At 33.5% G+C, this 129,685-nt stretch overlaps 3 protein-coding genes and 1 pseudogene across 6 annotated transcripts; 2 read left to right on the top strand and 2 right to left on the bottom strand.

Annotated features, from left to right (window-relative positions):
- The first annotated feature begins 20,648 nt into the window (after nt 1-20,648).
- LOC128240550 (uncharacterized) lies at nt 20,649-52,090 on the top strand. 3 transcript variants are annotated; one of them, XM_052957223.1, is made up of 8 exons: nt 20,649-20,776; nt 26,157-27,209; nt 27,534-27,596; nt 28,878-28,940; nt 29,162-29,224; nt 33,489-33,551; nt 39,594-39,694; nt 51,772-52,080. In XM_052957223.1, the coding sequence occupies exons 2-7, from the start codon at nt 26,436-26,438 to the stop codon at nt 39,642-39,644; spliced, it is 1,077 nt and encodes a 358-aa protein (XP_052813183.1). In that variant the 5' UTR covers nt 20,649-20,776; nt 26,157-26,435; the 3' UTR covers nt 39,645-39,694; nt 51,772-52,080. The 3 variants fall into 3 exon arrangements, with proteins under 3 accessions (XP_052813183.1, XP_052813184.1, XP_052813182.1); XM_052957224.1 differs by lacking the exon at nt 20,649-20,776 and adding an exon at nt 20,871-21,257 and having other exon boundaries at nt 39,258-39,694; nt 51,772-52,090; XM_052957222.1 differs by lacking the exon at nt 20,649-20,776 and adding an exon at nt 20,871-21,257.
- Nucleotides 52,091-59,894: 7,804 nt separating this feature from the next.
- Nucleotides 59,895-64,049, top strand: LOC128240551 (putative nuclease HARBI1). Of its 2 annotated transcripts, XM_052957226.1 has the most exons (6): nt 59,895-60,519; nt 60,653-60,804; nt 61,367-61,561; nt 61,781-61,853; nt 62,243-62,415; nt 63,099-64,049. In XM_052957226.1, exons 1-6 carry the CDS (start codon nt 60,511-60,513, stop codon nt 63,310-63,312), a joined length of 816 nt encoding a protein of 271 aa, XP_052813186.1. In that variant the 5' UTR covers nt 59,895-60,510; the 3' UTR covers nt 63,313-64,049. The 2 variants fall into 2 exon arrangements, with proteins under 2 accessions (XP_052813186.1, XP_052813185.1); XM_052957225.1 differs by having other exon boundaries at nt 59,963-60,804.
- Nucleotides 64,050-71,883: 7,834 nt separating this feature from the next.
- LOC128240548 (uncharacterized) lies at nt 71,884-77,842 on the bottom strand. Its single transcript, XM_052957219.1, has 5 exons — nt 77,614-77,842; nt 77,190-77,239; nt 75,907-76,581; nt 75,581-75,735; nt 71,884-74,470 (listed from the first exon to the last, which is right to left on the bottom strand). Exons 1-5 carry the CDS (start codon nt 77,736-77,738, stop codon nt 73,472-73,474), a joined length of 2,004 nt encoding a protein of 667 aa, XP_052813179.1. The 5' UTR covers nt 77,739-77,842; the 3' UTR covers nt 71,884-73,471.
- Nucleotides 77,843-123,685: 45,843 nt separating this feature from the next.
- On the bottom strand, nt 123,686-125,383 carry LOC128241167 (kielin/chordin-like protein; annotated as a pseudogene).
- Between the last annotated feature and the right edge of the window lie 4,302 nt (nt 125,384-129,685).

The following is a 129,685-nucleotide window of genomic DNA, read 5'->3' as shown; positions in this document are numbered from 1 at the left end:
TATTCTCTTTAAAAATAAATGGTTAGTCTTGATAATTGGATAGAATCATAATAGGTTTCTTGTTGGTTTTCTTATCAACGAACCAGGTTTTAAAACATTTGCATGCTTCTGGGATTCGGAGGACATCGAGAACCAATTTCCGCTAAAATCAAGAGCTTCATATGTATGCATCAGTTAGTACTTATGTCATTTCTGATTCATTTCACTGATAGTGTATATACACATAATTAATAACATTACGCGGCTCAATACAAATAATCAGTTTTTTATTTCAAAATGTCTAAAGAACTGCGCATTGCTTGATCTTATCAATGTACTTTTTGGATTCCAGTATAATTATTCATAAGCATGACTCGCTTTCAAACATATTTGAAAAACATAATACATAATTATTTCGTTCTGTTTATGTCCTTTGACTTGCCGGTCATATTATTAGTTTACTTCTATTATTACCTATTATATTATTTTCATTAAGACGTGCTCTATAGAAGCCGTTTTACATTTTTGTAAGTATGGATAAAATTTAGACGAAAACGTACAACGATGTTTTATTTTATAATATACAAATTTAAATATTTAAATTAAGGACATAGAAACGAAATTCGTATACTTGCTTTTGTTTGAAATTCATATTTTTTTAAGAACAGAACATTTAAACAGTTAGTTTCACCATATCAATGGAAAATTTCACAGTGCACTGCGAAGCCAAATCAAGTAAATCAATACTAAATCAATACTACATCAATACTGAATTCAGTTTTCTATTCATCTTAAGGGCAAAAAAATCTGTATAGAGACTTGCAATGTAATGATTATCTCAACTACGTCAAGATCAACCCATTGAAAAAGTAATAATGAGTTGATATTTGTTAATTTGGGGTAAAAAAAGAAATATTGACATATTGAGGAAGCGCTTGTATTTTCAATGATAAAAACTGTTTGTTTAATATTTAGTGAAGCCATAGCTTTTGATGATTGCATTCTTCATTCAAAGATTTGAGCATAAGCTCGAAAAAAATATTCTCTGAGATCAATTGTTAATTTTAAACAATGTCATCATTTTCAACAGCAGTAGTAGCAGGAGTTGTAGTAGAAGGAGTAGTAAAAGTAGTAGTAGGGGTAGTGGAAGTGGTAGTGGTGTTAGATATGGTGGTAGCGTTGTTGTTGTTGTTGGTGGTGGAAGTGGTAGTAGTAGTAGTAGTAGTAGTAGTAGTAGTAGTAGTAGTAGTAGTAGTAGTAGTAGTAGTAGTAGTAGTAGTTGTAGTAGTAGTAGTAGTAGTAGTAGTAGTAGTAGTAGTAGTAGAAGTAGTAGTAGTAGTAGTAGTAGTAGTAGTAGTAGTAGTAGTAGTAGTAGTAGTAGTAGTAGTAGTAGTAGTAGTAGTAGTAGTAGTAGAAGAAGATGTGGTAGTAGTAGTAGTAGTAGAAGAAGTAGTAGTAGTAGTAGTAGTAGTAGTAGTAGTAGTAGTAGTAGTAGTAGTAGTAGTAGTAGTAGTAGTAGTAGTAGTAGTAGAAGAAGATGTGGTAGTTATAGTGGTGGTTGTGCTGGTGGGGTTGGTCGTGGAAGGTGTAGTGTTAGTAGTAGTAGTAGTAGTAGTTGAAGTAGTAGTAGTAATAGTAGTAGCAGTAGTTGAAGCAGTAGTAGTAGTAGTAGTAGTAGTAGTAGTAGTAGTAGTAGTAGTAGTAGTAGTAGTAGTAGTAGTAGTAGTAGTAGTAGTAGTAGTAGTAGTAGTAGTAGTAGTAGTAGTAGTAGTAGTAGTAGTAGTAGTAGTAGTAGTAGTAGTAGTAGTAGAAGTAGAAGTAGTAGTAGAGTAGTAGTAGTAGTAGTAGTAGTAGTAGTAGTAGTAGTAGTAGTAGTAGTAGTAGTAGTAGTAGTAGTAGTAGTAGAGGTAGTAGTAGTAGTAGTAGTAGTAGTAGTAGTAGTAGTAGTAGTAGTAGTAGTAGTAGTAGTAGTAGTAGTAGTAATAGTAGTAGCAGCAGCAGCAGCAGCAGCAGCAGCAGCAGCAGCAGTAGTAATAGTAGTAGTAGTAGTAGTAGTAGTAGTAGTAGTAGTAGTAGTAGTAGTAGTAGTAGTAGTAGTAGTAGTAGTAGTAGTAGTAGTAGTAGTAATTTTAGTGCTTTAAATGAAGCATAATGATTTGTCCAAAATCAAAATAGCCAGTCATCTTAGGCCTTCTTTTGACGTTGTTGTCCATTACAGAAATAAAAACATCCAATAATGAATTGATTCATATAAAACATGATTAAATTATGATAGACCGTTTAAATAAATAGCAGTGAATAGCAACAACTGAGCATTCCCTTATTGTCACCTATGTATAATGTGGTATTTTGTATATTTTTAAATAATTAAATTGCCTTTTCATGGTGTATTTATTTTGACAAATAAATAAACTGAACAATTCTAAATCATAAAATGTATGAACACTTTTGCTATTCTGAAATATTCTTTTCAAATATTTGAAGGGTTATTGATTGCTCATTGATTTCTCCCTAAAATAAGCAAGTCTGATATCAGGCCACTCCATACAATATTGATATTGATTAAAAGGGGATTGTTGATGATTACTTTAATAATTAAATCGTCAAAAATCTATTTTTGCTGATCTACTTAATGTTGTCTTTTTAGTTCCTTTTGTATTTTAAATGGAATCGTAGTACTATTACGTGGTATGACCACTTTTCCAAGATTTAAGGCACACAAACCCTATTTTATAATGGATGTATTCTTATCAATTTTACATTGTATAGTTCCACATATAACACCTCTTCAATTTCTACCAAAATAAGTTGGAGCCACATTGTTTCACATGATTAAGTATCGGTTACCTTAATTATGACAATTGTGGTATTAAAATAATAAAGACGAATTCAATTCATATATTGTATTACGACAAATTTAATCCAATGTTTATTTAAGAAATAAAATTTCAATATATGGGAATTAAAAACAGCTAACGACACGACCTTTTACTTATACCATGGACATGCCTGTTCAAAGGCTCTTCTGATGCAGCATTTCAGTTTATTTGGCAAAATATTGCAACCGAAACAGGTGTTATGGATAAACCTATGTTGTTTTTGCTATCTTGGTTTACTGATAGTTAATATGTCCCAAAAATGAAACTATTTTCCAACACATAACTTATTGTGTTCAACAATCGAATAACTCTAGTAAGAACTACTTTCTACAACTTTCTTTCTGAAACCCACTTCAACAACTTCTTTAAGACACCATGTGCTTATCAGAAGACGTTTAATTGATTTAAATAAAATACCATTTCTTTTAGTCGAACAAATATTTTGATTATATATAAATGTATAATGTACCTACTTAACTGAACTGAATGCGGTAGTACAAATCCAATACACGTTCAAACTTTCACATTCTCACATCGCTGTAATAAGATATTGGAAGGCGGAAGATTAAATTGTCAACGATAGTTATAGTGGAATCAACCCGCCTCGTCTTTTGCGATTAAACGATACGCTTTGTGAACATAATCTTTCTATACACAATTTTAAACAACGTGACCTATGCGGAAGTCGTTTTGTATCGGTTTCCGGACAATTCGGCACCAAACGAATTCGGCATACATACCTTTTCGGCACTAAGTTAATTCGGCACCGCCAATTCGGCACCATCCGACTGGATACCAAGATAATTCGGCACCGTTTTATTTTATTTTTTGCTCATGTATTTAAGCATTAAGGGTTTAAATGTTTTTCAAGAAAATTAATTATTCCCCGAAATATTTATAGAGCAACTTTATTTTTTATTTTGTTTTCAATTCTTATCTCTGTATTCATTTTCATTGATATACCTTACCGTTTTCTAAATTTTAGGAACTGGAACAAATATTTTAAAAGCATTTAAATCCTGTTTTTTTTGTTATACTGAATTTAAACGTAAATTCATTTACACGGAAAGGAATATAATTATTATTTAAACTCAAATCGTTTTATTGACAGATTGCTTTCTTATTCCGTATGCATAGAATACTTAAATCGAATATCTTCATGAACTACTAAAAACATAATGAAAATAAACAGACAACTTTAAATTTATTACAGAGTTATTTGTTGTGTGATGAGATTATTGTCTATGAAAACACATGTCATAGTGTATCGGCATGTGTCTCGTTAATTAACCCTGTCCGTTCAACCCCTGGTGTGAAAATTAATAATAATCTTTAACATACTATTGTTTATTGATAACCATATGGTTTAGTTGAGTACACGGGGGTCGCGTGGCAACTTTCTGAATTATATTATTGTGCGTATATATTCAGTCACACTGATTTTCATTTATAGTAGTAGAATTTTTCTATTTAACTGTTAAACGTTCCGATTAGTTGTTGATAATCTGTATTGGATTTAACAATGATCGACGATTTGTGCATAAAGTGTCGCCGTCTTGTGAGGCCTTGGCAAAAGGAATGGACTTGTATATCATGTGGAAAAAAACAAAACATGAACAGTGCCTTGAAGGTAAAATCTTTCTTTTTATATGTTAAATGAAACTCTTTTTTTAATTATTATATTGTTGCATAAAAACTTCCAATGCGTATTTTGTTAGTATAATAAGTGATTGTTTTAGTTTACGTACTTGTTATTCGTGTGTTTTCTTTTCTGCATACACATATGTTATACTATATAGAAATACATAAAAATAATTATGTTTTATCTGTTTTAAACTACAGATGGAGCTGAGACATGTTCGTTTGTGTGCGGGCCATGCGAAGAAAATACTCCGGAAAGGGAATCATGTATAAATGCCGACGATAACGCATAGAGAGCGCGTTCTGTTGTCTTCGGAAAAAGGCAACAACCCCCAAAATTTGAGATTCTCTGTGAATACATAGACGACCAGTGGATGGCCAACTCTTACTGGACTGTGCGCGAGTAGTCTTGCTATTTAAGTATACCTCCTAGATTTTAAACAGCCAAATGTTCGCTGACATCTGTTCTAATTCTCTAAAAATCGAAATGGAGAAAATAGGCTTAACATTGTTTCATGTTTTTACCCATTTATTTCAGACCCATTTGGTGTTACGTTTTAGCTTCACGAAGAAACTTATGCCTCGAGAGAAGATCAGCTCAAGATCCAATCTTTGCAAACTTTCAAGTATATTCAATTATTAACTAAAAATTGTATTTGCAAATGACTATTTATGATAATTTATGAATTGCCTTTAAATTTTAAATTAAATTTTTGACAATGAACGTGTCTTGTAATCATTACTTACCCACAGCGCATGCGTTTTACTGACGTTAATTATAGTTAAAAAAATAAGAAGCAAAATATCCCCCAATAAACAAATGTATGCGTATGCTATTAAAATAAGAATGTTTATAATCTTTGGCAATCTGTTATTACTAAAAAAATAGATACATGATACTCATATTGGGAGATCGAATGTTTTTTGAAAGGTAGTAAAACCATTAATTGAAATAAACGAACCATATAACGAATGCAAGTGAGAACAGTTGAGTTAAAGATAATTTGAATTTTGTGCCGAATTGACTATGCTTTATGGTGCCGAGTTGACGGGGTGCCGAATGTGTTGGTGCCAAATTGACTATGCCGAATTCGTTTGGTGCCGAATTGTCCAGTTACCTTTTGTAACGATAGTACCAAGTAAGATATGAATTAAGCAAAAGATAGGTTCTTTGATAATTATCATTCAAGTCGGGCAGTCCTAAACATATGCTTAGGCTATTTACGACATTTAAATCAGAATAATTTTAACGGGATTTGCCGGAAGCAGTAATGACACTCCTATACAAATGAATGCTATTGTACTTTGACCACTTAGTAGCTAAAATAGAAATCAAGATGACTGAAACACAGATGAATTAATATTGGCGGTGGTCATTGTGGTACACGATGACCAATGTGCTTAACATGTATCCATCCAAAAATTAGAAGCAGGTCGTAATCATTAATTGTATATGTCAGTCATCTTTAACTAAGTAATGATAACACGTTGCTTATTATGTGTAAATTGATATTAGGGAACCTTAATTACATTACACTTACCATTTAGTATGGTTGATGCTATTTTTGAAATTCGAAAGGGTCTATTTTCAATAATACAATGATACCTCTTACTTGTAAACAAAACGCTACATGAAAAGAAAGTTATTGAAATTTAAAGACTACTGTCATTGTTGGGCAACAAGCAAACTATCTAATAGATTAGTTGCATCCGTTTGGTCGTAATATTTGTTTTCTATGCATAATCTTAATGACGGATGTCTTGATTTGTTTCTTTGACTTCAACATCGCATTAATATTCTCGTAAAAAGCAGATGGTTAGTATTGAGAATTTGATAGGATTATAATGTTTATAGTCGATTTTCTTACCAAAATATCAGGTATAAAGACATGCACATGCTTTGCGGGTTTCATATGACATCGAGAACATTTTCCTGCTAAAATGATGAGCTTCATATTTCTGCGCCAGTTAGAACTAAGGTCATTGCTCATTTGTTTCACTGCAATTGTATACATATACGTAAAATTAATATAATTACGCGGTTCAATACAAACAATCTGTTTTGGATTCCTAAATGTCTAAATAAATGTGCGTTGCGTGATCTTATCAATGAATTGCTGGGATTCCAGTTTACTATTGTATAAGCTTGACTCGATTTCAATACGTGAATGAAATAATATTTAACTTTTTGTTCCGTTCTGTTCATATCCATTGACTTACCGGTATATTATTAGATAACCGATGTTATTACGTTCTGGGAAAATAATGGTTATATTATTAATATCAAAACATTACTTGAACGCATTTCAACGGTTTGATTGATAAAGTCAAGTCAACAACAATATATACTAACCCGTTTGCTTAACGTAACATATTTTATTCGGCTTTAGAATTCACAAGACTTAAACTCATTTAACGGCTACAACAGTGTCAATAAGTGCGTATACATCAATAGAATAGAATGGGTTGTATTCAGAACCATATGTTTGTACACAAGTTTCATGTTAAACGTTTTTAGCAATGGAAACAGAAAAAGAGAGAAGTAGATGTAAAGAAAATGTAAAGTTGTCATTTATAAAATGCATTTGACAAGTAAATAGTTTACAAAGCAAAATAGTTAAAACTTATTTCATTTAGGGTAACTAAGCAACTGCATAATTGAAAAAGGAACGTCTGAGTAGTACAATAAAAGTACAGGGACAAGTCCAGAAATCTAATTTGTTTTAAATAACCTCTGTTTAGGGGCACACGGCAAGGACCTAAACGACAATGAAATATATACGTAAAATATAAACATCACAAATGCAAATACCAAATTCAAACTTACAACACATACACAAAACAATTACAAAAAAACAAACCATACCATCATCGTAATTGCTTAGGTGTTAAACGAAGGGATAACCGCCTAGGAGCGGTCATTAAAACAAGAGTTCACTGGTACTTGAGTCTACTAGGGACTTATACTACCTAGTATGGCCTTAACCTCGCAGTCAAAAGTTTTAACATAACTTTTTAAAAGCATTTGACTGCTCAGAATGTCATAAACATGTATTTATGTAAATACTTTACCTTCTTTTGTATGGGTAAGTCGACAGTTTAAATATAAACCCCGTTGAACTTTAAGGACACAGGGTCAACGCCAATGACATAAAACACGAAACCTAACAAGCACAAACCAGAAACATGGAACAACAACACAAATATCCACAAACACCAACTACATATATATTGTATATAATAGGATTGCCTATCAATGATTGTTAAGTATCGCCTTTGAGCGATCAATAAACTGTAAATGTACTGGGGGGGGATTAAACTAATTTGTGAGCACAACCTCATGCTGATCAGACTGAAGAAGTATATCTTTTTGATATTGGGAATCTGCTGATACAATTCATAACGAAACTCAACATGAATAAAGCCAAATCACTAAGTTGCTGTTAAATATCGCGACAAGCATAAACTGATTTTAAAGGCAAACATATCATTACCAGCAATAATGGCAACAACAATAATAATTATAAACAAAGATACGATAAACTTAATTTAAAGTCAGCTTTATGATAACACGAACCATTAGCTAAAGAGATTCTTCTGCTTCTTAATGGCTGATGTGCTAAACTGACCCTGTCTGTCGACGAACGCCTTTTCTTTCGAATAAATGTGCTATTGAACGCCTAGAAGCACGTTAAAGCCAATCAATCAGCCTTGTCTGTTTGACATAGTCTATCAAATTACCTGAAAAAGTCATAATAATGGTATGAAAAGTAATTCTGGCAAAATTTCCTTGTATTCGTGCATGAAAACTAATCCCTCGTTAATCTCAATTTCAGCCTTACCGTTCAACCTTGACGATGTAAGACCATATGGCTTTTGTCTATGCTTTGCATATTAGTTTTAGATCGAACTTGTTTCTTGCCTGCATACAAATTCGAAACACATAAAGAAATTGCTCGGCCAGCGTAAGCATACAAATTCATAACAACTGGTTTTTCGGATTAATCATGTGAAAATCATCGAGGCTTTTGTTTCGAACTTTCTTTGAAATACCTTGTGCCGGTACTTATGTTCAGTTTTCTGTATGGTGGTTAAAGTTGCATTTTGGTATCATGATTTAAAATAATGTATCTGATGAATTGCGTTGTGATTTGAAAATCAGCTGCGGTTACATTTCAGGTGATTTAAAGTAAATGGTTGTTCTGGTTATGTAGTAGACACACACTGCTTGTTTAAAACGCAGTTATGCTTCGGTTTTACAATTTAAGACCCTAAATAGATGCCAGAGTAATTTTTTATCAGAAGATAACTGCTCAAACACTTTAAATAGACTGGGAAATACTGTTTAGTCTTGGTGTGTCGTCGGTATACCTCGATCGCCTTCATCTGTCGAACTACAGTCTTACAAAAAACTGATGTGGTCGCACATAGTCACCTGTATAATCGTTACATCGTCTACCTCAACCTTATAGTTGGGGTTTGCAATCCGTTTATTATGGTAACGTATCTGTGAATAATTGTACATACACTTCTGTTATTCATTACAGCATGGTTAGTATACAAATTACGGTCATAGAGAATTCGTTAATGTTCGTATGAAGATGGCATTAGAGCGGCCTCAACAGACTTTACAGTGCTTCGATCGATTGGAATTAAACGCAGCCGAAACGTAAATAGTGAGAATTCATACAGTTGGACAATTGTTTTATTTATATCTGATTTAAAAAATGTGAGATTTCCATAAGGGTGTAAAATAATTTATTTTTTTATTGTTTTCATAATCATGAAATAGTTGATTAAAAGACGCTAAGACATTAAGACGTGCGTCATACAATCAGTTTTATATTTGTGTCAGTATGCGTAAAATTGAGACGAAAACGTACAATGATGTTCCATTTCATAACAAGACATTTTAAACATTTAAATTAAGGACATGAAAAGAAGAATCATCTACTTGATATATTGAAATTGATATTTTGGAACAGATCATTTAAACAGCGGAGAGTTGTACCCTATTAATAGAAAAAGAATAGATTAATCACAAAGCACTGCGAAGCCAAATGAAGTAAATCAATACTAAATACAGTTTTTTTATTTATCCAATCTCAAAGGCAAATACATCAGTTAAGAGACGTACAAGGTAATGATTATATTCACTACGTACAGATATACCCATTCAAAGATTTGAGGACATCCTCGACCTAAAAATTCTCTGAGATCAATTGTCACTTTTAACAAATTTCATGACTTTCAGCAGCAGTAGTAGTATTAGTAGAAGTAGTATTAGTAGAAGTAGTAGTAGTAGTAGTAGTAGTAGTAGTAGTAGTAGTAGTAGTAGTAGTAGTAGTAGTAGTAGTAGTAGTAGTAGTAGTAGTAGTAGTAGTAGTAGTAGTAGTAGTAGTAGTAGAAGTTGTAGTAGCAGTAGTAGCTGTAGTAGTAGTAGTAGTAGTAGTAGTAGTAGTAGTAGTAGTAGTAGTAGTAGTAGTAGTAGTAGTAGTAGTAGTAGTAGTAGTAGTAGTAGTAGTAGTAGTAGTAGTAGTAGTAGTAGTAGTAGTAGAAGTAGTAGTAGTAGAAGTAGTAGTAGTAGTTGTAGTAGTAGTTGTGGTAGTGGTAGTGGTCGTAGTAGTAGTAGTAGTAGTAGTAGTAGTAGTAGTAGTAGTAGTAGTAGTAGTAGTAGTAGTAGTAGTAGTAGTAGTAGTAGTAGTAGTAGTAGTAGTAGTACTAGAAGTAGAAGTAGTAGTAGTAGTAGTAGGAGTAGTAATAGAAGTAGAAGTAGAAGTAGTAGTAGTAGTAGTAGTTATTTTAATAAAGAGATATACTTACGAATTATTAGACATTTAACAATAGTCCAACAAACAATACGAAAGATCACTCAAACCGATTGTATCGTATTTCTAACGGGTGAACGACATTGCAATCTTCACGACTTTATATCTTACGTCATCTTTAATTCGCGAACGCGAACGCTGTATTTTAACTGAACATTTTTAATCACTTTTTCGAATAAATGGTTTGGGTCTCTACGATTTTGGATAACCAGTTTTAACTGTAAATACATTTCCAATGATTAAAGCCTTCAGAAAAAAACGGAAATATATCTACAGTATTAAATCAAATACTAGCTTCATATGTGTATTGCTTTCAATAGGCTAATGAAGCTTATCATATAATCACATGGGTATAGTTTTGAATAAGAGGACGTTTCGTAGAAATCAATATACGTTTATAAAAATATGTTTTCTTTATTGTTTTCGTGTTTCGAAAATAAGCTTTTACGTATAAGGCTGAACAACTATATATTTGAGATATTGGGCATCTGTTGTTACAGTTCATAACGAAACAATGAAATGATTGAAGCCACAACGTTGAGTTGCATATTAAATATCACCAATCAGAACTCGGTCTTTAAGTTAAACATGACATAACCAGCAACAATGTCACCAACAATTAATATCACACGATAAAAATGCGTGAATCTTTCTTAAGTCGGGTATATGATAACACGAATCATTAGCAAAATTTCAAAAAAAGGTGTTTCTTCATGATATGAGTGATTGAATCGGCATTTGAAAGTTTCAATAAGAAATCCATACAATAAGCAACATATAATTAAATCCAATTACTGTGTCTTTCGCTTTTCCGTTCTTATTTCGCAAATATTGATTGCCTGCACGTTTAACTACTCATTTTTATGTGCAGTGTATAGTGTAGACACACATTGCTTGTCAAATAACGTTTGTAACACAATGCGGTCTTGCATATTCACGTGAGCACATATTGGGGAAATACCTGAGCTACGAAGCTAGCCATTTGAGGTCACGTGTATATGACGTGAGCAAAATGTTGTGCTTTGTGCCGTCTGCCCGTAGCCTGGGAGTCTGGTTCGGACTTCCAAGCTATGAAGTCGTACATTTGCTCCGGAGTTGAAATATGGTTTTAAAACTCCACCATTGTGTTGCTTGTAAATAAAATGTAGAAATGTTGCGAAAACAATATTGAGACCATGGACCATTGTGTCACACGTTTTCTGACTTAGGTTTTCACTTTTTTTTGCAATGCAACGAGCGACATCAGGCAAAAAACAGCCTGAATATAACTGCCTTTGCGATATCATTTCTTACGCCACTTACTATTCCGACATTTCTAACTTAGATACAAACTTTTTGTCGATATCATATGATATGGTTACACCTGAGTAATAGCTTAACCCGCATATCTAGTGCAAATATGTTCTGCATTTCGTTTGAAATATATAAGTGATTAATTTAGTTTGCTGATAACTGTAGGTTAATAATACACTGGAATGCTACTTGCCGTCAACAATTTACTTTTAAAGATGTAGAATCGTAAGCAACGCACGTGCACAAGTTCGACGCGGCAGATGTTGAATATGGTAACTATTTTATGGTAAAGTTTTTATCGATGAAACATATCTCCGTAACTAGTTGCCATTCCATATAGACTCTGAATTTCTATGTTAAGTATGGTGGCTTGTTTCTGTCATTTCAATATAAGCATTTTCGCAGCAAAAGGTCGTACATATGAACATTGATTGTTAAATGTGGTGTTTGTTTTGCAATGATCATCACTATTGATTGTTGATGACTTTTATGAAAAATAAAATGCAGTATACATTTACTAATTATAAAAAAATATAAATGAAATTACAATAAAGTGCATACAAAAACGTCAAAGCTTATATCTTCCGATCGATAGCTCTTAAATCTCGATCGTCAACATATTTACTTACTTAAATGGAATATACTCAAGCGTTCAACCAGATTGAATGCCTGTCAATTTGTTGAGGTTATGTACAGTATACCCGGGCGATACTATCCTACCCGTTATTTAATAGCTCAAGCATTTGTATTGAAAATTACAGACTGAAGAATACACTGAATAGAGTTTAAATAAAACAGTCTAGCAGTAAGTCGTAGCGTTGAAATAAGGCTTTATTCATTAAAGTGATGATTCATTTTTACATTGTAGACATACATTACATTTGACTGGTTGAATGGGTTTAAAATATCATTTTTAAAAAGTTAAAATGATATACATTTTCACAATACATTTCTTAATGCTTTAATTGCACTGGAATAATTTAAACTCTATAGTTTGATGTTGTTTGTTACGTTCTAAAACCTCAATGAAATTGTCTTACGTGGTTTTCTAAAACCACAGTTGTATAATACTGTCTTGCGTAAACTTATAAAGCCTCGGTTTTATAAAACAGTTCTTAGAGATACTACAAGCATCTCTTTCGCGACGTTCTAAAGCCTAAGTCATATGAAACGGACGCGTTGACATTTAAAAGGTATAGTTTGTTTACACGTAATATTTGTAAATATTTGTAAATATCAGTTCTAAGAGTTATCCATAAATTACTTTCCATTCGGAACTCCTCGGCCATTTTTTCAAAAACAACCTCGGATGTATATGGACGGTTTACATACTTAAAAAGTGGTACGTTTAAGTCCGCTGCAAATAGATCGCGTAGTAATCTTACTTAGTAGTTAAAATTTATGACTTAACTCTTGGGAATCGTAATTATGTTTGCAATAATACACTTCACTGGTAATCAATTTAAACTGAGAGCAATGAATACAACTCTTAAACACTACATTTAATTAATGCTTTTATTCAAAAAAATACGGACTACTTCAACAGATGTACCGGCATACATCCGAGGTTGTTTTTGAAAAAAAATGGCCGAGGAGCTCCGAATGATTACTTTCATGCTTTACGTATTAAATCCTCGTTTTTGTGATGCTTAACCATGCGGATTGAAGATATCGTGCGTAAGTTTTAACGCGCCTTTTCTCTCGTACACTGGTAGGACAGGGTATTGTGAAGTCTGTAAAATTATTCAAACCAGCTAAGAATATATCCTAAAAAAGTAATCCTTCTATTAAAGCTTAACAAGTTTGATGACGACAAGTGGATTATTCAAAAAAGAGCAAAAATATATCTTAGAAGAGTGATCCTTCCATTTAAGGTTGAACAGTTTGATGACGACACTTCGTAGAGTGTGCTGCGCTGTTGAAGCCAATAAAGCGCGTTATATGATTTAGTCAAGAACTACTATGTACAGTATAATGTACATGTTTAACATTCAGCAGAAGTATTAAGAGCCCAAACTAAGACAGTAAATTGTTATAAGAAGTTAAAAAAGTAACAATTTGCCCTGAAGTTTTCATTGTATTATTAATAAAGGAAGCTCAACACACTAAGCCATGTACCATGTTTAATGTGTTAAATAAAGAATAACAATTTAAAGAGATCTTTTTGATATGGACTTTCGATTCCCTATTTTTATTCTTGGCTATTTGCTGTAAATGATTTCTATTTTCGATATCTCCTTAACTGTGTTTTTGCATCAACGAACTCGTCAAATACTCATCAGCGTTAAATCACTAAAACAAACATATATAATTTAAGCTAAAACTAGCAAACATCACTTTAAAACTATGAAAATATTAAGAAAAACGCTTTTAAATCAATATTAGCATCAAGGTAGACTAGAAGCAGACAACACTTCTGCTAAAGTATGCGCTATGGTCACCTCCCCTGGCGAGGAGCTGTTCGATCAATGCTGTACTAACTGCATAACTGTCGTTCATGCTGTTTGAAATGTATGAAACTTTTGATTAATTAACCTAGTCCTACTTGCAAGTTGATAAGTTTGTAAAAAGTATAAAGTAAGCACATCGTTGTATGTATATGACTGTTAGACAATACTTGTTAAAATGTAATGACCATTTTACGGAGAGTAAATCTTGTACATTTATTTTTTCTACGAAAATGAAAAACACACAATAATTAATTATTTGTTGGGATCAGAATGCCTCTGTCAATGCGAGCAAGGAAAAGGAGAATTGCATTATGATTTTGTATCATTTCCGGATACAGAATTCTATCCTCTGCTGTTGAGTTGTCCGCTGCAGTTGAGTCGTCCTTCATCAGCCTCGTGTAATCAGATACTTCATATCCATTGATGGTTTAGCCCGTTTTTTCGAGCACACAAAACAACAGACGTGAAAGCGAAAATCAAGAGAAAATACACAAATAAAATGTGGCGTTTAAAATGTTGTTTTTATTTTTAATTTGATTTTAATTGTTTTAACTCTGCAAACAAAATATACGGTCCATTGCATTCAAAGTTAGCATGCAGTATCTACATTCACCGTCAATAGCACATTGTCCCGAAAACTTATTATGCTACCAAGATTGAAATCGCTAATTTATTATTTTGGCTGTTTTAAATAGAGCTCGATGTCCTGAGTTTCATCTTCCGATTTTTGCATTTAATGTCCCCAAAAACTTCATTATTATAACCGCAAGACACATGTTCATCAATATTCGATTCTACATTTGCTATTTCTTGTACCGTTCTGTTTTTCTTCGCCTGTGTTCTCACGCAGCGAAATCGTGCTTAGAAGTATCAAAACAGGAGTCCTTAAATATAAACAAATAATACGAGTTTAAGATTATGCTTTTCACGATCAATATCGAACACCTACCAAATCAACCCATGTTTTGCTGACCATTTGAAGGAGGTAACACAAACTAGTTTTACTTTTCTATTCTTTAATGGACTTCCTTTGGGCAATCGCGAATATTTTCAGATGAACGCAACATCTTAAGACTGCAATTCATCGCATATTGCAAACAGTTTATAGATTGTTTTTGTTGTTTTTGCCTTGTTATCGTTTGTATTGTATCAGCAGGCCACGAAAAACGTTATCAACATGTCGAAAAAGTCATTTTAAGATTTGTCAAATATAGTGTTGTCAGAAGCGTTTAGATTTAGATCAAGTTTTATTTACGGAATTGCTGCTGAAGAACATTACTGTCAGGTTTTCTTATTGATATAATGTATCTCTTTTAATAAATTTGAAAAACATAAACTATTGTTGTTAATATAAGTAATACAATGCGTGATTAAGTCATTATTGGGAATATGAACGCAGTTGAGCTGGTTGAAGTAAGGGTCCGGTTTTGGAATCCACCCACTTCAACCAGCAAAACTGCTCTCATATTACAATGATGACATCAATCACGCAATTCATTCCTTGAACAGTGTCATCGTTTATCAGGGTCTCCGTTTATCAGTATTTATGTTACACAGGGCATTCTCTATACTGGTCTTTGTGACAGAGGATAGTCGTTATATAGGGTTTTCGTTATAAAGGATCGTCGTTATACAGGGTCTTCGTTATAACGATCGTCGTTATACATGGTCTTCGTTAAACAGGATCCTCTTTATACAGGGTCTTCGTTAAACAGGATCGTCTTTATACAGGGTCTTGATTTAACAGGGTTTTCGTTATCAGGGTCTACGTTACATAGGGATTTCGTTACACAGGTGTTTGTTACACAGGGTCTTAGTTATACAGGGCCTAAGTTATATAGCGACACCGTTATTTATCATTCTGGATGTGTCCCTTAATGAAACAAATAAAGAATCCATACTACCACCCAATAGTTATTTCTTTAATTAAAGCTGTTTTCTATTGAAAGTGGTTAATATCTTTTCTCAAAATATTCCTTAAATGACATGTAGACACTGAGCACAGTGGTTTAACAAAACTGTTGACTGCTCCCGTAGTAACTTACGTCAATTGTTGCATTACCTTTTGTGTTAATCCCTAATATTTTTTTAATAGGTTTCTAAAAAGAGGTCATTTGGGAGCGTGTTCAATATCTGGATAAATGTGTTTTTAAAATGAGGACAAATAAGTTGTTTTAAGCGAAACAGAACAATAGAGGAGATTTAACTAAAACAAGGAATGATTTTACTTCAGAATACAATGCAGGTTGGTTGACCTCAGTTTTCTGAAATCATGTTATCGATTTTGAAATTCACACTATTCATTTCATGAATACAATTTGTGATCGTATTCATTTCATACTGTAAGCTATATTCACTTAATTGAATGGCTTAAGTTAACAAATGTGTAACGATTGGATTTTAGTAAAAGCTATTTTACATTAAATAAGATAGAGGCATACGTGTTACCTTTGGCTTACTATTTTTGATCTGTTGGTGTTTTTTGTCTTGTCTTAAAGTTTTAATTATAATCAATATGTTTCAAATGTTTATTTCGAAGTGTGTTCAATATTTGGATAAATGCGTTTTCAAATGATGACAACCAAGTGTTAAAGTGTTACAAAGCTAAAGAGGCGATTTTCTTAATACAAGGCAGCTTGGTTTTTCCGGTCTTCAGAGACCATATGGAATTATAATTTAAATTGAACGTTACTTTATAATGATATTATTCTATGAGCCGAAAAGTTTATCTGTTTGACACATTTTAATTTTATTCATTGCGTCAAGATCAATTAAGGGGCGGTCACAATGCAAAAGTTGGTGGGGAAGGTAAAAGCTAAACTATTTAAAATCTTCATGTTTTAAAAACGATCATTTTAAGGAGTGAAACATACATTCTTGGTAACATGTTTTGTGGTAGTAAGGAGTTGAACAAATTTTACAAAAGAAGATTTTATCAGATTTTGAATCAAAGAGCATTCACATTATTTCGGAAAAATCTGTCAACATCTTTACTTTCTTTTTTGTCAAAATGCCCCACACTACCTATTCAACAAAGCCTTAATTATTATTGATAAAAACACTCTTAAATTAAGAAAATTAATGAAAAAAGTGGATGAAATTTATTTCCGGGTTACGAAAATGCATATATCTTTTTTAAATAGTGCAATACTAAGCTCCAAGACATTGTTGATCAGGCAGTTCCGATAAATTTGAATTAAAAACATAATATTAGTTCGTAAAAGTTGCTTAACTCCTAATTACAGCTTTTCATGTCGCAACGGATATATAAATCATTCTTGTTAAATACTGAACATTAAAACTAAATATAAATTGATGTTTCCAACATTTTAAATTTTGGTCGTTCAATTGACCATCGCATCTTTGCCGCCCTTTTTTATTGTAAATAACCCCGTTAGGTTTTTTATCAGTATTAATTTGAGTTTAGTTTGCACTTAAGGACAATATCTTGAAATATAGTGTGTATTACATTCACTCACAAAGAACGGTTTACAGTCACATAAGTAATAGTTTCAACCGGCTGCTCTCCTCAGATTTTGACATAGAGTATAACATGAGTGTTTTCAACAGAAATCAATTTAGTGAATCGGTTAATTACAATGCAGACATTGATTACATTTGCCTATCTAAATGGTTTTAAAATATCATTTGTAAAAGGTACAAATAAAGTATCTTCTCAAAATATATTTTTAGATGTTCAAATTGCACTCGATCATCTTAAACGCAATAGTTTAATGTTGTTTGTAATGTTATAAAGCCTCACTCCAATGAAATTGTTTAAGGTGTTTTTCTAAAACAACCTCAGTTATATGAATCTGTCTTGCGTTACTTAATCAAACCTCAGTTTTATTAAATAATTCGCAAAGTTTATACAAACATCTCTTTTGTAACATTCGTAAGCCTCACGGATATACAATGGTCGCCCATGAGCATTAAAGTCTCAGTTCTAGAAGTTTTTATCCGTAACTGACTTTCCTGCTTTACATTATGAAGACTCATTTCTGTGATTTTTTATCGTGCGGAATAAAGCCATATTGCTGCCTTAGATTATAAAGCACCTGTTCTTTAAAACTTTCAAACGTAAAGTTTTAAAATCTCAGTTATAATATTTATTATGATTATGACGTTAGTTACTAAACAAAACACACTTTGAACTTATACTCCTTACTTTCTAAAACATAAGTAGAATGAAACAGCATTGCTTAACATTTTAATGCTTTCAAACGCGATTACGTGTTGTTCTTAACCTCCGTTTAATAACTTCCTTGCGTGTGGTTCTTATACCCTCAGTTCTATGAACATGAAAATCGTAACATTCTAAAGCTTTAGTTCTGCGAACGGATTTGTAGCTTGTCGACTCACGTCGATAGCGTTAATGGCGTTAACTACATAGAACGTTAATTGTACGTTTTTAACGTAATTTTAATTATGTAAATTGTATAAGTCAACGCATATTTTTGTTAAGTTTAACAATTATGTAAGACAGTGGGGTCTGTAAAATGATTCAGTACACGAAACTACTATATCGTAGAAAACTAATCCTTATATTTAAAGTGCATTGGTTTGATGCCTACACTTGATGGTGCGTGCTAGGTTGAAGACGCCAATATCTCCAGATTAAGCGCATTATATGATTTATTCAAGATCTTCTATGTACAGTATAATGTTTATGTTAAACGTTCTGCAGAAACATGAAGTGCCCAAACTGAGTGAACATAATGTTTTAAGAAGTAAAATGAAGTAACAATTATTCCTGCAGTTTTCATTGTACTATTAATAAAGGAAGCTCTATAAACTACATCCTTGAGCCGATATGTACAAGATGCATTCTTACTCACAATCTTAATCTTAATCACAATTAATACAATTGTTTAATATATTAAAAGGATGAAAAAATGTCGAAAACAATGATTCTTATGAAGGATACCGAGTTTATATTGAAAAAGATGTGACGAACCCACGGTATTTCTACTTTATGAAACGATTAAGATCACAGTTAATATCTTAGCATCACCATTCATTTAATATATTTGCGTTTTCAGCTTTTAAATACACTCGTTTTTAGTAAAAAAAAATCTGTAAATGCATTTTGTTAAGTAGTAAACGCTTTATCACTCAAAATTTATGTTTGTTATACATGTGTATGTATTGATTTTGAATCCGAGTGACACTTTAAATGAATTAGACTAGAAATATATATTGTCGACTTTCAGAAAATACGTCTACTTTCAGTTTATATTCTTGGATTTTTCTGTAAATGAAATTCATCAAATCTGTGTTGCTCAAATACATTTGCTGTGTAACTCACACTTGTATAAGTCAAACTATAACTAACAATACCGTACTATATAACACAAAAATAGTATGAAAAACATGTCATTATTTACAGCAGGATAGACTAGAAGCAGACAACACTTTTGTTTACGTATGAGCAAGTATTACTTCCCTTTGCGGGGAGCTCTTCGATCAATACTGTAGTAGCGTATAACCGGCGACATGATGTGTGACAAGTATAAAACGCATGATTATTTAAACTTGTCGTGCTATCAAAATGTAAACCTGTAAGACTTTTAACGTTTCCGTGTTTCTTGACTGTGTATATTTTGACGTTTGAACATCGTGTTATGTATATGACTTTTGACCATTATTGTGATAAGGTAATGGGCATCATTCTCAGAGAAAATCTTGTAAATTTAGTATGGCCGACCAAGAAGAAAACACACACGAACAAACCCTTCGTTTTGGGACAAACTGCTTCTCTCTACACGCAATGAACAGGCGAATTGCATTATGATTTTGTATCCTTGCCAGATACAGGATTAAATCCAGTGCTGTTGAGTTGTCATTCATAGAACACTTGTGATCAGTTAATTCAGATTTATATATGTTTGTGTTTCGACCACCAGAAAGACAAAACGTGAAAGCGAGAATAGACAAAAAGATGTATTAACATTATATGTGTTGTTTTTATTATATTTTTTATTTCCTTTCATTTTCAGAACAAGTGTTAGTTATTGTCAAATGTTGAAACTGGATCAAATGCGAGGACAATCGACTTCAAGGTTAGTATGAAACATCTACATTGGCCGTCCATAGCACTGCATCTCGACAGTTAAACGAGTAATATTATCAAGAATGAAATCGTTATTCTGCTCTTCTGGCTATTTTGAAGCTCGATTGCCTGAATATCAACTTTCAATGTTTCGATTTATTGTCCTTAAGAAAAGCATTATTGTTATATCCGCTAGACACATATTAATTAATATTCAATTCTACTTTCTTTCATCGGAGGCATTTGTTATTTCTCGTTTCATTATGTTCTCTTCTGACGTGTCCTTACGAAAGCGAGGTTGTGCTTAGAAGTATCAAAACAGAAATCCTTAAATTTAAACAAATAATACATCTTTAGTTTAGGCTTTCTATGATCTATATCTTTAAAACATACAATGAACACACTAATATTACAAATGCAGTTTACTATCCAAAGCCTTTGTAAAATATCTAAAAGCATTCCTTTAACGTAAAGTAGACACTGATTATTTTCTCTTACTAAAACTGTTGACTGCTCCCTTAGCAATTGACCTGTTGTTTATATTGATATGCGTGCGTGTGTTAAACCGTAAGAATGATTATCAATAGGTTTTAAAAAGATAATATTTTAGAGTTTGTTCGATGTTCGGATACATGTGTGTTTAAACGATATCAAGTAAGTGATTTAAGCGTATCGTTATATCAAAATGATCTTAAACAAGGACGTAATTTACTTCTGAATATAAACCAGGTTGGGTTTCCCCGGTCTTCAGAGATTGAAGGATTATAACAATTTTGAAATCAACTCTTTTCTTTTGATGACTAATATTTCGTTTACATTTTAAATTCAAACTTAAATATAGTTCGCTAGCTGTGACAACTAAATGACTTGTGAAAACGTAGGGATTTTAGTAAAAGCATTTTTTATATATAATAAAATCGATGCAGAAGTATTGGTTTCGGTGTAGTATTTTTAAATTGCTCTTGTGTTTTTAACGTAATTCTTTTTTTCGATAGGTTAAAAAAGGAGAATATGTTGGGTGTGTTCTGTGTTTAGATGGATGTGCTTTAAAGGATGAAATATAAGTGTTTTAAGCCTTCAAAAGAGAAAGTAGATTTTTCAACCAGGAAGTTATTTGCTTCTGAATATAATTCAGGTTGGTTCGTTTAAACCATTATAAGCTCGGTTGTTCAGAAAGCTATCAATTTACTTCAAACACTCTCGAATCCGCTTCCTGAGTCAAATTCACTAGTACTAAGTGTCTAGTGAGAGCAAACTGAGGGTGCAAAATGTTATAAGAAGTTAGAGAAGTAACAATTCGCCCTATACTCTTCATTGTATTATTAATAAAGGAATCAAAGCCCATAAGCAAAAACATTTAATGTGTTCAATAAAGAAGAACTTTAAAAAGAGACCTTATTGATGTGGACTTTCCGAAAATACGTCTACTTTCGATTTCCGATTTTTATTCTTGACTATTTGCTGTAAATGAATTCTACTTTCGATATCGCGATAACAGTGTTTTCGCAACAATAAATTCGTCAATAACTCATCAACATTGTGTAACTAAAACAAACATATAGAATTGAAGCTATAACTAGCAAACCTAACTTTAAAACAATGTAAATATTACGAAAAACGCTTTTTAATCAATATTTACATCAAGATAATCTCGAAGCAGACAACACTTCTGCTAGTGTATGAGCACTGGTCAACTCCTTTTTGCGGGGAGCTGTTCGATTAATGTTGTACTAACTGCATAACTGTCGTTCATGCTGTCTGAAATGTATAAAACTCTTGATTTTTTTAACTGGTCTTGCTGGCAAGTTTACATGTTTGTAAAAAGTATAATATTTCTGTAATTCATGAAATTCTGCTATATTTTCGGCAGTACTTAAGCACACCGTTGTATGTATATGACTGTTGGCTATACTTGTAAAAATGTCCATCGAACGGAGAGTAAATCTTGTGTATTTCTTATTTCGACCATAATGAAAAACACACAAGAATAAATTATTTGTTGGGATCAAAATGCTTCTGTCTCTGTGAGCAAAAACAGAAAAATTGCATTATGATTTTGTATCGTTTCCAGATACAGGATTGTATTCTCTGCTGTTGAGTCGTCCTTCATCGGACACTTGTGATCAGATACTTCATATCCATTGGTGTTATAACGCGATGTTTTGACTCAGCAAAAAACAAACGTGAAAGCGAAAATCAACAGATAATAAATAATAAAAAAAATATGGTGTAAATAATGTTATTTTTATTTGTTCATTTTATTTTCATAACAGTTGCAAATAATTGTTAATCGTTGCAAACAAAATGCACGGTCAATTGACTTCACAGTTAGTATGCATCATCTATGTTTGCCGTCAATAGCACTTTGTCCCGACAGTTATATGAGTTATGCTACCAAGAATAACCCGTGATTTGATTATTCCTCTATTTTAAATGGTGTTCGATGTCCTGGGTTTCATCATCCGATTTTTCGTGTTAATGTCCTCAAACACTTCATTATTATAACCGACAGACACATATTCATCAATATTCGATCTACTTTGTTGCATCTGAGGCTTTTGCTTTATCGTGTGTTTTTTTCTTCATTCGTGTTCTCACAAAGCGAGATTGTGCTTAGAAGTATCAAAACAGGAATCCTTTAATTAAACAAATAAACAAGTTTTAGTTTATGCTTGTCACGATCTATATCGAAAACCAACAATTTTAATTACAGTTCTGGGTGTGTACCTTAATGAACTAAATAAAGAATCCATACTACCACATCATTGATATTCCCTTAATTAAAGCTGTTTTCTATCGGAAACTGTTGATATATATTTCTTAAAAAAGTCCTTCAATTACATGTTAACAGTAAATATCGTCGTCTGACTAAACTGTTGACTGCTCCCGTACTAACTAACGTCAGTTGTTTACATTGATATACCTGCTTGTGTTTATCCCTTATAATTATTTTAAACAGGGTTCTAAAAACAGGTCATTTGTGAGTGTGTTCAATATTTGGATAAATATGTTTTTAAATGATGACAAATAAATGTTTAACCGTATCAGAACATATAGGAGATTTAACTTTAACAAGGAAGTCATTTGCTTCTGAATACAATGCAGGTTTGTTGACCTCGTTTTTTTGTAATCCTATTCATGATTTTGAAATCCACAAAGAACGTTTTAGATTCATTCTTTAAGTTATATTCACTTAGTTTGATGGCTTATGTTACCTATAGTGCTAACGTTGGGATTATAGTCAAAGTAATGTAACATTAAATAAGATCGAGACTAAAGTGTCAGTTTTGACTCACTATTATTGTTATTTTGATGTGTTTTCACTTGTCTTAGAGTCTTAATTACATTGAATATGTTTAAAATGTTCATTTCAGAGTGTGTTCAATATTTGGATAAATGCGTTTATAAATGATGATATCCAAGTGTTTTAAGTGTAACAAAGCTAAAGAGGCGGTCGTATTTAAATAAGGAAGTCATTTGCTTTATTAATACAATGCAGCTTCGTTTCTCCGGTCTTCAGATGCCATAGGAAGAGCATATGGAATTATTATTTGAAATCATCGCTACTCATTCGATTTCTCTTTCCTTTTTTGATCCAGTCATTAAAATACGATTTATTAAACTGTGACGACTGAAATGTCTTTTGCTAACGTTTGACTGATTTTAGTCATAGTATTGCTATATCAAAAACGACCGACGCAGAGTGCTTAAAATGTTGATAATTAATACTAAATAACTTAACCGAATAAGTATGATAAGAACTAGGTCGTTACATGTACATGTTATCAGCATACATATATCATGCTTTTGAATTAAGAAAATTAAGAATGAGTGTAAACACGACTTAGTGTACGGTTACATTGTATTTGAATAACGGTACTCTTTATGCTAGACGTAGAATGTATATATGAAATACAACAGATTAATAAATTATTCGAAATTTGTTGACACACATTAACCGGTATCGATGACAACCATACATATTTGTACGTACAAGCCTGATTTTTGTATTCCATAGCCTATCTTTCTGTTAAAAACTTAGTCCAAACTAGCAAAACATTATTGAAGTTATTTGTAGATAATGAGTACAGTAGTAACGAGAATTGCTTATCAAAATTCATGGTATCATTGTAGTGTTGTGCATAAGTCATACGGTTGATAGATATGTATTTAAGTTATAACTCATAACCGATAAAGACAATTATATTAAATTATATGAATATAGTTGTTAAATCTGTGAATATATAAATAGAGTCAATCAATCTGTTCCGCCATACATGTATATATAAGTCATTGTATTACATTGATTTGATCACGGGTCATGTTGGCCTATTTCAAATATGTATTGTGTGATATATTTCTTTGAATAAACTTTCTTCTTCTGTACATTATCGACTTATCGATTGAAATTGCATAGGCAATTGCCAGCCAAAGGCATATTTCATTTACTTATGAGTTAATAGATATATATTACCAGTGCATTCAGCAATATCGATAATTTGCTAGCACAGTTTAATTAGATTAAGCTTGCATAATACGTCAGTGTATTATTCTATAATCTGAATACAGTGGTTCCCACATATTTATATTTGTAGTATACAACAACATGCAGTTATTATACTTAAATATCACTGTATGTCCTTTTGTGCAGAAAGGTCCTTAATGGACAGCACGTTTACACACACATACAATACAAATATTGTTAGCATTTACATTGTATTCGCCCCTGAGCATACTCAGCCGCCTGGTCTGAAAACATTTTACTCCCTAAATCCCGTACCATTCAAACTAACATGCTATTTTGCGTATGTCATTATAACTAAAAAATGTACGCATTATTTATTTAACGCACTGATTTAGATCCAAACGGAGCGGGTAAATTTCCCAGTCATAATAAATATATTTTACAGCCATATTGAAATTACATGCACGATGCGTTTTCATTCGGTCCAGAACGCGATTGGTAATGCCGTTATCGAGCTAAGACATATAAGTATAGGTATGTTTACTGTTGCTGCTTTGTTGATTTAGTATACTGTAATGGATTATCCGTCCCTTGATCTCATGGCATTAACATACAATCGGCTTGCTGTAGATACTATGTTTACGTTACATATAATGTTCGTTAGGGACGTTGACATTCAATCAGCTTGCTATAAATAGGATGCGTGTGTTTAATGCGATACATGTAAGGGACAGGATAAAGTTAAAATCATAGCTGTGCTTATCGATCAAAATTCTAATCAAACTATAACCAACATTATCCATCATACCATTTTCTTACGTATAATTCAAATATCTAAATCATGGGTGAAGTTATACATGAAAATAACAAAAACATTATTCGTTCGTTTCACAACGCAATATTTGAAAGGCAGGAACGCATATTTATGATTTTCGATGGATACAGTGATTGGCGTTAAGGTCTTAAAGGGAATATACACCAGATTGGCACCAATTTTAATTCCTTAACGAATCTCATGACAATCATTTAATCAAAGTTTGTTACTCTTTGATATTATAATTGTAAAAAAAATGTACCAAAATGTAAAAAGTAAATCGAGTCGGAGATCGGGTTTGCACCGTTGTCACCAAAATTGCAGATTAGTGATGTATCAACTGTGTTACGAAGGCTTACCATGAACCGAATATTTAAGCTTTATACCTAACTTTGTAATATCACGTGATAACATTGACTAGCCAATCACGCTTAAGACTTAATTCTAGTAGGTAAACATACCTAGTAATCTTTTTTAATTGAAACATCCGACAAAAACTGCGAAAAATAAATTAATTGTAAACTATGTGATACTCCAGCTAGTGAGTTTCAAAGCATTGTACACATCGATACCATGTTTATGTCAGTCTTCGACCACTTTCTTTTTTTTTCGCAATTTCATCATACAGTGTATATACCCTTTAATGACAAATTTATTCACATATAACGTATTTTTCAGTCAGCTTTGTAACAAACACTTTTTAAAAAATTGTATGTTCATGATTTTGAGTATCATTTCGATATTCTTATTTTCAGTGAAACATGTACTTGAATGAAGATGTAGTGATGACTATGAAACATCAGGTTGACCAATAACAATAACTCAAATTAAACTTTCACATTAAAGAAAGTTTTGGTTGAACTCATTATATGTTGAACCTTCCTTATCATATGACATGGCATCAAAGCAGATTCAGTGTGAAATGTGCGGTAATGAAAATGCAGTTGGAAATTGCAAAAGTTGCGGATACGTTGGTGAAACTTGTATTGATATTCACAAGACAGTAAAGGTTTTTTCAAACGCATACTGTGATTATGCACGAGGCTGTTGAAATGCATGGGTATGGATCAGAAAATCCAAATCTCATATTGCGGGACATCACAGAAGAAAAGTGTAAGCAGCATCCGACTGAGAAGGCTATATTTCTATGTAATATTCATGATTCCATGATTTGTGGCCGATGCCTTCATTCGGAACATATTCCTTGTGCAAAAGACGTCGTTGACTTGTTGCATGAAGTAGTTAACATTGACTGCGGTAAAGTTAACACAATGAAGTCATTATTGAAAGAGGTAAAACATGAAGTTCTGCTTTTAAAAGATGAAGCAGAACACAGTAAGGAGTGCTACAAAACTAATGCTGATAAATGCGTGCAAGTATGTATGGAATTAGGAAATAAAATTAAACAACGTGTAGATGAACTGACAATTGGCATAAGAGACGAGATAACGGAGAAACATAACGAAAACTTGACCACCCATTCCCATATTACTAAAATATGTGATGAAAAAACCAAGTGGTGTGACGATGAAGAAAGTAAAATTGACGATTTTGTTGACAATAATATGGCTGGACACTTGTACCTTATGAGCAGACATTTTGAGAAAGAGGTCTCGGATGTCAGATCCCAGCTCAAAGAAATCAAACACAAACATACTTTTAAAGGGTTCGACTTCAAAGAAAACAATGTTATACTAAAATGCCTGTTTGAGGATTTGGAGGAAGTTTGTGAACAACAAGACGAAGTTACTGGGAGCGACGATGGAAGTGCCAACGATGTTTGCGCATCCACTACCAAAATAAAAAAGGTATCCAGTATGATGTCGATTGCTATAAACTTCTGTAATATTTCTTAACGGCTACATGTCGCTTTTCATCCAAAATGTTAGTTGGCATCAACAGCAGTTGTTTCTAACTGTTGAATTATCATGTTCTATGCACTTAATGTTTAATATTTTCATAAATTTCAACTATTATGATTTAGTTTGGAATGTCAATATATATAAGACTTCTTAACATTTTTAAAACAGTATCATAATTCTAACAAGTCTGTCCGAATGGAGAAAATTTGTAAAAATGTGCATCATTTTTAAAGCCCATTTTCAGTTATATATTTGGATGTTTGATTTCAGACTCGACGGGAGCTCACTGCACTGTTGAGTCAAATCAAACAAGACTTAGATCAATCTGAAAAGGTTTGTAAAAGTGTAACTCGTCATTGTACTGAAACATATATTCTTAAACACACAATACATAAGATATAACAAACATGAAACGTATTTGTTTTGTATGTGATGGGGGCCATTACATCGACGCGTGTTTCCTATTGCATTTCGAGGTGTTTTTCATTATACAGCTTCTTAAAAATCTACATTGGTATAAGTCAAATTATGTCTTTTTGTTTTTATTTTGGCTATTGGATATCATACATTTACTAGTGTCCACATTATTTAAACCTCTTTACTGGAATATGGTTAAAACACCTGAACTCGTTTATCTTTTGAAATACAGTTCACGTTGTTACTTGAGTCACAAACTACATTCTACATTATTACTTTTTTATGGTTATGTTTAATATAAAAACGTTCAAAAACAATGTATGTAAAATACAATAAGCTGGGTTTTGCACGTTTTGCTTTAAGTACAAGGATATCATTTATGTAAGTCTGTCTGTGTACGTGTCTGTTTTAAAATCCACAACTATATTGAATGAAAATCAATTGTAAGGATTGTTTGTTAAGGGTGCCATGTTTATAGGCTTCCAATTTTGCCTCTTATGTCTTTGACATGAAATATTTTCGAAAATTAGTTGTAACAGGGCTTGGGAAAATACTCAAAAGTAAGAGCAATGCTTTATGACAACTAAAGTTAAATCCTTAGTAAAATAATTTGCTATTTGTCATTGCAATATAATAGTTAGTCTTGGTCCAAAAATAAATTCGTACACAGCAAGCAGTAGATGCTATTTTTATTTTCTAGTTCATTGCAGCTCATGCAATTAATTATGTGGCACACTGTTGAGGAATGCCAATACAACAAAGTGCCTACAAGAATCTATTAAAGGCCAAGGACATTTACTAAATCGTTGCATGGACTGTCATTGTAGTTAAAACCTTTAATTTAGAATAGGCTAGATAAAGTGGTCGTTTTCAGAGGTTATATGTATATAAAACATGTTTTACTTATTCAGAACATTTATAATCACCATTGTGCAGATTAACCATTATCTTATTTGTTATTATGTGTTTCCAGTTTTCACAATAAAATCTAATAAACGGAATCTTGGGCACCGAATTGAACAGTTATTGATACTACCTAGTCGGATTTTGGAATTAAAGACGGGGGAAGTTGCTCGTTTTACTTGGATTCTGAAACTAGTCTCTGGTTATAATCTGTATACATATGTATATAATATGATGAAAGTAAGCGCTGTTGACACTTAAAATTAATTTAGCTAATTATTCCAATGTTAACAGACAAGGAATGCACTTTGTGATGAGCTGAAACGAGTGAAACAAGACAAAGATAATTCAGAAAAGGTGAGACCAGTTATATAAACATAATTACACATTCTATCGTACATATTTATTCAGGGATAGCACGTATAGTCAACCGTGTTATTAGTCCTTGCAACGAAACGAATTTATTGGATACATTATGTTTAGTTCTATTATATGAATTCGCAATAAAAGCAATATTATATGCGTACTGACAATATGACCCAACCCACTTACTAAATATTTCGCCTTTATGATTTCAGAAAAGAAAATTACTCGAACAAGAATTACTGAAAGCGAAACAGGGCATAGAGGAATCTGAAAAGGTAAGATAAACCTTTTTACAGAAACCTATACACCTATAAATAAGATATTTGACAAATAGAAGTTATTGATGGCGCATTATGGCGCTCAAGAACCTGAGTAGAACAGGCAATATTAACTCAATCGAACATATTCCAATATTTAATAGATCGTATCGAATATTGGAATAAATCTAACTTGTAACTAGTACACATGTAAGAATATTCGAACACGTATCTAGACGAGAAATGAACTATGTGATGAGCTAAAACATGTAAAACATTCCAATTTTTTTTTGAATAAATCCCTCTTTAAAATGCGGCATTTTCATGTCTTGTGATCTTAATTAAGCATATTTAACTAGCTGATATATGTCATGCAAAGATTATGAGCACAAGTCCAAATAAGTTAATAAAAGTATTATCACTTTTATGAATAAAAGAACTATAAACAAGGGTCCTGTTAAAGGTACAATACCTAGGCCCACCAAACACTAAGCGAGAGACACATGACGTACAAACAAAGGCCCTGTAAAAAGGCACAATACCTAGGTCTACAATGCACTAAGCTAGAGACACTTAACGTTCACGCAAGGGCCTGTTAAAAGGCACAATATCTAGGCCTACCAAACACTAAGCGAGAGACACATAACGTACAAACAAGGGCCCTGTTAAAAGGCCCAATATCTAGGCCTACCATACACTAAGCTAGAGACACTTAACGTTAACGCAAGGCCCTGTTAAAAGGCCCAATATCTAGGCCTACCAAACACTAAGCGAGAGACACATGACGTACAAACAAAGGCCCTGTTAAAAGGCCCAATATCTAGGCCTACCATACACTAAGCTAGAGACACTTAACGTTCACGCAAGGCCCTGTTAAAAGGCCCAATATCTAGGCCTACCAAACAATAAGCGAGAGACACATGACGTACAAACAAAGGCCCTGTTAAAAGGCCCAATATCTAGGCCTACCATACACTAAGCTAGAGACACTTAACGTTCGCGCAAGGCCCTGTTAAAAGGCCCAATATCTAGGCCTACCATACACTAAGCGAGAGACACATGACGTACAAACAAAGGCCCTGTTAAAAGGCACAATATCTAGGTCTACAATGCACTAAGCTAGAGACACATAACGTACACACAAGGCCCTTGTTAAAAGGCAAAACGCTAAGGCATGCAATACACAAAGTGTAAGACGAATGAAATGCAAATAAAGGCCCTGTTAAAGGCACAATTATGAGGCCAAAGATACACTAAGCAACAGCCACACAAAATACAAATAAAATACATGTTTAAAGGCACAGAGCTAAGGCCTACCATGCAAGTGAGGGACACATAGCGTACAAACGACAGTGCATTCAACAATATGTATCAATACAATATGGGATCATCGTCTTAGAACGACCCGTGAGCCACAATTTCAGGTATAAAAAAGAAAAGCACACACGTGTAAGAGTGCCATTGGTTGTTCGAATGGGGTATTATAACATTAAAAAGAAAACATGATTAAGTATTACAAATTGTTGTACATGTTATAACTTGTTGAACATTTATTATACGTACATGTGTGTGGAATCGTATGTCGCTATTTAATCGAGCATGTAGGAATTTTTTTATATATGATGGAACAATCGTTTGGTTATGTTAACAATGATTGCTCAAACCCTCACTTAAACAAAGGTTTTTTTAGGACTTTTATTAATATAATATACAAAAAAATGCTTTCCTTTGTTAATTTTCATATTCAATATATCGATTATAACTGACTGTGACAAAATCACATGCTTAGTAAAAACCATTAACAATCTATGAGCTGCTGCATTGCCCATCGATGTAGTAAATACTTTTTGACAAAATGTTTATCTTTTGAGAGTATATATGTATAATACGTTTGCTTATCCGCTAGATTTGTCGTTGTCACTGTGCACATTGTATTTTATATTTCGATATCTACACATATAAGACACGCTAGTAGTACCATAGTATATTGTTAAAAAAATAACTTCAACCTAGCTGGTTATGTGATACTTTTTTACTAGAACTAAAGAAATGTCTCTTTGGCCACCTGATTGGACTTTTGTTAAAACTGTAAAATTGGAATATTGAATAACGGGCGGTCAAATGTGTTCACGTCTTAGTTTTGTAAGGAAACTGGCCCCAGATATCTAGCTTTAGTTGTATACAATGCAATAGGTATTATAATCCATACTGATATCTTTCGTTTACATTTTTCTTACACGATTACATATTCAGAAGGAACTGTGTGATTAGCTGAAACGAGTGAAACACGACCTATATAATTATGCCCCCCTTCGAAGAAGAGGGGTATATTGCTTTGCACAGGCATGTCGGTATGTCGGTCGGTCGGTCCGTCGGTCGGTCGGTCCGTCGGTAGACCAAAGCTTGTCCGAGTGATAACTCAACAATTCCTGGACGTATGGTCATCAAACTTCACATGAAGGTTGGGCCCGACCAGTAGATGATCCCTGTAGATTATGGGGGTCATCGGGTCAAAGGTCAAGGTCACAGTGACCTTTAATGGTAAAATAATTTTAAAGCTTGTCCGAGTGATAACTCAACAATGCCTGCATCCATGGCCCTCAAACTTGACATGGAGGTTGGGCCTGACCAGTAGATGACCCCTATTGTTTTTGGGGGTCATCAAGCCAAAGGTCAAGGTCACAGTGGCCTTGAATGGTAAAAGGTTGTCCGAGTGATAACGTGACAATGCCTGCACCCATGGCCCTCAAACTTGACTTGGAGTTTGGGCCTGACCAGTAGCTGACCCCTATTTATTTTTGGGCGCAATGGGTCAAAGGTCAAGGTCACAGTGACCTTGAATGGTAAAAGGTTGTTCGAGTGATAACTCAACAATGCCTGCACCAATGGCCCTCAATCTTGACTTGGAGGTTGGGCCTGACCAGTAGATGACCCCTATTATTTTTGGGGGTCATTGGGCCAAAGGTCAAAGTCACAGTGACCTTGAATGGTAAAAGGTGCAATGCCTGCACCCATGGCCCTCAAACTTGACTTGGAGAATTGGCCTGACCAGTAGATGACCCCTATGGTTTTGGGGGTCATCTGGCCAAAGGTCAAGGTCACAGTGACCTGGAATGGTAAAAGGTTGTCCGAGTGATAACTCGACAATGCCTGCACCCATGGCCCTCAAACTTGACTTGGAGGTTGGGCCTGGCCAGAAGATGGTCCCTATTGATTTAAAGGGTCATTAGGCCAAAGGTCAAGGTCACAGTGACCTTGCATGATAAAAGGTTGTCCAAGTGATAACTCAACAATGCCTGCACCCATGGCCCTCAATCTTGACATGGAGGTTGGGCCTGACCAGTAGATGACCTCTATTGATTTTAGGGGTCAAAGGTCAAGGTCACAGTGACCTTGAAAGCAAACTCGGCAATTTTTGGACCTATGGTCATCAAACTTGACATGAAGGTTGGGCCTGCCAAGTAGATGACCCCTATCGACTTTGGGGGTCATCAGGCCAAGGTCAATGTCACAGTAACCTTTAATGCAAACAAGTTAACAAATCTTCCCCCAATGATATCTCGACAATGCCTGAACCTATGATCATTAAATTTGACATGGATGTTAAGCCTGACCAGTAGATCACCCTTATTGATTTTAGGATTCATAGAGCCAAAGGTCAAGGTCACAGTGATCTTGAATGGTAAAAGGTTGTCCGAGTGATAACTCAACAATGCCTGAACCCATGGCCTTCAAACTTGACTTGGAGTTGCATCTGACTTGTAGATGACCCCTTATGATTTAAGGGGTCATCGGGTCAAAGGTCAAGGTCACAGTGACCTTGAACGAAAAAAAACTTGTCTTTTGATAACTTGACAATGCCTGCACCCATGGCCCTCAAACTTGACATTAAGGTTTCTGGTGACCAGCTAATGACTCTGGATTTTGAGTTCATAGAGTCAAAGGTCATGACGGTCATAACACACTTTATCCTCACACTTTAATGGTCATAATCTTAAAACAGCAACAAATCAGCTGTCATTTCGGTCCATGCATATTTCTTTCAATTGTCCATATAATCCTGACAACATGGCGCTCAGGGGGGGGGGGGGGGGGGGCATAATGTTTGACAAACATCTCTTGTTCAGTAAAGGTCTAGCTTGTTTCAATCAATTGTTTTAAAAATTGTAAGGGAATGCAAGATTACTGAACTATTTGAATGAGTTATCTTTTGCAAGACAAGAAATGGATTAGTCGTTTTTATGTATATAATTCGCTAATGTTTGTTCCGCTATGCTTTCAGACAAGGAAGGGGTTTGAACAAGAGTTACTGAGGGCGAAACAATGCATAGAGGAATATGAAAAGGTAAAATATCAATACAAGTGTTGTTTTTTTTCAAATAACTGCATGAAGATATGACTTTAAAGAAACATAAACGGGCAACGAAACTTAAATCCAAGCTTTTCAAATGTCTGGTGTAAATTATACAAACAATCATAGAAAACGTAACATATACAAGTCTGATGTGTAAGGACATTTCAACATGTGTTCAGACAAGGAACATGCTATGTGATGAGCTGAAACAAGAAAACAAGACATGACCTAGATCAACTTTAAAAGATGAAAGCTTCACAATCTTGTTTTATGAATCAAATCTTAGACAGGAAGAGTAATTGCGGTAAATCACTGACAATAGTCATGGCAAAAGTAAATGTATGAAGTGTTATCATAGAAATATATTTGAAAAATTATACGAACGCTTTTGTTTCATTTAAATAAGTGTAAGTTGCCATTCGCTGCAATACATAAAATAATACCATCATAATTCGAAAAAGGGGAGGTCTGTGTGTGTAAACATGTTAATTAAGGATTGATCTCATAGAGTGTAATGCAATGAGGGTTAAAAACATGCTGATACCTACAGAACACATTCAATAGTTATGTTTTCCAAAACATATTAAGATTGCATTGTAAAATATATAATATATGCCTAAGAGCTATGAATGCACGTTTCCACAACATACACAATACAATCAATAGTATATAGTTTAAAACTTTTCCAATAAATTTGATCGGGATGGCGTTATAGCTAGCGCATTGTCTTCTTTAGGCAAAGAAGACGAATATTGCGGGTTCCAGGGAGAACCTAAAACAATACACTTGAATAGTGTAACTATAGTTTCGTTTATATGTGGCATACATAATGGGCTTTATAATAGGATCATCTTAAGTTCAGTGTAGGATTCTAATCTTGTCCGAGGTTCCATTCATCTCTGCAGTTATACATACCACGAGTAAACAACACAATGATGTTTGGCTATTATCGGTATTGAGTTCATACACGTAAATCATCAAACATCTCATACAACGAGTTTAACGTTCTGAAAATATATATTCATATAATGTCAACACTTAAAAACATGGAAAAAATAGTATAGTTAATTTAGGTGAGCTAATCTGTCTTCACATCGTAACAGTCATTAACAGTCTCCAATTACGTGTTTATCGCGTGCAGTGGCAGATAAATTTAAATTGCTAAAATTAATAAAACATAACAATATATAATAAATACACCGTATATTCATATTTGACAAATATCACAATATACATAATAAAACAATGCACATAACATAACATATCACATCAAAATTCTTACCAATGTATGAAGTTGAACACAAAAAACAAAAACATCTCTCTCACGGTGTCTGTATTTTATCCATGTCGATTATCAACTGTAAACCAAACCGACATTTGTTAGTTATGTAAAAAACATCGTAGGACTATCATTTACATTCCATAACAAAATTTGCACATGTCACGAAAATACGTGACAATAGTTCAATAGATAAATGCAGATGAATGATTATTCCAACAGATTGTAAAACCATAATAGACATAGACATCAAATGCAAACAAAACCTAACCCTTGTGTATGAATAATTACTTAAATAACTACTAGATGCAGACATGGATGACTGATGAATATTTGAACACGTTGAAACCGGTGACTTATTTCCGCCAAATCATTGATGTATAACAGTGTATAACAGTCACAATTAGAGGGTGTTCTGGCCTGCAAATACTTAGTTGTCTTATTTAACGCAAGTAATGGTTTTCAGCAAAGTCTTCGACATAATAACGACCATGTTGAAATACATCATCTGTTAAACTCATTACTAAAACTGTGTCCTTTTATTAATAAGTAAATGAAGTTATTTCAAATTATTCATAGCAAACGATAAAAGGTATGCATATCCGTTATAATTCAGTACCATTCACTTAATATCAATTATGATTTCTAAATAATTTAAACTTGTATGATAATGAAGTCAAAATATAATTGTGTACACAATGGTTGTATGATGCTGAACAAACTGACTGATATTAAACATATTAAATTAATTCATTTATTAGAAAATGGTGATCAATATAAAAGGCGGACACTTTTTCAAAACTCGTGCCTATTAGCGATATAGAAAAAATTGCTCATTATTACAAGCCAGTTCTCTAGCAATAGCACTACGTATCCGATGTTTATGCTGTCCCAAATTGTTTAAGCGATGTCTATTTTTCCATACCGTACGGGTACTGCTGCCTTCGTGACATGTGAACCAACCGGATATGTTATTGTTCAGATTATTTTGGGCTACTGCGAGTAGGAGAAGATATGAGTGCACGTTGAAACTTAGTATCGTTCTTGTGTTAGGGTATTTAGTTGTTATATGTGATGGATGATATAATCAATGCTGTAAATCGTATGTAGATTTTAATATATTTTAACCAAATGAAGAGATAGGCAAGAGGGCAGCACACTGGGCTTTGGGCAATTTTATGAAGGTTAGAGGCTCTACCCCGATCGGAGACATAGTTGTCATAGTAAGGACACTGATTTTTTGTGCAACTCTATGGAGGTTTTATGATCAAACTCCAAACAGAAGTATGGGCTTGTAAGCAGGTCCCTATTTGTTATATGTAAAGGTTGTTCAAGGTGCATACAGGCGTAATACTTCCTGCTTGTTTGGTGTTAGCTAGAAGTAACAGCTATAGGTCTATTAGTGTATTTTATTCCAAAAAAATCATCCACGAGAGGTTAAATAGGCGTGATAGTTGCTAATTAGTTAGCGCACCAGTGTAAATAATTCTCCGAGAGGTAAGATAGGCGTGATAGTTAGCGTACCGGTGTAAATAATCCCCCGAGAGTTTAAATAGGCATGATAGTTAGCACAACAGTATAAATAATCCCCCGAGAGGTAAAAAATGCATGATAATTAGCGCACCAGTATAAGTTATCCTCCGAAAGGATGAATAGTCGTGATATTAAGGGCACCAGTGTAAATAATACCCCGAGAGGTAAAAGGCGTGATAGTTACTGGTAGCGCACTAGTGGAAGTTATTTCCGAGAGGTTTAAAAGGCTTGATAGTAAGCGCAATAGTGTTAGTTATTTCCGAGAGGTTTAAAAGAAATGATAGTTAGGTAAAATAGGCGTGATAGTTAGCGCACCAGTGTAAGTAATCCCCGAGAGGTAAAATAGGTGTGATAGTTAGCGCACCGGTGTAAGTAATCCCCGAGAGGTAAAATAGGTGTGATAGTTAGCGCACCGGTGTAAGTAATCCCCGAGAGGTAAATTAGGCGTGATAGTTAGCGCACCAGTGTAAGTAATCCCCGAGAGGTAAAATAGGTGTGATAGTTAGCGCACCGGTGTAAGTAATCCCCGAGAGGTAAAATAGGTGTGATAGTTAGCGCACCGGTGTAAGTAATCCACGAGAGGTAAATAGGTGTGATAGTTAGCGCACCGGTGTAAGTAATCCACGAGAGGTAAAATAGGTGTGATAGTTAGCGCACCGGTGTAAGTAATCCCCGAGAGGTAAAATAGGTGTGATAGTTAGCGCACCGGTGTAAGTAATCCCCGAGAGGTAAAATAGGCGTGATAGTTAGCGCACCGGTGTAAGTAATCCCCGAGAGGTAAAATAGGTGTGATAGTTAGCGCACCGGTGTAAGTAATCCCCGAGAGGTAAAATAGGCGTGATAGTTAGCGCACCGGTGTAAGTAATCCCCGAGAGGTAAAATAGGTGTGATAGTTAGCGCACCGGTGTAAGTAATCCCCGAGAGGTAAAATAGGTGTGATAGTTAGCGCACCGGTGTAAGTAATCCCCGAGAGGTAAAATAGGTGTGATAGTTAGCGCACCGGTGTAAGTAATCCCCGAGAGGTAAAATAGGCGTGATAGTTAGCGCACCGGTGTAAGTAATCCCCGAGAGGTAAAATAGGTGTGATAGTTAGCGCACCGGTGTATGTAATCCCCGAGAGGTAAAATAGGCGTGATAGTTAGCGCACCGGTGTAAGTAATCCCCGAGAGGTTAAATAGGCGTGATAGTTAGAACACCAGTATAAATAATCCCCCGAGAGTTTAAAAGGCGTGATAGTTAGCGCACCGGTGTAAGTAATCCCCGAGAGGTAAAATAGGTGTGATAGTTAGCGCACCGGTGTAAGTAATCCCCGAGAGGTAAAATAGGTGTGATAGTTAGCGCACCGGTGTAAGTAATCCCCGAGAGGTAAAATAGGTGTGATAGTTAGCGCACCGGTGTAAGTAATCCCCGAGAGGTAAAATAGGTGTGATAGTTAGCGCACCGGTGTAAGTAATCCCCGAGAGGTAAAATAGGTGTGATAGTTAGCGCACCGGTGTAAGTAATCCCCGAGAGGTAAAATAGGCGTGATAGTTAGCGCACCGGTGTAAGTAATCCCCGAGAGGTAAAATAGGCGTGATAGTTAGCGCACCGGTGTAAGTAATCCCCGAGAGGTAAAATAGGCGTGATAGTTAGCGCACCGGTGTAAGTAATCCCCGAGAGGTAAAATAGGCATGATAGTTAGAACACCAGTATAAATAATCCCCCGAGAGTTTAAAAGGCGTGATAGTTAGCGCACCGGTGTAAGTAATCCCCGAGAGGTAAAATAGGCGTGATAGTTAGCGCACCGGTGTAAGTAATCCCCGAGAGGTAAAATAGGCGTGATAGTTAGCGCACCGGTGTAAGTAATCCCCGAGAGGTAAAATAGGCAATACAGTTAAAACACCAGTATAAATAATCCCCCGAGAGTTTAAAAGGCATGATAGTTAGCGCATCGGTGTAAGTAATCCCCGAGAGGTTAAATAGGCATGATAGTTAGCGCACCAGTATAAATAATCCCCCGAGAGGTTAAATAGGCGTGGTAGTAAGAGCAACAATGTAAATAATCACCGAGAGGGTAAATAGGCGTGATAGTTAGCGAACCGGTGTAAGTAATTGTAGGAAGATCAGATATTTAACTTCCGAGAGGTTAAATAGGCATGATAAATAGCACATCGGTATAAGTCGTTGTAGAAAAGTTTGGTGTTATAACCTCCGAGAGGTTAAAAATTCAGCACACAGGTGTAAGTAATTTTAAGAATGTGTGTAGTAATGTTAGATTGTCTTTGCCACAAGAGGTCAAATAGGCGTGACAGTTAGCACACCGGTTTTGGTTGTTAAATTAAGGTTTGGTGTTTAAACCCACGAGAGGTTTAATAGGCGTAAAAGGTTGCGCACCGGTGTTAGTAATTGCAGGAAGGTTAGGTGTTTGAACACCCGAGAGAGGACATAGGCGTGATAGTAAGCGCACTGATTGTTTCGTAATTGTAGGAATGTTGGGGGTTCAAACTCCGAGCGAGATCAAGTTTAATTAATCGCGTTTGTTAGTGTTATTGTAGAAGGTTGGAGGTTCGAACGCCCGGAGTTAAACATAGGCATGATACTTAGTTCCCTGTTTTTTTTGTAATAGTTTAGAGGTTTTTGATCTTCGAACCCACTAGCCGGAACATAGATAGGTAGTATGCGCACTGGCGTGTGTGTTTTTAGGGAGGTTTGCATTTCGAACCCAAAGGGCAACTTATGCGTGATAAAAAGCGCACTGGTCTTTTGATAAATATTGCAATATTGATAAAGTATATATTCAAATTTATTTACTTCACTTTTGCTATTGTGTATGAAATAATTAAAATGCGTTGCATATACCATCTATAGATAGTTATAGTCATCCAAATGTCGTCTGTTTTAAGCAGTATTCAAAGAACAAATTCGACTTCTGAAAGACAGCACCAAGTGTAAGTTAACTTAAAACAACTACGTATTGTACAGGTATCAACACATAATTTAAGGGACAATGCATTACAAAAGAATATCCGTAGTAAGTATTTCATAATGATATTAATTACATTATTATGTATCATTCATTGCATAGATTTGTGTCAAAAGTTGCGAATATTAGGTTGAATTTCAACTGGTATGTGCTTAAAGCACAAAGAGATGAGGTGTATCTTACCTCCCGGGACTAATTATTGAATTGTGATCAAATTCGTTATGGAGCTAACATTTATGAAAGTAATTTTGCTTTTAAGGGACTCAACCAACTGGAACAGTTGAGGTCAAGTACAGCCATGAACCTTTAAGTCTTCCTGTCATCAATTTGAGTTTTACATTCCCGGATGGCATTCAGACGGTAATGATTTTGTATACAATTCTTATTTATAATCACGTGTTATAAGCTAACAAGTACTTGCTAAAACAGTTTTATACTGTTAGAATTAATATATAACATAACATAACATAACATTACATAACATATAGTTTATTGTAAGCTATGACATCCGGCCCATTAGACAGGTATTCATTTATGTACACTTAAATACAACGATGACTAATACATATTTTAAAGCAATAAGATATCAATAATATGTTTGAAAACTCTTTTAAACAAATGTTTTAAAATGCAAAGAATCAACATGCTTGTACATCAATGTTGCAATCATAATCATCCGGTATAAGAATAAAAATGCATATATAATAATAAAGCACGAGTTATCATTACGTTTAAGACATGTTTTTAGTTATAAAAGCGTTGTGAATATATTTTTAATCAGTAAAATACTATTTTTGACACTTCTGACATAATGTTGTAGAAAACTGCTTGCGTGGGAATAGACAAAATCCAGTTAGGTTTGAAGTATTCATTTCCCATATAAGCATACAACGAACAAATCATGAGCATGAGGAATTCGTGTTCAATGACATATATATCTTCGGACAAACAATATGGGCTAATCTAAATTCTCGCCCAATATTCAAGTGTCGACCCTTTTCTATCATCAGCGGTTGACTTGAGCACCTAAAGTTGGACAAGTTTCTTTTCAATATATATGATAGATCACATGATTAATATTGTTCACGATCAAGAGCTGTTTTGAAATGTTTATTATGAACTGCCTTAGGTGAAGCCTCTATATATGAATACAGTTGGTGAACAGCACAATCTGTAAGTCTTTCAATAAATAGCCATAAGAAATGTTCTTGGTTTCAAATATCTTGTGGAGTCCACGCATAACCAAAGCCGTTCTCAAATAATAATGTATTCACACTTGTTGCCCATGTTGTACGACCTGATGCATACAGTGATTTAAGCATAAGATAACTTTGTCGTGGATAACGGTTTTCTAGAATGTGTATTAGTTTTAACCAGTACTTTGCAACGTGTTGTATATTGTATAGGGTTTCTTCCACACTCACTTAATGCAAATAAGCTAGCAACAGGCTGGTTTAAACCACAAATCCGTTTACAGAAGTCATATTGAACTTTCTCCGTACATTCAGAATAAAGGAATCCCTATATATCGGCACAATAACACAAACAAGGGTGTACAATTGAGTCAAACAATTTAAACGCGTATTTCGGGTGTAAATAATCAAAATGTTTTTGATATTTTAATATATTTGGAATGTTGTCGCCTTTTTCGCTAGTGTTTCCGTAGTCAGTGTCAAGGAGTACTTTGTGGTGAAAACGCTCTCAAGTATTTATACTGGAATACAACTTCCAATTGAGTACCACGATAGTACCATTTCTCAACTTGCCTTAAAACACCACCGTTTCGGAAAACCTTAACTTTCGATTTGTCAGTATTAAGTTCCATACACAGAATGATTCAATAAGGTTGATTTGTCTTTGTAAGTTTATAGCTGTGTTTGCGAAACTCGATACATCGTCGGCAAACATTAGAGCGTATAAATTACCTATTATGGCGGTTACAAATATCCCATTGGTAGAATTGTCCTTTTGATAGTGAACTAAGTCATTCATAAACGATGATAATATTACTGGTGATGGCACACAGCCCTGCTTAGTTGCAATGGAGCACCGGAAGTAATCCGTAAAACCACCTGTTGATGTGTACTGGATATCATCGGTAGATATAAGAGTCTGGACGTTGGAATCTGGTATTTTGACGAAATATTTTAATTGTTCGAACATACATTGTAATATCACTAGAAAATTACCATAACTCCATTTCTGTACAGACATTGCCGTAGTTTTTTTATGTTGACAGCTATCAAAAGTCAACGTAAAAGACGTAAAATCTCCCTCGTTGTCGTGAGATGTGTTTTTGAATCAATGATTGCAACGTGAATATGTTGTCTATAGTAGAGTATTTACTTTAAAACGTCTAAAATATGATCGTATAAGTGTGAACATCAAACAAATGCAATGTTTCTGTGTATATTTAAATAGTTATCCTAAACTAAGGAAAATAATAGTCCAAGAATTGTTATACAAGTCAAAGTTACAAGCTTGTAAAAATCAAGGTAAGGTCATAACTGGTCACAATAAGGTGGTGTTGTGCTAAAAATAACATTTTAAACCGATATTGTATTTATCTTAAATTACTTATCTCGGACAGTATTTACATTTTGTCTTAGAATAACTCAAAACACCTACTTAAAATTATCTACTTAAATTCCAGTTCACGATTTATAGGTTTTAATATGTTTCGTTTTAACACTTTAATATGTGAAAGCAATGCAACCATACACATGACGATTTGCTTAGTATTTCCATTTTTTCTCAATACTTTCTTTCTTGCAGAACATTTTAAGCCTTGAAAGACAATCGCCTTGTACGCGGATGCTGGTTTTGAATAAAAGTTTATGTCACGAATCGTAATAAAGTCCACAATTCATTTAACAAGTATAACCCGATGAGCTATATAAATATAATTCACTTTTTTTACTGTTTTATAGGTAGTAATCAGTATAACAATATTTTAAACTGGTGACTGGTTAACAGAATGAGGTTACCCGCGCGTGAGGCTACGCCATAGGTACGTCATGGGTTAAACCGAGATTCTAAAAATAAACTGCAAATCGTTTAAACTCGTGCATTTCCGGTATTGGTGTTGTAATTTAAATGGTTCACAGAGAATATCAAGGACATTTTAAGCTCTCAATAGTCTATATGATCAAGATTATTAGACATAAAGATATCAGATGTAAATGTGCGGAGGGATATTCATTATCAAAAGTAACAGCAGTGATAAATAACAAAGATTAAAAACACAGCATGGTGGTTATAAGAAAGGGAAACAAGGTATAGCGTGCAAACGTAAAAAAGGATTGCGACATGCGTATATAACTAACAAATAGCTGTAGATCTCAAGTGATTTCTTTATGCCTTATATCAAATGAGAGATGATTCTTAGCCTGTAATACCGCTACAATATTTGAAATGATTTATTGTAAATGACATATTCTATTTAAGATGCGCTCTTACCTAAGAAATAAGATTTACCGCAATAAACACACCTGTTTTGATATATTAAAAAGGATTGATAAATGTCGAAAACAATGGTTCTTATGAAGGATACCGAGTTTAATTTGAAAGAAAGGTGCATAAAATATGGTATTTCTACCTTATGTGTCTAAAGTAGATCACACCATATCTTTTACCACTCACCAATCATTTTAAAATTTTTGCATCTTCTGCTAATAAAACCACTGTTACAATCTTGTTATCAGTAATTAATAGTTTCCATAAATGCATTATTTAGTGAGTAGTTAAAGGTGTGTAAGCACATAGGGCCCTTCAAAACAGTCCTGTCTTTATCAACATACATTTTTAAGCACACGTTGGTTTGGTTAAAACAGTATTTATTATATATAAGTGCATTTAGCAAATACATACATTACATACATAATGATTAAGGGTTGAGGGATAGCTTAGAGCTAATATTTATACCTCTCTCCTAAAGCACACGTAAAACGACTGTGTCTGGACCACATTAAATAGTATGATAAGTGCTTGCACCACATGTTTTATAAGTTTTCTAGATTTAATTCCTACACAAAAAAAATTAAAAAAATACAATAAACACATTTTTGAAAAGCTTGTATGCCATATGGAAATTTAATGATGTCCTCAGAGGTCAAGTCAATAACACTTATCAAAGTATGTAAATTAAAACCATTCCTACTATAAAATCCAAACATGAGAAAAAGTAATATGAATAAGAAAACGAATAGCATTAGTACAATGCTACTTATTATGCCCCCCTTCGAAGAAGAGGGGTATATTGCTTTGCACAGGCATGTCGGTATGTCGGTCGGTCGGTCGGTCGGTCGGTCCGTCGGTAGACCAAAGCTTGTCCGAGTGATAACTCAACAATTCCTGGACGTATGGTCATCAAACTTCACATGAAGGTTGGGCCTGACCAGTAGATGACCCCTATTGATTTTGGGGGTCATCGGGTCAAAGGTCAAGGTCACAGTGACCTTTAATGGTAAAATAATTTTAAAGCTTGTCCGAGTGATAACTCAACAATGCCTGCACCCATGGCCCTCAAACTTGACATGGAGGTTGGGCCTGACCAGTAGATGAGCCCTATTGTTTTTTGGGGTCATCAAGCCAAAGGTCAAGGTCACAGTGACCTTGAATAGTAAAAGGTTGTCCGAGTGATAACTTGACAATGCCTGCACCCATGGCCCTCAAACTTGACTTGGAAGTTGGGCCTGACCAGTAGCTAACCCCTATTGCTTTTTGGGCTCAATGGGTCAAAGGTCAAGGTCACAGTGACCTTGAATGGTAAAAGATTGTTCGAGTGATAACTTAACAATGCCTGCACCCATGGCCCTCAAACTTGACTTGTAGGTTGGGCCTGACCAGTAGATGACCCCTATTGTTTTGGGAGGGTCAATGGGCAAAAGGTCAAGGTCACAGTGACCTTGAATGGTAAAAGGTTGTCCGATTGATAACTCAACAATGCCTGCACCCATGGCCCTCAAACTTGACTTGGAGAATTGGCCTGACCAGAAGATGTTGCCTATTGATTTAAGGGGTCATTGGGCCAAAGGTCAAGGTCACAGTGACCTGGAATGGTAAAAGGTTATCTGAGTGATAACTTGACAATGGCTGCACCCATGGCCCTCAAACTTGATTTGAAGGTTGAGTCTGGCCAGAAGATTGTCTCTATTAATTTTAGGGGTCATTGGGCCAAAGGTCAAGGTCACAGTGACCTTGAATGATAAAAGGTTGTCCAAGTGATAACTCAACAATGCCTGCACCCATGGCCCTCAAACTTGACTTGAAGGTTGGGCCTGACCAGTAGATGACCCCTGTTGATTTTAGGGGTCAAAGGTCAAGGTCACAGTGACCTTGAAAGCAAACTCGACAATTCTTGGACCTATGGTCATTAAACTTGACATGAAGGTTGGGCCTGCCAAGTAGATGACCCCTATCTAGTTTGGGGGTCATCAGGCCAAGGTCAATGTCACAGTAACCTTTAATGCAAAAAAATAACAAATCTTCCCCCAATGATATCTCGACAATGCCTGAACCTATGATCATTAAACTTGACATGGATGTTAAGCCTGACCAGTAGATCACCATTATTGATTTTAGGATTCATAGAGCCAAAGGTCAAGGTCACAGTGATCTTGAATGGTAAAAGGTTGTCCGAGTGATAACTCAACAATGCCTGAACCCATGGCCTCCAAACTTGACTTGGAGTTGCATCTGACTTGTAGATGACTCCTTATGATTTAAGGGGTCATCTGGTCAAAGGTCAAGGTCACAGTGACCTTGAACGAAAAAAACTTGTATTTTGATAACTTGACAATGCCTGCACCCATGGCCCTCAAACTTGACATTTAGGTTTCTGGTGACCAGCTAATGACTCTGGATTTTGAGTTCATAGAGTCAAAGGTCATGACGGTCATAACACACTTTATCCTCACACTTTAATGGTCATAATCTTAAAACAGCAACAAATCAGCTGTCATTTCGGTCCATGCATATTACATTCAATTGTCCATATAATCCTGACAACATGGCGCTCAGGGGGGGGGGCATAATGTTTGACAAACATCTCTTGTTTAGTTTCTGATATACACAGCTAAGTTTATAAAAACAAATCGCGTATAAATGCATTCCTGGTTGTGTTATATGTATAATATAATTGTATCGAGTGGAAAAATCAACTATAAAAACTGCTTTTTAAATCAATTGTAGCTGTTTCCGTTTAAAATATATTTCTTTTTAATACTTTAAGTTTGCATTTTTTTTATTTGATTTAAAAAAAAGATCGCATACGTTTAAATCAGATTTGTTTTAGAAATACACATTCCGGGGATAAGGAAAATGGCAATCCCATTTTCAAACGTTTTCATGTAGCTGAATCCTTGAATATTTGTTTATGTACAAAACATTGGACGAAAAAAATTTTGTTCGAATATAAATTAGATTCTTTAGTACGTTTTCCTATGTTTCCAAACTATTTGAATTATTTAACTTGTTAAACGAACTTCAGGACAAATTAACAAAACAATTAACTAATACTTTTAAATAGCCTCCACTCGTCATGTTAACAATGAAGCGAGGTCTTCAACCCATCTCGGAAACGACCCGTGTACAAACGAAGTAGAATATTCTCAGAAAATGACTGTGCTTTGATATTCACGTATTATTAACCCACGTTCTGTCATAAAACGAACTATACAAATGGTAGATCGGCTTTTAATCTAATGTTAAACTACTGATGATTGGTTTCCTCGTTTAATCGTTCAAATAGTTCTTCAGTTAAAAGTGACCATTGTTATGTTGTTAACGGGTCAATGGTCTTTTTTATTCGTTCATAAACATTTCTAAATAGTATTGTACATGCATTAAAAGTGGTTAAATGAATGTTTATGAAGAAATGACAGTCTACGTCATTTGCGATCAAAGGTTTGCGTTGGGGACGTCCCTCGGGTGTAGCAAACGGTTAATCGATAACGAGGTGTTTATAAATGTAAATATAATATAAATAAAACTACAAAAATACGCATAACAGTATTACAAACAGATTTTGTTCAGTGTAAGTGTGTTTTATTATACACGTGAAAATATGCTTTTCTATGAAACTTGTGAAATAAAATACGATCTAACACTGAAATGACGAAAACTGTTTGTTGTTAAAATGCCAGGTCTAAATGGGTCGTTTTATTTTAAAGCATATGCCTATTAGTTTAAAAATAACATTAGACACACCATTAGAATATATTGAATGGTAAATAAATTGACCTCACATGCTCGTACAAGATATCAATAAACAGCTTATACGACTCTACACCCAACAGAGTTATTGAAAAAGTGTCTTCTTCCGGTTTGTAAGCGCACCGTGCACGAGCATTGCGAGTAAGCCCACTAGCCGATACATTGTAATTAGAAAGGCCATGATAATAATCTAATGTTTATCTTTCGGAATATATAGTTCTACTTTTCTATTTATAAATCTGTATTTATTAATGCAATATGACGAAAACCTCGTACTGTATATATGTATAGGTTAGAGTTTTTTAAGTAATATCTTCGCGAATAAGTAACCTATGGAAGCGGATTACTTAATTAATTCTAATCGACTTAGTGTTACCCCATCCCAAATTGCATCAGCTTTAAAATTAAGCAGTGCGCGTATGACGTCACTTAAATCAGCGTTGGCACTGAAAATCAACCTTTGCATATACAAACAGTAGGAGTGGCTATATGCGCATGCGCAGTTAAAGCAATTAACTTTATCCTGAAAGTCGTCTTCAGAAATAAGTAGCGATTTTTCACATTTAACAAACGAACATTTTAAAAATCAAGCCCCCTCATTGGCTGACAATGTAAGGCAAACACTTATATATAATAATTTATAGACAATATGAATTTGGATACACTCATCCTTCATTTTAGATCAAAGAATCGTTAGTAAAACTTGACACAAGGTGGAAGTTCTAGCTATGATAATAATCGAAATGTCTCTAGGTGTGTCAACATTGTTTTTGTTTTATAACTTTGTATAAATTACATAACATTCAAAACGTCTGTACTAAAGCCAGAGCAGAGAAAACCAGCAAAGTCACTAAACACTTGCCCTTTTAGCACTTCTAATCAACGGAAATAAATATATGTTGTAAAAGTAAAAACTTTAGCAGGCACGATATCCCTTCTTCCTAAACTGCAAGGTTAATCCAACTGAAAGAACTACTTCAGTAGTGATGGCCACCCACTTCTGTAGTAGGTCCGGGAGAAGATCCACTTCTACCGCCAATCCTTCGGTCTGTTGTCTGGTCATTGTGCGTCTGCAATAATAAACGTATACACAAAAATGTATCTACAAAGAACATCATTTATAACGTATTCACATAAATCCATTCGGTTAACACTCATGGCTAATGACTTAGAATTTCTACATTCGTATAAGTCAATAATACAACAATTTTACATTTGAACTAGTACTGGAACTTTTACGATTCATCTCTGGCGGTTCCGCTATGGATCAGCCTGTTATAACTTCACTTCATAACATTTTTTTTCATATAATCTAGCACTTGTGATTGCACCGTGTTCCTTGTACATTGTGTTTCATCTCTGGCGAGTCCGCCATAAACCATCAAAGCCTAGTTTTATAACTTTATAACACTATTTGCAAATGTACTTGTACTGTTACTGACTAATTGGTGAAGCCACCGTATACTATAATTAGAATACAGCATTGATTTTCATCAAAGGAAACTGCTGATAAGCAATCATTAAGTGCTACGCTTAACTATTAAGAATTTCAGCTTTCGCGCGTGTTTTAAAGTCCGCCTTCTGCCTCTCATTCAATACACACTCCGTTTATTATTGACAATAAGTCAACTAATGAGGTTGAAACTCACTCCGCCCCTTCTTAATCATTGAAAATTTACTTCATATCATCTAAGTATTACTTATTCATCTCTGGCGTTACCGCCGTGAACCAGCGATGCCTCTCATATGATCTTCAGAGTATCTTACTTAATAATGCAGTCGTTCTATAGTGCAGTAACACTAAGAGTATCATAATTGGGTACAACAATCGTTCAATAACCCATAACAATATCCTAAGAAATGATCAGATAAATTCAAATTGTTACAGAAGTACACACAATCTCTATCCCAACGTTTTATAAGGAAAAAGCAGAATTTTGGCTTGTCAGCCAAGACAAGCAACACATCTGTCTAGATCTGTCTAGCAATTATAATGGCAGCTAAGCCAAATGTACTTATTCAATTACAAAAACAAGTATAGAAACAATATATGTGTGCATTAGCAAATATAGAACGAATCCCTAAAACTAACATAAAACGTGCTTAACAACCCAACTTTTGATATATCGAAATTAGTATTCTTTGAAAATACCTATTTTAATCCCAACATTCAGATTTTTAAATATTCAAGACCAAACAATTCAGAATTATTCATTTATATTACTAATCTTTATATGTTGACTATATGGCCACAAATACGGCTGACGCTGACAGATAATATTATATTAGAAAACCATAACAGGCGGGGAAACATCATCGGAGCGCGGCACACGAACAGGAAGTGACGTCAACGAAGAACAGCTGCCATGAGGAGATATAGATTAACAATTAATTGTATCGATTTAAATGTATCTATCACCCAAAGGTGATCGCCTTTAAATTCATGTGCGCACGAAATATTCGTGCGTATGAATCACTCGTGCTTATAAAACGCCACTTGGTGTTTATTCCTTTATAAATAAAGGAAAGTAATATTTTCTACTTATTAATTTTACTTTTTATAATTTTTATTTTAAATGATTTTCTTTTGTAATTAATTTATTGTTTCAGTCAGTGAACTCATATAAAATAAAAAGGCACACGGTGAGCTCGGAAGTGATGACGTAATACAACTAACGCCATATATTATTGAGTGTGTTTGCAGTCGAATCCTAAATATAAAGACATGAGTATTAAATGAAATTGGAAATTATTATACGGTCATACACAAAGTGTTTCATTGGTAGCATGTGATATGATAAAATGCGTTATAATAGAATAATTAACATGTATTTTTCTGCGTAAATGACATATTTTTGCGTGCTCCGTATAAGATTTTAAATTCCGGTTTAATTGCAAATACCGTTGGTCAATTTTTACATTAACGCTGGTTCGTCATTGTATAGATATCGTGTTTCGCCTGACGTAGAATATTTCAGTCCTCCACTTCGTAGTCGTTCATACGAATCATAAAAGTTTAAGTGTTAAAGGAACATGTGCCAGAACAACAGTAAAATACATAGCAGAGGAGTTAATTATATCTTTAACGACACAGATACTGAAAGTCCTTACATAACACACCTTAATAATTGTTTATGGTAATAAGTAGTAGGACTTTGTGATTACTGTGATTTATTATTGAAGTTCATTTAAATGTTCTTTTTTCTTTCGTGTCTTTTATCTTCTAGTTTTCAATGCATTTAACAGCCCTATCAGAAGTAATCTAATTATCCAAAATTTTAAAAACAAAATCACACGGCTTCTTACTGGCATCATGAGCAGGATCTGATAATATAAAATGTGCAAACATTAAAAAAGTTTTGTTTGAAAATAGAATAACTTTTGACAATCATATCACTTGTTGGTTTTATTCTATAGTAATAGAGGACACTTTAAAAATGTGTTTTTTTCATGCGAAATATTAAGATTAAGTTCAATGCACATTTTATTGTCGTAATATCAAAACCGTTGAAATTATGAGCACAAACATATGTACACATACTCACATAAAGTTTCTTAACTTGTGTTAGAAGTCCAATCATCACACAGTGTTTCAGTTATGCTCTCTGATACAGTGAACACAAACGGACGAGCGTTGAGCATCCCTCTATGATACTCTTGTTAACTGATTATATTGCGTGTATACCGTCCGTATGCACGACTTATATCATGTGTGCTTAATGATAAGCTGTATATGTTTTTAAAATAGCAGAAATTATATTATTGCATCTATCAAAACAATAGCAATTGAACTATAGGTTGTATTCACGCAAGATATTTATGGAGTGAAATATAAAAAAAAAAAAAAAATACATTACAGTTAAGTAACTTTATTTTTAAGAAAGCTCTATTAATTCAAACGCTTGCGAAGATTTTCAATTAAACATATTCATGTGTGAAAAATTGCAGATTAACATACTTAATGTTATGCCTTTCGATGAATTACGGAGTTTTATCAGTGAAAAAATAAATGCAAAATAAGGAGTGAAAATATTAACTTTCCGAACTACCACAAAATTACATTGTAGGTACTTCCTTTTGATCAAAACTAAACACATGAGCTTTAAACCACAAAATGTTGCCAAAACAATTTCAGAATGCAAGAGGTTGCATAAGCTTAAATAAAAATATATTTGGAAATGAACAACAAACCGTTTATTAGAAAAAATGGTAATTATGTTTTTCACACTTTTTCACGAACTTTGAAGCTGAATGTGCGAACATTTGCTTTCATTAAAGCCGACGAAAACAGCAGCGCGAACATTAATACGATGTTACATCAATGTTATCAAATAACTTTTTAAATACGATCTTTCAAATGTTAGCTCAATAAATGGCCGCGAAGTAATTTAATCATGCCCTGTCTTAACGTTCAATAATCAATGTTCATAAAAACAAAGGGGCGGGGGGGGGGGGAATCGTTATAAAAAGGGTTATTTAGAAAAAAAGAAATACCAATTAAACTCCGAAAAGAAATTTTATTTTATTGTAACTTGTTATTTTATTTCACCCTTGATCTAAGAAATAGTATAGTCTCAACTGCGAATTCGCCACTCGTAAAATTATGTATTTCTATGAAGCTCATGAAATAAATCATTATCTTAAACTGAATTGAACAAACAAATATCGTCTATTTCATTGTCACAGTTGCCGTGAAATTTAATTACGGTGAACACTGCAGCACTGAATTCAAGAAGTTTCGAAAATAAATAAACCGCAATGTAGCTATTTTGCTTAAATGCCACAAATCAGTTCCCCCAGGACTCGAATAAGCTTAACAAGTTAATGATTTATATTGTTTAATTAAACTTTTGATTACACTATATTTAAAATGTATTCGTATATTTAATGTAGAATGTAGACATATTTTATAGGTCAGGAACAACTAAATGGGTACAGAACAACCAGTTTGCTTTGGTTTTGTTTATACGTTGCATTTGAAACAAAGTTCAAATTATCATATAATACGTTGTAAATATGAGTTACATGTATTTGTATATTATTAACGTTACTATCCAACTAATGTGACTCGCGAGTCCTTCCTACATGATTGTGACCTCAGATGTTACCTGTAAAATAAACGGTGTCTCTATAGTTATAGTCTACCGTGAATCTTACAAAGTTGCGGATCACATTTGCATTACGTTAATTACATGTATATATGTAGTTCAATTCTATTTTAGAGGGTGGACGACATATGATTTATACACACTTACATTGAAAGCGGAGCTGTCAGCCAAAGGTATCACAGAAGCGAGCATAGATCAGACGGAGGAGCTGTACGAGACCTTAACAGTTGAGGGTCGGTAACCTGCATTAGTGTTATGTTGTCGAAATACTACCTCTAAATGATTAAGTCATATATTAAAAACAAAACTATCATGCTGGTGTTGTATCTGACATGGTATGTCAATCTAGAATCTTTCTACCAACAATCGAGATTGCTCTTGTGCATTTAGTGAACATTGTTTTGAAATGTTTGTCTAAAAGAGGGATTTTGAATTTTAAACTGAACTCTTCATTACGACATTGCTTTGTTTCTATTAACTCTTTTGTCATGTTTACATAAGATATACAAATAATTATAACTTTTCTACCAACTGCATGAGTCTTTTTATGAAAACTTAATCAAACTTTGTTTTATTAAATATCATCTTTTAGAAATTGAATATATGTATATATTATTCATATGTGTTTTGGTAGTTTGCATGTTAACTATTATTATAAAGTGTACTAAAATTAATCAGATCCTGACAATATTTTATTTATTTTGACAATTTTGTTTCTCATGTTTTACATTTTAGAGAATGAAATGTGATATCCAGTAACATGATGAGTATTGAGTAAATTAAATATGGTTAATTATTTTAAGTTCATATGTGCTCGAAGCTGTGCTGAGTTATAGTATGCGATATAAGCGGAATTTACAGACAAAAGAATAACAGAGGCGAATGAAGAACTAGAATATTGAAAACAAACGTTCATGGTCAGCTGCCTGTGGTCCAAGGTCGTCTGTGAATTTATTTATTATCAAAGTCGAATTGTTAAAAATAGTTAACGTATTGTAATGTAAAACGTGTTGAAAACGATGTTTTGATGAAATGTTTATCCAAAGATGTTCTAAAATTAAAACAGAGAATATTTATTGTTTTAAATAGAAATAGTTTATTACTACTTTATTATTTTATTTGTCATTAACTACACTTTCAGATAAGTAGTATTCCAAAGATGATAAAATTGAAGCCATATGTCAGACATATTGGCTAAGCCTGAACCATTTTTACAATTTTTATTGTCATATATAATTTATTTTGATCAATTTTTGTTCATACTGTATTTTATGAGTTCAAATGTGTTATGTCAATGTAATTAATTGTAATACATTGTCAATCCACTATATGTACTTCCAAGACATTTAAGACACTTGTTTTGATTCGTGTGGCTGTTTAAGGATGCTCTGTTGTCTGTCCCTCATTAAATGTCAATTAGAAATGAACAGTTTGCGTATTAATCATGAATTTGTTTTATATCATATGTTTCCGGGTCCGTATAGAAAATTGCGAACCGAGGACACACATCAATTATCAATATGTGGAAAACAGACGTTAATGACGCATGTGTGTACACGTTCACCAAAAAAGCGCGAGCGCTGTTGCTTACAGAAAAGCTGACGTGTAGTAACTTCGGATCACTGTTCACGTAAAAATAAGTCAACCAAAAGTGCGTTAGTGACAATAATCTATTTCCTTTTTAATTATTAGTCTTGCGTACATATATATGTAAATGAGCTTCATTGAAAACATTATGGACTTTCCATTAAACATTTAATGAAAAAAAAAGAAGTAGTGCGTAGTAACGTTGACTCTTTTGGCACTGGTTGCCCGATCGGATTTTTCAAGCAGGGTTAAAATCACCGGAAATGCCTATCCGGTGTTATTTTTTTCGTTTTTTATTGTCAACTAAACGTATGCCTGAAATTCCCTTTGTTCAACTTTATAGCAAAACATTATGTTAATGACCAATCTTCTCAATCAATCAATCAAGCATGAATAGAAATATTTTTGGTTGCTATTTTATTGTTATTATTGATATTGTATACTTAAAGTTCGTCTTTAAAAAGTATTTTATCATTCGTATCAATGTAGAATGTAATAGTTGTCCATGGGCTATGTCTGCATGCATTGTGTAATTTTCATTTTAATATTAATTGATGTTAACAATCATAAATTAAAACAAAACAAAACATGATACCTACCCATGTAGAAGATATAATTTAACACAACTATATCGTACATGTTTTGGTTGTTCTGTTTAGATGCTTTCATTTTAACAAAGCTATTAGCGATCATGAAACAGATAAATGCATTCAATATCTCATCTATGACATTGTTCGAAGTTACCATACAAAATACTTAAATCATCCTTTACATCATCAACACATCGTGGAAAAACAAAAATGGAAATTTAGGGATATTTACATAATAGTTTTAGTATCAAGCTAAACATTTGTTTAAAATTCAGTAAACACTGATTTTTTCCTTGGAGTTTAAGCCAATCTTTTGAATGCTCGACCTTAAGGAACTCATACATAATATGCAAGTTTGTTATGTTTACGGAAGTATTCGTTTGCAGAAGTCTCCGAGACCATGCCCGACCGAGTCCTATCTGAGTCAAATATGTTGACGTATTTGGTACCAATAACACCCTTTTCTGGCGCTTGGCATTAATAAGGTTATTTAAGGGAATTGTAAGGTTGTGTGCGCATATATTAGCGTAAACCCCTAGGAAGCTCGTCTCTCACTGACCGTTCTAGGGCGGTAATCTCATCATGTATTAATAAAGCTTTGTCATGATTCTATGATTCGAACTGTGTTGTATTTACAATAAGAAATGTCAAGAGTTTAACGGTTTATTACTAGTACTCGAGAACATTGAGAATAAAACAACTGCGAGAGCATGCTGCATGTAGTAGTACAGAGGCATGCTTATCAGCAAGAGGTGTCGCTATTGGCAAAAACTAAATAATCAACAGAACTGAGTTGTTTGTACGTTTTGTGTATCTTCTTTGGAGTATTTTGGGTCCCATCGATTTGCAACTTATTTAAGAGTTTGACTACCGGACTTGACCCTGCAGTTTCCATTGTGTTTGTTAAATATGATCAAAAGCCATTACGTGTTTAGTGTAACGTGCAATAGTAGTACACTACATGTGAAGTTGTAGAGTTGTGTCGTTACAAAAGAGCCATATTAGTTTTTAATTATTTCATATATATTTGTTAAACTATGTGTTTTTATGAATAAATATACTTTATACTTAATAAAATGCATATATTATCGTGTACATCACTTTTAATTGTGACCTCAAACGACAATCTATGAACGAATGTTTTACACAAGCAATCATATATTGTATAACTTTAGATCTTCTTCACTTTTATCGTCTACGTCTAATCATAGTACTGTAATACACAGTTAAGAAGTGATACGGTTAAATAATTGCGAGGTAAAAATGCGAAAAACTATGTTATACAAAACAAAAGTACTGCTATGCAGTTTAGTGCGATATAAATCAATTGATAAATCTTATGTTGTCTTAATTTAACTTATGTCATACAACTGACGCTATAGATTCTTGAGTGTTAAATTTTGTTTTCGAAGCGCTGCAGGTAGCCATTGCAGTTGTATACTAGCATGATTTGTAATTAAATGGGTGTAGCTGGGTCATAATATAATCCCTGAATTGCCATATCGATATCATATCTGTATTTCAAATCAACATATTAGTCGGAAAATAAAGCCGGACATAAAATACATCTTTGCGTTCCAACTTGACCTTCCACTTTCCCAACACCTTGTTTCAATAATGTTTGACAAAAATCTAACTTGTTGGTTCCGTATGTAAACGGCTTGACATGGCTCCTTCCCCCTAGTTCTTTACACATGTTCATGCAATAACAATCGTCCGTATACCTCCGTATACCTTCGTAGAAAGGCTTCCTATACCGAAGGGAGGTTTTAATTCACAATAAAAAGCGGGTCGTATCAACGACCATATCAAACACTCATTTTGCTGTCGAGGCAACATATTAAGACTGAGCGGACTATGTACTGGTAATAACTAGAACAACTTTCATAGCTTTTTTAGTACATTATAAATCAAAGATGAAGTATAAAAATGGTAAGCTTATTCCCTCCATTCCCTACTCTTGTTGTATGAATTAAACACAAACACAAAGGGGTATGTTAAGAGCAAGTGCCGCGTTAGGTTTAACTGTATGAAAGGGCGTATCCGAACAGCTCCATACAGGGATACAACCGTACACATAATTATGTAGAAATAGGCGAAAACTCTAACATCTTACCTACGAGGGCTTTTATTACACGTCAAGTGAACTGTTTCATTTAATAAAAAATGTTTAGTTTGATTTGATACATGTACCTGAAAGTCATCCTGACTGATGTTTGAGTGTATGGTGATGTCGTACGAGTTGATTGAGGATGGACTTGACAGCTTCTCATACAATATATTTTGGGCTCGATCCCCATTTCCTCCGCTTTGAAAACGACAACTTTACTAAATTGTAGCCATATAATGGAGCTTACACCTTCAAATCAGTTTTAGTTTTTAGCTGTGTACATTATGCTTGACAAATATTTATAACCTGTAAACTCAATCTTATATACCCCGTGCAAATATTCATGAACAAACTTTGATGTAACACCCGGTTTTGCCACTCGTTTTTATATGTCCATACTTTGATATCGAAGTTTTCGTAAACATTTTGATATACATTCCTGTTTTCAGACATATAACTTTGATGACAAAATAGCTAATAAAGATACATTTGTATGGTAAGTGTTAAAACGAGTGACATTTAAATACATGAACAATGTTAGTAAGTAATGCATAGCTTTATTGCTCACACAGTTAACTAATTGCGATATTAAAAACAAACAAAAATGCATTCTCTGAAGCAAATAGGGGTTTATTTTGTACCTAAATGCTGTAAAATGACGGATTATTGTAGTTTTTGAAACCTTTCTTTTTGTTTTTGAACGTAGCGTCATTTTGGAAATGGCATCGTTCAAATTGTGTCCAAGCATAATTATATTGATCATTACACATACATCGATTGACTATTTTTCTTAAAAGATACTTTTATTTGAAATCAATACATACACGTGTAAAACAAACACATACATTTTTAATGATGAATCTTTAACTACTGACTAAATATTGCATTTATGGAAACAAATAATTACTTATAAGAACATTGTAACCGTGTATTTAATAGCTGAACAAGGACAAAATGATTGAGGAGTGCTAAAACTATGATCTAATTTCGTCTCATAAGGTACAATGATTCTACACACAATGCCCCACTTCATCGTGCACGCGAACCTCTTATGTCTAATGATTAATTCTATTATCATTAACATTATTTATTATCATTTATTTCATTTTCTTTACTTTTGTTATAATAATGGACGTTATACTTTGTACACATTTTGGCTGTTTTCTCAATTCTGTGTACACTATTGTTTTGTGCATAATTTACATGTTTTTAACGCATACTATATTCAATTTATGTTTGCAACTGATAAACGGTTAACGCAATACGCACGAAAATAAATGTTTCCATAGACTATACAGTGTCATCGGCTTTATAAAAAATGTCACTATAAAGAATGCATGTCAAATTCAGCAAATATTTGTCTAGAAAAGCGGAATCCATTGATGAAAAAGCAAAGTGAGCTAAAATTATATGGTTAGGTTAGGTTAGGTATAATCCAAACATCATAACAGACGTAAAAATTAATTGATAAATTACTCGTTATTAGGTGATTTCATATTGGATCAGTTGTTTGTCCTCGGTCAGCTGTATTGGTCCTGACTCCGGCCAATACAACTAACCTCGGACAAATAACTGGGCCAATATGAAAACACATAGTTAATAACATTACATTATTATTTTTACAGCCAACTCTATCATCAACGTATTATAATATTTTGGTAAACTTATTTGTTCACCTTAGCCGTAGTCTGAGGGTGAGCTAATGGGACCGATAGATGTCCGTCGTGTGTCGTCCCTCCTCCACTCTTTTCGCTCCGGTGCCCCTAAACTCTGGAACTCCCTTCCACAACATTTTAGGGAAGAAACTAATTTTAATCATTTCAAGAGTTTAGTCCGGGCATGGAGCGGAGATAACTGCAAATGCTCATTTTGCATATAAGAATGCTGTCATATAACATGCTGTAAAATGTCTTAATCAAAGATATGTTGGATGGGACCTCACGAGCTTAGACTGCCTAGGCAGCTTGTCTCTTTCAATGTGTCTTTGATTTAAATCATGTTAATTAATTGTGACTTCTTTTGTTTTATTTCCCATGCTAAATGCATTGTCGTATTACCTTGTGATTCGTATTTTCGATTAACTTATGCTATAAATTATGTTAATCTACCTACATTCTATATATAGTCTAATGTCTTTCAACTGCCAAATATGTTTATGTGATTTTACTATAAGAATTATCTATTTGTTTCAAGTGTACATACTGAATATTATTATTTGCATGAACTGATGTGTGTGATATATTAGTTACATAAATTATGCTATTTATTTATAATGTCGGTCAAAAGATATTCATAGATTATGTTAAACCGACGATAAATAAATATTGACTTGACTTGACTTGACTTGACTTAGTTGGTAAACACTCTAGTGGTCACATTTTTGCCTCAATTGTCACAACACTTGGTCAGAATGCTTGTTATGTCTCATAATGTACCATTAATTACTCAGACAAGTTAGAATATGGGTCATCGTGGGTCAAAAACTAGGTCATATGACCCCAAAATAAAACAAATCTTGTTAGTGACACTCGAAATCAATACATACACATGTAAAACAATCATAGATTTTGAGTGATTCAAACTAAACTTCTTACTAAACAATGCCTTTATGGAACACATTAATTATGCGTCATCTGGGGTCAAGAACTACGTCACAGAGCCCAGATTTGTTAAAACCTTGTTAACACTATAGAGGTAATATTTTCAGCTCAAATATCCCGGAAATTGATCAGAAAGGTTTTTTCTTCTATGATTTCTAGCTCAAGTTCGAATATGGTTCATCTGGGGTCTAAAACTAGGTCACAGAGCCCAAAGATGTAAAAATCTTGTTAACACTCTAAAGGTATCATTTTCAATCCATATATCCTGGAAATTTGTCAGAAAGGTTGTATCGTTGATTTCTAACTCGAGTTCGAATATAGGTCATCTGGGGCAAAAAACTAGGTAAAAAAAAACCAAATATGGAAAAACGTTGTTAACACTCTAGAGGAAACATTTTCAGCCCAAATATCCAGGAAAATGTTATTAAGTTTGTTTCTTTGATTTTAGCTCAAGTTCAAATATGGGTCATCTGGGGTCAAAAACTAGGTCACAGAGCCCAAATATGGAAAAACCTTGTTAATACCCTAGAGGTAACATTTTCAGCCAAAATATCTTGGAAATTGTTCAGAAAGGTTGTATCGTTGATTTTTAGATCATGTTAGAATATGGGTCATCTGGGGTCAAAAACTGCGTCACAGAGCCCAAAGATGTAAAAATCTTGTAAACACTCTAAGGGTATCATTTTCAATCCATATATCCTGGAAATTTGTCAGAAAAGTTTTATCGTTGATTTCTAACTCGAGTTCGAATATGGGTCATCTGGGGCATAAAACTAGGTAAAAAAAAAACAAATATGGAAAAACGTTGTTAACACTCTAGAGGAAACATTTTCAGCCCAAATATCCTGGAAAATGTTAGTAAGTTTGTTTCATTGATTTTAGCTCAAGTTCAAATATGGGTCATCTGGTGTTAAAAACTAGGTCACAGAGCCAAAATATGGAGAAACCTTGTTAATACCCTAGAGGTAACATTTTCAGCCAAAATATCTTGGAAATTGTTCAGAAAGGTTGTATCGTTGATTTTTAGCTCATGTTAGAATATGGGTCATCTGGGGTCAAAAACTGCGTGACAGAGCCCAGGGCCCCGTTTCATTAATGGTCGCATCGCAAAATTAGACTGCGACGTCGCAAATTTGCCGATCGCATCGCAAAATGCGTTTCATCAAAATTGCGACGTCGCAAAGAGCACCTGCTGGTCGCAAATATCGGTGTTTTTTTGTGACGTCGTACTACCAGTCGCAACTTGACTTTAAGACGCAAAAATGGCCGACGCAGTTGCGGTTATTTTCCAACAACGACGTTGTCGTCGAAGAAAAGTGCCCATAAGGCGAGTTTTTAATGCTCGCATTTCATCGATAGTGGTACGGGATCTTGATTTTGTTTCCCGTTACCGTTTGGATCGGGTGTTGTTTCAAAATTTGCTTGAAACAGTCGGCCAGACTTTGGAAAAGACCTATCGCGGTGGACATACTATTCCTCCCGACACTCAAGTAAGAGTCAAATGTACTTTACATCATTATTTAATGTACTAGTCGGTACGAAATCGAACGGGAAATACGGTGTACATAGGTATGTATGAAATCAACATCCGGTTGACCTTCACCGTCACTGAGCAAAATGCAAATACGTTTGGGATAAATGCAGCTAAGTTTTCCATCTTAGATACGTTTCTTTCTGATAGTTTGGGCATTCATAATGTAGATATACAGCCCCTTTATTGAATTATCTCGTCATTTGCTGTTTAATTCGCTAAATTGTATGTTAATGGACAATTCTATGGATATTGGACATCACAATCTGTCAGACCCAGTTGTCATTTTTAATGTTGACATATCTGTTCTATTTGAAAAGTGGTAGGAAGTGTTAAGTCTTAACAGTACTCAACATGAAAACCAAATATGCTTCTGTCATATCATTGGAGGTATATTAGGTGTTATGAAATGGGTGCCTATAGCCTATAGGTTTCATGTACAATGTAGAGTAAGCCGGAGATTCAAGTAAAACTTTATCATTTCATCATCATTTAAGAGAATACATGGTTCTTGAATTAACCCCAGTGAATACTCTGAATGTAAATGTTTGCGTGTTATTCTCATATTAACATTGAGAAATTATTTCAGGTTCTTGTTGGTCTCCGGTGCCTGGCAAAAGGTGCCTTTTTTTCGGAGGTTGCTGACACACACGGAGTGAGCAGATCGAGTGTCTGCAGAATTATCCATGGATTTGTCGATGCTGTAATCAACAACGTTGACAATATCAAGTAACATCACTCATTCACCTTTCTGTTCATAATTAACATATTGATATTATATCAATTCTCTACAGAAAATCAAATGCCATTTAGGATAGCATGGTGTGAGTGCATAACATAGTGATGTAATTGTCCACTAAAGGCTGATGTAAGCATACTTGCTTATGACAAAGACGACCAGATTTGGTGCACGGCTTAAGCAATACAATTTTTATAGATTTTTATCATGTTCGACAAGTGGGTCTCATCTTGGTACTCCATTGTGCCTACATGATGGACTGTGTATGTAATAATACAATGCAATCTTGTAATAACCCAATAACAACTTTGTTCACAATATTTTTGCTAGACTGTGAATAGTAATGAAATAAGTATTTTTGAATTGTTGATATTGTCAAATTCAATACTCATACCTTTTGTTTCAGAGTTACAGTGATAAAACAATCATTGTTTACTGACACCTATATCCATTCATCTTATACACATATATCTGTTCTTGACTTCTTATACACCTATATCTGTTAATCTTATACTTTGCTTATATTTAAAAGAAACACTCAAAAATTTGCAGGTTTCCTGTTCAGAGGGATGACCAGATGTCAGTGAAGAGGGGTTTCTACAGGAAGTGTAAATTCCCAAACATTGTAGGTGCTGTTGATGGTACTTTAGTACCGATTCTGGCCCCAACAGCAAATGAAGAGTCATTCGTATGCCGTAAGGGGTTTCATGCCATCAATTGCCAAGCAGTGGCTTCCTCAGACTTGAGGTAGGTGACTTATTCCTTTTGACATGAAATAAATCTTGAGATGCAAAAAAACAAAAACAAAATAATTTAAATGATATACTTGCCTATTTGTTTATATATATTATTAGTATAACTTTTCTGGAGCATAACTTGTTGAATGAATTTTTTTGTTAAATCAATGATGTTAAATGAAGAAAATGGCTTTGTATTAGTTAATGTTTTAATTATTGGCAATTTCAGATTCATTGACATAGTGGCAAAGTGGCCTGGTTCCTCACATGATGCTGGTGTTTTTGACAATTCGGTGTTAAAGGTATAAACAATGCATGGTTAAAGAAGTAATCATGTCTCACAATGTGATTTTACTTCAATGTCATACACAGGTCTTGCATATTATTTTAATATGCCTTGTTATATAAAGTATATGAACAACTGCAATTATTGTATCTACTGTAAAGCTGGCCTGTTATCTCTTCGAAAGCCCCTGTTTATTTTCATTCTCTTTTTTCGTCTTAATTCATTGAATAAGGGAAGGTACCGATAAAAGGCCCTGTATATATATATATAAAGAAATCATGGCTGTGTAAGAAAAGCTTGAAATAATGTCAATTTATATAAATTTTATATTACAATGTACATGGAGTGTCACCCATATTTAATTTATTCTCACTTCAATATGCAATGTATTATATCTACATGTAGGACTATCTAGAAGCAGACTTGGAGGCTGTACTACTAGGCGACAGTGGGTACCCGCTGAGGCGTTATTTAATTACTCCTATTCTGCACCCATCAAATGAGAGGTACAACAGACGCCACAAGACTGCAAGAGAAGTTGTTGAGAGGGCTTTTGGTGTTTTGAAGTCAAGATTTAGGTAAGCCATTTTTAGCTCGACTATTCGAAGAATAGGTGGGCTATACTACTAGCCCCAGCTTCAGCGTCCGGTTAAAGTTTTAGGGCAAGTTAGGATTTTCACTTATAAGTCCAATACCCTTCATTCAATTGACTTTATAATTCACACAGTTGTTCAGTGCCATCACATGATGAGGTTAGATAACTCTATATTATCTTTTATACAAATTATGGCCTCTGATTGACTATGAAACTTAGGTTCAAGTTTTAAGGCAAGTTGGGATATTTATTAATAACTTCTATACCCTTCATTTAATTGACTTAATACTTCACATAATTGTTCAGGACCATCACCCAATAAGGTTACATAACTCCATATCCTAAATACAAGTGATGGCTCCTGATTGACGTAGGTTAAAGTTTTAGGCAATTAAAAGTTAAGGGCAATTTGGGATTTTAGAAAAAACAACCCTCTATACCGTTTTTTCAATGCACTTAAAAAAAAATCTAAATTATTTTTGAACAGTACAAAGACTATATTTTTGAGTATTTCCCGATTAACTTTAAATACAAATGGTTTCAATACAACATTCAGCATCACCACATCTAGTAATTTTTACTTAAATGTTTATATTTGTTTGTTCAGCTATTCATCTGTATTAATGGTTGTGTTTTTTTGCTATATAACAATTGATTTTTTTCCAGATGCCTACACAGATCGGGGGGTGTGTTGCCATTTTCACCAGGAAAGAGCTGTCGGGTTTTTTTAGCCTGCTGTAAACTACACAATCTGTGTATTGACAACAATATGCCACTTCCTGATGCTATTGTTTGTGCAGATGACCAGGGCATTCAACAAAATCAGGAGGCCACAAGACCCGGACTAACCACAAGGGCACAGTACATTCAGCTGCCATAGCTTTACAAGATAGTGTGAACATTCCTTTCAATTTTGTCTATCATCCATAAACAATCTTCTCATTATAAGACTGCATAAGTTTTCATATGCAAATAGATCACATCAAGGATAAGAACAGTGCACAAGAACCATTCACATGTTTGCATAATTTTTAATTTATCGGCCTTTCTTTTTTTATTCATACTTATTTTTTGTCTGGAGCAGAACTTTTTTATGCATTGACTGGAATTTTCCTACACAGATGGGGAAGTGGTGGACTGCACAATAACCATTACTCTGGCTGGCGTATTTTTAATCTATAGATATTAATTGTTGATATTAATTGTTGGCTTTTTATATTACAAAGTCCATAATTTTTTTGCAGTATAATACATTTTAAAAACATCATATCCAGAAAGATGTCATGGTGTAGTCCACAAGAACCATAACTCTGGCTGCAATATTTGTTGTTGTTTTTTAGAAGTGCACAATGCACAAGAACTGTTTCTCTTGACAAAGTTAGATATTTGACAGTAAATTTTGAGGCCTTTGATTATTCTATTAAAAGCTGCACTCTCATTTTTAGGTTGTGTTTATTATATAGAAATTTAAATGATCATCAAACTATCTTTTTGTGCCTGCTGTGCCTTGTTCTCTTGCATTAATGTGTCCTTATTTTTCTAATTTTGAAACTCAATTTATTGTTATTGATAGACCATTTAATAGTATTGCTCATAATAAATGTGTAAAAACAGAAATACTTATAATTACTTAAAGTTCATTTGTCTACCCTGTTGAAGAAATGTGTTGCTTGATTGACATTATTTGAAAACTACAATTTACTGGACAGTTAATGTAAATAATGTCCTTTGTTTTTGCTGAAGAGGCAGAACTTCAATAGGATAGTAGTGATTAAAATCTGAGTACATTACACTTGCTCTTTTTCTAAAACACCCCTTGGTTCTTTTACATGTTCAGTGTAAAGCAGCGATACATGGGGCACAACTTTCCTTGGTTAAACCAGTACATGTGTACCACTTTACTAATCAAAGTGCCAAGCACCAGACAAGGGAGCTACCAACTTAGGGTATGACGTGGTCAGTCATTGAACCAAAGGCCTCCCGCTCCGCAGGCGAATGCATTAACCACTAGGCCACGGAGACATATTCAAACAAGTGAATGCTGAGTAAAGTAATAAGTAATCATTTATTGCAGTATTAACACTAATATACATGTATATCACAGTATTGAAACAGCTGAAAACAGAATCTACATGTCTCTGACATTATAAAAAAATACCTTTGTTGGCTATCACAGATAAAGCTAGAGACTAAATGTGATGTAAATATGAGGAATGTGTAGACAGGTATTAATTTATTTATAAATCTGACTTAATTATTATTATTGGCCATGTGACATGATGGATAGAGAATAGTTCATGTGAGTATATATAGATAAAAATGCATATGCTATGAACATTATTTTAAAGCTATCTGCTCTCTTTACATACACTTTTACTATGCCAGAAATGAACACATCTATGTGAAAAATAAAACATAAAATAAAATGCAATAATATGATAATAACAATAAATGACATATAATAAACAAACCATATATGGAAGTTGGTTCAACAACAATAACAGTGTCATTAAGATTCAACAAAAAACATTTTATATACATATGGATATGTCACATATTAACTGGGAAATCTTTTGTAAAAAATTGCAAAAGTCATAGGTGCCACAAAAATACAACTCATCTCTTTCCATATTAAGACTTCATGTATCATAAAAAAGCAGGCCATGGAAATGCGTTCTATAATAACTGTTAAAAATAAAAAAAGTTGTCAAAACATCAAATCTGTGAGAGTGCAGCTTAAAGTTTAAGACTTTCATGATTTAGTTTATGACTTATAGAGTAAAAGTAACTAATCTTAGGGAAATTGTCAAATTTTAATTGGTTAATATGTGGACATGTGGCTATTTATTCAAAGAACTCATTTATGAAGTGTTTTTTAACCTGTGTAGCCTTTGTAAAGGATGTATACGTAGGATTCGCATCAATCTAAATCTTTTAAATAACACACTTGAAATTCAATGATAAGCCATCCATCATACCAATAAACTTGTAAAAGTGACACTCTTAATCAAAATCAGTTCAACATGTATGACAAACATAACATTTGAGTGATTCACTTTTTACTAATGCATTCATGGAAATTGTTTATTAACAAGACTTGATCTATGTATGAACTAGCTGAAAACATGGGTTAAGACTTAATTTATTTTTTACAACAATTGTAAAAGAAGCTATTACACCTTATATTAATCACTCTCTTCGGCACAATGTTGCGTGAGAGAGTGGTTTTGTGTTGTATATAATTAAACAATTATATATCTGGTAAATCTGATGTAGGAGCAAGAGCTTCTTTAAAGGGGCTTTCTCACGTATGATAAAATAGCGAGAAAAAAGAAAATTGTTGAAAACTGTCATAAACTTGGCATCGATGTGTACAATGCATTGAAACTTACTAACTTAAGTACCAAATAGTTTACAATTTATTTAAGTTTAGCAGTTATTTGTATTTTGCCATTAAAAAAGATTACTGGGTATGTCTACCAGGTAGAATTCATTCCATATGCGTGATTGGCTAGTCAAGCTGTTGTTATATCTTAGGGTAATTGAAGGATTATTATAGTTATAATAAAAAATATAGTCCATCCTGATTTTATGTACTTAATTTTTAAAGCATGAATATCATTATAATGGATGGCTTACCTTAAAAATGTCAATAAAATAATGTTGATATGTAAGTTCATTGAAAACCAAGTAAATCATTTAATGTCTGTTGGTCTCGTTGCGAAACAAGAGATTTAAGGGACCCGCTTATTTCCCGCAGCAGTTCATTGCGAGTCCTGCTCTCTGCCAACAGTTCCCTCTGTAAACTGATCAGCTCGTCCGAGCACAGGCAGTCTATAAAGATACATATTCAATTTTTTAAGTCAATGTATTGAACTGATAATGTTTAAAACACCTATTTGGAAACAATATATTGTAATGTTATCATCATTCAAACTTTAACAGATAAATGGTATAGATGTAGTAGGGTTTTCAATTTAGAAAACAGCAAGTAATGAATAAATTCTGTACTGTACCACTGTATTGAATCAGTGTTTAATAAAAATGATTATGTAATGATTATCATCAAACATGTCATTATAAATCATTTGAAGGAGTTTATGCATATACAAAATAAAGGAATTAAGAGGTATGACTACCAGCAGCAAAAAATCTCATTTCAAATAATATAATAAATACATTGTTATCAAGGCTTTAAATCATTACTAAATTTCAGTGGTGAATCTGTGTTCTAATGGTAACACACTTGTTTATCAATCAAGGGGTCGCAGGTTCGATTCTCAGTCTCATCACTAAAAAGTACTAGTTGTCGTCCGGGAGTCCCCTGTGACAGTGCTATACACCTGTTCATGTTAAATAACCAGGGAAGCTTCTTACCAGGGTTACATTCTGTCTGTGCAATCTGCTAAAAAAATATGAAATGACTTTCAATCTTAACAGAGCACTGGCTGTATGGGTAATGCCTGAGTGCATGTATAAAAAGCTAACACACCTGACCTCCATCAATTATTATTACTTAACAGACAATGATAGTAGCAAACACAAAGTTTTTTTTTTAAACATTGTTTGTGAAAAAGGTTTTGTTGGCAAAACAATTGTTCTTAAGAGTTAATTTTATACCATAATATTCACGCTTCCTTTTTCCTGTTGAGGATGTCCCAGAACTACATCTTAAATTTTTTACTGTGTCACTTGACGATTCTGTAAGGAAAGAAAAACTTGTAACAAACAACTTTAATTCTTGAAGCTATTTATTAAACTTTGACCGCACACTGGCTACATATTGGAAAGTATTATTTATAAATGTTATGCAAAAAAGTGCATTTATTGCATGTGAAATTTGTTTCACTGAATCTAAATGTGCCAAAGAATTGCAATTAATGTACATTGCGGAATATTGGAAAAAAAATGGTACTGGTTAGTAACATAAACTCATCATTAAATCTTTATTTAGCTTATTTAGCAAAACATATTAATACCAGATCAATGTTGTGACCTTGACTTTAAGTTTGAACGTAAGTCTTGTGAATGACACATCATTTTGTTAAGTTAGGTATCTTTAATGATATATGTGGTTAAAATCAAACCATTAGGAGAAAGAGTAGGACAGGACAAAAAAAGAAACCGATAAGACGAAATTGGGCTGCAATCAGATCTACTGACACCTTCTCACCTACGGGAATTTTGTATAGCTGCCACTTCAAATTAATGTATATAGAACACCTTAATACACTACAAAAAAGAATTAACTGTTGAATACTTTTAGTTCTTACCAGCACAGTTTGTGTAGTCAGCCGCTGAAGGGCAATTTTCTTTAGCGGCCACTGCAAATACAATAATGTCAAAATAAATGTATAAATATTTTATTGATGATAACCTAATAAGCAAATTTTGAATTAAATTGGTTAAATTTCTTTACTTCAGCTTGTCGAGAATACACTCCTTTAATAGTTAAATGCAAAATCATTCAAACAATCCTGAACTGCTGTATAAATCATCATGTTTCAGTGTCAAAAATTAGTTATCCAAAACGTTTCTTAAAGCTGCCCCCTCACAGATTGAACGATTTGACAAGTTTTTATTTTTCATCCTTGAACGAGCCAATCTTTGCAAATATCCATGGAAACCAGTTATTTACGACTGCTGACAAAATTAAATTGCAGGTTTTTATATTTAAGTTAATTTTTTAATGTTTTATGCATTTTTCTTAAACCGTTAGTAAACGGTTTAAACCATAAAACATTAATTTTCGAACGGAAATATGAAAATCTACAATCTGATCTTTTGTCACCAATCTTATATCATTGGATTGCAAATATTTACGCAAAAATGTACTCTTTCCAAGACAAAAAATGAAAAAAGTTGTAAAAATGGTTATTCTGTGAGAGTGTAGCTTTAACTGCCATAAAGTATTGAACATTATGGAAATACTTTTATAATAAAACATGTTTATAAATCCTTCTTCCTCATCTTTTATTATGATACAATTGTTAATACATACCTTCTACCTCATCTTCATTGGCCACTCCTAAGAACTTGGAAACTAAAAAGTAATACATAATGGCTCATTACATTTCACTTATCACAAATCAAAACAATGATATATAATGATAAAATACATATATTTATATGTCAACACCAATATAAAAAAATGCTTTTGATATAATAAGTAAGACATTATTAAGTGAAACAAATGACAATTGAATAATTTCAATATTTAAATATTTAAGTTAAAAGATGTTTCATGTTGCTGTTTAGTGGGAGTGTTTTGCAACTCACATGATCTGTTAGTGTCCACTCCAGTCTGAATACCGGTCACAGATACCGCTGGAATGCATGATAGGACCTGTAGCAGAAATGAGTGACACACATTAAAGAAACAGCATTCACTGCACCTAAGCTTTAATGTAAAAGATAAGAATGAAATTTACATCTTTAGAAATATAACAAAAAATGATTGCATATGTCTGCCTGTCATTTTTTAACTATATTGAAATTAGAAGACCCCCCCCCCTTCCGACACACACACACATGGTTATTTTTTAACTATAGGCAAATAACAAATTACCCACCCTTCCCTCTCCTTGCACACACTTACATAAACACACGAACAATATATATTTCTCAAAATGTTATCGATGATTTTGTTTACATACCCTTTCCTCCAGCTCTGTTAGGATAAGGGTTTTTGGTATCTCCCCCAATCCTGAACTCCTCAGGGCTTTCAGGCGACCCTGCTCCTTTTTCTTTGTTCGACTCTGTGATGAGTAGAACAATTCTAGCATTTTATATAAAAACAAGCATGACATGCATCAGGAAAATTGTTTTGAGTAATTTTTATGAATGTTTTGGGCTAGAAATATTGATCAATATCACTATACATTGTAGTTGTCATAAGAGTAGGTTGACCTCATGAGTCATGTAACTTATATAAATAGTGATATAATTTTATCATTGTTATTTTAAACATACTTATATATAATTACTAAGACAGTTCAACATATAAATAATACCTTCAAATCCTTCCACTTCTTGGACATTTCATCAATCGTCCTCCCATTCCCGCCAACACTGTTCACACTGATATAAAAATGTTGTAGAGTTGAATATACAGTAATATACGTTATTCTCTGTTATAACATTGATTAGATGGCATATGTCGTTCTACTCGTGATATATAATCATTTTTATGACCCGGGCTGACTTAAATATGTAATAATTTGAACAAGATGCATAAAGATAAAACTCATCATTGACAGCATTGCATCCACTAACTTAGTATTAAAGGGGTAAAAATCTACGCACATTGAAGTGGCAGCTACTGTACAAAATACAAACCTCAACAAAATTTCATTTAGAACTATTTTCTTCTCTGCCTCTGAAGAACTTGGGCCGTGCTTGGAAGTTAAAAAGGTGCTGTGTTTTGTGTGCCCAGTAGCGAGTTCTTCCAACTCCCGCGAAGACCAATTTTGCTTCCTTTCTGACATTGTGAAGTTCTATGCAGAAGTCCGTCTGTCAAATCTGACAGATGGCGCGTAAACAAACAGGTACTCGCAGTGATGCTGTGACGTCATTTCGTAGACTGCGTATCGCAAATTATCGATAGAGGAAAAAGTCGCAAGCTCTATTTTGCGACGCGATTAATGAAACGCAAATTGCGCTGTGTCGCAAACTCGGTCGCATTTCTTGCGACTTGCGATTTTGCTGGATTTGCGATGCGACCATTAATGAAACGGGGCCCAGATATAGAAACACATTGTTAATACTCTAGAGGTAACATTTTCAGCCCAATTATCCTGAAAAATTTGTCAGAAAGGTTGTTTCGTTGATTTCTAGCTCATATTCGAATATGGTTTATCTGGGGTCAAAAACTAGGTCATAGAGCCCAAATATGTAAAAATCTTGTTAACACTCTAAAGGTATCATTTTCAATCCATATATCCTGGAAATTTGTCAGAAAGGTTGTATCGTTGATTTCTAACTCGAGTTCGAATATGGGTCATCTGGGGCAAAAAACTAGGTAAAAAAAAACAAATATGGAAAAACGTTGTTAACACTGTAGAGGAAACATTTTCAGCCTAAATATCCTGGAAATTTATCAGAAAGGTTGTTTCAATGCTTTGGAGCTCAAGTATGAATATGGGTCATATGGGGTCAGAATCAAGGTCGCTGAGCCCAAATATGGAAAAACCTAGGTCTCAGAGCCAAAATATGGAAACAACCTTGTTAACACTCTAGAAGTATTTTTTTCAGCCCATATATCCAGGAAGATTGTCATAAAGGTTGTTTCTAGCTCAAGTTCGATTATGGGTCATTTGGGGTCAAAAACTAGGTCACGGAGCCCAAATATAGAAAAACAATGTTAACACTCTAGAGATAACATTTTCAGCCCAAATATCCTGGAAATTTGACAGAAGGTTGTTTTGATAATTTTTAAGTCAAGTTCGATTATGGGTCATCTGTTTTTTTTCTTGTTATTGTATTGTTTTAAAATCATTGAAGGAACCAACTTCAAACTTATTCACAGTTAATTGTGATTGTTTTGTGATGAGTGATATAAATACAACTTTAATATTGAAATAGTTATTGCCCTTTGTATCTTTTTAAACAAATACATATTTGTCATGTTTTTACAAACCTGTTTATAAAACTGGACATATAATAGTTCCACCTATGGTTAATGGAAAGGCAGACAGGCACAATCCAGTATGTAGTCCAGTCAGTTACTTTTGAACCCTTTGTCTAATCATGACCAAATTTGATCATAATTTGTATTAACGTGTTTGATAATTAGCAAAATTGCTGTAATTACACGTGAGTTATTGCGCTTTAATTATAGAAATTACCTAAAATTGCTCTTGTCTAATCAATAACTTTTAAGCATTTGTCAAATCATCACAAAATATGGTGAGAACGTGAATGGTCATAATACATTAGAGAAGCCAAATCTGCCCTTTAATTGTCAACAAGTCTATAGCACAAAGTTTTACTCAGGTGAGCGATATAGGGCCATCTTGGCCGTTTTGTTAAAATCAATTTCAAAACACCTCAGTTTTAGCCCAATAAACAAAGTATAAGATTTGCGTGTACTAATTTTATTAAAAGCCTATAAATTCCACACTCTAACAAGATACAAAACAATAGTTTCAAACTGCTATAAAATAGAACTAAACACTACTACAAAATAAGTTCGCCTTATAAATCTAAAAAATAGTTTAGCCTTTTGAATGAAAACCACTAAAAATAATTGGTTTACATAACATAATATAACATAACATATTACGATGAATAGTATATATATTATGGTTCGTGCCGTGCAAAAAAACAAAATACACTTATATATAGTATATTTTAAATACGGGCTCAATAAGCCAAATGGTTCGTGCCGTGCAAAAAAACAAAATACACTTATATATAGTATATTTTAAATACGGGCTCAATAAGCCAAATGGTCCGTGCCGTGCAAAAAAACAAAATACACTTATATATAGTATATTTTAAATACAGGCTCAATAAGCCAAATGGTCCGTGCCGTGCAAAAAACAAAATACACTTATAAACAATAACACGTAACATAGCAAGTAATACATGTGAGAAATAGTTTGATATGAGCTTTAAGAGGTCTTTAGGTAGGACAACCAAAAAGTTGAAAGGTCACGGCATAGACGGAGAAGGTGTTAATATACATACACATACATAAAGTGCCAACACACTGCAACATAGCAATCTGAGTTGATAGAACATTTACACATCATAAATTTCACAATGAAAAAAAAAATCAGCATTCAAAACATAGAAAATAATGACGAATTTTTCAAATACCTTAAATGTAACGGTAAGGAAACATAATTTAACAACAAAGCATTCAAATAAAAGGGATTTCTTTCATGCTTTTCCGATGAAATATTAAGTTTTATCAGTAAATTAACAACAGTGAAATACCACGCCTCATAATCTGTTAACAATCTAGCGTGGTCTTTGCTCATTACCTAGAAAACGACCTGCCTTCAAGTGAATCAGACTGGTCTCTGGCACAGTAAGATTACAAAATATACATGATTCATAAAAACACTCTTATATTTAGAAAACAAATGTTTTAAATCTGACGCTCATCCTCAATTGTTTTGCTAACACTATCGACATTACAATGTTTCATGCAATAAAGGCGGCGTAGTAATTAGGTTATGTCTGCATGCACTGTATTATTTGAAAGTGCCTTTTCAACATAGATGAACTGATAAAATTTCATTGATTGATGTTCATACAAAATTTGTACTAAAAACACAAGCGAATAATAAACTATTAAGAAGAATATCAGAGAATTCTTTATTAGCAAACCAGAAAAAGAAAATTGAAAGCTACGACATCAGCTATAATTTCGCGTGAAGGGCGTCTCGCGGGTAGCGGTGTAAATAATACCTTCAAAAAAGGGGTATTAAAGAAAATAATTAACTTAATAATTACTCCTAAAAAACATAAAGGAAACAGAAAATGTGTTTATTTCAGTGTAAGATCGTATTCAATTTCACTCGTGAAAAAGAAAAACTCTTTTGGAAAATATGCTTTCTGTGACACTCGTGAAATAAAATTCGATCTTTCACTGAAATAACCATAACACGTATCTTTTTACGGTATACCTCGCAATCAAATTAAAAACATGCGATCGATGACAATCAGTTTTGGGCAGAGTAAAACATATTGTTATATAATGAAATAAACCTAATTTAAGTCTTGCATAGTAGCCGTCAGCAATAGAATGAAACAACAGACACAACGTCGTAAAAGTGCAAATACCGAGTGCAAGTATATTCAAATCAGGTATTGATTCAATAAAAAAATACAAAGATGGTATAAGAACGATCAATATATAAACGTCAATGCAACGATTATATAATAATTAAATGATATTTCCTTTACACGTATAGATTTCCCATTGTTTTTGATATGATCATTTCGAATAAAATGTTCTTGTTTTTTCTGTTTCGTTTCAAACATTGTAATTTGAATGGCAATATTCACAATTATGTTGTGAGACCATGTCAATTGGCAACAGCAAAAGCTCCGTCGCATTTGTTACTTCCCTTGCAAGAGTACGTGTTATTGTTTTCGCCAAATAAGCGGAACTGTTTGCCATGGATCTTGCTCAATTCATTTAAGCCATCCTTCAGATAAAATGCTGAATATAGTTCATCTGCAGCGTATGTTGCCCTATGTTTCTTTCTGTTTGGTGGAAATGGATTTGCAAACGCATCTGTCTTATCGTCATTTTTGTTTTTGAAAGAACCAATCAACATCCCAATAGCTACTAGTTTGTCATCATCTGGTAAATAAGACAGGATCATAGCGCCGCTGTCACCGGGTTCACAAAATACATGTGTATTGCTTACCCTATTTTCTATCAAAAATGTGTTCATTTCCTGTGTCTGCTCTGAGAAATACTTTGTAACAGTTATCTTGCCAAGTCCTATTTCTTCAGATGCAGCGCCAACAAGATGAACTAAAGTTCCCGGTAAAGATATGTCTTCTGTGTTCGGATCAAAAGTAACACTTGTCTTCTCTGTGTTTTCTTCAGTAACAAACGTATTGTCACAGGATTCCACAAGGTGAGAGTAAATCTTAGCAGCTGCTATATCAATACAACCACCATCAGATGGCAATACCTCACCAACTATCTCATCTTGAACCTTAAGCTTCGAATTTGAGCAGCATACTGCAACATGTCGAGAAAAGAGGGCAAAAACGTTGCCTTGTTCGTTCGAACTATCATTGTCTTGAGTTGCAAAGCCAGCAAGGGTTCCATAGGATTTGTCATTTTTAACAAAAATGGTTTCACCTGATTTGAGAAAATACCTAAGTCCTTTTGAAACGTATTTAAATTCAACGTCACCGTTTCCTAAATCGGAAAACTTCAATTCTGCTATCAGTTTCTCTTCAAATGTTTCTCTGTTTTCTATCTCTTCGTCGACCAATATAAGAAGTGTTCCGAATCTGTCGCCACATCCAATGACATAATCAGATTTCGAAATTTGTTTGAGCATCTGTAAAATATTTATAATTTATTTTTATTGCAATATGATTATCAGTATTCATTCACATGTCTATGAAGTAACGATGTAAACAGGCAGTTAAAAAAACGCGTTGTAACGGGTCTCTTTAGCATAAACACTACTAAATTCGTTAATCATAAGGGCAAAAGAGGGGCAATAAAACCTATACAGTACATTTGAATACACAGTTCCCGATCATCGACTTTCAGCTGTTGTTACATAAATGTTTTAAAAGGACAAAAATATAGTTTTAAATTCATTTTCCTAAAAATGAACTTGAAAAAGAAAACAATTTTGCATCGTATTCCACTGGAAGCTAAGCGATCGGATGGCTATAAGTAACTTAGCAAGACAAATTTTAGTTCCTTCTTAATTCAATGTAACGTTGGGTGACCAACAAAATCCTAAAAATGACCAACATGTTAAAAAACAACATAAATTAAAACAAAAACATTATCTTAAAGGGAAAACTTATCGTTACATATATGAAGGAAGTACGTTGATCTGTTGGAAGACTAACTCGGGAAAAATGTCACTTTCGATACACTGGATTTCTTCAAAATTGTCAATTGGGGGTTATTTGCTTCAAATAACACTACTGTTATAATTAAATATAAAAAACTACAACTAAACTGTGATTTGAGTAGGGTAGTGCATTGGTTTATTACTTAAGATATAAAAATATTATAGAAATGCATTATTACCTTTATTTTAAGTAACAAGTTCATACATTTGAAAACTATCAAAAACTATTACATGATGTGATTTCAAATGATGTTGTCACAATTGGACCATAATGTCCAGTAATGATATGTAAAAATGTATTAAACATTGTTTTTTTTCTATAAAAACAAAAAAAAACATGCTGATCGTCTTAGAACATTTGAAATGTGTTTGTGTTTTCATTCACATACAATGTGCAATTGCAAAGTTACACACATATTTTACGATGTGTTATTATGGAAGCATTCTATATAAATCATTTTACTTTCTTTGCCTATCTGAATTAACTGGAATTTGTGTCATTCGAACCAGTTTTGTTGGTCGTAGGTCACTTAAACTTATTATCTATCAATACGCTTTCATAGCCGAAGTATTTACCTTTTCATTTGGTCTTCGCAATTCCGGGGGAAAATCTGGGAAGTCCGTAGGGGGTATATGGTTTCTCGAATACAAAGCTCGACTTTCATTTAGGAGTTCCTTAAGTTTTCGTACAGAACATATTCGGTCATCGATGTGTTGCACAGCTCCAACTTCTAAAACAAGACATACAACTGCCCAATTTAAATATACTCCCACATAACATCTAATTAAGGTAATCGACGTACTGAACAATGATGTTCACAAGAACAAAAGTGTTTGTGTCAGTGTACTGTAAACAATGATGTTAATTGATACAAATATGGTCAAAAGATCAAGATGTATACCCTTCTCAATTCCATGGACACATAATTGCTGAATACATTCAGGAGAAGGCAATTGACAATCGTTCATGGAATCTAAAAGTATCTTCATTGCATTTATTCTTTGAGCTAGTATCCGGTACGTCCATCGTTTAAGCAGTATCGAAATCTCCCTCTGTATCATCGTCACATTCCTCTCACAAGTATAAGTGATTAATCTGTTCAAATCTCTTTTGTTATGACTGCATTGCTTGTTTTCGCATACAACAACAACAACACAATCCCGTTCGGGTTTGCTTGCGTATCTGTATTTTTCTGCATAAAGAAATGCCGATTTTTCCGCACCAACATGGGATATGATAACCAGCGGTGCAATCTGATTTTGTGAGCAAATGTTCTTAAAATCTTCGGATCTGCTTTTAGCTTGGTAGACAATTGTTGCAAGGTTTGCATTATTCGAAATCATTTTTGAAATCGACGAACTTCCACTTGGTGTCAATCCGACAAAAGCAAAATTGACAAATTCGTTGTTAAAATTTGACAGAAATTCTTTCTCAATGCGTAATGTATCCTCATTCAATCGAAGGCCAAACTGAGGTAAAAGCTGGTGATACTGAACCCAGATTTCCTTAGCTTGTGTACAATGATGTACAAAACTAGGCCATTTACCAGGAGACAGTAAGATTTCTTTTTCTGCTTCTGTAATACAACACATATTTTAAATTGTTTATTTCAGCAGGAATAAATAAAATGTTAGCGTTTAAAAAAGGTATACGTTTATACTATAATCTTGCTAGGCTCTTTTTTGTTGAAATAAAAGTCAATATTGAACATGATTACCAATTCGTATCCGTCATTTTGGCGAATAACCAGTATTTTTGCAATGTTTATAAATGTATTCGATCATCAATTTGTACTAAAAGGTTCGCATTTAGGTATCCTGCCATGGGTACACATACTAATTCATATATGCATGAGTTGTTATATATAATAAGTAAAGTGATATTAAATATTAAATTTCGTAAGGCTGTGTGTAGCATTACAATAAAAGTACAACCATGATTTAGTATATTAACTGCAAATTATAAGAAATCCGAAACCGATTGTTTAAATCAGTAATGTTTTGATGATGATAGTAAAATTGTGCCTAAACGTTTCAATATAGAATTGATTTGTGGCTAAACGTTTCAATATAGAAGAATAACATTAATATATGTACAATAATACATTGTAAATATACTTGTTTAAATGGTTATTTTTCTCATTATATAAGTTTTTGATCGTAAATTGTATATAAATAGCTATACCTGGGATAGTTTTGGAAACATCTTTTGGACCAGCTGGGACCGAAAGCCTTCTGAAATGTATGTTTATATTGACCTATTTATATATTATGATTTCAATGACCATCCTTATCATTGGAACGTATTTTTTGTTTAAATAGTAATAATAAAAAGTTATATTAATAACGGTTTGGGTATTAACGCATCGAAGGATATAATAGAATAAACATAAAATACACAAGACGGTTACAATTGTTCCACTCGGTAACGTTCGAATTTAACGTTAAATTGTGCACAGTCGTTTTAAAAAAAAAACAATTTAAAAGTACCTTAACAACTGCATTAAACGGACAGCATAAATGTAGTAAGAAATTTCAGCAAGGCGATATGCAATTATTGTTTGTCTTACAATGTGTAAAACACACTTATACTTAATACGTGTACATACGGATAGGGAGAACCCGGTTCAGCAATGTCAGAGTCCACACCATTCTTATGTAAAGGAAGCCTACAAGAAACGAGAACAACATTGATATAGCCGATGAACATGATTGCGTGTCGCCTGTGAAACATTTACACGACGTGAATAATGTAACGGTTCAAAATGAAAATAACTACAACGGAAATCTTTCGGTGCCATATTAACTCAATTATTATGTTTAATACATCTAATCAAAAGTATATCCCACAGTTATAAGTGTGTTGGTGGGGACGAAAACACAGTGAGAACACAATAATATAGACGTCGATACCCATGCAGTCAGATAGGGTGTCGTAATTGTTCTCAAAGTTTACATGGACAAAATGACACGAAAAACATTACGACATCAACAGAAACGACGTCCTCCTTGCAGAAATTTGAATTTGTGAACTATAAACTCAAGATTATATCTCATCATTTTATTGTGTAATGAAATTATGAGTATAATCAGTGTGTGTAACAGAGGTAAAGCTTAACGTTGCGTAATTATTGTAACCTTGTGCTTATAAGTTTCCTTGAAATCGTCTCGGTCCATTATCAAATAATCTAGGTCAATTATCACGCAACACCTTAAGCTTATATAAATTGCACGGTTTATGGAAACAAATTTCAACTGTTAAATCGCTAAATGATATTAGACATGATTTGAAACGTGTACATACTTTGCAAACTTTATTTGCCACAAAGATAAACATATCAGCCGTTATTTTTTCTATGATAAACACTTTGTGAATGCTTTTACCGAATTACAGAACTAATAGGCAGTTTCTAACATGTTAGCTTACATTTCCTCAAATACAGTTAAACCCTTACACGAAAATTACTGCATGAAAAGTTGTATATTTTGATTTCATAGTATACAAAAACATACATTATTTTCAGTATGTTCTGAAAACAATTCTACTGACTCCGTATTTATAGTATGTATAATGAAAACTGTGTTGACATGCTTTGAGGTTTCATTGTTTATATAAAATTATACACCAAACTAATTATATTATAGTTGTGTTTTCGCCAAAAAAATACTGTACTTTCTTGGTTATATCAGTTTTGTATAAACATAAATCTGCGTTAATTTTGGAATCATTATCAGTTCAAGGTTCTTTATAGTAAAAAAAATTAAAGGCAAAGTTTAAGCCTTCTAAAAGTTATCCCTCCCTCTACATCCGTGTAAACGTCGTTGTATAAATCTAATAAATCATTGCCCTGTGCATTGAACATATAACATATGTGAGTGTTCTGCTGTGTACGTGATGATATGTTAGAGGTATGACAAAACATAGTATGTCATAGTTGTATTCAGAGTTGTTTTATTTCAAATAATATCAGAAGTAGTATTACAATGTTTTATAAAATCATATGAGATATAAGACAACTACATATATAATAAGGCCAATTAACGTGACTAATAGAATACAACTTAATTGGAATAAAACACCTTTAACACGAATTCATGTATTATCGATTTCCCATCGGTCAAATTAAAACAAAAGTTTATAAATAATACTTTGAACATGCACGTTAGTTGTGTATACATTAAAATGGCTATGAAGTGGTAAGACAATGAGCTTATCTACTGGAAGAGTCAACTCTTAATAGCTCTGAGTCAATAAATATGTGCCCAAGAAATTGATCCCTGCTATGACACAGGTGCACTTCTGTACAGAAATATGAACTACGATTATGTTCCTCAATCTAAATTATTCCATTTAAATTATGCAGATATACCAAAAGGTAAGTAGCACAATTTTCGGCTTCGAATGTCATGTTTCTACATACATAAGTATCGAAATCTGGTGCAATGATAGAATAATTAGTTTAATTGTGGTACATTTTTGTAGTTTGATTATGGAAGCAAATTAAAGGAGTTCAATGGCGGTGTGGGTTTTAAACGCGCACTTGACAATACACAATAAAGGCACTTGCTCAATTTCGTTTAAAATAACCGTTTTTAAAGCGACTATACTCTTTGAAACAAACTTTTCACCACGACATGAATATTACCGATGTGATGTGCACAAAAGACAAATAAAAATCTCCCTCTTATTTCTGCTTTAATGAAGGGCGTCATGTTTGCACTGCATAAATCAAGCGATGGACTTTCAAAATAATTCAAGAATAACGAAATATCCAAATTATTATGTTCATTTATTAGTAATAACATTTGTATTGGTTTTAAGAAACGTTACTACAGCATTAAAAGCAGTGTTGATTTATTTCCACAGCAATTGACACAAACAGCCTTTACTGATACAGTCACAATAAAACTATATAATAGACACGTTACTGAAAGTTATTATGTCATGTTGTCATCTGTGTAGTTCATTTTATGATTTGTGAGGTTCAATATTATAATGGCATTTATTGTTTGTTTTTTAATCATTTGTAAAAATAGATTCAGACATTAATATTTGCGGGGTATGGTATAGTTATAGGCTGATTTTCATCAAAATGAAAATAATATAAGGTCAAATGTCTCAGATCATGGTATTTTGCATCAATTTATGATACGTGGTTGCGAATGATGAGAAATCTTGCCGCATAAGGGTAGGATTGATTTGACCTAGAGGGATATTGACCTTTAAACTGAATACGTTTACCTTAAATGCAATTCAACACCAGTAATAAACATGTAGGTGAATATCAAGAGTTTTAAAATATTAAAGTATTCCCTTAGCTTTCTGCTATTATAATACTCCAGTAACATGGGAGGGAAATTGCACCAAGTGTGTGGCTCAAACCCAGGACTGCCGGCGTACTAGCACGGAGTTCCTACAAATTGTGTTTAGAGGTCGGCTAGTTATCATAATACCATCTGAACTTGATGTCCTCAAAACACGTGAAATCTCTTTCATTTGACTGTTTTCAGCATTTTAACTGTTATTTCACATCCTGTGTCATAATGACTACTTTATTCTGACGTCTTAGTTTTGTTCCAAATGAATGTGTGTATCTCGTTTGACCCTGAGGTCAAGGATATTTTTTTACCATGCATGTAAACAAATTATGTTACAGGGCATCGAGAAAGTTTTATTTTCTTTAAGGATTGTCATAGCAAGGTGATATAATATTAGAGCAGTAAGATAAATGTTGATTTAAGCCGCTAGTGGCCTGACGGATAGTATTTTTTATATAAATACTGTTTGATAGAAAAAAACTAATAATACAAAATCTATATTTAAAATATATCATGGTATTAATAAACTATTGATCCAAAAACTCATATCATGCAGGCCTGCAGATGTGTTTAATGTATAAACATTACAACAGTATTATAATTGTCCATTCAAAATCACATTATATACATTAAATAGTTTCGCAAATTACCCGTCACACGCAAAGGCAAAATATAATGGCTTATGATGTTCAATAATAAACTCAACAAACTACAATCTAACATATAATTAATGACAAAAATTATGTGTTTAATGTCTTTCAAAACTAATAAGGAGCTGAGTAATTAACATAAGTTGGTATTCTACCCTTTCCACATGTAAGATGTACTACAATTGGATGTGAATGGTAAAGCTATATGGAAGTGTGTATACAAATGGTGGGCATATCAAGTTTAACACACCTATCAGTATATATTGTATGTAACATACTGACTTTTAGTAATAATGTTAACTAGGATAAGAAATGCGGAAATGAACCGGTTGTCATCTTGTTGCAAAGCATTATGCACTACTGGACGGAGAATTGGCATTACATTTTTTAACGTGAAACAAACGGGACACATAAAAGAAATGTTACTTCTAATCAACAATAATCATTACTCTAGCTAATATTTGGCAAACAAGTATATATACCGTGTAAAAGGATGGAATAATAGTAATTTATGAAACTCTATACTTTTTGCATTCTCATCATACTTTAAATGCATACACAATATGAGTTTTAGCGCTGGTAGATCGGTCGGCCATCTTAGTGATGTTTTTGGAATCAAGTACTAGCATCATTAGCATACCTTCTACTCACCCAATGAAATCCCCCGCCATGTCAGATAAGCTTCCTCCATCCACGGCACTTACCTAGTATTCTATTTACCCTGTTAATTTGTTTATTAAAACACGATAAACACGATAAAATATCTTAAAATTAACCTGTACCTTTACAAAAGTAGATAACTTTTCTTTTCCTGTCTCTATGCCAAACAATAATTCCTAGCACTTTTCACTTTTTAATACGATTATAGTCATGTTATTACAATTCAGAACATAAAGGGTTTAAAAGTGCATCAACATGGATTTGTCACCAAACATTACCTAATGACGTAACAATTAGTCCGCAAGTCAAAGACTACAGTGTACAGGTCATGTAGTGTGATTGTACTTTTTGCGTGAGTGATTGTTGACGTCGGTTGTTTGCGGACTATTGATAAAATGCATTTTTGTGTTTTTCGTCTGATATTTCTGAATATAAACAAGTCCGTTTTTGCGGTCACAAGACCAACGGACTGAAGATAAACACCATGTGGTCTACTATACTAATAAACTCAAATTTACACGGCACCCTGTTATTGTATGCAAATGACAGGATATATTTGCCTACTTAAGCACTTCACTCTTCATGTGAGCCAAATTAAAATTGCTGTAAAGGAAATAATTTTTGCTTTCTTTTATTATACAGATATATTTACGTTCTTGGAAAATCAAGAAGGGTAAAATTATATAGAAGTATGTATCTGATAATGGGGCTCTTATGTTTTACTTACATATCAATATATTTAGTATGTAATGTACTGCCTTCTACAAGTAGTACTAACAATGAATAAGATGCAAAAACAAACCGGATGTCACCTTGTCGCTTAGCATTTTGGGCTACTAGACGATAAAATGACGAATTTTCGTAAAGCAAACGGGTTACAATAAGAAACATGTTATTCTTTGTAACAATAGGCAATACTCTAGATAAAAACTGGCAAGCATGTTTCTATACTAAGTAAAGGCGGGAAGAAGACTTTCTTTATTATATTCTATACAATTTGTATTACATTACGCTTCAAATGCAAACACCCTCATAACTTTCAGCAATGGAAGTTTGGCCGCCCTCTTAGTAAGTATCCTCTTTTTTTTCTTTTACAAACCGGAATCAAGTTTTTGCATCATTAACATTTATTAACATACCTTATATCTGAACTCTGCTCGTCACTCGAATTATAACTGCAATTAAAAAATGTATTATTAATTTACATCAGTACACACAGATAATTATTTTGAAACACTATTTAATTTATGTTCAAATCGGTATTTTTTCAAGATTATTTTGTCGATAATGCTTACCATTTGGGCGTGTTTTTTTAATGTGATAGTAGTTATGCTACGCCTTTTTGTAACTAAGGAGATTTTATGTGAAAAACAATATAATTTGAAAACAACAAACAACATAATTTTTGTGCTATTTTAAGTTTATTAAAATAATTTAGATGTTTATTTGATTTCTCAAATAAATATCCTATTCAACTAAAATATCTTTGTTATTCACGGAAATATTTTAAATGCTGGTACAGGAAATTTAAAAAAAACCGTCTGCCTTTATAAATATCATGCTCATCGTTTCAGTATTTTAGATTGCTTTTGTAAAATGAATAATTGGGTAGGTTTTTATGTTACAAATGTATAAAAATCTTTACGTCGTTGACATTTATAAAAAATCGGATGAACAAGGTAGAAGTTTGTATAAAATGACGGTCAAATCACGTTTTAGTCACCTATCAGCATATTTTATATATTATGTTTGGACAAAAAATTATATCAAAACAATTGTTTCATGTGAAAAGAACGGGACACCATGAGATTCGTTTTTGATATATTTTAACAATATGAAATACCCTAGCTGACAAGCATAATATTTTCTATGTGTTACAGATGGAAAAAAAATATTAAGTAAAATATATGCGTTTACGTCATACTTCAAATATAAACATATTCATGAAATTTTTATACCAGTTTTTATGATAACTTAGGGAGTTTTCAACAAAATTATGTTTTTTGAATGTACACTGAAATGTATTTAGATTGTAACTTGATAGTCCAAAACAACACTGTGTTCTATACTACACGTGCGTGATACAGTCATTAACCTTTATGATACAACCGAAAAAAGATAAGTAGAAGTATGTATGGAATGATGGTCATATCATGTTTATCTCAACCATCAAAATATTTTGGTATGTAATATATTGCCTCCTAATAGTTACGCAAACCAGAAAGATGAATACGGTAAAAAAAAACTGGATTCTCCTTGTCGCTTTTCTTAAGCTGATATTAAATAGTTTTCATGGATTAGCTTATGACAAGAGGATAAACTTTCCTAAACATAAATAAAAGGTTAAAACGGATAATTATACATTATACAATTTTATCTAATGTAGTAAAAACTTACAAAAGTTAGTTAATAGTTACAATAGAATAAGCTGAGGAACTGACCATATGACGACGAACTGATTTGAATTAGTATGATCTGAATAGGAATATATTCAAAGTATTTTTTTCGGCAAAGTATTTGCAATAACAAATTATTCGCGTAACTACGAGTTTTTCTCCATTTTAAAATACCACGTTTTGTGCAAGAAAAGGTAAATTTGCACTGTTATTTCTGGAAACAGTAGCCAATTCGATAGATATGGTTGAAATTGTGATGTATTTTTTATAGAAAACATAAATTTCCGAAATGGTAAGAAACACTTTGCATATATGACGTTTGTGTTGTGCTATATTCGCTTTAAAACTTACCGGAAACATTATCAAATTAAATATTTTTTCTAATATTTGAGAGAGAAAAACACCGGACATATTCTCTTTTTATCACAAATTGTTGGTAATATATTTGGCAAAATATATAATAATTTGTTAAAAAGAAAAATCGAGGTTTTTCGTTTCCTGTCTGTATAATAAGCTTAAACAAGTCAACAATGAATAATTAAAAAAAATGTTCATTGAAGGAAACAATATCCTTTAATTAAGAAGTCGCCATCATAATTGCAAATGAACGTTTTATTAGAGTAAAGCAATGTTTTAGTATTAAGCGTTGTACATCATCAAATCATTTTTATCACTTTAAAAGAATATTATAGTATGGTCATTCAACAAATTATTTATTAAACGCGTTTTCTAAAATTTGTCAAACTCGCTATGGGACGTGTATTCGTTTTTAAAAAGCTTCGTTACATTCCACCCTGAATGAACACTTAATACGTATTACCCTGTAGGTCTAGTTCATGGAATGAGCATTTAACAGTGAATATATTTTTCAAGATAGCTTTTGAAAAATGTGTTGTGAATATGATGTTAAACCAAATTTCAAATTATGGGTATTATGTTCAGTCTTTAAATTATATAAATGTGCGGATATATAAAGGCATCGGATTCATTGATGTATTTTTATAATTTCAGTTAAAAAACGAATAGCTGTTGTTATTGTGCCAAAGCATATTTCATATATTATGAAGTAAGTTAAACAAAAATACAATTTTGTTAACTAACATTGAATCGTCATGTCAACGACTCAAAATAAAAACAATTGTTCTTATTTTTTCTTGGATAATATTCCCAATAAAATAAGGCCGTATGTAGAGCCTACAAGCAGGTAACTGTTAATGGACGGAATACATTGGATAATAGCTAAAAAAAACAGCTGAAACTTGCAGATGATATATTCAAAAGTACTTAAATGGAAGAGATTGGATAATATCTTATTTCCAACACGAAAGGCAACGTAGACATTATGTACATTGCAGTCGTAGACGAGCGTGTAATCCGGCCATTTTCCAATAAATTCCGGCGAAGAATCATTATTATAATCGTAATAAATCAGGTCAGGTGGCACCAGATAAATATTACCGCCTAGAGGTTATTGGTGAGCTTGCGAAATATAGTCTAAGACAATATCCGTGTATTCATGAAGGGGTCTTATGAAATTGATATACATTTCAAAGACATAGTTGAAAGGACGCGTTTTTTTACTACGCTCCCGTACAGCTGTTCAGGTGTGTTTATTGTAAAACTGTCAAGTGATTCGTTATTTGCTCGATTAATGGATACTATGAATTTTTCAGCCAATTTGAAAAATCTCATTGTTCGGATCGTTCATGACTGTATAAGGCCGTGACATGTAAAGGAATCTAAAAGAGGCCTGGTTATCTCACCAAAGATCGTAATTGCAAGGTGAAAATGCAAGGGACCTAGCATAGACAGTACACCAGCTGATACTGAAGCACAGTCATCGACATTTTATAAGTCACACATTTCTTATCATCGTTGCCAAGGAGACGGAATGACCAAAAGCATTTCCGAGATAAAGCAAAAGAGCGGACATCATTATAAAAGGTAATGTTTACGAAAGAAAGCAAAACATTTTCACCAATTTGCAGCTACATTTCACCAAAGAAGCTTACATTAACAAAAACACAAGTATTATCGATTGTTTTTATTTTGTCGGGAATGAATAAGATAGCTTGTTTACCGGAATAAGCTTGTTTATGTAACTTTAGTAGGTTGACCTGGAGCCAAAATGTAGGTAGCATGAGCCAAAAATAGGAAGCTGAGCCACAAGCTTGTACCATCAAAAAATAAATAATGGCCTTTTACATACTTGACACTGAAGTCATGTATTACATGCATAAGATATTAAATATGGAGAACGTAGGTCGGAACAAGGTTTTTAAGGGTATATTTGCCGATTATCTGTTAATTCGTTAAACAAGGTCATCAATAAATTACCAAAAAATCAAATCAAAATCAAAAATACAATCAAAAAGTTGCTGTTTTGTGACAATCACTGGTTTTATTTTTGTTACATTTTTTGTTTAATCATGATACGCAAAGTGTTGAAATGTCATACTATGTTATCACAAATAAAAAGGGCTTTAATAACACTTACTGGAATGTTGTTTCAACTAATTGAAAGGTTTATTAGTTGCATAATATTTTCCCGATGGCGACATTGTGGCAGACATTGGTGAAAATATTACACATGTTTGTAATGTGCTCGCCCATTCATTTGTCGTCCAAATGTTGGGTTTCACTTCTGAGGTAAAATTTATGCTTAGCATCATGATGATAAATGTGTAGCTAGGAAACGACTGAGCTTGTCGTAAACACTTTCAATAAGTGTTATTACTTGCTGTAAAGATATGATTTTAAAGGGTCAAAAACATATTAACGATAATAAATATGAAATATGTGCACAAGTTCTGCATTGAAGTAGTAGTGTTATACATTCAATGACCAATTGTAACACAAGCCTGATAATTTCAACATCAGTCGTAATACAAATCGGTTTACATTGACAAAGGAGAAGAAGCTCTGTCGTTGGCCTGAATTGCAAGTGTTAGCAAACTCCTGAAAAAGGTACAAAACATTCTTAACTGTGTATAAGGGGATGGACAAAAGCAAGTTCTTGATAATGCAACTATATTTATCAATTAAAAACAGGAACTTATTTGTTTGAAATAAATAAAGATTGGTTTCAATGTAAAGCAGTCATATACATTTTTGCACATGCATTAAATGCATTAACATTACTACCTTACCTCAATATTATATCAAACAGCATAAGGCTCTTTTGACATTTTCCGATGTTTTTTATTAAATTAAACATGATCAACAAACAGCAATTTTCATGTGTTCCAAATACAAACGTTATATGTTAAACATTTTTTTTTATATCGAACTTTTTTATAAACACATCGTTGTAATTCACATTATATTCTCATGATTTGTTAATTAGTATGTTTCTCGATAAAAGCCTGTTAGCAGAGTGTACATGTGTTCTTTATCAATGGCCTACATATCCTAAGTTTGCCGCCCATTTTCGGTCTTTTATTCCGTACTAAATGTAAGGTATTTGCACAACAGTTTCAGTGATTTTTAAAAATTGGAACTAGTTTTGTTGTTTTCCATAAACAAGCAGTCGTCATCTTTTGTTTGTAAACTACAATGTAAACTACACTTAAACTATTTTTACACAAATGTTTTATAGAATTCCGAATTTTGATCACATACTTTTACTTTGCATTGCCAATTGAATTTTTATTGATATTTATTTGAAAGTATAGGCACATGTCTTTGATTGAAACATACAAAGAAAAGGACATTGGTGCTTATCTGATGTATCAACATACCTATATTAAGTTTTACTTTCACACGTTTGTCAGTAATGTTGTTCACACACTATTTATGGAGTAATTTGAAGGATTCCCCTATCAAAACATGCACGTTTTTGAAAGAAAGCAGAACAAGTTAATTAATCTTCATCTAAAATTCACTAAAAAAGCTTTTTACATTAAAAAACAACAACAAGTCAGTGCTTTTATTTTGTCGGAAATGGATTAGATTGATTGTTTACTCTATTGGTAGGTTTCACTCGAGCCAAAATTTAGGGAGCTTGAGCCCAAAAATTGAGACTGAGCCAAATAGTTGGTACCTTCATAAATAAAGAAGGCCCTCTTACATCCTTGTCACTTAGATTATGTATTATGTAGTATGTATTGCATAGAGTATTACAGATGGAATACATGGTATGAATTCAAAACGGTATATTAAATATGAAAGTACATATATATTAAATGTGTGCACAAGTGTTACACATTCAATAGCCTATGGTTTCACGGGCTTGATAATACCCACATCAGTCGTTATCAAAATCGATTTGACTTAACAGAGGACGTGGTGTTGTGGAATGGCCGGCGTTTGTGGTTTTATACAATCACTGAAAAAAAAAGATTTGTCACAGTATGTGACGAATGCCTTCGACGCCACTTTAAACAATGTCAGTATATAACAAGTGACGAAAATAGCAAAGAAATGTCCATTATGTATAACCAATATGGCTGGTGCATTCTCAAGACCACTCATGGAATTATGTCTTACCAACACGGCTGGTGCATTTGCAAGACACATTGCATTATGTCTAACAAATATGGCTGGTGCATTTGAAAGACTACATTGCATTATTTCTAGCCAATATTGCTGGTACTTTTGTAAGACCACAGTCATGGCGTTAAGTCTAACCAATATGGCTGGTACATTTGCTATACAATATGACATTATGTCTTACCAGTATGGCTTGTGGCCTTGCAATACCACATGACATTCAGGTTAACCAATATAGATTGTGCATTTGCAAGACCCAGTTGCAATTTGTCTAACCAACAATTTGCAAAACCCAATGCAATTATGTCTGTGCCAAAGGATTGAACCTTTTCTATGCTTGACAAAAATACAGCTTGGAACTTGCAAATGCGACATTACCTTTACCTGTCAAAAACGATAAGGCAAAATATTTTGAATTGCTTCTGAACATAAAAGATACAACCCATTTTTGACAACCTTCACTCTCGTGTCCTTATATACAGCATCCAATAGTGGACAAACTCATATTGAGACATTAAATATTTCAAACACAAGTGGCAGGTTCTTTTTAAATTTGTTCATACATAAAAACGTTCAAGACCGGACGCGACCATATAAACACTATATGGAGCATTTGGAGCATTCCATAGTATTCAAACACTAAGTGTGACCTTGTCGTCAGAGGTATTGACACGGGTCTTGTACGTCGTCTCTGTATGACAATTACATGTGACATGTTATTTTTAAATATGTGCATACATTGACACTTACAGCCCGGACACGACCACTTATACTCTATGTCCTTATATTCAGCATTCTATAGTCTGAAAACACTACATTTGACCATGACCTTAAATGTCTTATAGGCGACACATCGTCTTTTTATGCCGAACACATTTGTTAAGGTATTTTATCAAACAAAATAGTTTGATGCCCGGTTGCGAGAAGTGGAGCCAGATACACGGACTAGCGGATGTACGTTATAAGCTTGTTTTTCAAACAGTTGAAATATTTTTGAACACGACTTCTTCTATGTTTCTTGTTTGTGATTTTATGTTCTATGTATTTGGCGTTTACCCAGTGCCACTAAGCCGTTGGCAAATTAATAGCAATATTACTGTTTTATATTAAAGTGGACAAGGCGTAGCCGTGCCGTTTCATTGCAATTTTCCCTTGTGTTTATAATTTTCTTTGAAAAATAATTTAATTATATTCAAATTATATTCCGCAATATTTAATAATTAAAATATATATATAACTTGCACTGCATGTAAACACAAACATCAACTGATCATTACATTCTTAATGCTATTTGACAGAATAAATTAAGTATGCATATCTGTCAGACTTTCATTATAACAAACATAAAACGTATCAGCCGTGATTTTTTGCGTTGTTAAATATTGTGTGTATGCTTATATCAAATTACTTCAATCATATGTATAAATACTCGTATCGCCATGGTGTCTCAACCATCACTATCCTTCTGAAAACATGTATACTTACTTTATCTATAATACATTTAAAACACAACTCGATTACTTTATTAAATAAGACTTATTTAAAAAAAAATCGAATTATTAAAATTATGTTAAAATATATGTTTTTAAAGAGCTTTCCTTCAATATGTGCACAATACTATGAGGAGCTTACGTGTATTTGATGATAAAACAATATGCATCGGGTCCTATAGGAATAATAAATGAAGTATTGTTTAAATGACGCACTTTCCTAAAATGACATTTCCGACTATGCACTGCAACCAGTTAGTCGGATATGTTGTCATAGTATACAAAAACGTACATTAATTTCAGTATGTATGTACTGAAGACAATTCCTCTAACTGTGTTATCATGACAATGTAAAAATTGTTAAAATGCGTTGAGTGTTTTGTGATTTTATCAAACAAGCCAGTTATATCACAATTTTGTTTTCGTAAAAAAATATACTGTACTTTCATCGTTGTTCATTGTTGAAAATAATAGGCGTGGATGATTATTTAAGTTCAAGTTTCTTTATAGTAAGTTTGATGAAAGGCCTAGTTTAAGTCCTCTGTAAGTGACCCCCTTACATCCGTGTTCAATTTTGTGCATTGATCTTAATCTTCATTTGCCCTTTGTACAGTACTGGATATTTTATAAGAATAATGATTAAAGCATATTATATTATACTTCTGTTTAGTTAAATTACTTCAAATGATATAAGAGCCAATTAGCATGACTTATAGTAAACTATATCAATGGAATGAAACACCCTTTACTCTTATTTATCTATTACATGATCGCCTTCTGTCAAATTTATAAAAGTAAATTGATAATGAGTTGGCCATGCATATTGGTTGTTTATATACTTATTGGATATATACTAGTTGGAAAATGAGTTTATCTAAAACGGTCAACTCTCAATTGCCCTAAGCCAAAAAACCGGTTCATCTAAGATTGACACCTGCTATGACATCAGTGCAATAAACAAGCGATCTAAAGCAGGATATTGACATTCTTTGACAGCTTGTTTTTGTAGTTTTTCACATAAGTATTAATGAGGAGATAGATTGCCTGATGCAAGTTACTGGCCATATCGGTGCATAGTTGACGCTGGGTTTGGGAAAATTAAAGCCCAAATTATTTTCTAAACAAATTCAAAAGAGGATTTTTTTCTTAAGACATAAAACTTAACATGTTTGATTTTTTTGCAATGCTTAATATCGATTTTAGTGTATGTTGCAAATTAGATATTTAAGGGTAATATGTTCGTTACCTGTAATAGGGATTATGTAATCATAATCATGGATTGGTTACTCTAGATACGATTTCGATGGGATGATTTATCTATACAAAATGTAATATGTATACGGTAACATAATTACAAGAACTTACTAAAAAAGAACGAATTTTGTTTACACGGAATATATATATGAATGCAATGTGGCTGATCAACGCATGGAGTCCTTCGGACTACACACCCTTTGACCAGCCCAATTGCGTTCATATCCCGATAATCACATCAATCCCGCAATTAATTCATTACATAACAGCTTAATTTATGCATATATCGTTACTCATCGACTGAAAATGAACACAACCATTTTCTTCTCAAATAATATAACCCATTAGAAAACCATATACTGTCGAAATATAATTGAAAAAGGTAATTACTTATGGAAAAGTAAATTGAACAATAGCTGAGACTTGGCTATGTTTCTAGATATTGATATAGTTGTATCGCCCACACTTTAAGGTATATATACATATATATATATATATATAGGTCAAATCATATTTTTCTGTAGAGAGACATAATGATGCAGAAAAAATACAATTAGCATAACCATAATATTTGAAGAAATATTGTGTACGAGATATCTTCAAAAATGACATTAATTTTACAAGCATAGCAAAGATAATCGATTCGTGTTTGTACGCTACTCATGAGTGTTGAACTGGTTAATAGAGAACGATTTAAAGCTAAAATACATTTGCTAAACCGTAACACATTTGAGCGACAAACAGATCTCACCTTACAAACGCAATGACGCCAAAGAACACAATCGAACAGTGTTGTTCCTTAAAACACGGTTAAATGTACAACACGTTTAAATGGTAATATTCTATTGCAATGTTTGAATTTACTCAAGTATTTTTCTATAATACACATAAAAGATATACATATGTTAACACAAATAAAAAGGGCATCGTTAACACTTACTAGAATGATGTTTCGACTAATTGAAAGGTTTTTAGTTGAGTAACATTTTCCCGATGGCGACATTATTTCAAACATTGGTGAAATTATTAAACATGCTTGTTATGTGGTCGCCTATTCAGCGGCCGTTCAAATGTTGCGTATCACTTCTGAGTTAATATTTATGCATAGCATTAAGATGATATTATTTAGAAATGTTTGGCTAGGAAACTTTTAACAAATGTTCTGTTCCTGCTGTAAAACAAACGTTCAACAAATGTTCTGTTCCTGCTGTAAAAAACGTTCAACAAATGTTATGTTCCTGCTGTAAGGGTATGAATTCAAAACGGTATCATTCCCATGAAACTACATATATGTGAAATATGTGCACAAGCTCTGCATTGAAGAATTAGTGTTATAAATTCAATAGCCTATTGTCAAACGTGCCTGAACATTCTCACATCAGTCGTTATACAAATCGGTTTACCTTTCAAAATGAATATGTGTACTGGATCCGACAGCAGAAGGCTCATAAAAACCACTGAAAAAATGGTACAAAACATACTTAACTGTGTATAAGAACATGTACAAATGCAAGTACAAAACAATGCAATAACATTTATCAATTAAAAACTAGAAATGGTTTGTTTAAAAGAACTTTAGAATGATTTGTTTATGTAAGGCAGTCATATTAACTATATGCACATAGATGCACGGAATAAGCTTGTTTATAGTCTTTTTGTAGGTTGACCTCAACCTAAATATAAGGAAGCCTGAGCCAAAATTGGAAGCTGAGCCATTTACTTTGTACTTTCACAAAATAATATGGACTATTACATACTTGACACTGAAATATTGTATTTCTTGCACAAGATATTCCATATTGCGAACATAGTTTAGATCTACGTATTTAAGGGTATATTTGACAATTATCGCTCTATTCGTAAAACAAGGTCATCAATAAATTACTTTAGGTTTCTGCTCGGTGACAATCACTGGTCTTAAATGAAAATGAGTTGTTGTACCATGTTTGTTTAACCATACTATGCAAGTAGTCCTGAATAGGAGTATAATGTGTTGAAATGTCATACTATGTTATCGCAAAATAAAAAGGGCCTCATTAACACTTACTAGAATGCTGTTTCAACGGAATGAAAGGTTATTAGTTGCATGCTATTTTCCCGATGGCGACAATACGGCAAACATTGTTGAAATTATTACACATGTTTGTAATGTACTCGCCCAATTGTCGTTCAAATGTTAGGTTTTACTTCTGAGTTAAAATTTATAAATAGCATCATGATTATATTTGTAAGATAAGATAAGATACATTTTATTCCAATCATGGGTCATGTTACATGACATAAAAATCACAGATTACATAATGTAGAAAATAAATTGAAACAGTTAGGCAACATATTTAATAAATGAAATAAGGCTTCATTTTGATTTTGTTTAAACACAATTAACATAATCTTATTTGGGGAATTAATAAGCATGTTTCCCATTCCCTTTTTATGCTTTAAAGTAATGTAAATGTACTATTTAAATCCAGAGTTGATGTTTATATGTGATTATAACTTACAAATGAGAATCATGTTTACAATCAAGCACAAATTAGTATTTATAAAACATTTAACAGGAGAAAACAGGAAAAAGAAGGAATTCACTAATAAATTGACAATCATTATTAAGTCACTACTGATAACCTCCCAAATGAGTATAAACAGATATCTATAATGCACAATGTTATTGATCAACTAAAATATGGCATAATTTTGTGAAATGTACATTGTAATTATGTCATTTCACCAAACATGATGATCTTATTTGAAAACATTAATATACATAGTTGGCTCAATTTAATATCACATATTTACTTTCCTTACTGAAGAGCCAAATAAACTTGTTATTTTTTATATGGATTTAAAGTTGTTATTTTGACTGACAATACTGTCATAAAATTGTTTTCGCTGCTTATCATAAGCTTTACAGTCGTTGATAAAATGGACCTCATCTTCAACCTCTGTAGAATTGCAAATTTTACAATGACTTTGGTTTGCTGTAATATGCTTGTATCTCACTCACTCACTCACTCACTCACTCACTCACTCACTCACTCACTCACTCACTCACTCACTCACTCACTCACTCACTCACTCACTCACTCACTCACTCACTCACTCACTCACTCACTCACTCACTCACTCACTCACTCACTCACTCACTCACTCACTCACTCACTCACTCACTCACTCACTCACTCACTCACTCACTCACTCACTCACTCACTCACTCACTCACTCACTCACTCACTCACTCACTCACTCACTCACTCACTCACTCACTCACTCACTCACTCACTCACTCACTCACTCACTCACTCACTCACTCACTCACTCACTCACTCACTCACTCACTCACTCACTCACTCACTCACTCACTCACTCACTCACTCACTCACTCACTCACTCACTCACTCACTCACTCACTCACTCACTCACTCACTCACTCACTCACTCACTCACTCACTCACTCACTCACTCACTCACTCACTCACTCACTCACTCACTCACTCACTCACTCACTCACTCACTCACTCACTCACTCACTCACTCACTCACTCACACATGCACACGCTCACTCACTCAGTGATGTAAATGAATCTAAAAGGGGCCTGGTATCCCCATCATATATCGTAAATGCAGGTTGAAAATGCAGGGAACAGAGCATAGACTCTTGCAGTACACCATCAGATACTGAAACGATGTCACCTACATTTTATAAGTCACACATTTCTTATCATTGTTGACAATGAGACGGAAGGAATGACGCAAATATACAGGCTGGTTTACGGAGAGTTTGTTAGGATCAAACAAGGCTAAAATAAGGTCAGGAAATCAGACGCATGTACTATTCTTGTTATTCCTTGCTTATAACGATCAATATAAAATTTGGCGTTAACATCCAACATCCTTGAAATCAGATTTCTAGTTCATGACTTACACATTAATTACTAGATTTCCGAACGTGGATATAGAAACGTATTGACAAGTGGAGTTTCCGTATTTAAGACCTTAATAGAGTCAATAATATCATGACGAAAATTGCCAAAATCCTCGAGTGTCTTTCTCTGTAAAATTAGGTATGAGGTTTACTGACTGACAGAAAGTAATTTGGGCTCATCGGGAGCTTATTTAAAATCGTTGCAATCGTAGAATAAACCATTTGCCGGAATTGAAATGAACAACACAAACTGAAATCGAAGACAATATATTCTGACAATACTTTTAAAATGTTTAAAATACAAACGCTTCTGATTTTAGCAATAAAAAACACAAAAGGATTCATGGTTCATACACAATAAATGCACTACACGTTAAAGTGCAAAATTGAATATACATGTTGGAATGCTTTACTGTGTTTTAAAATCTATCCTTATAGCCTAATCTTCTTTTACAAAATTATGTTGACACTGAAGCGTTTATATCACTGAATAGCAGTTGAAAGAACAATTGAACATTATGGACTTTGCTTTAAAATGTTTTCACCATGACAAAAGGAATATTGCCATGCATGTACATCCTAATGGTTTAATTTAAGACAAGCACATGTTGAGTGAAAGATATTAATCTCAGAGTAAAACTATACGAATAAATGGTATTTTTATTCTGATTTTCAAGCGAAATGATCAAACGTTATTGATTTTAATTGAGCAATTTATGTAATGTAACGTCAATTAACATTTAGCAACATAACTCTCTCCACCGAAAGATACATGATGGTACGAATAAATTGATTCATGTGTCATGTACTCTGAGAAATATATCATTACACAGGAAAGTGTACGGTTCTGTCAGCCAATTATGAAATTCAGCCTACGACAAATGCGTTTTAAGAGATATATAATAGCCTATTACATACGACGACATCATATGCATAAAATACCTTGTTAAGATGAAGTCTATTACTGCCTTTTAGTATATAAAGTTAAATGCATACTGGTGTAATTGCAAACACAAACAATATCAAATAATATTAAGACCATTTTCTTCAGTTTAAACAATTGATGAAATACATAAAGTATGCATACTTTGCAGATTTTCATTATAACAAACATAATTTGACAGAGTAATATGGTGAAACTGATCAAGAAACAAGCATCAAAATGCAGAATGTTGGCAAGCTCCGATTGGAGAATTGTCAATAAGAGTCGAAACTTGCGGAAAATTCTTTTTTTGGAAAATTATCATTATTATTATTAATAATTTGGAACGGAAAAATCATCTTTCAGCTCTAGGTTATTAAACATAATTAGATTAAAAACATATAGAAAACTTTGTGATTTTTTTTTTCAAAATTGCCCTCCAATTGAGGAAATTTCTCAATTGGAGAGTTTTACAGTCAATTTCTGTATTTAATAGCCACAAGTAAGAGATTACAGAAGTTGCAGATCACATCAGTAGCAGTTTGATATTTCTACAGTATATCAGTTGCTGCTGGGAAATAAAGTTTCAGGGAAATAATGTTGAGATGTGCCTATAATAATTACAATTATGATGAATTGAATTACGTACTGTTTTTACACTAGATAAAATGTAATTTATTGTAGCTGTAAAATTATGATGAATTGAATTACGTACTGTTTTTACACTAGATAAACTGTAATTTATTGTAGCTGTCTGTGTGTGCCTGATTTCGCGCATTCCATCGATGTTTTCACTTTAAACAGCTTCTGGAATAACTTTGTTATTCAGGATTTTTTGCACACTTTATTTTTGTTTCAAGCCAATGTTTTTTATCGTTACTCATCGACTGAAAATGAACATAACCTTTTTTATTTCTCAGATAATATAACCCATTAGAAAACCATATACTGTCGAAAATTGAATTCAAGAAGGTAATTACTTATGGAAAAGTAAATTGAACAATAGCTGAGAATTGGCTATGTTTCTAGATATTTGATATAGTTGTATCGCCCACACTTTAAGGTGTATATATATATATATATATATATATATATATATATATATATATATATATATATATATATATATATATATATATATATATATATATATAGGCCAAATCATACTATTCTGTAGAGAGACATAATGATGCAGAAAAAATACAATTAACATAAACATAATATTTAAAGACAAATATTGTGTACGAGATATTTTCAAAAATGACATTAATTTTACAAGCATAGCAAAGATAATCGATTCGTGTTTGTACGCTACTCATGAGTGTTGAACTGGTTAATAGAGAACGATTTAAAGTTAAAATACCTCGACATTTGCTAAACCTTTTAAACCGACATTTTATACATTTAAACTTGGTTCGGTAATACAAATAAAACATATTTTTGAATCCTTACATTTATTTTATTTAATATTTAAGGTAAAATGTTCTAGAATAAATTCAAAGTGAACTTGCATTCCCGTTGGAATTCGATTTTTTTTCAGCTTTTCCGATTGGAAAATTGCCACCACTAAGATTTCGGGTGAAAATTGAACATCATCTTTAAAGTAGAAATAAGCTTTTTTAACATTTTACACTTACTACAAGTTAAAATACAAACAAATTAAGACGAAAAACCAGTAGATTTATTTAAGGTAGTTTGTCAGTGCGAAAAAGTGGCTATAGCCTCTCTAGGAGCTGTTTACACAAAGAGACAAATGCATTTCTGAGCAAAAGAGCGGACATCATTTTAAAAGGTAATGTTTGCAAAAGAAAGCAAAACATTTTCATTTCCAGCTTAATTTCACCAAAGAAGCTTACATTTAAAATTATTATATTATCAAGTGTATTTATTTTTGTCGAGAATGAAAAGCTTGTTTACCGGAATAAACTTGTTTATATAATTTTATTAGGCTGACCTTGAGCCAAAATTTAGGTAGCTTGAGCCAAAAATTGGTAGTTGAGCCAACAAGCTTGTACCATCAAAAACAAAGAAGGGCCTATTACATACTTGACACTGAAGTCATGTATTACTCTCATAAAATATTTAATATGGAGAACGTAGGTCAGAACAAGGTTTTTAAGGGTATATTTGCCGATTATCTGTTTATTCGTAATGCAAGGTCATAAATAAATTACTTAGTTTAAGTTGCTATTCTGGGACAATCACTGGTTTAATTTTTTTACATTTTTTGTTTAATCATGATACGCAAAGTGTTGAAATGTCATACTAGGTTATCACAAATAAAAAGGGCCTTAATAACACTTACTGGAATGTTGTTTCAACTAATTGAAAGTTTTTTTTAGTTGCATAATATTTTCCCGATGGCGACATTATGGCAGACATTGGTGAAAATATTACACATGTTTGTAATGTGTTCGCCCATTCATTTGCCGTTCAAACGTTGGGTTTCTCTTCTGAGTTAAAATTTATGCATAGAATCATGATAATAAATGTGTAGCTAGGAAACGAACTGAGCTTGTCGTTAACACTTTCAATAAATGTTATTACTTGCTGTAAAGGTATGATTTTTAAAGGTTAAAAAACATATGAACGATAATATATATGAAATACGTGCACAGGTTCTGCATTGAAGTAGTTGTGTTATACATTCAATGGCCTATTGTAACACAAGCCTGATAATTTTAACATTAGTCGTAATACAAATCGGTTTACCTTGACAAAGGAGAAGATGATCTGTTTTCAATGTAAAGCAGTCATATACTTTTTAAAATACCTTAACCTCAATATTATATTAAACAGCATAAGGCTATATTGACATTTACCGATGCTTTTATTTAAATTATACATGATCAACAAACAGAAACTTTCATGTGTTTCAAATACAAACGTTATATGTTTAACATTTTATTTAAATATCGATTTTTTTTGGAACACATCGTTGAAATTCACAATACATTATATTCTCATGATTTGTTAATTATTATGTTTCTCGGTACAAGCCTGTTAGCAGAGTGTCCATGTGTTCTTTATCAATGGCCTACATATCATTAGTTTGCCGCCCCAATTCGTTCTATTATTCCGTTCTAAATGTAAGGTATTTGCACAACAGTTTTAGTGTTTTTAAAAAATAGAACTAGTTTTGTTGTTTTCCATAAACAAGTAGTTGTCATCTTTTGTTTGTAAACTACAATGTAAAATAAACTTAAACTATTTTTACACAAATATTTTATAGAATTCCGAATTTTGATCACATACTTTTACTTTGCATTGCCTATTGAATTTGTATTGATATTTATTTGAAAGTATAGTCACATGTCTTTGATTGAAAGATACAAAGAAAAGGACATTGGTGCTTATCTGATGTATCAACATACCTATATTAAGTTTTATTTTCACACGTTTGTCAGTTATGTTGTTCACACACTATTTATGCAGTAATTAGAAGGCATCCCCTTATCGGGAATGGACTAGATAGATTGTTTACTCTATTGGTAGGTTTCGCTCGCGCCAAAATTTAGAGAGCTTGAGCCCAAAAGTTGAGACTGAGCCAAATAGTTTGTACCTTCAAAAATAAAAAGGGCCTCTTACATACTTGTCACTTAGATTATGTATTATGTAGTATGTATTGCATAGAGTATTCCAGATAGAATACATGGTATGAATTCAAAACGGTATCTTAAATATGGAAGTACATATATATTAAATGTTTGCACAAGTTCTACAGCGAAGTTGTAGTGTTAAACATTCAATAGCCTATTGTTACACGGGCTTTATAATACCCACATCAGTCGTTATCAAATTCGATTTGAATTGACAGAGAACGTGGTGTTGTGGGTTTGGCCGGCGTTTGTGGTTTTAGACAACCACTGAAAAAACAAGATTAGTCACAGTATGTGACGAATGCCTTTGAATGTTACATTGTACTTTAAACATTGTCAATATATAAAAATTGACGAAAATAGCAAAGAAATGTTCATTATGTCTTACCAATATGGCTGGTGTATTCTCAAGACCAAAGTCATGGCATTATGTCTTACCAACACGGCTGGTGCATTTGCAAGACACATTACATTATGTCTAACAAATATGGCTGGTGCATTTGAAAGGCTTCATGGTATAATGTCTAACCAATAATGCTGGTACATTTGTAAGACCACAGTCATGGCGTTAAGTCTAACCAATATGGCTGGTACAATTGCTATACAATATGGCATTATGTCTTACCAATACGGCTTGTGGCCTTGCAAGACCACTTGACATTCGCTTTAACCAATATAGCTGGTGCATTTGCAAGCCCCAGTTGCAATTTGTCTAACCAACATGGTAGGGAAAATTTGCAAAACCCAATAAAATTATGTCTGTGCCAAAGGATTGCTTGAGAACAATACAGCGTGGAACTTGCAATGCGACATTGCCTTTATCTGTCAAAAACGATAGGGCAAAATATTTTGAATTGCTTCTGAACATAAAAAATACAACCCATTTTTGACAACCTTTGCTCTCGTGTCCTTATATACAGCATCCAATAGTAAACAAACTTTTATTGAGACATTGACCTTAGAGGTAGGGACACGGGTCTTGCATACGGCACGTTGTCTTGGTATGTGGAACACATGTGACAAGTTATTATAAAATATGTCCTTAAAAAAGAAAGCTACAGCCCGTCTAAATATGTCAAACACAAGTGGCAAGTTCTTTTTAAATGTTTTCATACATAAAAACTTTCAGGACCGGACGCGACCACATAAACACAAAGTCACATTTGGAGCATTTGGAGCATTCCATAGTATTCAAACACTAAGTGTGACCTTGACGTTAGAGGTATTGACACGGGTCTTGTAGGTCGTCTTTGTATGTAAATTACATGTGACATGTTATTTTAAAATATGTGCATATATCGAAAGTTACAGCCCGGACACGACCACCTATACTCTATGTCCTTATATTCGGCATTCTATTGTCTGAAAACACTACATTTGAGCTTGACCTTAAATGCCTTATACGCGACACATCGTCTTTATATGCCGAACACATTTGTTAAGGTATTTAATCAAACAAAATAAAGTTTAAGCCCGGACGCGAGAAGTGGAGCCAGATACACGGACAATCGAACGTACGTTATAAGCTTGTTTTTTCAAACATTTGAAATATTTTTGAACACGACTATTTCTTGTTTGTGATTTTATGTTCTATGTCTTTGGCGTTTACCTGGTGCCACAAAACCTGGTCTATGTTTAAATTTTTGCTACTGAGCTTGTTTTTTTTAGCTTTTTGCATAAATATCCAAATGATAATGAACTGCTTAATGTTTATAACAGTTAATAATTAAAGTATGCATACTTTTCAGACCTTTAAAACTACCGTGATTAAACAAATTAGCCATGATTGTGCGTGTGTTAAGCAAAACCATGTGTGTATGCTTTCACTTAAAAATATAGGTAGTTTTACATACATACTTACATCTCAATGGTGTCCACTATCTATCATCACAATCCTGCTAACAACATGTTAACTTAAGGGATATAATTGTTACGCAATTTAGCAACGCAATACCATTTTTCAACCTGTTTTAATGAGAGGGTTGTCAGTATATGGTGTTTAAATGGGTGTATTAGGTGTTTATACATATGTCTCTCAAGTCAAATGCCGTTTGGTTCCTTGCGTTGTGCATCTTAACAGGGTTTTCATTTCATTTAATGACTACTGGGCTTGTCTCCGTAGTTTGTATAAAACATGTTTTGTCAACGTATGTATATCTCGCCGTTGGCAAATTAATAGCAATATTACTGTTTTATGTTGAAGAGGACAAGGCGTAGCCGTGCCGTTCCATTGCAATTTTCCCTTGTGTTTATAAATTTCTTTGAAAAATAATTTAATTATATTCAAATTATCGAGGTCACTTATCATGCAACAGAGCGCTTCCGCAATATGTTATAATTAAAACATATATAAATTGCACTGCATGTGAACACAAACATCAACTGATCATGACATTCTTTATGCTATTTGACAGAATAAATAAAGTATGCATAACTTTCAGACTTTCATTATAACAAACGTAAAACGTATCAATCGTGATTTATTGCGTTGTTGAATATTGTGTGTATGCTTATACCAAATAACTTTAATCATAGGTATAAATACTCTTATCGCCATGGTGTCTCAACCATCATCATCCTGCTGAAAACATGTATACTTACTTAACCTATAATACATTCAAAACACTCTTCGATTACTTTATTTAATAAGACTTATTTTAAAAAATCAAATTATTAAAATTATGTTAAAATATATGTATTTAATGAGCTTTCCTTCAATATGTGCACAGTACTATGAGGAGCTTACGTGTATTTGATGATAGAACAATATACATCGGGTCCTATGGGAATATTAAATGAAGTATTGTTTAAATGACGCACTTTCCTAAAATGACATTTCCGACTATGCACTGCAACCAGTTAGACGGATATGTTGTCATAGTATACAAAAACGTACATTAATTTCAGTATGTATGTACTGAAGACAATTTCTCTGACTGTGTTATCATGACAATGTAAACATTGTTGAAATGCTTTGAGTTTTTTGTGATTTTATTATACATGCCAGTTATATCATAATTGTGTTTTCGTAAAAAATATACTGTACTTTCATGGTTATATCATTGTTGAAAATAATATGCGTTTATGATTTTAAGTTCAAGTTTCTTTATAGTAAGTTTAATGAAAGGCCTAGTTTTAGTCCTCTGTAAGTGACCCCCATACATCCGTGTTTAATTGTGTGCATTGATCTTAATCTTCATTTGCCCTTTGTGCAGTTCTGGATATTTTATAAGAAGAGTGACCAAAGAATATTATATTATACTTATATTTAATTAAATTACTTCAAATGATATCAAAAGTAGTACAACAATGCTGTTGAATAAGAATAAGAGAAATATATATATATATAAATATATATATATATAACATCCAATTAGCATGACTAATTGTAAATAATATAAATGAAATGAAACACCCTTTACTCTTATTTATTTATTACCTTATCGCTTTCTGTCAAATTTATAAAAGTAAATTGATAATGAGTTTGCCATGCATATTGGTTGTTTATACACTTATTGGATATATACTAGTTGGAAAATGAGTTTATCTATGACGGTCAACTCTCAATTGCCCTAAGCCAAAAAACAGGTACATCTAAAATTGACACCTGCTATGACATCAGTGCAATAAACAAGCGATCTAAAGCAGGGAATTGACACTCTTTAAACTTTGACATTAGAAAATAGTACAATTTCGCTTGTGGATTACGATCTTACAGAGTTTTGGAACGGGGAGCAAGTCACTACTCTTCATGCGGACTATTGCGGCGATAACTCACTTTATTTAGAGAGAATATGCATTCAATATAAATATGTGTGTATGAGGTACGAAATACAGGACAAAACAGAAACCGCTACGTGCCAGCATACTTCCGCTGGAGGATCATAATTGGCCTTAATATGATAAATGTCGTATTTATGTTTAATAGTGTTTACTTTATTTGTTCCTATTTTAGTATTACAATGATGCTTTTTATTATGAAACTATATGACTACACAGTTTTAAACCTTTTATTTTCTAAGGCAGACTGTGCGTGATGCTAGTTTCAAACTATGACTGCATCGTATCTTTGAAATGTTTTTTGCATTAGGTACTCTGAATTGTATTCCTCCGTCTGCAGATAGAGTTGGGATCTCTTATCATTGAAGTTCTTGGGGTTTATCTCAAGTAAATGCATACTTTGATAATATTTAGATTTAACGTGTTTTCTTTGTTCAGGATTGTAGGAATAAGAGTGAGGTTTGTTCACGTAAACTGGTTTAAACTCTCAGTAAATTTACATTTTACTGACCGTTCCAAGGCGGTTCCTAACAATCCTTGATAAACATACCAGGTTTTTATATAGTATATATGCACTGTTGTATTTGTAGAGTTTTGTGCTGTTATTCCATGTTTCTTGTTTGTGACTTTTTGATTTTGTGTTCTATAGCATAGGCGCTAACCCTGTGCTATTAAATGGGGTTTATGTTTAAACATTTTTCTACTGAGCTTGTTTCTGTAGTTTCTCACATAATTATTAACGAAGAGATAGATTACCTGATGCAAGTTACTGGCCATATCGGTGCATAGTTGACGCTGGGTTTGGAAAAATTAAAGCGCAAATTATTTTCTAAACAAATTCAAAAGAGGATTTTTTTCTTGAGACATAAAACTAAACATGTTTGATTTATCTGCAATGCTTAATACCGGTTTTAGTGTATGTTGCAAATTAGATATTTAATGGTAATATGTTCGTTACCTGTAATAGGGATAATGTTATCATAATCATTGATCGGTTACTCTAGATACGATTTCGATGGGATGATTTATCTAATAATAATAATAATAATAATAATATCTTTATTTTAAGAAGGTGACATATTAAGATCATGTACAAAACTACAGAATCTTATTTTCGATATGGCCCTCTGAAACAGAATGAAAATATGGCAAATAATCATAAGACAAACATGAAGACGATGCTAACAACGATGACGATGATGATGATGATTATAAGTATGCTGTTGATGCTGACGATAATGATGCATATGATGACATGATGATGATGTTGAATCAATATTAGACAGATACTCTCAGTTAAATATAATTATGAAAAAAACATCACAATTTGTATAATCACAAGTTTCCTATGAGGTACTGTTTGACCTTTATTTTATACGTATTAAAGTTTTTTGATACTCGTATTTCCAAAGGTATATTATTCCAAACAATTCTGCTGTAATATGTAAACGATGCTTTCATATAATTAGTACGAGGTCTAGTTTGTAAAACAATATCTTTGTGTGCCATTGATCTTAGCATATATACATTATTGTCTGAAACTGTTACTAATTCTGACATATATGATGGAGCCATGCTATTCAACGTCTTGTAAACTAATACTGCTGCGTGGTATTTACATCTATCCGAGACGTTTAGCCATTTTAGTTCTTTAAATAGATTTGTTGATGAATCTCGTTTAGATTTACCAAGTATGATTTTTGCAATTCGTTTTTGTAAGTTATTTATTTTATTCACATATGAATTGGTTCCCTTGCCCCAGACCAAGCAGCCGTAATCAAAATTTGGCAGAATATATGCATTGTAAAACATTCGTTTTGTATCAGGTGTGAGGAAATATAGTATATTTTTTAGAAGTGCAATTTTCTTATTCAGATTTTTACAAACATAATCGATTTGCACATGCCAGTTTAGTGTATTATCTATATACAACCCTAATAACTTTTGCACAACAACATTAACTATTTGAACATCATTAATACAAAGTTCAAGATTCCCAGTGTTTTTTAATTTATTTGCAGACCCTATTAACATGCATTTAGTCTTGGAAGGATGCAATGACATATTATTTAGTTGACACCACTTATTAACATAATTTAAATGATGTTGTAATTTATTTTGAATATCCGTCAACTGATATCCAGATTCATAAAGTGTTGAGTCATCTGCATATAGATCTATATTTAATGTTGGATGCATAACTGCAATATCATTTATGTATAAAATAAAAAGCAAGGGTCCCAGTATGGAACCCTGGGGTACCCCAGATGTAACAGTGAGTTTTTGCGATTTAATTTTGCCAATCTTTACAATTTGGTTTCTATTTTCAAGATATGATTTAAACAAATTCAATGCTATTTCAGAAAAATGATACAGTTTCAATTTATAAAGAAGAATTTCATGATCAACTAAATCGAAAGCTTTTCTCAAATCCAAAAATATCGCACCAACTAGTTTACCACTGTCAACATCTTTAAGCCAAGTATCTATAAGTCTTATTAGAGCAGTGTTACATGAATGGTGTTTTCTAAATCCAGATTGTGTTTTGTGTATGACATCGGTTTTCTCAAAGTACAACTGTACCTGTGTCGCTATATGCCTTTCAAAGATTTTTGATATAGTTGGGAGTATTGAAATGGGGCGGTAATTATTGGGGTCCTCTTTGTTGCCCGACTTGAAAATTGTAATTACTCGTGCTTCTTTCAGTTTATCAGGGAAAACTCCATGCGCTATACTACTGTTGATAATTGATGCTATACAAGGTGTAATAGTATCACCACATTGCTTCAAAATTTTGGGGCCTACTCCATCTATGCCTGTGGCCTTTCCAACATTTAATTTATCAATAATAGTATGGACTTCATAAGGGGTAATATGTTTAATCTCAAACCTATTTGTACCTAGTTTTGTATCTAGAATATGTTTTAAGTTTCTAAAATTTGTATTCAAAAACTTTGTTTTATTTATAATGTTTGAAATGCTTACAAAATGACTGTTTAATTCGTTTACAATATTTGACGGATCTTCAACCGGAAATTCATTAAATGTCATTTTATGAGGTAATGCTGTCACAGTTGATTGATTCAAATGTGAAATATCTTTTAGATTTTTCCATAAATATGTCGGATTTTTATTGTCTTTTATTGCATTGTTGAAAAAATTCTTTTTACTTTTTTTATCATAGAAGTTACTTTATTTCTAAGTATTTTATACTGGTCTATGTTGCCAGTTTTTCGGCATTTATCCCTGTGATTTATTAAAGATATAATTTCCTCAGTAAACCAATCAGGCTGATTCTCGCGTTTCACACGTTTATCTTTGACTGGGGCATGTTTAGATAAAATGCCATTTAGAATTTCATAAAATCTTTTCAGTGCATCATTGGAATTTGACAATGAGTCTATTTCATCCAGTCCTGAAAACATCAATTCTGCCTGAAAAGCTTCTTTTTCAAATTTCTTAAAAGATCTATATTGTATAACTGTATGGCTATTAGGGGCCAATTTTGGTAATTTGTCTGTAATAGAATGTGTGAAACAAACGGGAAAGTGGTCACTTAGTGATAAGTGAGACACACACCATTCAGTTACATGATTACTCATATTCGTATATAAATGATCTATTATAGTAGAGTTATTTTTTGAAATTCTTGTTGGTGATTTGATTAATTGTTCCAAGCCATACTTCGTGGTAAGATCTGCCCATTTAGTGTTGTTATATTTGCCACTTTCCGGCGAATAATTGATATTAAAATCTCCAATTAAATGAAACCCAATATTAGAACTATCAGCTATTTCTAACTGCTTATCATATAAGTCAATCCATTTTTGTTGGGAGTTCGGAGGTCGATAAATGAAATTGATTAAGAACGATTTGCAATATAGACCATTAATTTCAAGCCAAATCGATTCAATGTCATTTACCTCGAGATCTAGACGTCTACGGTACTGTATATTAGTGTTCACGTAAACAAGAATACCCCCTCCCTTTTTATGTTCTCGGTCTTTCCTTTCAAACGTGTAATTCTTAACTTGCAGCATATTGTCATTGATATCTGCGTGTAAAAAAGTTTCACATAAACCTAATATATTTGGCGAATACGATTGACAAAGGTGGTATTTAATTTCCTCAAGTTTCGGAAGCAAATGACATACGTTTAAGTGTGCACACCGAACAACCTTCTTATCAAACATGAACACAGTGTCACCTTGAGAAGAGGCTGCTGGAGTATATGTGTTTCCATTTGTATCCATATTTGTGAATCACAAAATGTAATATATATACGGTAACATATTTACAAGTACTTACTAAAAAAGAACGAAGAATTTTTACACGGAATATATATATGAATGCAATGTGGCTGATCAACCCATGGAGCTTCGGACTACACACACTCTGACCAGCCCAACTGCGTTCATACCCCGATAATGACATCAATCCCGCAATTCATTCCTTATTAATCAGCTTAATTTATGCATATATCGTTACTCATCGACTTATGGAAAAGTAAATTGAACAATAGCTAAGACTTGGCTATGTTTCTAGATATTTGATATAGTTGTATCGCCCACACTTTAAGGTGTATATATATATATATATAAAGGCCAAATCATATTTTCTGTACAGAGACATAATGATGCAGAAAAAATACAATTTGCATAAACATAATATTAAAGGACACATTTTGAGTACGAGATATCTTCAAAAATGACATTAATTTTACAAGCATAGCAAAGATAATCGATTCTTGTTTGTACGCTACTCATGAGTGTTTAACTGGCTAATTGTGAACGATTTAAAGTTATAATACCTCGACATTTGCTAAACCGTAACACATTTGAGCGACAAACAGTTCTCACCTTACAAACGCAATGACGTCAAAGAACACAATCGAACAGTATTGTTCATTACAACACGGTTAAATGTACAACATGTTTAAATGGTAATATTTCATTGCAATGTTTGAATTTACTCAAGTATGGGTACAAGTTATTGTTTCTATAATACACAGAAAAGGGCCTGAGTGTTTTCCCAAGATATAATAATATCCTTCGTCAGATTCATAGCTCTGTGGAAATAATTGCGCTGCTAGCCCTTCAAAGCTGCACATGATTTTAGAAAATAGTAAGTAATAAAATTACTAATTCAATAATTAAACTGTGAATGCAACAGGGGTGTGTGCTATAGGTAAGGATATTAGCCAGTCTTTCTCATATATATAATGTATTGTAGTTTCGAAGATTTTAAATCGTGGCAGTTGAAAATAATCTTAAGAAAAATCACAATGCCCTATAAAAGGGGTTTAACATATATAATTTTGAATCATGCTTTGCAGATGGATCACAAGAGAAGTTATATCTGAATATTTTTTACATAAATAATTGTATGATATTTGATCACTCATAAAATAATAAAGTTAAAGTCATCCTTCAAAATACGCAGATAGTCAGTTTGAAACAAAATAAGACAATAAGGAAATATTAAACATACATTAGTTATTCACAAAATATATTGTCCGTATATAAAGGATTGCATTTTTGTCGCAAACGATATTTACATGGTACCCAAGGAAAACAGTTGCGGTATTAGAGCACCGATTTCTTTAACAATTGGAAGTCCCTTTTAACAGGATCAAGTGATGCACCCATGTTTTAGTATTGTACAATGTTAGTAATCGTTTAATTTTGAAGCCTTATTTGATGTTCAACAGAACCTATCGTATTGATAATAACGATAATATATTGTTTATTTTGTGCTATTTTGGTTCCGGTTGTAACGTGACTCACTAATACAAGATAATATAAGATACCTAAGGTTGCTGTTGATTAATTGGACCAGGTTAACAGCCAAATGTCAGTTCAATTCGTGTCATAAGTGTGTACCACGCACTGATTCTACACACATGAACATTCTCAAATACGCGTATGTCATCCAAGTTTTCCCTGGTCACATCAAAAGCAGGCATGCTTTGTTGTGCAACGTAATCGAGTAAATTGAAATAGTGTGTTCTGATTTCCATATGCATATGCATATTTCCACAGCTTTGTGAATCATTTGTATCACCATGCTCTCTTTTCATTTTATGAGAATGAAATGTTGATATGGAATTAAAATTTCGAAAGAAATATAGTTAATCAACTATTTCAATCTCTTGAATATCCAAGTAGTTCGATTACTGATTTGTAACATGTTGCGATTTTATCCAACCATATTTGTGTTCTCATTTCTTTTATTTGATTTACTTTCATTGTAATAAAATGTAAATTCTTCTTCTACATGATTTCTTATAGAAACCTTCTGATCTGCATGTTGATGTCAATTATATACACTTTAAATTAGATAATACAGCCAAGAAAAATATTTATCAGTGTGCCTGTAAAGAATTGTACATACATGTTTTACATGATGCTAAAATCAAATTAATTCATTTAAATTTACAACATATATAATTAAAACTATTTGAAAGAGACTGGTGTCCTATTGATTATACATTGTTTTGAATTCCACGAGACGATTACAAGTTACTACTACCATCCATATTGGTTCTTACATTGTTGTCTTGGCCCGGTGGCCTTTAGCAAATACATATTGAACTTGAGCTTGACATGAGTTAAAATAGGAAACAAAATGTAAAATGAGTTAAGGAAAGCTTTTACGCCAGCTATTGGCGAGTTTTAATATTTTTCCCTAATGAGCTTCATTAAACGAATGTAGGACTCCTATTAGTCATTAACGAAATATGGTATATTCATTTTCGGTAACATTTTTGACGCTGAAACAGGTTTGATTTATTAATTATGTTTAAAACATAACTAACGGCGCAGGAGTGATATAACCCCATGCAATATTTTTCAAATATAACTAGTGTAATAACTATGCAAATTAGGTAACCGCATCACAAAAAATGTGTTTATACGCGCTGTCAAAAAACGTTAACAAACATCAGAAACAATGTTTCAAAATAAATCCTGCCGGCCTCAACAAAATCAGCTCCACGATGAAACGAATAGTGAAGAAGGCTTGGCTTAATCCAAACAAACGACCCCCTGATCACAGCGCCAGAAAATACCTCGTCCAGGAATGGCTCGCGTGATTACTAATGACGTCACGCAGTTATGACATTGCTCTTATTATTGATTTGCTTGATTTAAATGGATTGAAATGTGTATTATTGTTTGTTTTTTAGGTGAAAATCGGTTGATAATTAAGACAAGAATTATGTTCTTAATTGTAAATAAAATGTTTTTATGTCGGACTATTTTCTTTCCTGCGGATGAGGTATCCTAATAACACTAATTATGCAAATGCAAATTCTTCGCTCTAGGACACGAGAATGTGTATTGAAGAACTTTTAATCTAGATTTGGACCGTAATTGAGTTATGTTTTCAATAGAATCTCAAATTTGTGATAATTTTGTATCAAATTTATTAAACTCGTCATTTACAAACAATAAAAACTCGGCAAAGCCTTGTTTTTATCGTTTTAAAATGAACTCGTTTAATAAATTTGATACAAAATAAACACTCATTTTAAATCCTCTAAATAATTGATTTAATGACTCCATCAGACGAACAACATAAATGTAATGGGTTATTTAAGGTAATTCCGAAGGACTCCACGCATACTTTTAACAGCCCAATTGCGGTCATATCCCCGATAATGACATCAACCCCGCAATTCATTCCTTATATTTACACCAATAGTTCATTAATTTATTCAAGACACGTTAAAAAAATAATTCATTTCATTTCGGATTACCTTTCAGTAATCCTTTCTTACCTATTCTGTAAATAGGACGACCCGACAGTTACCGGAAACATTGTTTTTCAAATGACGTCACAATAATGCGGGAAAAGATCAACCACATTAACTCACTTTTAAACGTAAAATTGAAACACTTTTGGCAACAAAACGTTTCAAATATAATAACTTTCTTAAATGTTGATTTATATTTTACGGGACCTGCTGACACAATACAAACAATAACAAGATCAATAGTTTTCATGTATATTTTTATGCGATGAATTGCGATCCGAACATATCCGAAGATGTTGCGTTCATCGATTGATGAACGCAATTGCCGAAAGGCAGTTCATTTAAGGAATGGAAGTTGAGGTGTAAATATGCATTATTGAACAAAACATCTGACTGCTATTTTTGTATCAGTTATTGTGTGTATTATATATTTTAAAAAGCAATGCCTAAGTTTTATGAATGTATATATGTATTTTAAGTAGTATTTGCTAAATAAAAATATTGAGACCTTTTATTTCAATTCGTTTATAACTTGTCTATACGTTGATACAATAAACACATCAAGCTGAGGTTAATGAAGCAAACATATATTTTCTGTTATATAATACTTTACGTCGCCATCATGCAATAAACAAAAAACAATATGATAATACGGGATAATGTGTTCATTATCCTTAAAAAATACTTGGGAACAGCAGAGTTAAATGAAGATAAAATACACAGAAATTGTGAACTAACTATACAGGGATGTAGGTGAGGGAAGTAACTCAATAGCTTAAACTAGGCCGTTGGTCTGGCTTACTATCAAACAACTTGAACTTAAAAAACCAACGCAGATTATATTCAAACAACATGGATATAACAAAGAAAGTACAAAAGTTTAGGTTTTCCAAAAACACAATTATGATATAACTGGTTTGGTTAATAATATCCAAAAAACTTAAGAACTTTGAAACCTCAAAACATTTGAACAATGTTGACAAAGTCAGTGGAATTGATTTCAGTACATACTAACTGAAAGTAATGAACGTTTTTGTATACTTAGACAATATTTCCGTCTAACAGGTTGCAGTGCATATCCGGAATTGTAATTTCCAGGATAGGGATTTCAACAACACTTAATTAAATATTCCTACAGGAACCGACTAACTGATGTATTGAATATTTGGCAAAATGATACGATAATTAGTTAAATTATGATTCGTTTATGATATCTGATTATGAAAGCGAAGAAAATAAAATTCAAGACAATACATTTAAAAGGCACTTGCAAGAGTTCTTTTAAAATAGTTGTTTTAAGAGCAGCCCCAGTTCGACGTGAGAATGGCCGGTGTGATGCATAAGAAAATTAGTGTTCGTGTTGTTTGGAGTTTTCAAGAGACGAAAAATCTCCCTGTACTTAACACGGTACTATACGTTATTATGTCATGCTGTCAAAGATTATATATGATTTCTTAGGTACGTTTTAATGGTATAATGGCGAACGGACTTGTGATGGAAAATAATTGTTGATTTGACCACCGGTGTCGATTGACTGCCAATTGGACAACAAGAGGGGTAGGAAGTACGTGCTATTTGAACCTCTACTGTTGTTTGGGCAGTTTATTGGACCACATAAGTGGTTGTCCCAGAGGTTTTGGTTTAACAAAAACCTTTAACAGATGGACCGTTCGATTGACAACAAGAGCTGTTTGGAATTTGATTAATGGATGGACTTTAAGTTGTTCCTGGTTTGAAGGTAAGTGATGGTTGAATCGCAACTGATATTTAGACAGCTATTATTAATTGGATTATATTTGCTATTGTCTGTTGGACCTCTTTGGTTGATTGACCGTTTGTTTATTTTTATACACGTATAATGATAAAACCATATAGTTAATATATATGTTTATCATCATTGCAGGATTAATTATTCAATGATTATTTGCACATTCCTTTATTCCGTCATTGCATGTTTTCACGTGAAACAAATGGGGACACAAACAAAAAAATGTAATGCCATTTAGCAATAGGCAATACTCTAAATACAAATTGTCATGTATTTATTCTTTGTAACGGAAGGGAGAATAGTTGATTATGATACCATATAGTATTTACATTCACGGCCCACTTCAAATGCAAACATACTCATAAGTTTAAGCAATGGTAGGTAGGTTGACACTCTTAATGGGAATCCTCTTCTTTAAAAAAACAACCTGAATCAAGTTCTTGCATCACTATTATTCATTTACTTACCTAAGACATGTACTTTCATCGTCACTCGAATCAGAACTGTTAGTGAAAATGTAATATAACTTTCCACCAGTACACACATATGTAGAACCATTATTTGATGACTGTACAAAAGCTGTTTATTTTTCAATATTATCATGTCGATACTGCTTACCATTTGGCCTCGGTATTACATTTGAGAATTGTTATACTATGTTTTATCATATCTAAGGGGATTTTTTATGAAATGCAGTATATTTTGAAAAATATAAACAAAAAAGACGTTGTGTGCTTTGAATGTAGATTGAATACTAATTCAGAATGTTACTTGTTTTTTCGGAACATGACTCTTGAATAAAATTATGTTGTTCAAAGAAATCTTACTTTCATCATCGATACATGTCCATATCTGGTCAGATTTGGTAAAAAAAAATACTCAAGCAACAGAAGGAAAAGGCAAGTGTGGTATTGATCGTGCATTCAAAGTCATTTAGATTGTATTTGATTCTCAGAAAAACACAGTGCGTTATACTTCAAATGTATGGAAAAATCTTAATCAATTAAGAACAAACGGAATAACTATGGAGAAGTATGTATGAAATGATGGTCCTTTCATTTTTCACACACCTATCAATATATGTTGGTATGTAATGTACTGCCATTTCTATGTTACACAAACTAGAAAAATGCATACGGAAATAAATCGAATGTCACCTTGTCGATTTTCTTAAACTGTTATTAAATAGTTATACATGGATTGGCTAATGCCCAGTGGATCAACTCTCCTTAACATAAGAAAATAATTCAAAAGGATAATACCTATAGTAATTCTACCATTACCTACTATCGTATAACCGTGGGTCGGTTGAAACAGCTGAAAAACTGCCCATCAGACGACGAACTGATTAGAATTAGTACCATATGTCTACGAAAATATGCATCTCATCTTATGTCTGGGCGATGGTTCCTGCATATGGGCAAACTACAACAATTTTGTCGTGAACATACGAGTTATTTTCTATTTTGGAACAATGAGATATGTGCAAGACATGGTATTTTTATTGGCTGAAGCCAATGCCATTGATATGGTCGAAATTAGGATGTATTTCCGGTAAAGAATAAATCTGAACGTTTAAAGATGATACAAATCGGTCAATAGCTTCCTTCTATCAACAAAATCGTCGTGTATCGATCTAGAGAGGAAATGTAAAATAGAAGCCATATCGAAGAGTGAATGCGAACGTCACATTAAATCAAGCAAATATAACAAATTTGCTTTCACCCCAACATTGTTTATCTGCTATGACCCCACACTTCTGACACAGGCATTATTTCCGTGAATGCAAAAGGGGATTTATGAACTGTATGTGTTTTAGCAACTTTTGCATTACAGACGTTAAGTTATTTTGGGTCTTCATTATGTAGATTTGTGATGATTACAATGCGAGTGGTAAAGTTCTTGCAACCTCATATTGCATCTTTTTAGGCATGCAAAACGCTGTCTCAGACATTGCCAGCCTATCTGAGTAGGTGTCTTATGAAAATGGCATACGACTATATCATTCGAATGATATACGATTGAGGTTATACCCGAAAGTACTCTTTATAAAAATACGCTACACGGACAGACTAAACGTGTTTTAGCAGATAACATGTTTCTGAACTCGTGAGTCTGACATGTTTATTTGTCCCCTATTCGATAATCTAAAGTTGTTTATATAGACAGTTTGATTGTATTTTCTTTTTTATTGAAGATAATGGCTCAGTTGTTCTGTTTTGTAATTGTAAACATTTAAGAATATAATATAATATAATTAAAGTTGACTGCTTTTCACAAACAATGTGGTAAATATAGATAAAAAAGTTGAACGTGATGAAACCATGCAGAACGACATTTACACATGTCAGAGAGAATGCCTGATAGAACGTCACTCTGCTTTCGATCGCTGTCGTAGATTTTAAATAAAGACACCTGAGTTACTACTCTGGCGAAACATTCTGCCATACGCAATCCAACATTGTAAAGATATCGCATAATGCTAGTCGCATCTCGTTTATATCCTTTGGAGAGCATATGTCCAGTAAGAAGTGGTAAATATAAACAAGTTGGTTTACAGTATATATTTTTGAGTGAGGCCTTGGTTCGAGCCTGCGGCCGCTAGGTTCAAACTCAAGTTTTATATTAATAAACCACTGCAAATTTTTACAAAAATGTATTTGATTATAAATTAGAAATCAATTGTTCGTTGTGGCGCAGCTAGGATATACTTATTAAATTCATAAGCTTTGTATGTCGCTAGCTAAAATGATTCATTGTAAGAATGATAGCAGAAATTATTCAGACCAATTGTTTTGAAAATTTGACCGGGATATGCATGGTACGTATACAAAATATTTTTAGCATGGTTTCCATGGGTTTTGATTGACTGGGAGCTGTGAGGGCTCCGGGCGAAAGTAAAATTTGGTTAGTAAGTAATTTGAGAGTGAAAAGACAAGAATAAATCTTTGATTGTTGTTAAGAAAATTAGAGAACGTACTAATGTTTAACAATATGGAGGCTATTCGTAGCCAAAGTCAAGACATGAATTAGTGTATTTGATGTTTGTAATATTGATGTTTTAACAATTTGAATGTACATTTTACAAAGGCAAACTCATCGGTTGTATGTTAACATTTCACACTGAACATTTGAATTTCTCATTGTGCCGATTAAGTTTTATTCTCGTTGCATCGATTCAACAGAAGATTTAGTCGTGTTTATAGAGTTGTTTATGGTAACCACTCATTATTCCATGAAAGCCACATGCCGTTTTTTTTACGTTGCGGTTTGTAGAAGACAGATTTCAGTTCGTAGTTCTACGAAGTACATTGTATGGTGGTGACGTTTCATTCGCAGTTGAACATGTTAACGAGATGATTTTAATTTTATTTATAGCTATATCTGCCTTAACTACGGCCTTAATTCCAACTTTAGTCTCTCGGTCGTGGTTTCAAATGTTCGTTACTGAACCGGAAATGAAATCAAAGCCACTTCATGGCGGTCTTTTTGAGATATCTTAGATATTTCCAAGCTTAAAACGAGTTTCTTGTACAAAGGACCAGGTAAATCCCATCTCAGATATTCAAAGTAATATAAAAGATGAACTCTTTATTGTGAAATAAAGAAAGAGTGCTCCGACTGGGATTTGAACCGTAGGCAAAGATTACATCTCCCTTGTTTGTTTCCACGGAAATAAACAAACACAATCCGATTCGTTAGGTCCGCCCATTCATCTTCGTTTTTCCCGTTACATTAACCATAAAAGGTATAGGCGAAATCGATTATCATTGTATTTCTGAACTTGTCAATTGACTTTTCTAAATATTTTTACGAATGGTAGTTTCGACTGTACGATTGCAGTTTTACATATGCATCATTCAGCTTTCTAAATTACATCATTACATTGTTAAAGGCAAGTTTTACGATCGATGTTTTAGTGAGTTTATACAGTTTAGATATGTCATATACATTTTGTCTATTATAATGAAAATTGTCGAATCAATACGGAAATAATGACGCATAAAAACAAAAAACAGCACATCTACATTGTTACAAATATAAGAGATATTTAGTACGATTAAGAGTCACATTATAGGAACTAACACGTCTAGACCTTTGGCAACGAATTGCCTTCAGAAAGTAAGGCATATTTTTGTTTCATTTTTGCTTTTTTAAAATGGGGTCAAGTTACACCAACTCATGCAAGGCTGGTTAAGGCAATGATTAATGGCTAGAGAACTTTGTAACTTTAAGTATTCCGTTTGTTATGATAATTGCATTATTTTGATTGTTATTGTGTATAAGATGTATGTGTCTTGATACTTGTGTTTGGGTTATTTCAGATAACCGTTCCGGTACGTAGAATTGTGTTACGTTGTGTTCAATTGCGATCTGTTATGCTGACTGATTGACTATTTGATTGTATGGAATTAATGTGAGCGAGTATATATATTAAAATGAGTTCCGGTTAAGTATATGAAAAGAAGATTCCGCGGTCCAATGACTTCAAACCGCGATAGTTAGTCCTTTTATTTATCATATCTGGCGTAAATCTATATGTACAGGCTGTTTTATTTACTCATACATTGAAAATATTGTAGAAATGTCATATTTGTATCATTTACTACAGCAGGAAGAGGCTCTTTAACACGTATAACGTGTTGGTTTGATTGCATGATAGGGTATGGCATGTTCTCGATGGCGAAAGTATGTCATACATAGATCATAAAGGTCATAAGCTTGTTTGCCGATTATTTGAGTTAACGTTAAACAAAGTCATAAAACAACCACTCGATGTGGCATCCTATTGTCAAGCACGCTCAGTGGACCGATTGGAATACCATGATATCACTCGTGTGAATATTTAAAGCATAAATACTATGATTTGAATACATATCGTGCCTAATTGTCTGGTAAAAGTTAACAAAACTAGTAATACATTATAACTTGAAATGCAAAACATACACTGTCTTTTAAAATCACTGTTTGCCTACTTTTGTCTATGTATTATAATACATGTACATGAAAAAAAAGAATATTATTTCCTGGGTATAGTTACTTATTTACATGTTAGTGCTTACACGGTTAATACAGTTTGTTTGAAGTTGTGATGCCTGATTTCACCATATATACACGTACAACGCAATCCAATTTCCAAAAGACTAGGTGCTTAACCTATAAAAAAAACCTTACCTTTCCGAACGGCTGTCTCTCAATGGCGGTTCACTCTCGTTACGCTTCAGAGAATCCAGAGGTTCTTTGGCCCTGCATATGGTTAACAAAATCAAAAAAAAATATATAAAAGGAGAATGCATATGGGTTAATACATAAAGTAAGTTTGCAAACCAGTTTATTGCAATATATTTTTTTGGATTTGTGATGAATATGATATTACAGCATTACAATGTTTGCATGACTAATATGCATGCACTGTACCAATCATACATAATGTACAGGTTTGTTTGTTTGTTTGTTTGTGACATTCAATTTAATTATTCTGTCACGTTTAAAAATTTTCATGTGTTTGTACGTCTACAATATAACTTAAGGAGATATTTTATAACCAATAAATTTATATTTATAAATGTGATAACAATTAATATTCCAAAAACTGATAGTTGCTGTCAAACTTTTAATTGTAAAGTGTATTAATCATGTTAAGAGAAACGATGATTTAGCGGATATTTGTTTATTTCAGTTTAAATTCTTATTTTATTTTACAAGTGTCATAAAAAACATTATTTCACGAGCGGCGATGTCACGAGTGAAAATATAGTTTTTCTATGTTCACGAGTGGAATAAAAAACGATCTTATACTGAAATAAACCAACTTTCTGTTTCTTTTATGCTTATTTTCCGAGTTTTATATATTTTTTTTTTTTTTTTCTTAATTACGCCCTAGTTTTGAAAAGGGTGTTATGTACGCCACTACCCGTGGGGCGCCACTCATGCGAAATTATAGCTGTCAATTTTTCTAGTTCCGGTTTGTTCAGAAGGAGTTCTCTGATATTCTGTTTAATAGTTTATTATTCGCTCGTTTTTAAGTGCAAAGACTTCATGAAACATTATCATTGAAGCTTATAAGATATAAGTGCAACCATGTTGCAAAAAATAACGAAAACACTTTCATTTTAAGCGTGATATGAATACATAGCCAAATTTCTACGCCGCCATTTACTGAATGGAATTTTGAAAGGTCGAATGTGTTGGCAAAACATTGGATCGTTAGATATGAAACATTTTCCTTAGTTTAAGAATGTGTTTCATGATATATGGATATTCAGTCATCTTGCTGTCAGATGTCTATTTATAATCGAACAGTTGTTTTCGACTGTATGTTTTGGTATGAAAGCAAACCTTCGAATATTCAGCTTCAATATCAAGAAAACGTTTAAAAAAAACTGGATAACCATTTTTCTAATAAACGGTAAGTTGTTAATTTCCAAGTACATCTTTCTTTAAACTGATGTATCATTTATTATATTTAAACTATTTTATTTGCAAGCATTGTCTGTCTCAACACTGATGTGTTCTGTTTTCATCAATGGGAAGTAACTACAATGTATTTGTAAAAAAATCTGAGAGTTGATATTTTTACTCCTTATTTTGCAGTGAAAATATCAAATTGGGTATTCAGGATTCGGACACGGACATATACAAATGCAAGTACAAGATAATGCCGTTAAAATTATTAATAGTTTCTTTCAAGGAATGTGAGGCAGTCATAAAAGTTACAGGCACATATTACATGGAAGAAGTATGGTTTAATTTGTTGTTTGTTTATGTTGCGATTCGAGCCATACACAAGTTTGTCTTCTTTTTTGTTTATGTTTCAATTTCTTACAATCTTTAATAGTTATTCTGCAATAATTGTAATTATCATAAGGCTCTTATATATGTTTCAATGTCATTTATTAACACCAAAACTACAATTCCTTAAATGAACTGCCTTTCGATGAACGCAACATATTCGGATATTTTGGATCGCAATTCATCGCATAACAATATACAGGAAAACTAATGATCTTGTTTGTATTGTGTCCGCAGGTCCTGTAAAAATAAATCAACCTTTTAGAAAGTGTTAATTTACTATATGTTAAATGTATTGAAGTATTTAAATTTTACGTTTAAAAGTGATTTCAACTGGTTGATCATTTCCCGCATTATTGTGACGTCATTTAAAAAATATTTCCTGTTACAGTCGAGTCGTTCTATTTACAGAATGGGTAAGAAAGATTTTCTTCAGTGAAATGAAGTATTTTTTTACAATATTTGAATGAAACAATAAATATTGGTGTAAATATAAGGAATGAATTGCGGGGTCAATGTCATCATCGGGTATATAAACGCAATTGGGCTGGTCAAAGTACGCGTCGAGTCCTTCGGACTCTTTGGACTCCACACACTTTTACCAGCCCGATAATGACATCAACCCCGCAATTATTCCTTAAATATATACACTTTAGGTTAGATTATATATCTATGAAATATATCCCAGTACTCCTTTTCAGTAAAAGAGTGTGCTAATAATATTATAGTAATTGTTATTCAAGAAAAACCCTGATAGTTGCTGTCAAACTATTGATAGTAAACTGAGTATGAATTTATCGTGTTCAGAGGGACAATGATATATTGATCAACTGACTATAGCAGGCTTTCCTGCGAAAATATAAGTGTTGAGAAAATAATGACAATGCATATGAGTAGTACATTAACCATTTGTTATCGTTATTCATTTAAGTTTTTTTTATTAATTTGAAATTCATGAACAACTTGCGACAAGTCAAAAACACTGCACTATATCAAAACAATCATCACTTAAGCTGGATTTCGTTACCATCGTAGTTTAGGATAAATATGAGTAGTATGTTTAACGAAGACATTTCGATCTTATTCTAAAGGAAGACGGAAGGAAAATTATTTTAAAATATTACTATATTGGCAAGCCCTAGTTGGATAACTTGAACACAATATTAAACTTGAACGGTCTGAATGAAGATTTGACTATAATAGATTATGTATGGAAGATGGTTTTCTTGTAACTTGTGAGTAAGAATCAACGTTATATTCAAATTATATCCATTGAGCCCATAGTTATCAAGTTGCACAGATTGTATCGTTTTATTTGAAAGTTTCAGTACATGCAATCCTAAATCGATAACCGTACAAACGTTAACACATACTACACAATAATGCAGCTCTATTTCGCATCTCGGGATATAGACTTTCAGATTAATTCATTTCACGGTGACAACGCTCACAAATTAAGCAATGACGGAAACTGCCGAACTCAGTTCTACAACGCGTTGATCGAATTCTTAAAGAAAATTAAAATACAAGAGATAATTGTTTAATCAGTCTGGTCATAGCGAGAGGGACTGTATCGACTTCCCAGATGAGCTAAGAAAATATCTTTACCTGATAGTTGAGTAAAATGATCGCATGACGATTATTATCAAATTAGCGAATGAAATACATTTCAATTACTGCATACTTCAGGAATACTTTGAAGTTAAAATACAAGCAGAGACCTTGGCCTTGGTCCTATCAACCGCATATAATATGCACATTGTCTACAACACAATTACTTCATTTTATCACTATGACATGTTAAAAGCTTAAACTGGGTTTCAGTTAGTAAGCGACGTTTACATTTGCCCAAGCAACTCCAGGTACAATTAAAAAGATAAATTGAAAACTGTAATCGTCCTTATTTATTTCCAAACAATTTGCAGAACTCTTCACATGACCAAATGATAAATGTCAAATTACCTACTGACCTCATAAAGCTTATTTGTACCCTTTTGTCATGTGGAATTCTATGCAAATGATGAAATAACATTAATTTATATCAGATATAACATATAAAACATTTTACATACCCATGGCATCTGATAGATTGTAAGCCGCCCATACCTGTAAAAATGTACAATATGTATAAAGTACTTAAAATACGATTAGTCGGACACTGCAGATGAATTGTTTGATATAAACGTTTTGATAGTATTTTGAATACAAAAGTATTATATCGACAAATTTGTATAAGACTATTTTAGAAATGGTTATATTTGCATTGTTTTAAATATGAACTGCATAAATGACATGTAATTAAGTCCTTACCGTACAATGTTACAGCAGTTTACGTATTTAATACGTGTGCCTAGTCGTTACCAGAATCAAGTGTTCGGATTGAATGCCTCAGCTGCAAAGTAGAATGAATAGTTAATTATCATACAATGCAAAGTCGCATAATGTGCCTTTTAAATACCTGTAGTGCTGAAAGATAACCAAAGCAACTTAAAATAGGTTTGCTGCTTGATGGAATACAAATTGCGGGCAGTGACACCGTTTTTTTAGCGCAAGCGCAAACTTCATTTATAAAACTTTTTTATTAGCAAACTGATTTGCAAAGAATTTTTGAGAGATTATTTGCTTTGTGATTTTTTCATCAGATTGATATTATTTCATTAAAAAAAATGTCATTGGACTAAGAGAATATTGAACAAAAACTTCTGAGTGTAGAACTGACGCAACAACCCATCTTACCCATCTTGTTCTTTGTCATAAAACATTGATTCGGTAGTTTGATTAAAATTATTCAAGAAAACATCAGCTCATCAACTCCATCTTAAAATTATTAACAATCACTGCATAAGGTAGGGTTAAAGGGTGTTGCTTCTGAATGTAGCATAAAAATCAGTCATGATTAGAAAATATTTTTTTTTAAATTGAAAATATACAATACATGTGCGCTGCGGAGCGAATAATTACGTTATATTAACGGCGGTGTTATGGACTTTCCTTTCGACGAAGATACGAAGGTATTCAGTACCAATATATACAGCAAACATATTATATAAATCAATAATACCATGATCAAATTACGTCAATATAACCATTGTTTCAAATATTTCAATACACACAGTGCACGTCATATATTGCAGTATGGAGTGACGAAAACGAAAAAGTTCGACCAATTAATTTGATAAACTGTTATTTATACATAGTCATTTTTATTATCAGTTAAATTAGTTTTATCTTATGACTCGTGTTTCTGCTGATATTTTATTATAGCGAGCCATAAATAAACGCGTTTGTAAACTATTTTATTGGTGCCCAATCGCAGATACCTAATATAAGCAAACAACACAATCTTATATATAATTATAAATAACCAGATGAAGATATATGTATATATATATATATATATACAAATTCAACCTTTGGGACATTTTGCCTATTTGAACAACCTTTGGAAGACATTATCATTACATGCTATATATCCTATAATAATATATCCTTTGCATATTCCTTCATAAAATATGCATAAATAAATGTAGTAAAGCATAATTAATGATGTTTTTTTCCCAAAATACTAGCCATCGAGAATATACAATTTTTGACTGTCGCCTAAAGGTAAAGCGCCGGATGTTCATGAAAAAGTACAACCTTTGGGAGAAGTACCCCAAATGTTGTACTGTATATGTCGCCGAAAGGTTCAATATTATATATAATGTAATTTGACTACTTAACTCAGCCGGTAGAGTGGTCTGAATGTCTCGCGGCATTACAAAACACAATGAACAAATATTTCAAGAAAATCTCAAACAATCAAAATTCATAACTTTTGTACAAAAAAAAAACAACTTTATAAAGATGACCAAACGTCTTGAAAACGTCATGAAGCGTTTCTTATTCCACCGTATAGCCTGGTGTGTAACTTAGGACGACATCTGAAGGGCAATTGGGAGTCTGGCAGCACTTTCCGGGAGCTGGAGCGTCCAAGTGGCAGGTCGGGGGAAGGTTCCACACCACACATAGAGCAGTGCATCTGTATCGTCCCATCGAGGCGTCGATACATTCACATTTGTAGTCGCACCCGTCCTTCCACGTCTGGCTCTGCGTATACACGTTGTTCTTGTAGTAACAGCCGGTCGTCTGACCGGTCATGGTGCCTGTCCCTGTGCCCGTGGCTCCCGTGCAGTCCGGTACACTGCAACACTGTCCAACAACCGTCCTCAATACGCAGCCCGCCGCCAAATTATACGTGGGACACCTATCTCCACACCTGTAGAAGCCCGTCTGTCCGTTCTCACATGTACAGTTGTAGTCACAGCCGTCATACCAATGGTCACCAGCTCCGTATTACCTACCTTTATATAAGCAACCGCCACTGTATCCCACATATCCAGAGCCAGTGCTGGTGCCAGTTCCCGTTCCCGTCCCTGTCCCAGTGCCCGGTGCCGCAGTACCGGATCCGGTTATTACACCACCAGAAACCGTCGCTGGACAGAGGTTACAGTAGTGTGCGCAGTTGTCACGTGCCCATTGCTCGTACAATCCCGTGCACGCATCTTGAGTGTAGGCAGCGCAGTTGGATAACTTGTCCATACAGCTACCAGACCCAGTTCCTGTGATAGTACCAGTTCCTGTACCGGTACCAGTTCCCGTACCTGTACCACTGCTAGTTCCCGTACCAGTGCCAGTTCCCGTACCAATACCAGTGCCAGTCATGCTCCCTCCACACATGTTGCAGTGTTTTGGGCAATTGGTGACGGCCCATGGACGGTACTGGGCGTCCGTGCACACACTGACATCGTATTGGTCACAGTTCGGGATCGCGTCCACGCATGCGCCGCTAGGTGCCGCCGTCGCCAAGTACGGGTTGGTACCGCCACCGCAGTAGCCACAGAATTTGCCGCAGTTCTCCCTCGCCCATCCTTCATACTGCTGTCCACATACGTAATTGCCGTACGATTGGCAGTTGACCTTGTCCTGGCACGTGCCGAATGTCTGGGCCGCGTCACACTTCAGTACCTGGCAACACGCTTCGCGCGGGTCCTGGCCGATAGAACAGCCAGTTGGTACGGACGCGATTCTTGCGCATCTCTCATTACACCTGTACATTCCCTTACTGGCGTCAACACATTCACAGTCGTAGTCGCAGCCATTCTGCCACGTGGCGCCCTGGGCGTACACCTGACCCTTATACAGACATTTGCTGTTGTAACTGGTATGGCTGATCTGCCCAGATGTTATGCTGGTTGGGTGGCCATATCCGGTGAAGGCGCCAACAAATCCCGTTGTTCCTACATTTCCGCCGGCGTTCTGACACTGTGGTACCCGGCAACAATGTGGGTCCTTGGGGTCGGCGACGAATGTGCACGTGGAAGGCACGTTGGTGTACTTGGGGCACCTGTCCGTGCACTGGTAGTAGTGGTTCAGGGCGTCCTCACAGCGGCACTGGAGTCCACATCCGTCATACCAGGACTCGCCCTGTCGGTAATACAGGCCCTTGTAGTGACACAGGGCAGCTCCAGTGGGCGGTGTGGTGACGGCGAAGATGGGGGTGGGTGTGGTGACGACCATATTGTAGTCACAGTGGACTGTCTTGCAGCAGTGGTCGTGTGGATCCGTCTGTAGGCTGCACTGGGGAGGCAGGTTCACGTACGCCGGGCACCTTTCGGTACACCTGTACTATCCGGCGGTAGCGTCAAGACACTCACATCGATACTGACAGCCATCGTCCCAGGTGGCGCCTTGTCCGTACGTGTTACTCTTGTACACACATCCGCGACCACTTCCGGTAATGACGGTGCCTGTGCCGCCGCTTCCTGGGGCGGGGGTAGTGTTCATACCGGAAGTCTGGGTGCCTGGTTGGGGCATCACCGGCTGACCATATCCTGTGAATGCATTGCCATAGGTAGGCACGATGACCACGGGCTGACCATTTGAGGTGACAGTTCCGACGGGACAGACGGGCTGCTGACAGCACGGGTCATTCGGGTTAGACCGAAGCGAGCATCCCGTGGGAAGTGTGCCGAATGTCGGGCACTTAGGTGAACATTTATATTGCCCGGTAGATCCATCCGCGCACACACACGTGTAAGAGCATCCGTCATCCTGGTACAACGCTCCCTTGTATAGACAACCACTGAGCGCTCCAGTTATCATGCTTCCTGGGTTTCCGGTGGCCGTGCCTCCTGGCTGCGGGGCCGGGTTACCGCCGATGGTTCCGGTGATGGTCTGGGAGCTCGTGAACGTGCCGGTGTTACCCGTGCACTGGATCGTGGAGCAACAGTCGCCCGTGTTCTTCACCAGCGAGCATCCCAGGGGAAGATTGACGACATCCGCGCACTTTTTTTGACATCTGTAGAATCCATAGGCGGCGTTATCACAGACACACTCCAGTTCACATCCGTCGTCCCATCGCTGGCCCTGGTGGTAGGCCACGCCATTGTATATGCACACGTCGTTTGGTCCCGGAGTCGGTGTTCCAGCTGTAAATCAAGACGTTAAACGTTAATTACCAAACACGCCGTCAATACAGTCTCATGTCAAGGGGTGTAAACTTTTTTTTTTTTCTTTTTTTTTCTTTTTTTTTTTTCTTTCAAACTTTTTTTTTTATTCAACAATCTATATGCATTTTACATTTCATAGTAAATCATTACATAATACAAAACTTATAAGCATGATATACCAAAGCAGGTAATTTATGTAACAGTAATCAGTAATAATTTAAATACTACGAATGTACATATAAACCAAGAACGACTGAAAAAAGGGAGAAAAGGGAAGAGGAAGAGAGAAAAAAATATCATAGAACATGCATGTGATAAAGAAAACTATTTGTTAATATGATACATTGTATTATTCTTTTGTTTGAAAAACTTGAAATCTGAAAAGTGTAGTTACAAGAACAAATGTTTTAGTCCTACTGACAACGTTAAGATGCCAGTTCGGTAACCATGATTTATGTAGCCATCTCCTCAATCCTTTCAATATATTGTCAAATTATTATTTCTTGCAATTTATTTGCTGTGTTCATAACAATATTTGAAGCTAATTTTAGTTTAAAGTCGGGCTAGGTTGTGATCTTACTCTCAAACTAAGACGAAGATTTATGAACCTTAATAAACAATAACAACAAAATCTATGCCATTATTAATAAACAACATACATGTTGTTTGTCCAATGACATGCTCTATTGCCGTTTTCATCATTGCATTACTCTTGTAAAAAAGCAGCATTGTTTGCAATTATGACTGGGTTGCTGAATTGCTTTAACCACCAGTTGGTGTGTAAGCTTATTTAAACTCGCACTTGGGCCTTGCCCATTCGACGAGTGCTCTGGTAAGAGTGTTACTTATTTAAAATAATTCGAGAATGGTGCACAGACACAATAAAACCCTGATTTGAGCAAATCCAATTCTTTGAAGTGCCGCAAAATATATAACTGTCACACGGGACCCCGATTAACGTCCATCCTGGAAGATGATTAGTATATTAGTGTTGCGATTGGGAATAGAAACTGCTGTCCCTGGATTGACTAGTGTGACAAAAGACCACGGAACCACCCGGAAAACGTTGACAAGCTATTAACCGTGTATTTCGGTATTTTCTCCCTATATATGGCAATACCGATGAGCAATGCGATGGTTGTCGGAATAAATCCTCCGGCGGGATTATGTATGCCAAAAACGTGCCCTGGTATCCAAAAGCGTAGTTAGCAGCTAGCCTATTTCATTTTCGTGAGCTGGAAGAACATCAATAATTATAAAACGGGTATAAAAACTACAAGTTATTATGACTATATGCAAAATGCAGCATGAATGACTCATTTAAGTAATAGTTTAATACGAAAAGTTGAAATTGTTGTGTATGATGTCCACATCCTGTTATGCCAATGCCAAAACGATTGTCTGATGGAGGGTCAGACATCGACGGCCCTATACTTGGATGAAGAATTGGCGATTGGATTTTAAATATGTCTCTGGTGTAATGTTGTCTGCGATTGCATACGTTTTCTTTTCAGACTTAAACAGACGTGTCGTTGCAAACCCACTGTTTCTATACTTTAATTAACAAATAGAAACCACTCTTTGCTAATATCTACCGTTATGGTATTCCTCAAAACACCTAGTGCACGTGCGTTTTTCAAAATCATTTCAGAACTGAAAAAAGAGTGAAATCTATATACATTGATAATTTATTATGTTTTCAATTTGAAAAAAAACTGAAATGCTATGAATATATGTAAGTTTCACTCGTATCTGTTTGATTGTTAAACCAATCGAAATAATTATGTGAGGCTTTTTTCCAAGAAAATAATGACTGCAAAACAAATCAGTAACGTATTATTTCACTTGAGAAACAACCACCAGAAACCATACAGTAAAATTACACTAAGAAAAATGATTTGTTTTAATGAATATAGTGCAGTTCAACTCTCCAAAAAAGATTTAAAGGTGCACTTGACAATTATTCTTGAATATTTGATACGGTATAAAAGCGTTTACAGCAGGCGAGAAAATGCACAATGTAAGATAAGAAGGTACAACACTCGCCCCAGGCGGTAGGTCCTGACGCGAGGCCAAGACTGTCTGTACATCATCTTTCCGCGTATCTATACCCCATTTAAACAAAGCGACACACGAACATTCCCTAGATTGAATATCAAATTGATATTGCCACTAACCGTTTTTTTCTTGAATCCATCGTGTATGCGGTCGAACAACTTCTTCCTTGTGTCGATCACTTTGTGGTTAATAAAGGTGATAGGTTGCCCCTCTTTCCCATTTCTAACATACGCCCCTTAGAAGGGGTTTACATACTTAATTGCTATACGGCTCCAGACATTATTTAAGTAGAATTGTATTTTAAATATTGGCATAACACATGTAAATGGGGGGTAGACGATGTATAACAAATATAAGATATTTTGAACGTTTGAGATTCAAAGATTCATTTAAATATGTATCAAAATGAATCTAGGAACAATTCAATTTATTCAAAAATGGTTCTTGTATAGTTTTCCCATCAATTTATAGAAATTATTCCAATTACAAATCGAACTTCAGTTTTCCAGACATATTCATTCGTTTCACGATGTCTCTCCCAGAGGAGTCCGACTGCAAATATTAATTGTTCAGATATTAAGAATGTGTTCATTGGTTGCACGACACCTAGTTTAGTTTAAACTATTTTTACTAATTTGTGGGATTATATTGTTCCTGAAACAATTCTTAGTCAGTAAAACCTTTAAAATTGGTTATTTTGTTTTGTATTCGAATAACAAGGGACCACATAAATCCGCTGGCGAATTTTTGACACCAAATAACTGGGGTTGACGTTTTCACTTAAACCCAGGTTATGGTTACACCATAGAAGTCGAGACAACCGTTGAAGTATAAAAAACCCCGAAAAGAATGAGGTCACAGGAGCGGAATTTTATACAGGATAATGAGGCCTAAATTGAAATTGATTCGACTTTTTTATTGAAATCCATGTAACGGAAAAAGATTTATCACAAGTTTAGAAAAGTCCTCGGTACATACAGAACATAATGCTTGACAAACCTATTGACTATTTGACATAAGATTTTGTTTTATTTTGACTGACGAAGAGGTGTTTCACTGTTATATTATTGAAATGCATTTACTGCATATTTTAAAGACTAATTAACACATAACAAACACTTTGCAAACACGTCCTAGCAGTAAATGCACAGTTGTGTTTATGTAAGGTTTATTCGTGTTTCTTAACATGACTTTTACCTCAATTATACACCAATGATATATCTAAATCAATACGTTGAATAAATAACTGAGTCGGAAATAAAAACGTATGTTTTATAATTATCAAGGTTTAAACGAAATCCTTATTTAATTTACATGGAAAAGAGCTTTCATA

This window comes from Mya arenaria, chromosome 7, assembly GCF_026914265.1.
Source record: "Mya arenaria isolate MELC-2E11 chromosome 7, ASM2691426v1".
Classification (NCBI taxonomy): domain Eukaryota; kingdom Metazoa; phylum Mollusca; class Bivalvia; order Myida; family Myidae; genus Mya; species Mya arenaria.
Note: the sequence above shows the minus strand (reverse complement) of the source record. Positions and strands in the feature narration are given on the sequence as shown.

Bases quoted from the DNA above. Each gene is read 5' to 3' on its own strand.
- LOC128240550 (XM_052957223.1), top strand. From the start codon at position 26,436: ATGCACGAGGCTGTTGAAATGCATGGGTATGGATCAGAAAATCCAAAT. The intron at 28,941-29,161 runs GTGAGACCAGTT...TTATGATTTCAG, and splicing joins ACAAAGATAATTCAGAAAAG to AAAAGAAAATTACTCGAACA. The intron at 29,225-33,488 runs GTAAGATAAACC...CTATGCTTTCAG, and splicing joins GCATAGAGGAATCTGAAAAG to ACAAGGAAGGGGTTTGAACA.
- LOC128240551 (XM_052957225.1), top strand. From the start codon at position 60,620: ATGTTTGCGTGTTATTCTCATATTAACATTGAGAAATTATTTCAGGTT. The intron at 61,562-61,780 runs GTAGGTGACTTA...TGGCAATTTCAG, and splicing joins GTGGCTTCCTCAGACTTGAG to ATTCATTGACATAGTGGCAA. The intron at 62,416-63,098 runs GTAAGCCATTTT...ATTTTTTTCCAG, and splicing joins GTTTTGAAGTCAAGATTTAG to ATGCCTACACAGATCGGGGG.
- LOC128240548 (XM_052957219.1), bottom strand. From the start codon at position 77,738: ATGTTTCACAGGCGACACGCAATCATGTTCATCGGCTATATCAATGTT. The intron at 77,240-77,613 runs GTATGTACACGT...CATACATTTCAG, and splicing joins GAACCGGGTTCTCCCTATCC to AAGGCTTTCGGTCCCAGCTG. The intron at 75,736-75,906 runs GTATACATCTTG...GTCTTGTTTTAG, and splicing joins TGTCCATGGAATTGAGAAGG to AAGTTGGAGCTGTGCAACAC.